The following is a 115215-nucleotide window of genomic DNA, read 5'->3' as shown; positions in this document are numbered from 1 at the left end:
CACACTTCGAAATTTCGGAGTAACTCGACAGAGAAGGAGTTTTTTGTCTAGAGAAAGGGGAAAACCTTGTTTCGTGACTTTTTGGCCACATCATCACTCAATACAACTGAGATACACTACTAGGGGTTGCCACATCACTACAAAGAGATCGATTGTATTGTTGGGAGTTGGGACATGGAAGACTAGTGAAGTAGGGTGTCTATGATTAATGTATTGTTCACTGTTGGGTATCTATGTAATATGCATTGTGAACACTTCATGTGGAGGAGTTTGTAGTAGAAACTTTAAGTCTTTAACTATTTCTCAAATAATTATTAAATATTATGTGTCTTTATCCATATTGCATAATTTATTTGTTTTACTTGCCAATGATGTCTCAAATCATTCAAACAATGTGCAGAATAGGGAATATTACATTAAGGGTTCAGACTTTACTGCCAACCAAGGGAGCAAATCCAAAACACCAAATTGGGTGTTTTTTTATTTTTCAGTTTGAAGATTTGAATATGTTTATTAAACCTAAAACAAGCTTCCCTTAAAGTTTCGGAGCCAACAACGGCCATTTGCCCACCAAAACATCATTCTGAAACAAAAAAAAATGCAAAGTCTCACCGAGATCCCGAGATCTCGAGAATCTCGACCTGGTCAAGACGAGTTTTCGAACAATGGTCACACCATATCCGACACAAATGAACAATGCCACCAGCGCCAACTTACACTGACATGGGCTCAACTCTCAAGGTAAATCCATATATAAGCTTTCTCCAATGTCATCAAACTCTAATTTGGGACCTATTTTTTTTACAATAATTCGATAAAAGCAATAAAAAGAATGTATATTTATGGCATATAATATACAAAATAAGTGAAAACAATTTCAACCGCACTTCTTTTCTTATCAGTGGTTAAAAATATATGATGTTTTAGAAAAGACCTATGTTACATACAAATTCTCGACTTGGCTAAAGTATGTCAAGAACAGAATTTGATGCGTCAAAAAGGGAGGAAATGTGTTAAAATTCTTCTCCACAGCCATGTACACATTTTTTACGATGGGCACATGTTGGACATATATCCCATACCCATGTTGTGTCATGTTGATAATGTGCCTTGATGGCCAAGGCAACCAGGCACCTTAACGTTTCAAGGAGCCTATATCTAGGTGATGAAGGAAATGTACCTGTGATATGGAAAACATGCCTGTAATATGGCAATTGTTTTGGGTGCCTTGGCACCTTGACAACTATGCTCCAAGGGTACATGAAACATCCGTGAACCTGGGTAAGAAAAATGAAGGTTCAAAGAGATAATCAGATACAACACTACAAGAAAAAGGGGCAATAAATGCTCTTTACAGTCCGATACAAAAATATGGGGAACCAAATGCACAAAGGAATATCCTCCAACTGGAGGAGACTTCTCAGAATCTGATCCGATCCCTGTTCACTAAATCATATATAATCCAGGTAGGAGAAAGTAAGCTTAACGCTTTTCCAAGGACTCCTAAGGCTTACCCTATGCACAGAATGTGTATCCACCCTCTTGCCTCTTGGCTCCTGTGCTCATATCACCATTAGCCAAGGTCCAAAGGGTTTGTTGCTTAACAAGGAATCTCCGCAACCAGTTATTTAGCAAGAAGGAAGGTATTTCTCATATAAATGTCATCCCACCCTCCTACTTGGATACAAACAAGTTACCTGAGTTGAGAGTTGATCTCTATTTCTTTCCGCACATCTCCCACGAGAAATTTTTCTTCGGTGTATATTTTCAAACACGGTCCTAGAACTCTAGATGCATGTAAAAGATAAACTAGAAGGTTGCTAAAGTGGACTTGACGGCAGTTATCCTACCCCAGGGTATGTAACTCCATTTCAATAAAACTAGAAGGTCAGCAAAAGTGGACTTGATTAATTCCATTTCTATTTTTATGACACTAAGATAAGTCTTATTGGTTTAACCTTTATTTTAGTAATTTCTTGGATTGATTTATTTATCTTGGGAGAGGATTGAACTGGATTTGATCAATTCACATTGGACAGACTGTTAGTAGGAAGATCCAACTGACAGAATAAGCAATCCCTTCCATCTATAAGAAGGAATAAGCTGGTATGAATCTGGGCCCAGTCCCGATCCTTGAATTCAACATGCAGAAGACCAGAAAAATGCACTTTCAAGTAGGAGAGAAGAAGCACATAGTGCGGGAGAAGATATGACCTCAAGAAAACAGAAAGACAGCACTAGATTCAATTAGCCAATTGGAAATGGGTAGGACAAGGTTTTGATGATGGTGGTGGAGGTTAAAAGGTTAGCACCAAGTATCTAATATCTATATTCGAGCAACTCATCAAGTCTTGCCATCCAAGCCTACGCATCCAAAGACAAATCTAATAGTCTCTCACCATACTGTATGTAATTTTCATCCTCAAAAAGGGAAAGGAAGAGTTAGATCTTACCACCCAAAAACCAAGCATAAACGAAATTCTAGCCCGCAAAGATTATCTCCACAAAAACAAACCCATTCTTAAATGCCGATTAAATAACATCATGCTATTCATTCACCTTGAACTAACTGTGAGCCCAATATACTATTTAATCTCAAGGTGAATGCACCAAATCAATATCATCTAGCCATCACCTTTGTCAGAGAAGTTGAATCTGAATAGAAAATTCGAACATTATGCCATTATGCTTAAGAATGACAAAAATAACAGGACTTGAAACGATGAACAAGTTGCAACAAAAAAGAAAGCTAACAAAATCTAACAGCAGCTATTCCATCTCTCTAGTGCATAAATATGTTTCCATTCTCTACATTTTCAACACCACTTTCAAATCCTTTGTTTTACAAGTACTAGTGACCCAAAATTCCGTGCCAACATTATGACAGGATCATAGTCGTCAAGGCATCGCTTAGGCGCCGCCTGGATTTTGGGAGGGGTCTAGGCGGTAGTCACCTTAGTGGTATTGAACGCCTTGGCCCTTATTTATGTCAAATATCATTTAAATAAATGTTTTATATTTTTTATTTCATTTACTTAAAATATTATTCATAAATAAGCAAATAACCCTCTATTTGAATCCAATAAAAATAGTTAAAAAATCAAATTTCAAAAGGATAAAAATTCCATAACTCTTAATATGGTAAGACATTGCTAAAAACCAACAAAGCGGTAAAATATTCATTTGTTTTGATATCTAAAAAAATATTTTCCTCAAAATGATTTTAACAGCATTCGCACACACCAAATAAGGTTTGACAGGAACATAACTCCTTCAATATAAATCAGATTTTGGTTTTGTACTCTTACCTAACATAAAAAGTCTCATAAAAATAAAATCATTTGACCAGTCAAACTTCTTAGAGAACAAGAACATTTCTCTAAATCGAGAACAGTTAAATTACTTATAGATAAGATCATGTTTTCTAAGAACGGTACAAACAAAATGTGAGCCTAGCTATACCATGACAATAACCAATTCCAAGAACAGAATAAACCAACTGTATGTTTTGATTGTTTCAAACTCCCAATAGCTTGCTTGTTCAATTCTGTTGTCTTCTAGTTCTATGTTGATTTTTTATGACTCAATGTGGCTTAATATTGATTTTTGATGACTTGATGTGACTTAATGTTGATTTTTGATGACTTGATGTGGGTTAATATTGACTTTTGATGACTCCATGTGGCTTAATGTTGATTTTTTTATGATATAAGGTATATATTGTAACATACTAAATAATGTTAGAAAAAAGGGAAAATAAAAAATAACACTTGGGCGCTTTGGTCGTCCAGGAAACACCTAGGCGGGCACCTTGTCGCCTAAGCGCTTAGGCACCCCTCCAACGCTTTGGGTCGCCCTGCTGCCTTGACAATTGTGGACGGGATCTCCACGATGCAGCCTGTGATGTTCCATTATTTTGAACTACCTCCAGATATCTGACGTCAATTCTTTTATTATTTCAGGTTGATGTTTTCTTATGTTTTACATCAATACATATCGTTCTGACTTTATTATATAACAGTACTAATGCTACCACAGAATTGAACTGGGACTCAATGACCAAGTCACTAAGCAACCACCATCCCAATTTTCATCAAGCCATGTGTACATTGGCCAATCATGAGACAAAGGCTTCAGGTTCAGGTTTACTAAAGCACTAGTCTATTGAAAGACCTTTGCTAGTCCATGTTATACTTACAAGATGTGTAACATTGTCTCTTACAAGTTTCTATCGTGAAGGCAGCATAGAGTTTCTCAACAAGCTCCTAGAGAAAAAGAAGCAACCAACTAAAACTGACTGACACAGAGGGTCATAAGCATTCTTCGAGTACCGGACCATACTGAAACCTCAACAACCAAAACCCTAGCGAAAAAACATAGACAACTACTTAAGTTCTACAATTCATGAAACTATGACGAATTCCACCTCCAAGGACATAAAATCTATCAAAAATTCAAGTTTTCAGAAACAGAAGAGAGTAAAAAAGAAAGAATTCACCACTACTAAAACATTAAACCGAACGAAACAGAACATCAATTGAATTTTGCAGGAGAAATCGAAGTCCAGAGCCTATAAACTATACAAAAAAAGAAACCAAATCTTGAAAATTATTAAATTGCAAAGAGTGGAGATTTGAACTTACAACCAGAGAAATGACCATAAATCCCAATTAATTTCCCGCAGACCAAGGGAAAAACCAAAGAGAAACATATAATCGACTGGCCTGAGCGATCCTGAATTCAAATCCCAAATCTCAATAGAAGAGTTGATTTTAGAGACCCTAATATCACCGTCAAAGCAAGGTCTTATCTGATGTGCCTAAATGCTAAATCAGTAGTGAAGAAGAGAAAAAGATAACTGGACAACTGGTTTCCTAGTCATGTCCGAATAAGTTAGGGGGGAAATTCGCGGTATTCCCGCATGATACGATTAAAATTAAGGGCAAGAAATCGCTCTGGTCGTGTAGCGCCTGCACTATTTCAGGGCCAATGAGACCGTAGGCAAAGGCATCAATATAGATGTAAATATTTCATGGGACAGTATCCACACGACCAGGTGGCATACTTGAGCGGTTGAACCAGGCCAAAGCAGTCAATCAGCCGAACCATCATAGGTAGACCGATATAATGGTCTACTGTTCACCAGTCTAGTGGGACCCACTGTCCTGTAATCTATATATTCTACTGTTCATCGAGATTTTAATCCACTCCAATTCCTAAAGCTGTACAGTGCCACAGTACTACGTAGAGATGTCGACACCTGGTAAGTCAGGCATCCAACAATTCGAGCTCAACACAAGTCAATGAGTTCAGATCGTGGGATGTCCGAGCTACCACATATCAACATCTCCACCTAGCATTGCCACATTGCACATCTCCACGTGTGTTGGGATTTTATTCTATTGGGATTTGATTCTATGAAACCGTTTTGTTTTTAAATCTCGGTTGATGTTCTGATTTTTTGTTGAGACTAGGCAGCCAATTGTTTTCATGGATCTATTTCCAACCATGTGGCAGCTCCAATTAGCTATCAACCTTTGTCACCTATTATTCATGGGGAATTTACATATACTTCCCTTGAGGTATCACGTAATTGCATAATTATTCATAAGTTTAGATATTCACCCATGTCACCCTTGTTTTTCAAAATAATTAATAAGTAAATCCTTAGTTAATTTAGGAGGTTAGGACTAAAAACGTTATAATATATCACAGGGCTGATGTTCTCTATGCCGCAGTGCATCGCAGCCTGCACCCAAACACATGGGTCTACCATTCAGGAGACAGGATGATCATTTTGCCCACCACCATGTGTCTGGGCAGAGCCTGTAAAAACATTATAATATATCATAGGACTGACGTTCTTTGTGTCGCAGCACATCCTACACCAAGACACATGGGTCTGTCATTCAGGGGGCAGGGTGGTCATTTCACCCACCACCATGTATCTGGGCGCAGCCTACGCCCCGGCATAGAGAACATTTGGCATGTATCATATATTGACCAAATTGTGTTTCTTTCTAAAATAAATCTCTTCTTCCATTATTCTACTCTTGAAGAATCCTAACTGTGGAAAACCATTCATAGCCGCACAGTCTCTCCAATCTCCGGTAAGCCCTCATCTCCCTTCACTACCTCTTCTCCTTCTTCTACTTAGATCTGCTACACCTCCCATCTCTATTTGACCAGCAAATTGATACCTACTACTCCTCCCAGCTATATTCGACTGGTAAATTGGGACCAGGCCGGCTTCGGCTGTGGGCGATGGTGGTGGTGGTGAAAGAACCTCTGCATTAGATCCCTCCAATGGTTTCTGCAACTTTGCCACCTATAGATATAACAGGTTCAAGAGCAGAAACCTGCTCAATTGACAATTACAATGCAGAAAGTGGTTAGGAGTTAAAAATTTGATTCGTTTTAGGATATAAGAGAGTTTGAAGAGATCTGCCTTCAATGTTGGGGTACACGCAACCACTAACCCAGGAAGGAAGAAAGAACCTCTACATTAGATCCCTCCAACGTTTGAGATCACATCATTCCTCCTTTGATTTAATAAATTTAACATGTTTAAAAGTTTTCCTGTGCTTGTTTTTATATGGAAACAAACATTGGAAAACTTTTCAATTAGTAAAATTTTACATTTACAAAGAAAAATTTACTATGCAAAATTTTACGTCGAAACAAATAGAGCCTAAAGGAAACTAATAAAGTGGGTTTACTTATTAATTATTTTGGAAAGTAAAGGTGGCATGCGTAAATATCCAAAACTCACAGGTGGATCTGTAATTACATGATACCTCAGGGGAGGTACGTGTAAATTTCCAATAATTCATTGAATAAATTTCAACATTCAAGTTGTAGCAGACTTTGACTAACACAGAGGGGGTGAAATGACCACCCCGCCCCATGAAAGGTTAAAACACGGTGATGTTGATGCTTCCAATTGCATTCCTATTAGCCTGTGCATGCGTGCAGGGGCCACACTCCCTCACAAAGAACTCTTCCCCCTAAAAAAACACAAAGGCCAGGAGGGTTTCCTATAAAGGCAGTGTAAGAAGAATCTGAACATTGCAGTAATGAGGGATTGGAAAATGTATCATACATATGGGTTCAGATGATTAGAATGGAAAAGAGTGTCAGTGTGGGATCCATTGTTTTTTATGCGAGAAACACATAAAGGAATTTGTACAAAGGTAGCTTATCAATCTTTTTGTAATCAACTTAGTCGGAAAAAAAAAACTTAGTAACTTTACATTTTTGTTTTTCTTTTTTTAAATCTAATATACTTTGTTGGAGGCTCCAATCTTAATCCTTTATTGGTCATCAGGTCTTTGTCTATGATTCTTTCCTTGTGTGAACCATGAGTGCAAGGGTGACCATTGTCATTTGATTGTTTTTGGGCATCCCCATGATGTTCATTGGGTTAACGAAACAATCTTTACAATCTTTAAAGTGCAAGGAATCAAGAAAGAACTTAGAGCAAACGAAATCTAGATTTGCCTTTGCTAGGGCATCAACTATCATATTAACTTGATGAAAGTTATGGGTAATTCTTTAAGAGATCCCTTATTTTTCGTCGAATATAATCGAAAATGGCAGAAACATCAACCATATTACATCTAAACAGAAGGAAACACAAGATAGACAACATCAACTAAATTTCAAATTGCAACATTTCTCCTTTTCAAATCATATGTTGTCCTCCTCCATTATTTCTATGTTTGCAAGCCTTGTGCCATTTACATAATCCCTTGGACTGTGTGAAGCAACCCCTGGAATGATGAGCCCAATCAGCCTAAACCCAATAGAGACTAGACTCTCCTTAAAGCCTTTCCCATGTCTGATGCCAGCAAACAGACCCCTAAACAAGTCCAACCATGCATTTATGTACTGAGAAGGCAAGTACAAGGGATTGAAGTAGTTCTTGTCTGGTGTTCCCTTTAATATCTGTTTTCCCATAACATAAAACACATATTACTAACAAAAAATAAATAAATAATTGGATGGAATTAGGGTTAGCTTTATAAAGAAGGAAGACCAAATCAGCTCAATTACCTGAGCCTTGTACCAGCTTTTGTAATAGATGCAGCCTCCAAAGTGGGCAAATTGAAAGATCCTAGCATTTGGGGGAACCCTAGGAACAATGTCATATCTATAAACCACCCTATTATACCTCTTGGAAGTCCCATTTAACTGTTTCTCCATAGAATCCCCAAATTCCTTGTCTCCAACCCTAGGCTGGCCAAAGGTGTACACCCTCAATAATCTATCTAAGATGGAGGTTTCCTGGTGGTACACAAGTATAGCAGGGAAAACAATTGCAAGTGCACCACCTAAGCTATGACCAGTCACTAATATCTTGGCATTTGGGTTTTGTTCTAGCAATTGTCTTAGTTTTTCCCTTAAGGTGTAGTATGCTAACACCTTATCTCCTTTGTATTCCTTTGGCCAACCTGTTTGAGAATCCTTTGCATCCTTTTGAAGGCCAAGAGCCTTCATGAAACCTACATGGACCTTTCCAATGTCTCCCAAGGAGAGCCATGAAAGATCAATATCGGTAGCCCAATCCCGGAAATTGAACGCTTCCGTGCCACGGAATGCAACAACAATCATCTCGGCATTTTCTGACGCATCGCAGAACATGAAAGCTTGAGTATCATTTCTTTTTAGAGACTCTGCAAGATATTATTCAGTTTTTTTGATGAGTTAAGTGGGTTTTCTCCAAGGTACTATAGATTTTGGAAGAAGAAGATCAGCAGCCTATTATTTCGAGTCCCAATTCTCTATCCCACATGGTGAGGGCCAATGAAGTAGAATCTCCACCCCCATCTGACACAGGGTGAGAAGGGGTCAGATGAATAGAGATTCCATTTTTCACTGGCCCTCACCATATGGAGTGGCACCCCTCACCACGTGGGTAGAGGATCCAAACTCAACTATTTCAGTGTCCTCTCATTAGGTTAAGAAACAACCCCAAAAGGACAAAAGTAAACAGATAGGACCTCACCATTCCAGCAATTATAGAATCCCACAAAATGCATCTGCATATCATAGAACCAGAATGTGTGAGAGAGAGAGAGAGAGAGAGAGAGAGAGAGAGCGCGAGAACTTTCCTACTATCCAGGTTCACAGCCAAAGAAATGGAATCTTGAAGGGTATTTTGAAAAACAATAAAATCTAGGAGGGTATTTGTGAACCCAAAAAAGTTCTTGCAACCCGGATAGCAGCAAAAATTTTAATAGACATAACAAACATTTCTATAGTTAATAATAATAAATAATTACCCTCCGTTTCTTAGGTTGTGAGCCTGGACGGTAACAAAAATGTTCTTGCAACCCGGGTAGCAGCAAAAATTTTAATAGACATAACAAACATTTCTATAGTTAATAATAAATAATTACCCCCCCCACCCAAACTTAAAGGCACTTTAAGATATGAGAAAAAAGGAGACATAAATTATACCTTCCAGTAGTTAGTGGCAATGTCTTTCACATATGCTTCATTCTCATAAGCAACCTTAGAAGCCATAATACAAAGATCCAATGGATTGATGAATTTTATGGCATGGGCCGAAATCTTAGCCATTTGAAGGCTGGATAAGTAAGTGTTCTGTAGAGATTTTCGATCATCAATACACCCAATTATCGACTGGTAATCAGCAGAGTTGGTGTTTGGAATCACTAGTGACCCTTCACAAAGAAACATTCACACATTAATTCCTTGTTTCACTGAGGGACAGAAATCTTCACATACGTGAAGTGATTAAAGTATACGGTTTAAATGACATGTGTAATGGGATGTGGCTTCAACTATTTTTTATTCATTCCATTGAAACATGTCCTGTTAACAGGGTATGTGAAGCTAAAATTCACTTCACGTGCGTGGAGATTCTTTGGACCTGACTTGAATTGACAAGTTGAAAAATTACACATGCATGTGGAACCAGGAGGATTAGACTCCTCTCCTAGGAGGGTATCACCCAATGAGTGGCCAATGAGACATCCAATGGCTAGGTTGTGCTATGCTGCACACATCTCGTTGCATGCCCAGTCAGCTATCAGGATGTGTGTGGCATAGCTCAATCTTTCAATGTCTCATTAAGCACTCATTGGACGATGCCCTCCAAAGAGAGGAGCCCAATCCGCAAAAATTTATACAACTAAGGGATGGTAGCACTACCTCCCTAACATGGAAAAGGCCCAAGAGACGGATGAGGCACCAAGAAAATAGCAAAACAAAGGCCTTTCCTAATATGGAGAAGCAAAACCATGGCTTCATCTTTATTTTGTGCAATTTTTTTTGAGTAAATAAAAAATAAAATAAAATAAAAACAACAAAAGAAATGCTAAAAGACAGGAGATCAATAAATCAAGTTAACGAGAAGCTAAAAAGCACCACAAAGCCTTAGACAAAGAAGATGGACTCAAAGTTAAGGTTGTCCCATTGTGACCAAGTGATCATGGGATCAAGTTAAGAAACAACTTCTCTAAGAAGCGGAGTAAGATTGCATACATTATGACCTTCCCTAGACCCTGCAGTGGCAGGAGCTTTGTTCACTGGGTACACCCTAAAGCCTTAGACAAGACAAAGGAAAAGAAAATACAAGGACCAAATATGATTTGTTTAGTCTTCTAGCCTCATGCACTGAGTACGCCCTAAAGCCTTGGAGAAGACAAAGTCTTCTAGTCTCGTGCATTGGTTACACCCTAAAGCCTTAGACATGCAAGACAAAGGAAAAGAAAATGGATTCAGATCCTCTATTGCTGAGCTGCCCGGTAGGACCCTACTGCCAAGACACATCAAGGTGGTAAATGACTGCCTTACCCCTCGTCTCGTGTACTGAGTACACTCTAAAGCCTTAGAGAAGACAAACGAAAAGAAAATGCAACGATCAAATATGATTTTTTTTTTAATCTTCTAGCCTCGTGCACTGGGTACACCCTAAAGCCTTAGACAAGACAAAGGAAAAGAAAATACAAAGACCAAATATGATATTTTTTAATCTTCACATACATAAGCACACACAAGAGAGAGAGAGAGAGAGAGAGAGAGAGATCAACACAAAGTTCACATGCAAATGCTCATGCATGAAGTTGTTTCAGCTTGGAATTCACAAGCTCTCATGCTTGAAATGATAAAGAAGCATGTTAGAGTGAAGACCTGTAAGAATGCGTAAAGGCAATCCAAAGATACCACCATTAAGTGCAAACACATTCAAAGTGAACTCTATAATCAAACCAAGTAATTCCACTGGTCCACTAATCCATATAAATATCCTCTGGAGGATCAAACTGAGAAGGGTTATCAAGTTGTCCACGAAACTCTCAGCCTTGAACTCCGGAGGACTACTACGTTCAACAACTCCCGAGCCCTCTAAGCTTCTACCAAACACTAAGAGACTAAAAATATCAGATATCTTAAGTTTTTCAGGATGGTAGATCATATAGCTTGAAGACCTCGAGGAAGCCATGGCTGAAGAGAAGAGAAGAGAATTGAAAGAGAAGGTTTTTGCAGAAGGAGAGTTGAGATTGGATTCAAAAAGCCAATGTAACTCATCTTATATAGCCTTAATAGCACTGTCACCTCACAACAACAAAAAAAAAAGAAGGTAATTTTGTTGTTTCATATTAAAAAAAGGGAGAAAGCTATCTGTCGGGGAATGTGGCCTATGTCAGCACTCCCATGAGTCTATCTCTCTCCTCCCCATTGGAAAGGACACCTCTACACCCTTATTTTGAGGAGGAGAGAGATAGACACATGGGAGTGCTGGCGTAAGCCACACTCCTAGACAAAAAACTACTTCCCTAAAAAAATAAATAAAAAGCTCTACTCTAGCTTGGGACCAGACCAGCCATTAAGCCATACAAATTGGAAGTGCCCTCAGTCCAGATCCTCTACTTCGTCTGCCCGGTACTGTCGTGCGTCCCACACACAAGCAAGGCGAAAAATATCACCTTACCCCCACTCGAGCAGGGGTAAGGCGGTATTTTCTGCCTTGCTTGTGTGTGGGGGTGCACATGGCAGTAGGGACAGGCGAAAGTAAAAGATCTCGATTCCATATTTTTGTGTGTTTTAAACACGTTTTATCGCATTCGTCCCATACCAACATAAAAAAAGGGATTCGTTTGAACTCCACTTATAAAACCCATTCACATTTTTTTTCCAACAAACAAAAGATATCACTTTAAAAATGTAAAATAAAAATCACTTTATAAGATCTAGCCCATCAGAGATGTCGCTTATAATTGTGTTTTGTAGGGACGGGGTCTTAAGATAGAATCAACTAGTTGATGGTCCTTTCCATAGGGATAATGGAATAGTATGGGTGGAGTGGGAGGTGGTGGGTGTCTGATGAGTGAGACCTGTAGTGATGAAAATGGAATAATAGAAGAAGAAAAATCAGCAAAAAGACTTGAATTCTAACCGCCGGGTCTTTTCTGAAGTGCCATAGTCCATAGTGGGTCCCATATATAACGATATTGTCTCTTTTGATTAAGGTTCGTTGCATAACTTTAAAGCATGTTAACATGTGAAAGTTGATCGCCACTTATATGGATTGGTCAAGGCATAATCGATGTGCGACTAAATTTCATGGCATATAACATCTACGCTTGCACTGTGAAATTATACCAACAACATTTGATATCAATGAAGTGTCACAGTCCATGATGAACCCCACATGTCACGATACTATCTAATTTAACTAAGGTTTACCGCACACCTTTAAAACGCATCATATTATATGAAAATTGACCGTCACTTATATGGATATTCCATGATCAAGACACAACTGATGTAAGATAAAATTCCATGACACAACATTTTCTCCCCATAACATTTCTAATTTCTTTCTTTTGACATTAAATAACTATTTTTTAAGAATATCAAGGAGAAAGTTGAGAGTTACAATTGTTTGATCGGGGATGGAATGCCGAGAAAATAAAAAAGAAAAAAAAATTTAATAATATAATGATTGATTCATGTCCCTATCTTTCTTGATAAATTAATTTTTTTAAACTTTTTTTTTCTTGACATCTAAAAAGAATCATAATTATTGCACGTCATTCACGTGTACTAATGACCCCATATGTCCAACGTAAATTCATTTTTTTTTAAAATTTTTTTTCTTGACATCCAAAAAGCAAAAAGGAATCATAATTATTGCACGTCATTCACGTGTACTAATGACCCCATATGTCCAACGTAAATTCATTTTAAAATTTTTTTTTTTCTTGACATCCAAAAAGGAATCATAATTATTGCACGTCATTCATGTGTACCAATTAGGGATGTAAATGGATAACTGAAATTCGAATCCGAATTCGCATCCGTATTCGTTTAGGGCATCGTATTCGTTTAGAGATATCCGGAAAATAATTCGAATACTCCGATTAAAATCGGTCCAAAAAATCCGAATACTTAATAATAAAAAATTAAGTAAATAATGATTTTTAGGGTTTTTGAAGATTAAACAAGTTAGAATATGATGAAAGAGAATCATGATCCCAGAGATATGGATTGAGAGAGAATTGTATCCGCTAGTAGGAGGAAGGTCCAGGTTACACAAGGCGGATATGTAAGCGAATGGTCGAAAATCCGAATCCGATCCGCATCCAGAATCCGTTTAGAGGTATCCGTATTCGGCCAGGGAATATCAGAGCTCCGTCGCATCCGATCCGTATCCGATCCGAATCCGATCCGTTTACATCCTAGTACCAATGACCCCATATGCCCAACGTAAATTCATTTTTTTTAAAATTTTTTTTCTTGACATCCAAAAAGGAATCATAATTATTGCACGTCATTCACGTGTATTAATGACCCCATATGTCCAACGCACATTAATAATGGTCCCGCTAAACACCAATTTTTTCTTGGATATTATAGTTTTGTTTTTAATTCAAAATGCCCATATAACTCATCTTTTTATATACCCTTAATTGCAGTGTCACCTTGCAAATAAAAAGGCAATTGTTGTTTCAATAAAAAAATGTTGCCTAAAGGTAGAGAGCTTTAGTCTAGCTAGGGTAAAACCATTGTTTTAAAACCAGACCCAACGATGGCATATCAGGTTCTTGCACGAGAATCATTCTCGTACAGTTGGAATCTAAGAGAATGAGTAGATTCCATCTACGCAGCTAAGGCCATACGAGAATTGTTCTCATACAAGAACTTGGTCCAGATTCCAGCAAAAGATCCAATAAAGCACCCAACAGTGCTTATTAAATTTGGGATCAAATCGGATTGGTCTAGCTAATTTTGATCCGAATCAACCAGAATCTGATGAATTCTATCCTAACCAAAGGTTTTGGCAGCAAATCGACAGAGTCAGATTAGCTGGTATTGGGATCAACCCCAGTTGATTCGGCCGGTTTGATTTGGATTCTTGAATCCCCCTGCAAACAATAGAACTGATATAACAATAATGGTCGTCTATAATGAAACCTAGTTGAAAGATACAGATCGGAAGAGTCAAGAAGACACTTCAAGGGGTTTAACATGCATGATTGTTCAGGGACACAAAAAGATTTGTAACTGTTCAAAGAAGCAACACAACTTTTCAGGGTTGCACGGTAGAACACTACAAGGTTTCAAAATATTCAACGGAATAATATTTCATTAATCAATTCTTCTCATGTCCTTAAAAAGTCACGTCAAACCTCTGAAGTGTCTTCTTAATTCTCCCAACCTGTATCTTCCAAGTAGACTGCTTTGATGTCATGATTTTTTAAACCGGACAAGATCAGACCAGCAATTAAGCCATAAAAATTGGAAGTATATTTTTCTTTGTTTTTGAGTACTCAATATAGTTGGTTAATTTTTAATGAGAGAGGGTTACCTACACTGCCCCTACCTACACTACCATAGTACAATTTTACACAAATGAAGGCAGACAATAAACGTGGATCAGATTCCAATGACCAATCAACCATGCATACGTTCTTTCCAGCACGGCCTGTTTTGGAAGTTTTCTAATAAATAAAGGATTATCGATATTGGTGACGGTGGAGTGGGGTGTGGGGACCTCTAATACGAAAGAGAGAGAGATACTTGGTGTAATCTCTGCCGTTGGTTCAGAGAATATATTATTTAGAAAAAATCTACACAAATTAACACAAGGCAAATTGGATAGCTACCTTATCTACATGTTAAGTTCAGTCCAAAAACACAGTTCATCAAGTGACAAAATAACTCTAAAAAAACTCGAAATAATTGAAGATAGTACGCATCTCACAAGAACTTGTTTTTAAATTCTCAAATTGAAATGGTTCTCAGACGGATCCAAGATTCGATAGTTGCATTTAGCCTACTTTTACATCACATGAATAATTGAATTGAAATGCAACAACCAATTATTGTTCTTTTGACGATTAATTAATCAACCCGTTACAAGCTATACGGAGTCAATTTTGAGAAAGTGAACACCCGTATCGTCCTTCAAACTTGTAATTGTGGCATGTGAAAACAATCTTTCCCTTGGTTTGAAGCCTTTTGTATGAATCAGTCAATTTATAAAGTGAGTGAGAGGACGGAATCTAGAGCATATCAATCTGAATCAAATCTTTTTTGTAAATCAATGTGAGAACAGTCACCCATATGACTGATATCGGATCCTAATAAACTACAAGAATCTTGTTTAAAATTTATTATTATTATTTCCTACTAATAATAATAAAAATAAATTATTTTGATCTTCCCTGATCTTTCTGATAATTTAGGGAACCTCTCCGATGTTTTTGATAATTACTCAAAGAGTCCCTACTTTTCAAATTTGGTATCACTAAGCAAGTTTGAAAAAAAAAAAAAAAAGAATCTGAATGTTACACAAATAAGGGGTTGGAAAATGTTATCATACATATGGGCCCTGATGATTACAATAGAAGATATTGTGAATGTGGGCTCCATTGTTTTTTATGCGAGAAGGGCATAAAGGAATTTGTACAAGGGCACCTTATCAATCTTTTTTGTAATCAAATTTAGTTGAAAAAAAAAATTGTAACTTTATTTTTTATAGATGATATACTTTTTTTCAATAAAAGTAAAACATTCATTTCTATTGATATATCTTGAGAGGGATATAATAGTAATTCATATTCAAATTATTTTGATTATATGGGCAAGAGATCTCTACTTGGTCGCTTAGTCTATACAAGCATCTAGGCCAACAAGAGAGCACATCTGAGTATCTAACTAGGGGATAGAGGTGTTATTTCACGGTGCCCTGTGAAAGGGCACACGAAACACCATCAAGTAGAGATCTTTTAATAGAGGAAATTATGATGTTTTTACAGAGGAAATGTGCCCAAGCGATTCGATCAATTAATCTGATTATTAAAGAAGCATCCCACATATCCCCTTTCTCACTAATCCTATTGGATAAGTATTAATCTTGTATCGATTTTGGAACTGCCCGAAGCCAATTCCGATAACGTAACATATCTCACTATGAAAGAAAGCAAAAGAAAAACATGGGGGAGCTGAATTTTCATCCTATGTAGTTACTGCACGGTGCAGTGCTGCATCGTGCAGCGGTTGTAGAGGTCATGTGAACCATGAGGGGCCCGCTGTGCCACATGGCCTCTGCTGCGCCGCACGATGCAGTACTGCACCGTACAGTAACAGGAGAGGATAATGATTCGGGGTGAGCTCAAATGGCGTTGAGAGAGAGATAAAGGAGACGGGAGGGGGGAAGAAGGAACCCCGTGTGGCCTGTGGAGTAAAAACAATGAAAATCTTGTTTTGTCTTTGGATATTAAATGAAGAGGTTCATTTATTAAAGGGTTACATATGCATGCACCCCTTAAGTCATCCAAAAATTTCACCTGCACCCCCTGTTATTCTGACAATTCCACATGCATCACTTGATAATTCCATGTGCATTCCCTATTTTTTCAAATTAATCCATAATTAAGTCATGCTGTTAATATCAAGCGTTAAATACTAACAAATATGAAATTGAAGAATGTAATGTACAATTATACCCTCGCTAGGGCATAATTACCACAATACCCTACCATTCTGGTGAGAAGGCCACCTGCTGCTAGGGTTGTAAATAGATCGGATTCGGCTCAGATAGTGCTATATTTGCATCCGCATCCGATTAACTATCAGACGGATTCGGATAGTGCCAAACGGATACGGACACGGAAACGGATCGGATATTTTATCCGTTTACATGTAAATATAGTTTTTCGAATAGCTATAGTCTATCCGTATCCGCATCCCTTTAGCTTTCGGATGGATTCGAATAGTGCTAAACAGATACGGAGACAGATACGAAAACGAATTTCGGCTATTCATTTACACCCCTACCTGCTGCATGGGAGCTTAAATATGAAATTATCAAGGGGTGCATGTGGAATTGTCAATTGTAGGATGTGCTGGTGGAATTTTTGGACGACGTGCATACATATTTAAACATTTATTAATTTATTTTTTTTGCATAAGAAAGAGAGAATTAATAAATTAAAATTTTGATATGGATGAGAAGTTAACGGAACTTTAGTCTCACTCTTCCCTTCTACAGGTGTCATATAGCCACTGGACAAGGACAACAGTTTCTGTCCTTGTACAAGTACATGATCCAGACTCTCATCTTCTCTCTCCAAGCCCCCTCCTCTTTTGACTGCACCCCCACCCCACCCTTGCTGCAACCAGCGACCACCCTACCCATTTTGCAAATCCTGACCTCCCCCCACCCCACTCAGGATGATTAGGATGGTCTCCAGGGTGTAGGGAATGCCTTAGGCATGCGCCGAGATGTGTGCAGCACAGCTCAACCGCTGGATGCCCCCTGACAGCATCTTGGGAGCACGGCTCCTTGGAGACGAGCTAAATTCCCCCAACCATGAGAATGGCATAGCCCAAATCCAACGAGAAACATCCCCCTCCCCCAAATGTAGGATTGGAAGAGTCTGATTCGAGTTTCCATTTTGTACATAAGGATATCAAGATGCTGAATCAATAAACCGTAAATATAGGAAGACCTGATTCACACTATTTGTCCTTTTTTATCTTTTCATCCATTTCTCATTTTCTGTTCTGTTGTGACTTGTGAAATAGGCCCAAAAAAGAAAAGGATCAAGCTGGAATTCGGAACCTTCCTTCCATATTGTGGCAGGGAGAGTAACTCAGATGAGTGAGATTACAGCCAGTGCCCAGAGAAGATGCCTATCATTTTCACATGGGAATTGAGAAGATCCCTTTTGGTTTCAGACGTGCAGAATGAAGTTCCATGGAGATAATTTCGGATTTTCATCCTCTCAAGTGCTGTGTAATGCACCACACTAAAGAATCCAACCGTAAAACCATGGACAGTGACGTCTATTCATCCTCTTAACTGTTGGGTGTACGACTGAACTCTTAAGTGTGGTGAACTGGGCACCACACTTGAGAGGATAAATTTCCGATAATTTCGAATTTAATGTTTCATTGCCTGTCATTAGCAGAGTCAATTCACCCAAGAAAGAAAAGTGTCATTTCACACATTTGGAAACCTCTCTCTCTCTCTCTCTCTCTCTCTCTCTCTCTCTCTCCTAGAGAGGGGTTGCTATTGGGTGTGCAAGACTGCAATTAAGCCAAAGCTCTGAATAAAGGACCCTGATCCTCTACGGCCTGCTGCCCGTAGCGGCCATAGCAGCACACTAATGAGGTGCGGTGCAATGATCGCCTTACCCCCGCTCGGGCAAGGCACCGGGCAGGGGTAAGGCGGTCATTGCGCCGCGCCTCATCAGGGCCCTGCTCTGGCCGCTACGGGTAGGCAGGCCGTAGACGATCTGGATTGCTCAATAAAGCACTCGTGTACTATTTTACCAAGTCGTTTATTATTTTAGTTTTTCAATTTTGACACGTAATTGTCTCATATACTATTTTACCAAATATTCGATTATATTAGTTTAATAGTCCATTTAAGAATTTGTTGAAAACATACCTTAGACTAGTTCCCAACTTCATGGTTTTAAAATCAAACCAGACCATTTTTTTGAGTCATTGGTTTGTTCCCAACTTCTATTGACTACAGAATTGTATTTGAGTTCTATTTATTGCGGCCATAACTATGTATTTCATTTGTTCTTTTTTTTTTTATACAAATAGAAGTTCAGAATCAACTTTTCTTGCTATCTTAGGCTGTGTTTGATATGTATTCTAGGTCGATTTTGCATTCTCGAACAATAAAATCAACTATTTCTTTTCATCTTAGAATGGAAAATCGATCTGAAATGTATTCCATGAATGCATACCAAACACAGCCTTAGATTAATTAAACCATTCTAAAGTGGGTTATGGATCTTGCCTTTTTCCTATTCTTCTACCTATTTCTACTGACGACTCTCTTATGTCTCGGGCTGAATACCATTTATTACAGTCTGGGGATCATGTGATCACTATTTGTGATGGTTGTATGGATTCAGACTCTCACTGTAGTGGCTGAGCTTTTATTGTCTTGTTTAAATCAAAGTTCCGTTTCGCTTCTTTGAGTTGTCTTATCAGCAAAGGATCGAGTTTCCATCCACCCACGATGAATGGGTTCAGGAGAGGATGGGAGAAGACATCACGGGAGTCATTTGGGAAAATACTAAAAACACCTTATTGGAGTTTGTGAACCCTGCGATGGTGACTATTCCACCTCATTTGTTAGCCACTTTTGCTTACAGGCCTTTTGAGAGGGTTGGGCATGCAGCTAGCTTTCCTAGAGCTAGCGATTGTATCCAATGGGGGTGACATGGGAGAAGGCAGGGGGTCATTTCTATAGTGGTAGGAGAGAATTGAAACAAACTCAGGCTGGGCACAGTGCCGGTATGCACAACTTTTACCTTTAATTCACAAAAATTTCTAAATATTTCTTGAGTACCTCTTATAGATTCCAATAGTGGCTCAAGAAATTTCACATATAATATCCTCTTTTTGTATTAAAGGTCAGCAAAGAAATATAATCGAAACGGAAAAAAAAGAGAGCAAGATTAACTTCCAGGCATATCCAAATGGGATGCAAACCAATAGAATCAAATAGATAGATTACTTAATTTTGCCATTGCCATCAGAAAGAGAAACTATATGTCAAAAATGGAAGGAAGAAGGAACTTAGAGCAAACGAAATCTAGATCTTCCTAGAGAGACCTTAACTTTTCCGTCGTCTATGGTGACAGAAACATCAATCATATTACATTTAAATAGAAGGAAATACAAGCAAGACAGCATCAACTAAGTTTCAAACTGCAACAGTACTCCTTTTCAAATCATATATGTTATCCTCCTCCTCCTCCTCCATTATTTCTATGTTCCCAAGCCTTGTGGTGTTCACATAATCCCTTGGACTGTGTGAGGCAAACCCTGGAATGAAGAGCCCAAACAGCCTAAGCCCAATAGAGGTCCAATTCTCAGTAAAGCCTTTCCCATGTCTGATGCCAGCAAACAGACCCCTAAACAAGTCCAACCATGCATTTATGTACAGAGAAGGAAAGAACAAGGGATTGAAGTAGTTCTTGTCTGGTTCTTCCTTTAATATCTGTTTAATTTCCCATAACATAAAACAAATATATATTATTAACAAAAATAAATAAAATAAAATAATTGGATGGAATTAGGGTTAGCCACATTAAAAAAGGAATTGATGAAGTTCATATTAATTAGCTCATCAATTACCTGAGACTTGTACCAGCTTTTGTAATAGATGCAACCTCCAAAGTGGGAGAAATGTAAGATCAGACCATTGGAGGGAACCCTAGGAACAGTGTCATATCTATAAACCACCCTGTAATACCTCCTAGAAGTCCCATTTAACTGTTTCTCCATGGAATCCCCAAATTCCTTATCTCCAACCCTAGGCTGGCCAAAGGTGTAAACCCCCAATAATCTATCTAAGATGGAGTTTTCCTGGTGGTACACAAGTATAGCAGGGAAAACAATTGCAAGTGCACCACCTAAGCTATGCCCAGTTACTAGTAACTTGGCATTTGGGTTTTGTTCTAGCAATTGTCTTAGTTTCTCCCTTATGGTATAGTATGCTAACACCTTATCTCCTGTGTATTCCTTTGGCCAACCTGTCTCAGCATCCTTTGCATCTTTTTTAAGGCCAAGTGCTTTCATAAAATCTACATGGACCTTTCCAATTTCTCCCAAGGAGAGCCATGAAAGGTCAATATCGGTAGCCCAATCCCGGAAATTGAATAGTTCCGTGCCACGGAATGCAACAACAATCATCTCTGCATTTTCTGGCGCGTCGCAGAACACGAAAGCTTGGGTATCTGATTTTTTTAGAGACCCTGCAAGATACTATATATATATTCAGTTTTTATGAATTAACTGGGTTTTCTCCAATTAATTAAGGTACTACTTGTTACATCATAAGTACACAACCTTCATAAGACTTATAACTTTTGGAAGAAGAAGATCAACAGTCTATTTCGAGTTTGGATTCTCTACCTATGTGGATTGTGGGGTGCCATCCCATATGATGAGGGCCAATGAAGTGGAATCTCCATCCCATTTCACTGGCCCTCACCCGTGTGGATTTGGATCCTTTGCAGCTTGGGGTTGAGCAGCCATTGTGCTGGTTTCAACTCACAGACCGCCACGCGGATTTGATGCAAATCCAATGGTTGATAGACCGTGACCTGACATTTTTAAATTTTGAACAATAAATCCATGTGGTGGCCTGTGAGTTCAGCACAGCACGATGGCTGCTCAACCCCAGGCCTTAAAGGACCCAAATCCCACCCATGTGGGGGTGCTGTCACCCCCTACGTATACGGGTAGAGGATCCAAACTCGTCTATTTCAGTGTCCTCTCATTAGGTTAAGAAACAACCCCAAAAGGACAAAAGTAAACAGATAGGACCTTACCATTCCAGCAGTTATAGAATCCCACAAAATGCATCTGCATATCATAGAACCAAAATTAGAACTATTGTACAGCAATCAATTTCCTACAGATATGTATGTGTCTATGAGAGAGAGAGAGAGAGAGAGTGAACTTTCCTACTATCTGCACTCATAGCCAAAGAAATGGAATATTGAAAGGTATTTTGAAAAACATTAAAACCTATGAAGGTATTTGTGAACCCAAAGGGAAAGTGAATTATTCCATTTCTTTGGTTGCTAGCTTGGACCATAATAGGAAAGTTCTTGCAACCCGAGTAGCAAAAGAAAAAAGTATTATGTTAGGTTAACTCAGAATACTACTACTTGATGTTTTTTTGATCCTTGTGAACATTTATCTGCGTAATTTTATAAATTTTCGTCTTTTCATCAAACAAACAAAAAAGAAAAAAACAAAAAAAGAAAAATAAATAAATAAAAGATACATAAATTATACCTTCCAGTAGTTAGTTACAATGTATTTCACATATGCTTCATTCTCATAAGAAACCTTAGAAGCCATCATGCAAAGATCCAATGGATTGATGAATTGTATGCCATGGATCAGAATCTTAACCATTGGAAGGCTGGATAAGTAAGAGTTCTGTAGAGATTTCCGATCATCAATACATCCAATTATTGACTGGTAATCAGCAGAGTCGCGCTTCGTAATCACTAGTGACCCTTCACAAAGAAACACACATTAAACCCTACTTTGACGAGTGTACAGAATCTTCATGTACGTGAGCGTACGTAAATGATTCACAATCGTTCAGATGGAATCCATTTTATGGGAATATTCCATCTGATGAAATGTTCCATTTGAACGATTATGAGTCGTTCACGTACGTAAACATTCACCCCCACATAATTTGACCAACGGGGGTAAATTTCACGTACACTATTTAAAAGACATGTGTCATAAGGATGTGGGTTCCACTATAAATTTGTTAAACATGCATGTGCAACCATAATTTCATCTTTTTTATTTTTTGAAAAGAAAAAAGAAAATTTATACAACTAAAGGATGGTATCAAGACAAAAGCAAAACAAAGGTCTTTCCTAATCCGGAAAAGCAAAACCATAGCTTCATCTTTATTTTAAGTAATTTTTGTTTTTGAGTGAATAAAAAAATTAAGAAAAATAAAAATGAAAAACAAAAACAACGCTGAAAGGCAGGAGATCAACAAATCAAATTAACGAGAAGCTAAAGGCACCACAAACCCTTAGACAAAGAAGGTGGACCTTGTTGCAAGGTTGCTCCATTGTGACCTAGTGGGTCATGGGTTCAATTTAAGAAACAGTTTCTTCGAGAAACGGGGTAAAACTACATACATTATGACCTTCCCTAGACCTTGCAGTACAATTTGGATCCTCTATCTACTGTCGAGCTGCCCGGTAGGACCCTACTACCAAGACACAGCAAGGTGAGGAATGACCGCCTTACCCCTGCCTGAGTGCCTTGCCTGAGTGGGGGTAAGGTGGTCATTTACCGTCTTGCTATGTCTTGGCAGTAGGGTCCTGCCGGGCAACTTGGTAGTAGAGGATCTGAATATCTTCCAGTGGTGGGAGCCTCGTGCCTTGGGTACATCCCAAAGCCTTAGTCAAGGCAAAAGAAAAGAAAATACAAGGACCACATATGATTTTTTTAGTCTTCACACACACACACACACATATAGACAAACATACATACATACATAGAGAGAGAGAGAGAGAGAGAGAGAGATCCGACTCCTCTACTTCCAAGGCGCCAACTCCTCTACTTCCAAGGCGGGCAGTACTTCTGTGCGCCCAACTTTGCCTAGCATACAAGGCAGGCGAAAAGTACCGCCTTACCCCCGCTCAGGCAGGGGCAAGGCGGTACTTTTCGCCGCCTTGTATGGGGGGCAAAGTTGGGCGCACGAAAGTACATCCCGCCTTGGAAGTAGAGAAGTCTCTTCCACACACAGAGAGAGAGAGAGAGAGAGAGAGAGAGAGAGAGAGAGTTTAAAAATGTTCATGCATGGTAGTTGTTTCAACACAAAGTTAAAAAATGATATGATATAGAAACATGGTAGAGTGAAGACCTGTAATAATGCGAATAGGCAATCCTAAGATGCCACCATTAAGTGCAAAGAGATTCAAGGTGAAATCTATAATGAAACCAAGTAAAGCCATTGGTCCACTAATCCATATAAATATCTTCTGGAGGATCAAACTGAGAAGGGTTATAAAGTTGTCCAACAAACTCTCAGCTGCCTTGATCTCCTGAGAACTACATTCTACAATCCCCGAGCCCTCCAAGCTTCTACCAAACACTAAGATACTGAAAATATCAGATATCTTTAGATTTTCAGGATGATAGATCATATAGCTTGAGGACCCCGAGGAAGCCATGGCTGAAGAGAAGAGAAGGGTTTTTGCAGAAGGAGAGTTGAGATTGGATTCAAAATGCCAATGTAACTCATCTTATATATAGCCTTAATTGTACTGTACATGTCACCTTGTTTCAATAAAAAATAAATGTGGTCTAAAGGTAGAGAGTTCTAGTCTAGCTCGGGTAAAACCATTGGTTTAAAACCAGACCCGGCCTGCCAATTATGAGGGCAGATCAGGGTCTCGCACGAGAAGAACCTGTTGTAACCTCTCATGATTTCATTAAATGATGAATACTGAAATATATATAGTACAGGTGTAGCTCCAAGGTGACGTGTACAACAGAAACACAAGTTGGTAAAATAGAAAGAGATACTGATAGATACATGTAACCAACCTATAACTAACTAAGGTTAATTAGAGTTAACCTTCTCCTTTACATGCCTCCGCAAGCGCAGGGGATCAACGACCACAAGCTTGTCACGTAGAAATATGAACCTTGTACGAGAGAGACTTTTTGTCAGAACATCAGCCACTTGGTCAATAGTGGAGACATAGCGGACGGAGAGGTGTTTGGATGCAACCAACTCACGAACAAAATGAAAGTCAATCTCAAGGTGTTTGGTACGTGAATGAAACACCAGGTTGACCGTGAGATAAATCGCCTCCACATTATCACACCAAAAGACAGGTGTTGAAGATAGAAACATCCCCCACTCACCTAGAAGAGAGCACAACCAAACTAGCTCAGTAGCAGTGGCCGCAACAGCGCGATACTCCGCCTCTACGTAGAAGACTGGGAAACCGTGCACTGCAAATAAACCGTGAGAGGGCTCTGATTACCATGTTGTAACCTCTCATGATTTCATTAAATGATGAATAGTGAAATATATATAGTACAGGTGTTGCTCCAGGGTGACGTGTACAACTGAAACACAAGTTGGTAAAACAGAAAGAGATACTGATAGATACATGTAACCAACCTATAACTAACTAAGGTTAACTTTAGTTAACTAGAGTTAACCTTCTCCTTTATACAACCATTCTCGTACGTACAACCTTAGTCGGACAGATGGAATCCAAGAGAGTGAATAGATTCCATCTATGTGTGCAGCTAAGGCCAGAATGGTTCTAATTATACAAGAACCTGGTCCAGATTCTAGCCACAGATCGATCCAATAAGGCACCTAGTCGCGGTTATTAAATATGGGATCGGATCAGATTGGTATAGCCAATTTTGATCCGAATAGGCCAAAACCTGATGAATTATGTCCTAAACAAAGGTTTTGGAAGCAAATCGACAGAGCCAGATTGGCTGGTATTCGGATCAACCCCAGCTGATTTGGATACTTGAATCCCCCTGCATACAGTAGAACTGGTACAACAAGAATGGTCATCAAGGATTGCAACCATAGTTGTCAAGGCATCGTCTAGGCGTCCAGGTGCCTTGGACGTCTAGTTGGTGTTGCCTTGATTTTGGACCATCTCCAACGCCTTGGGTCACCTAGACATCTTGACAATTATGATTGCAACAGGTTGACTTCGAGTTGGGTAGTTGACGGCAATTAAACCATACAAATGGGAAGCGCCCGGCCTCTTTCTTTCTTTTTTAGTACACTCTGAATATAGTCAGTTAAAAATTAATGGCAAATGAGGGAACCCTTTTTGAAATCTAACAATAAGGGATCTGACTCTTCTTCAACCCCGCAAAAACAAGGGAGGCAGGGTATGGTCATTTCACAAGGGGCCCACTTGGGTCTCACCTATGAAATGATCAAAACCCCCTTTGTTTTGTTGTGCTAGACCTTTCAATTCTCACCACGATTAGAGGAGAGCCAAATAAAACAATAAAGGGAGGGGCATTTATGACATATCATCCCCCCTCACATAGACTGTGATATGTGAAGGAGTATGCAATTTTATTTTTTGATCTGACATTGTGCACAATTTTCTCTCCAAAAGAGAAGTAGAATATGTTTTTCTTTTTTAACACGTTTTGCTTTTTTTTATTATTTTATTTTGTGAACTCCACGTATTAAACGCATTCGCATTTATTATTAAACAAAAAAAAAAAACCCATCACTTTAAAAGATACATCTGCATGGTGCATACACACGTACCTCTTCTTTTTAAAGTGGTCTGCTCTATTTCTTGATACTTAGCTCCAGCTGTCCAGCGTGAGGGGGATCCCGTTCTCGTACGAGAACAGCTCACAGCCGTCCAAATAGAATCCACTTCATGTGGGTCCCACAGAGTGGTTCCATCTGAACGGCTGTGAGCCGTTTTCATACAAGAACGGGATCCCAACTCATCTAGCGTAACTTCATAGGTATTTAAGTCGTTTATTTTTTCTTTTTAATTTAGTGCTAAGAGCATGGTTTTAGTGCACGGTATCGGAACGGATATCGACAACATGTAAAACCGATATGATATTGATACGGTATCGGCTTGGCACGGCTGTATCGAACAAAATTATCCCTGAATTTTCTTAAAAAATGAGTTTTCTTACCATTTTACTCCTTATCCATACCATAACACTGATTGATATCGACACGATATCGGTATCTTTGATTAGTAAAACCGGTATGTATCGCTTGATACGGGCGATATTGGGCGTTACAATAGACCCCTCCCTATAAAACACAAATATAAGCCACATCTTTGTTGGGCTAGAAGCCAATATGTCCAACATAAATTAATATTATATGATCAAACTCATATAAATATTGGCCCATTTAAACACCAACTTTTTGGTGGATGTTATAGATAAAAACCTCTAGGGAGACGAGTACAACAAACAACCGAAAGAAGGAAAACAAGCAAAAAAGGAAGACTCCTCCAAAAGAAACTACCTAAGAGTGTGAGAGACGGAGACAAAATGAAAACTAGATGCCAATCTTAGACAATCATCAATGATATGTGAGATTCTCCAAGGAATTGAAAGGTTTGATCCATTAAGACTATTGATCACCTTCAAAAAAAATTGTGAAGTTAGCTTATTCAATTCCTGGTGACCTCAACTTTTAAGTGTTCTTGTGAACCATAAACGTGAGAGCTACAAGACATCTGACATCATCAAAGTTACGTAAGCAAGCACATTAAATATTCGATCATAAAAAAAAAAAAACAAAAGACCAACCTAGCGGTCGCGAGGATCATGTTCTTGTACAAGTGCCGTCCAAGCCCCTCCAGGGTCAATCATATGGAATCTATTGTGGGACTCACAAGAGGAGTGGATTCCATGTGAGTGGCCCTGGTGGGCCTTGGACGATACTTGTACAAGGACATAATCTGGTCTTGAATTACTTGTGTATAAGATATGGAGAAAAGAACGCTACCTAGCTTGTTGCGTGCAACTTGTGGCTCTTGCACCTAGGTCATGCGCACCTATGGTTTTAGTGCACAGTATCGGCATGGATTGATCGAATCAGACAAATATGCCCCTGATTTTTCTTAAAAATTGAGTTTTTCAATTGTTTTATCACTTGACCGCATCATATCACTAATATAGTATTGGGATCAATGACTAGAAAAATTGATATGTATCACCCGCCTGATATGGGTGATACGATGCCAATACCTCAACCATGACCACGCCCCATGGAAAGATAGAAATCTCCAAAGATGCGGCGATCATTTCGTATAACCCTGTGTCTAAGGGCAAGAGCCGCGCACCCCACTCGCATTCCCAAAAGATATCCATGGACAAAGGACAAAGTTCAAATCCAACCAAATGAGATTTGAGACTTTGACTGATGGCATTTTTTGTAAATTTTTATTGTCTAATTGTCTTGCAGAACCTAATGCCTCTCATGATGTAGGGCCAAACCAATGCTTTTTAGGTCTACCACCCCCCAAAAAACAAACAAGCCAATGCTTTTTACGTCTTCTCTTGTGGGATTTTTGGTAATAAAGTTGTGGGTGAGGATCAGGTCTATCTACCCTAGCCGGGGCCATGTATTATCTCTTTTGTAAAGGCAATTACCAATTTGCTATTGTTCAAGCTAACTAGGGCTGCAACGGGGTCGGGTTGGGTCGGGTTTTATAAAACCCTAGCCCAACCCTAAGTCCCCTTAGCTACAGGCCCGACCCGACCCTGGCTCAGGGCTTGAAAAACCCAACCATGACTTGCCCTTAGGGTCAGGCTAGGCCGACCCTGTTTGGCCCTAATCATGGGGAGGGGGAAGAGAAATGTATGGGCTGAACTGGGCCGGGGAGAAAATTATAAATTTTACGTAAAATAACACTATAATAAAATGTATTATATCATTTATTATCTTCGTATGCAATATATTGTATAACAAAATGTGGGTGACATTTAAAGTTTATAATATATATATTATATCAATATATATGTTATAGTATATCTTAAAATAGGGTAGGGCCGGGCCGGGCCAGGCTCAGCCCAAGGCCTCAACCCTAACCCGACCCGACCTTGACTCAGGGTTAGAAATTTTCAGCTTTGACCCGCCCTTAGGGCCAAGATATCTCAGCCTAGGTCCTGTTCGGGCTCAGGGCGGGTCAAGGCGGGTTCGGGTTGATAGGGCCAAACTTGCACCCCTAAAGCTAACCATTAGCTGTATATGCTTTCCCTTTTTATTAATAAAGGTTCTAAAGTTCTGATTCCCATAGACTCATGTATTATTGTCTTTTGTAAAAGCAAATGAACCAGTTATATACCGATCTAGCTAAATTTCTACTTCCAATACAATGTGTAGGATACGTGGTCCCTTAATATTAGGATTTCTAGGAATCGTTATCCCCTCCAATTTGCTGCCCCCACTAATTCCTCCAATTCCTCACATGGGGGCAGAAATGATCACCCTACTCCCTGCCCGAAAACACTGCACAAGGTGGGGATGGAGGTGTCCGCGAATTGGAGGTGATAATATGAATCATTATCCCTTCCAATTCGCTGCCCCCTCCAATTCCTCCAATTCCTCACATGGGGGCAGAAATGACCACCCTACCCCCTGCCCGAAAACACTGCCCAAGGTAGGGTTCACTCCCTCCTATTAGAGGAATTGGAGGTGCCCGTGAATTGGAGGTGATAATTATTCGGGTTTCGAGGGTTTAATTTCCTGGATTGGATTCCCCATAGTCTTTTGTAAAAGCAAATCAACCGGTTATTAGGATACGTGGTCCCTTAATATGAGGGTTTCTAGGGTTTTCCTAGATTGGTTGCTTTTTTTTGCATTGGTGGTGATACTATTGTTCTACATGTGTTTGTTGAGCAAATCTTAATTAAACATGTTAATTTTTATTATCATTTTTTTTTAAATGTGTGATGTGTTATATATCCTAAAGTTCTACCTCAAAGTATTCACAATTAGGGATTGTATTGGGCATGTTGTTCATAGGGTTGTCATGATAAATATTTTTCTGAATATAATGCAAGAATATAGGCATGAATATTATGGTAATCTTGTATAGATCAACGATTCGGTAGTTTATGCAACAAGACTCTTTGATAAATGTTTTTGTCCCCATACTTGAGAGGTCTCTGCTACTGCTACAGGTATACTTTGTACGTCTTGATGTGTCAATGGTTGATGCCTACACTGATTATTTATTGCTAGCAATTTATATATATATATATATATATATAAAATAATAATATTATAATATTATATATAACCATACATAAATATATTTATATGTATATGCATGTAATCTATGTTAATAAATTAGCGACCATAAATACAGAAACCATTAATAATATTTAGTAGAAAAAAACCGCTACTATTTGCAACAACTTTTTGCTAACCATTGAAATTAGATATATACTTTTCTAGTTGAAAAATATACATACATATATGTATATATTATTAAAATTCAAAAAATGTATTAAATAATAAAAAAACTTTAACATAAAAATTTTGTAGAAATATCGTAGGAAAGTTCAATTATTTATTATAATGAGTTTGTTAAAAATATTTAAATCTATAAAATCCCAAAAAAAAAAAAAAAAAAAACAATATTAAAATTTAAATTGGAACCACAAAATAGCTTTTTTTTACCGAACATATTTTAAAAAGTGGTGAATTATTAGAATTGAAAGAGAATTTCCCAATATCAGCCAAAACCCTAGATACTAAGCCCAAAACTCTAAACCCTTCCCCAAACTAAAGTACCTTATTCAAGGTCTCCAGAACCTAGATAATTAAAATCATGTCTCAACCACCTAATTTTAAAAGGGGGATCCAACTCGACCACCTAATTTTCAAATGAGGATACAATGACATTGAAATTAAGTCAATCAAAGTTCCACAAAAAAAAGATTCAGTTTCGAGAGCCATAATTGGCCGACCAACAAGATATATGTATTTTGGAAAGGTTTGAGATTGGCCAAAAAAGTGAAATGAAGTATCTTGGTCTATTGTTTGTCTTCCTATGGGCACAGGTTCTTAAAACAAATTTAAGTATTTTCTTAATACTGAGTTATTGAATCCTGGCCTCTGTCTCTTTGGAAGTTTGGTTCTTTGATTTAGTCTAGTATTAAGAGTGTTATTCCTTTCCTTAGAAAAATGGTCTATTGGAGGGTTTGAGATAATACAAAACATCTCCATTTGGCAGGACCCTTGGATTCCTTATTTGGAGGCTTATTGCATTCCTTCGCATATAACTCCCAATAGGTTGTTTTCTAAGGTTTGTGAGCTAAATTATAATGGAGAATGGAATCAAACTTTTATTTATTACGTGTTTCGCCCAATTATGATCGAATCCATTCCTAGAATTCCGATAAGTCATACACTGCTCATTCGGATATTTGCATTTGTCCCTTGACAAAATCCGATCCTTTCACTACTATGCGACAGTTTTCCTAACTTAGTCGTCTCATGACAATATTATTACTATAATAGAAGAGAAGAAGGTCGATGTGGAATTTTATTTGGAAGCTTAATATTCAATCAGTTCAAAATCGTTCTGTGGAAAGTCTTAGTGGTTGGATTTAAAACTGAAAAAAAACCTTCTCGTATTCTGTTTATTGAGCTTGTATTTTTTGTTGCAATGAATTGGATTCTGATTAGCAGCTCCTTTTGCCTTGTGATTTCTCTAAAAGAATTTGAGCAGCAGGGCCACTAAGATTAAGGACAGAACACCTCCAAGCTCTTTCTTATTTCATATTCTAAAGACTTGATTTTGACTCCATCTTTCTCTAAAACACGATAAGGTAGTCATTCTATCTGTAGTAGAAATTACCTTCTATTTTATCTGGTTGCATAGGAACTATTGTCTTTTCCAGAACAAGTAACCTAATCTGTTTGCTCTAATGCATAATATCTCTATGTAGAGTTTTGATTTATAGATTTTTAAGCCTACTATCTTGTTACATGAGAATTCTAATTCTAAGATACTTTCTCTAAATGATTATCAGAGTTTATGTTCTGGGAATCATCCTATTATTTTTTATGATGCTAGTTCCAATCACTCTTCAGGTGAGGTAGGGTGGGTTTCATTTATTATTTTCAACCAAAAGTTTATTGTGATTTTTGTATATTATAGTAGGATCCACCCAGAAAGAAGAAATCAAAGGATTGCAACAAGGACTGCAAGGTACATTGAAGTTGGGATAGAAAGAATCGCAAAGAGCTAGTTGATTGCGTCAATAAGGAGTCGGAATTTGGCTGGCTGGGAATTTATTTTCATTATTGTATGATATGAAAATACTTTAATTAATACTTTTGGGTCTGTAATATTACTTAAAAATGATAGGTTGATAATCCATCATCCGTCACTTAAAGCCAAAACAAGATTAGGGAAAGTTTTTTTTTATTTTTATTGATAATTAAGGGGAAATGAAGATGTGAAACAGGAGGTCTTGGGTAGAAATGGACTTTTTATGCAGCACAAGCTACCAAGTGCATTAGGCATTTGTTCACAAATTAGAGAAAGGTATTAAGGAAACGTTTATTGATAATCTGAACTTTGTTCTCTTTTCTTAGTTTCATTTAATTTATTTTCTTTGCATAATTAAAAAAAAATGGAAGAAAAAGATGTTGGAGTTGGAGTTGTGAGTTGAAATGCAACCCATCTCGCCTCATTCCGAAGCTCAGTCGAGAACCTGATCTCTCCTCTTTCCTCAGTGTATGGATTTCTCTCTCTTCTCTCTCTCCTAAATATTTCCACCTAGCCAAACGAAATTAAAGTGCGATGCTCCAATGTGTCCATTCCTTATCTCTTTCCCTATTGATCCACCCTACACGTGGGACCCACTAATTCAACTATCCCATCCATACTCCTGCATAAACAAACGAAGACCTATGAATTAAGTGCTTCACCAGTTTTTTCTTTTTCTTTTCTAGAGAAAATCTCACTCTCCATCATGGTTCTAAGTATCGGTATCATATCGGACGATACGTATCGATTTTGCTAGTCACTGATACCAATATCATGTTGATACCATATCGGTAACACAGTACGGACAAAGGGTAAAATGGTCAAAAAATTCATTTTTAAAAAAAAATCAAGGGTAATTTTATCCGATACAACCGATCCAGACCGATACCATTTCAATATCGTATCGGTTTTGCATGTTGCCTATACCCGTTTTGATATCGTGCACTAAAAACATGCTCTCCATTAATGATGTTGCCCTGTGTCATCATTAACTCTCACCCACTATTGTGTAGGGTCAAAAATATATTTTCTCATGCTAACCCAAGGGTTTGGAGATGAGAAACTGGGTCCATGTCCTTTCAGTGATGGTTGCCAGAAATCTAGTCAACTGCGTTGGATAGTTATTCGAGGTAACCCCTCCCATCCCATTTGTACTTTTGGATGAATTTCCTTTGAAGGAGCAAAGAACCTGAAGGAACAGGAAAAATTATCTCCTACAATTCCCTACCCGGTTCAATTCTCTAGTGTCAATAATAAGAGAGGGGGGCCACTCACACACGGGCAAAGTGTTCAAGCAGGGGTGGAATGGTCATTGCCCCCTCCCCTCCCTTGTTAGGGGCACTAGGGTAGCTGGACCGGACAGGGAATTGCATGGGATAGAGATCCAAAGAAACTGACAAATGGCCATTAAGACCTATCAACAATTAAAGTTTTCGGGGATAAAAAGCCCGGCCTGAACACCCCCTTTCCCGAACAAAAGTTTGCTGCTACACAAGTATCAAGAATGTTCTTACGATAAGGGTGGCAACCAAGGAAATGGGATTTTAAAGGGTATTTTAGAAAATACTAAAACCTAGGAGGGTATTTATGAATCCAAAGCAGAAGTGATTTATTCCATTTCCTTGGCTTCTAGCCTTGTAGCATTCCTGCCACAAGTATAGCAGCAAAATTTTTTCCCTTTACAACCTCCCCCCCACCCAAAAGTTTCCAGTACAAACATGACTCAAAAATTAAATTCCATGTGTCCTCAGACTTTTTAGGGAAGGGTAAAGTACTTCTTGAGTGGTTCAGGAATCACACAAACCCTTGAGTTTGCGCCAACAGTATGCCCTTTTTAAATCATAAAATGGGCTTAAAAAAATGTTAACTACTGAGATTGTTTCATAATAGTAGAAAGAAGGGATTACCACAACGGTGGCTACTATTTTTTATGCCCAAAGACTGTTAAAGAAAGTGGGTAAGTAAAACAATTCATCTTAATTCCAAGCATTTGATGTCAAACAAACAGCCTCAAAAAAATTATATCTACTTTGTTAATTATTTCTTTTGGGGGGGGGGGGGGGGTTAAGGGTTGTTGCAGGATTTGCCATGGAATTTGGATTCTTCTCTCCACATGGGTCCATCCATCAGTTACAGAAAATTAAACTATGCTCTCAAACTGAAACTAGATTTCTCTTCAAGTCATTCTTAACCAACCAGTTTTGACACCATACAAAAGTGGAAACCAGAAGGTTGTTTTTCACTATGCCCATGGGAAATGGGTGTATTTAATATCCTATGATACTCATATATTAAGCTTGATGCTTGACAGAAAGTAGATATCCTGAAGAAAAACAGCTATCATAAGTGTAAACCCTAAGAAGGGTGAAAGAACCAGACCCAAGTTCACATGCTTGTTGAGACCTGGACTGCCAACCAATACTGAATTTAAACTACAGACACAACTCTGCAGGAGAATCAACAAACAGATTAAGTAAGGTGGTCATGATCATGGGAAGCAAAACTGCAAAAGAGAGTACAAAAAAGTATGCAAATCGAAAAGGAAAGGAGGGGCACTCACCATTGATGGAATTGCAGGAACACCAAGTTCACAATGAAAATGTTGTTGGCAGTCTTTGGTGACACTACATCCCAGAAACCTTACAAAAAGAATTTGAACTCTAGAGGTGTGAGTCTGGCAAATTTGGTACAAGATCATAAAGATCACAGGAACCAAAATAATATTTAAAAGATCAAAAAAAAGGGCAGCTGGAAGGCACTTTCTTGTCCACAAACATGCTGAACATGTCCAAGTTAGGATGTTTGTGGAATTCAATCTGGAAGTGGACAGCATGCTCATATAAAAGAATGTGCTTTCTGAGTCAACTTCTGAAACAAGAATAGTATAACCACAACAAACTGAAACTCTTCCATTTCTCAAGGGGCAGTAAAAAACCCGCAATGCTCACCTAGGTTGAAATTAACGGAATTCGTCATGGTAATCATAATCATCTTCATCATTGAAAATAGCACTATAAAATACATATGGGCTATCAATCATCTCTGCCAAGGTTAGGCGCCCATCTTTATCTGTATCTGCCTGCAAGAATAATAATGATACTTTGATTATAAACCTTCTCCACTGATTACCAGAAAATTGAAAATTTCAAAAATAGCAACTATTGTAGGCCAAAAACTGATGAATATGTGAAGCACTAAACTAACTATATTTTTAGAATATTTGGTCGATGCATCTGATTCCTATGCATTATTTAAGAATTAAGAACCAAAAACTACCCATTTTCAAATTCAAAGAAGTCAATCTCCAATATATATGGTAACTCTGCCAGCTGGAAGTAAAAATAATAAGGGCGTACCCAGTGCACGAGGCTCCCGCCACTGCGGGGTCTGGGGAGGGTCATAATGTACACAGCCTTACCCTTGCTTTTGTAAAGAGGCTGTTTCCAGACTCAAACCCATAGCAACGTTTACTGTTGCACCAAGGCCCACCCTCTGCCAGCTGGAAGTAACTTATCCTCAAAAAGTTCATGGCATCCCTGACAACTACCTGAAAAGGAAGGTAACAGAAACATCCAATGGACCCTCCCTTTTCTACTTTCCATTTTTTATGGAATTTTTATTCATAAAAAAGAGGATTAAATAGGGATCGAGAGGCTCCAATTATTACTAGCAAACTATCTAAATTTTCAGACATTGTTCAACTTTCCCAAATAACATGATGCCAATCCCTTACAAAGGATTATCTAAAATCTTTTCCAAAGAACCATCCTTTGTAACTCCTTGAGTGCTACTGCATCAATTCTCCTCTAAAAAGAACTCGACTCCGTCGAGTTTGGACAACGACAGAGGAGATCATTTGACTTAACACACTGGAGGAGAAAAGATTTTGCTGTCCTTTGAAGCTTGATTGCCAGAAGGTCCTAAGCTGTGAGGAACTTCATTCTGAATCCACCGTGTTTGAAGGAATACGTGTTCTCATAACCACAATGTTGAGCCTTCTTACCGAACAACCACAGACGCCTCAAGAGAATGTGACATTCCTTTGAGGGTAGGACATCACCTTGCACTTTGTCGATCAATCCGGCAATAGAGTGCATGAGCAAACATCGATCATTGATCTTAAGATTAGTGTTGTTCACCCACACAATTTTGTAGGGGTTAGGATGCGGCTTTGTTTATAAACCGAGTTTCGAACGTCTTCAAAGAAGACATTGGTGCAACTACCACCGTCGATTACCATGGTGCACAAACTGTTGTTGCATCTCACTCTGATCTGGTGAATACTATTTTGACGCCAATCATCCTTGTCAGAAACCTTGTGTGTAACCAAAAGTGGACAAAGACAACAATGACAACAAAATCAGTTATTCGCTCCTAATATTTGTTAATTAATGTAAGTATGTAACACGATATAGGGGGTTCTCCCTCCTATCGTGACTTGGTGTCTTGGAGTCCTAATGTGTTTAGAAGTTCTCTAAGTTAGTCTATTTGAGTTGTAACTAGTTTCTATTTATGATTCCTATTACAAATAGGAATCTGTTGCTATGCACTCTTTCAGATATAAATAAAGGCTGGGGGGGGCGGAGGGGGGGGCTGTCAGCATCGACTTTAATTCTCTAGACAGTCCCCCTTTCTCTCCCGTCTCTTCTCTTCTTCTTCTTCAGATTCTGGTTAGTATAATTTTTTGTCAAATGGTATCAGAGTGATGAAGAAGAAGAGGAAAAAAAAATTATAAAACCCTAGTTGAAGAAGATCTAGGGTTTCTGCTGTTTTGATTAAAAAAATTTTCTTATCTAGTAGTATCTTTGAAGTTACTGCTACTGCTTATCTGCTAATCTCCCTGGTTTCGGTAACGTGATATCTCCCTGGTTACTGCTGATTTGGTCTTGTTGATCTGCTAAAACTCTCAATTTGCTGCTTCATATGATTTCTCTCCTGGGGACTGCTTTAGTTGAATGTTTCTGCTACTGATTTTCTGATGTTGCTGGGTACCAATCTCATCTACTGCCCTTGCTAAGATGATATACCCTGGTTTTTTATCAATCAAAGATAAAGATTGATGCCCACCACTGCTATATTAGTTCCTGACCATATGCGGCTGATTTCATGTGGGCTTGTTGCTGAATATCTTCTTCTTTCATGAAACCCTAGGGTCTCGATAGTTTCTGTTAGCTTGTTTCTTGGTCGAAGGTTGAAGCATGGTTCGAGAACTCGGTTTCGGTACTGGTTTCGCCCAGCCCAAAAACCGAGTTGGACCGAGATCTTGGCAAGTTGGTTTTTTTTTTTGAGGTCGGATGATAGTTTTGGTGGGTTTTTTACTTAGTTTGGCCATGAAAGTTGGTATATAGCCTAATTTGGGCCATTTAAACACAATGACACTATCAAATGTTGAAAAATCAAAGTCCAAATAGGAGTTTGACTTAGTGGGAAACTATGACAAACACTCATTTATGCCAGAAGCAGGAGATACACTTATTTGTGCCTAATATCGTTTCAGCATCGACTTTAATTCTCTAGACAGTCTCCCTTTCTCTCCCATCTCTTCTCTTCTTCAGATTCTGGTTAGTATAATTTTTTGTCAAATGGTATCAGAGTGATGAAGAAGAAGAGGAAAGAAAATTATAAAACCCTAGTTGAAGAACATCTAGGGTTTCTGCTGTTTCGATTAAATTTTTTTTCTTATATAGTAGTATCTTTGAAGTAACTGCTACTGCTTATCTGCTAATCTCCCTGGATTCGTTAACGTGATATCTCCCTGGTTACTGCTGATTTGGTCTCGTTGATCTGCTAAAACTCTCAATTTGCTGCTTTATATGATTTCTTTCCTGGGGACTGCTTTAGTTGAATGTTTCTGCTACTGATTTTCTGATGTTGCTGGGTACCAATCTCATCTACTGCCCTTGCTAAGATGATATACCCTGTTTTTTGATCAATCGAAGATAAAGATTAATGCCCACAGCTGCTATATTTGTTCCTGACCGTATGCGGCTGATTTCATGTGGGCTTGTTGCTGAATATCTTCTCCTTTCATGAAACCATTGGGTCTCGATAGTTGCTGTTAGCTTGTTTCTTGGTCGACGGTTGAAGCATGGTTCGAGAACTCGGTTTCGGTACTGGTTTCGCCCAGCCCAAAAACCGAGTTGGACCGAGACCTTGGAGAGTTGGTTTTTTTGTTTTTTTTTTTTTAAGTCGGTTGATAGTTTTGGTGGGTTTTTTACCTAGTTTAGTCATGAAAGTTGGTATATAGCCTAATTTGCGCCATTTAAACACAATGACACTATCAAATGTTGAAAAATCGAAGTCCAAATAGGAGTTTGACTTAGTGGGAAACTAAGACAAACATTTATTTATGCCAGAAGCAGGACATACACTTATTTGTGCCTAATATCGTTTTAGTAAATGTTTTTATATTTCATTTACTTAAGACATTATTCATAAATAAACAAATAACCCCTATTTGAATTCAATAAAAACAGTTAAAAACTCAAATTCAAAAGAATAAAAAGTCAACCTCCCAGTTCAAGAACAAAAATTGGATATTCGGCGATAGGTGCAATTTTCAACTTTTAAATGATGGGGTTTTTCTCAAATAAAAAATTCAATCAATCTTACTATGGTAAACCATTGCTAAAAACCAAAAGTGCGGTAAAATATTCATTTGTTTCGATGTCTAAGAAATTATTTCCATTCAAAACAATTTTGACAGCGTTCGAGCACACCAAATAAGGTTTGACCGAAACATAACTCCTTCAATTTAAATTAGATTTAAGCAATTTTGGATTTATCGGGAAGCTTTATATTTGGTGTGCACGAATGTTGTAAAAAACGTTTTAAATGAAAATATTTTTTTAGACATCAAAACAAATGAATATTTTACCGCACTTTTAGTTTTTAGCAATGTTTTACCATATTAAGATTTATGGAATTTTTTGATTTGAGAAAAAACATGGCATTTAAAAGTTGAAAATTACACCTACCGTCGAAAATCCAATTTTTGTTCTTAACCTTTGGGGTCAACTTTTTATCCTTTTGGAATTTTATTTTTTAACTATTTTTATTGGATTTAAATAGGGGGCATTTGCTTATTTATGAATAATAATATAAAAACATTTATTGAAATGATATTAGGCATAAATAAGTGTCTTTCCTGGTTTCTGGCTTAAGTAAGTGTGTGTCCTGCTTTCTGTCATAAATAAGTGTTTGTATACCAAGGTTTGCATAAATAATTGTTTGTATACTAAGGTTTCCCACCGAGATGACCGAGACTACTGAGATCTCGACCCGAACGTTGTATTTCTCCATTTCGCCTTCAATCTCGTCTCAGTTTTTTCAAAAACCGAGATATTACCGGGCAAATTCTTGAACTATGGGTTGAAGAAGATAAGGCGTAGGCTCTTCATCTCGAGCAGGTTCTCCCTTAGTTACCGCCAGACCCTCCCCCCCAATGCCTTGTTTCTCGCATTTGTTTGCTTTGCTGGTTACGTAACTGCACAGTTGTCAAGGCGGCACCCTGTCACGCATAGTTGTCAAGGCATCCAAGTGGATTTCTAGGTGCCTAGGCAGCTGCCGCCTGATTGTAGGGCGACTGCAGCCTTATTGTAGGGCGCCTTGCACTGGTTTATTTGGTATCGAACCAGGTTCTTCATTTACTCAAGATATTAGTCATAAATAAGCAAATACCCCCTATTTGAATTCAATAAAAATAGTTAAAAAATAAAATTCCAAAAGGATAAAAAGTCAACCCCCAGTTCAAGAAGAAAAACTAGATTTTTGGTGGTAGGTGAAATTTTCAACTTTATAATGTTGGGGTTTTTCTTAAATCTAAAAAATTCCATAAATCTTAATATGGTAAAACATTGCTAAAAACTAAAAATGCGGTAAAATATTCATTTATTTTGATATTTAAAAAAATATTTTCATTCAGAGTGATTTTGACAGATTTCGGGCACACCAAATAAGGTTTGACCGGAACATAACTCCTTCAATATATATCAGATTTAAGCAATCTTGGATTTGTTGGAAAGCTGGTTTTGTGCTCTACCTAATATAAAAAGTCTCATGTAAAAATAAAATCATTTGATCAATCAAATTTCTTAGAGAACAAAAACATTTCTTTAAATCGAGAGCAGATTAATTACTTATTGATAAGATCATATTTTCTAATTACAGTATAAACCAAATGTGAGACTAGGTATGCCTGAAAATGACCATTTCCAAGAACATATAAACCAAGTGTATTTTTTTATTGTTTCAAACTTCCAATAGCTTGCTTCTTCAGTTTTGTTGTCTTCTATTTTTATGTTGATTTTTGATGACTTAATGTGGCTCCATATTGATTTTTGATGACTTGATGTGACTCAATGTTGATTTTTGATGAGTTGATGTGGCTTAATGTTGATTTTTTTATGATATAAGGTACATATTGTAGCAAACTATATAATGTTATAGGAAATAAAAAAATAACACTTGGTCGCCGTTGCCTACACACTTAGACACCCCTCCACCGACTTGGGTCGCCTTGACAACTATGCATGCCTGTCAAGGAGAAGAAAGACAATCACGTTACCTCTTGTTGACTTCCTCTTCTCCAAGGCTTTCTTATTTTTCCCTTAATTCACACATTTCCTAATATGCCCCCTCTTTATCTCTAATCAACTCATGTCTCAAATTTTCTTTTGCTTCCAAGTTTACCCTTTGGCTTGGATTGTGCTTACAAGTGGATTTCACCTTAATTACGGCTATGCCATTCCTTCTATTTTATCTACCCAATAGCCATGCACATTCCGGTTATTTACTAGAATGCCATTGCTTGCTTAATTGGATTATATACTTTTCTTTAATTACGAGATTGCCACTGCCATTACATATTGACATGTCAGGCACTTGTGTGGGCCCATAGCAAGCCCCAACAGGGTTTTTGAACCCGGATTTGCATGAATTATTTTCAGAATTGCCAGTAGCTTGAATATTTGCAAATTTAATTGCTATGATGGGCAATCGATCACATCAATTTGGAGTTACAATCATAGTTGTCAAGGCGTCTAGGCGCCCTAGACGCCTTGGGCATCTAGGCGCCCTAGACGCCTTGGGCATCTTGTTGGTGTCGCCTTGATTTTGGATCCTCTCCAATGCCTTGGGTAGCCTAGATGGCATGACAACTATTGTTAAACTTTTAGAAGATTAACACTTTGTGACAATTATTTGCTACTGTGAAGGGAGATTGGAAATTATTTATTGGGATCTTACTTGCATGGAGATTATTTCTACCATGAAGAGGTGAATTGGAGATTATTTCATTGGAATCTTGTTGCAGCGCTACTCTTGATTATTGAATATTTTGTGATGCTCATCCTTTGAGATGCTGATTATTGATGGCCATTATTGGTCCACGAGTAATGCTACACGTGAGGGGGAGATTGAAGATTATTTGCTATTGAAGATTATTATTCTCTTATCTGCTCAAGTCATCAACTCAAGATTGTTTTTCTCTAAATATTACTATTATTTATTTGTTCGTGTCCTCAACAACAATTTTATCTGTGAAGATGATATTTAGCAATAATTCATATTTATGTGGTCCGCAATAACCTATACTGCCTATCTGGTCCACAGTAACCTATATTGCCTATCTGGTCTGCAGTACTCTATACTGCCTATCTAGTTCGCAGTAGCCTATACTGCCAATCTGATCCACAATAACCTATATTGCTTATTTGGTCTGCAGTAACCTATACTGTCTATCTAGTCCGCAATAACCTATTCTGCCTATCTGGTCCGCAATAACCTATATTGCCTATCTAGTTTGAAGTAACCTATACTGCCTATTTGGTTCGCAAAATAACCCATATTGCCTATCTATTTTGCAATAAGTTACATTCCCTATTTATTATTGAAGTTTTAATTTGAGACCTCTGTTTGGGGCTCAATGCCTGCCTTTGTTTGAGCAGAATACCACTTACTACCTGCCTTCTTTGAAAAGGACTTTTGATGTAGCCGTTGGGATGCTACACTTTTATCTTTCTTTGAGAAGATGACTACCTCCTACTAGCCTTCGTTGTGAAGTGCTACCTCCTACTAGCCTTTTTTGTTAAGTGCTTTTGATATTGCTGTTGTTGATATGATATTGTGGATTGTTAGTGTTCACTAACTCCTACTTTGCTCGTTGTTGATTGGATTTGTTCGACACGACAGTTATTATCTATTGATGTTGCTGATGATTTGTGTGCTTGAGTTGATATTACTACCTAAATGATGCTTGTCTCACTCTCGTGCTCACTGACGTCTACAACTGCTATTCAAGACTGGTGCAGCTTTTAGTATCCATTCTTATTGGTCCAAGCTGGAGCCTTCTTTTGATATATGTATAATCCAACTTGAGGGGGAATGTTAATTATTATAAGGGGTTTTCCCTCCTATTGTGACTTAGTGTCTTGGAGTCCTAGTGTATGTAGGATGTTAAGTACTCTATTTTATCTTATTTAATAGTTATTTATTTATTTGGAAGTTAATTAGGGAGTTGTTGTACGTGGGAGATTTGGGAGAAACTTTAGGAGTTGGGTTAGAGGAGTTGGATGTGGAAACTATTCTTTAGGAGTTATTGGATGTGAGTAGGCTTCTATAAATTAGAAGGATAATGTAACGGGTTTTTTATGAATGAAATATTTGCGTAAAGCATTGGAGGTCGTTCCCTCGAAAGAACATTTGGAGGTCTTCCCCCCCCCCCCGAAGTGGGTTTCTTCCCTATTCTCTCTTCATCTTTCTCTATTATTTCCCCCTTTTATTTGTTTTATTTTTAGAATTATCTTGCACGTAACAAATGGTATCAAAGCTGGTTGATCCTACGGCTATGGGTACGAAGATTGAGATCATTGAGGTCATGCGTTCATCCATTCGGGACATGATGACGATCTCCAACGAGATAGTTAAAGTTTATCAACGTGTTCAACAAAGTTTGGCGGAGTTGAGGAAGCAAATGAAGAAATTGCGGGAAGATATGGTGGTCAATGCAATTAAGACTGAAGCTAAAACGGTGCACCCAGAGCAGCCAAAGAAGAAGGAAAAGAAGAAAAAGAAAAAGAAGAAGAACAATAAGAATAAGAATAAGGAGGCGAAGAAGAAAGAGAAGAAGAGGAAGAAGACAAGGGATCCCAACTGCAGATCATATACTACATCCTCCAAAATAATACGGTCGATACATCGTGAGATGCCTACTTCATCAATTGGGAATTTCCCTATCAAGATTTGGGATCCGAGTGGAATAATTTTTATTTTTATTTGGTCTTGAGGACAAGACCAATTTTAGGGTGAAGGATTGTTACGTACTCTATTTTATCTTATTTAATAGTTATTTATTTATTGGAAAGTTAATTAGGGAGTTATTGTACGTGGGAGATTTGGGAGAAGTTTTAGGAGTTGGGTGAAGGGAGTTGGATGTGGGAACTATTCTTTAGAAGTTAGTTATTGGATGTGGGTAGGCTTCTATAAATTAGAAGGATAATGTAACGGGTTTTTTATGAATGAAATATTTGCGTAAAGCATTGGAGGTCGTTCCCTCAAAAGAACATTTGGAGGTCTTCCTCCCCCCCCCTCCCCCTCGAAGTGGGTTTCTTCCCTATTCTCTCTCTATCTTTCTCTATTATCTTTCCCTTTTATTTTTAGAATTACCTTGCACGTAACATAGGAGTTGTAACTAGTTTCTATTTCTGATTCCTATTACAAATAGGAATTTGTTGCTATGCACTCTTTTAGATATAAATAAAGGCTTTGGGGGGTCTGCCAGTATCAACTTTACTTCTCTAGACAGTCCCCCTTTCTCTCCCATCTCTTCACTTCTTATTCTTCAGATTCTGGTTAGTATTATCTTTCATAACAATGTTCAAAGCAGTTCATTGTATACTGAATTCCTTAGTTGATAATGAACCAAAACTTCCCCAAATAATACTACAACCAGCCAAATCAATTAATAGCTTACTGGTCTAATGGGCATAGTTCATTGGGCAATTGTTCACTAGTTATACACTCACCACACTTCAGAATTTAATAGATGATACACAACGATCATCAAACTATTTAGACCTAAATCCCCAAATTGTAAATCGTTCACCAGCCTTATCACAATGTATCTAGGTCATGGAAATTTAGCACCCTAAAACCTACAAACATTATCTTGTTTTGCCTAATCATACCCAATACAACTTACACAATTTTGTCACCCATTGAAACCCTAAAATTTTCTCGCATCCCATGAAGTTCAGTATTCTCCAATAAAGCTAAGCTCTAGAAAGTATGAAAATCTTCCTCATTTCAAGTTTCCTAAACCAACTTAGGGTTCATAAATTTAAAGAAAGAGGCAACCTCAAATGTTACATTTCCACCTACATCAACCCTCTTCTCACTCTGATTTCAAGGGTTTCTTTTCTAAACTACAAAAATATGGATGAAGATGAGCTGTAGCATTAAAACCCATGGCATTGAAGTTCAATGTTGATGAATGAAGAGTTAGGTGGGATTGAGAACAGAAATAGTAAGTCTATGAAGTGACCTCTCAAATAAACAAATAGCCATTTGGCAGTTTTGGTTGCAAATTTTTACGAGAATTTTGGATCATAGTTATCACGAGCTTACTTTGACTCATATTTATTGTTTTATTTTTTTGATGAATATACTAATATTATGTCCTATGCTTTGTTTATTATACATAAGTGTTCTCTATTAGGCCATTATTAGCATAATCATATCATATTGCATATGACTTCTATGTTGCATATAAACATAATAATATAAAATTATCATTGCTGTAGCCTATATTACATGCCATTAATGCACGCCTAGGGCGCCTTGTGTCCTAAGATCCCCTCCAACGCCTTGGGTCGCCTAGTCGCTTTGACAACTATGTTTTGGACGTAAAGAAAGAAGCAACACAGATGCGCACTATGTTTGCTACTTTGGTTGATCCCTCTTGGAATGGGCTGCTTCAAGGAAAGTTTGTGTCTTTAGGTACCAGACGAATGATGGGTTGATTTGGTTTTGGAAACTGGACTTCTTACTGCTGACAGCTTAAAACTACTCTTTGATTTTATTTTATTCTTTTTCCAAACCATAATGGGAATCATGCAAAGTCACATTCTTTTAGTATAGCTGGTTGTGAATCTAATGCAGATTCATCACCAAAATAGGCTAGTTTTATTAGGAATAAGTCTAGGGTTGGATTCTATACATGTTGGACCTTTGGTCCCATGGGTTTTCAATGTAATAAGTCACTTTTATAGACCTAAAGTAGGGGTACATAAGTTGTATACGGGATTAGCTATATGCTTAGTTTATTTTCATGTTTTAATGTTTTAAATTGAACCGGTCCAAAGCTAGCTTGAACCGGTGGTTCAATTTAAGTGAGTTAAGTCACCACTTTAATTATTGTAATTTTTCTTCTTTTCTTTTGGGTCCACACTCCCACGAATTTAAAAGGGAGGTGGAATAGTGTTAGCCGGCTAGGAGTTTTCATACTCCAAGGCTGAATAGGAGTACTTAACATGGAACTAAATTTCACGATATATCGGTAAAATTTCGGTTAATTTCGGAAATTTCGCCAAGGCCGAGACAAAATGCATTTACGAAATGAAAAAATACTAAATTTCGGTCAAAATTTTGGAAATATCGGCATATTTCGGTCATAGGCCGATATCTGCGAAATATTGCAAATGACCACTTATTCCACTAAAAGGTCACGTGACCATGGACATATATATACATTATTTCGCAGATATATCGACTGAGACCTGCAAACCTCTTATTTTTCCTTCTCCTTTGCTCATTTCTTCTCTTCTGTTTGGTTTTCTTCCACTCTCCAAGCATTGTTCTTCATAGCTTTCGACGCATTATCGCCGGAAACACGTCGGAGCCTCATCCAAGCACATCCTCCAAGCATTTTCATTATTTAAGGTAATTCTTTTTTCTCTAAAACTAATTTTTTTGAAAATAGTATGTTCAATACATGTTGTATGGTGATGATATTAATATATGTTAGACACCAGAGGCCAATCTACAACCTCACGGTGTCGAAATTTTTTTTCCATATGTTTTTTTTTTTTTTTCTGATTTTAAAAATTGATTTTCCTACAACTAAAATAGGCAAAACTTAGGAGTAATATAACTTAGATGGGGATGAATTAAATATATGTTAGACACCAATGGCTGATCTACGGCTTCACGGTGCCGAACTTATTTTTCTGCCCATAAATAATTATTTTAATTTTCAAATATTAAGAAAAATATGTAAAAAATAAAAAATAAAAATAAATTTTAGGTTTAAAAAATAATGAAAAAATATGAAAGTAATTTCTACATGTTTTGAAATGCATTAGATATATATTATGTTTAATAATTTTCGATTTTGTTGTGTTAGGTCAATATTTATATTAAAATTATATATAAAAAATTATTTTTAATTATGAGAAAAATATAAGGGTTAGGGGAAAAATATTAAATAGCTATACAATTGTTTTAGTATTCTAAAAGTCTCAATTGAAGTGCTTCTACATAAAGTTTTTAATTATTTGTTTTACTTACATTGTAGTAAACAAGTAATATTATGGCGGATTGGAAAGACAACGTGCGAAGGGAAAGCAAAAGGTAGGGGAAAGTAGCCAACAGAGGAGGCAGAGAGAGCAAAGAGAACAAAGACAACAAAGAGAACAGAGGCCAGCCAGCCAGCATAGGGGTGACATTGCATGGTTACATGGCACTCCAATTGATGGGGATAAGAGAAAATCCCAATGTAACTATTGTCACATGCAATTTTTGGAAGGTGGGTCCAGTAGACTTAAACAACATTTGACTGGAGGATCTAAAGATGTTGTAGGTTGCCATATGGTACCTGTGCAAGTAGCTAGGGAGATTGGTGAGAGTTTGAGGGGAAAGAAGAAGAGGAAGGCTGACAAGCAGAGAATAAGAGAACAACTTGAGGATACAGTGAGGAGTTCAATGGGAGGAGGAGGACAATACCATGATGATGATGATGACGATGATGACATTGCAGTACCTGATGATATACAAACAGCAGAGGAGGCTAGGGACTTTCGACGGACTGTTTCAAGGAGTATAATTAGTTTTCAAGATGATCACCAAAGACAGAGAGTAGGGGGTAGTGGAGGAGCCGGCACATCTGGAGGTTCTAGATCTTTCAATCCTTTTAAAAGATCACAAAGTGTGAAGGCAGCCCCAACACCTCTATCAGTACCAATACCACCATCAGTTGAATAGGAAGAAAGGAAGCAGTCAACCAAGAATCAAAGAAGCATGGAAGGGGATGAAGGGGTTAGTTAAAGAGTCAATAGCTAAGTGGATGTTATACCATACCATCCCAGCAAACACTGCACAAGGGCCCCATTATGATACCATAATAGATACAATCGCAGAGGCTGGCCCAGGGTTCAAGGGCCACACCCCATATGAGGTAATGAATGTTTATTGATGAGTACATTAGGGAGATGAAGAGTATGTGGGAGACATATGGGGTGACTGTAATGGTAGATGGATGGACTAGGCCTACAAGAAAATCCATCATCAATTTTATGGTTTATTGTGATGGGAGGACAGTTTTCCTCAAATTTGTAGATGTATCCAAAGAGATAAAGGATGCAAAATACATTTACAGATTGTTAAAGGAAGTAGTTGAAAAAGATGTGGGATTTGAGAACGTTGTCCAGATTGTAACGGACAACAAAAGTAACTTCAAGCTAGCCAGTGAGAAGATGATGAACAACAGTAAGTACCGGCTCTTCTGAACTCCTTGTGCAGCCCATTGCATTGATTTAATGCTAAAGGATATGGGAAAGTTAAAATTGATGAAGACTGTGGATGAAAGTACAAGACAAGCTACCAACTTTGTATACAACCACTCCTTTGCACTCAATCTATTGAGGAAAAAATGTGGAAGTGATTTGGTTAGGCCGGGCATCACAAGACTTGCCACCAACTACATTGCCCTTAAATGTATTGAGACAAAGAAGGCCGGGCTGAGAAGTATGTTTGCTACTGAAGAGTGGTTTGGATGGAAGGGTTCAAATACTGTAAGTGGGAGGGAAGCACAAGCAACCATGTTATCTGAGGACTTCTGGACAAAACTAAACAAAGTGGTGAAAGTTTTGGAGCCAGTAGTTAAAGTTCTACATATTGCTGACTCCGCTCTCAAGGGCCCAACCATGCCAGTCCTATATGCTGCAATGGACTTGATGAAAGATGGTGTCTACAGTGTAGCTCCTCGCAGTAGCAAGCACTTCTTGGATATCATCAATGCTCGCTGGGAGAATTAACTTATGCATCGACTGCATAAGGCTAGTGAGTCAATTTGTTTTATGTAACTAATTCATAGTATTACTATTTACTAATTACCTATGCATTTGACAATATCTCATTTTTCTATGTCAAATTTCAGCATACTACTTGAACCCCAAGTATCAATATAATAATAGGCTTGGGTTGAAAACTCAACTTATTGATGCTGTGAAACAAGTAGTGAGGAAGTTGGAGCCAGATGGTTAACTAAAAGCTATTTGCAACAATGAGGTGAGTCTTAGAATTCATTTGAAATATAATTAGCAAGTAGTAATTACTAATTAGTAATAAGTATTTTATCCTCAAAAAAAAAATTAGTAATAACCATTTACTTATTTTCCACATGGGTGTAGATGAAGATATTTAGTGATGCATTAGGAAGTTTTGGAACCGATGCTGCAATACATGGTAGAGCACGCGGTGATGTTGGTACTCAATTCAATATCTAATTCTTTTAAATTTTAAATTACATATGTATTTAAAGTTGAAACTTGAAACAACATTTGACACATGTCTTTTTTTGTTGTAAACTTATAATGCAGCTGAATGGTGGGTGTTGTATGGGGAATTGGTTGAGAATTTAAGCAGAATAGCAATCAAGGACCTTGCCCAAACATGTTCCGCATCTGGCTGTGAGAGGAACTGAAGTACCTTTGCGCTCATCCACTCCAAGAGGCGCAATAGATTGGGGTCTGAACGTCTATCTGACATGGTGTATGTGTACTACAACTTGAGGCTGAAACTGCAACACATACGCATGGGACATGAGGGACAGAGGGGTACTATTGACCTCGCCGACATCTTTCAAGTTGACTCAGACGATGAGGACCCTATTGTGGATTGGGTGAGGGATAGAGGTGAGTCAGTGTTGGATTAGGAGGGAGGTAGGCCCGACCCCGTGATAGCTTCCGGGATTGGTGCTGATGTGGATGATTATATGGCTGACGAGGGTCAGATACATGCACGGGAAGCATCACCCATACCATTCCAACCCACTGGTGGCAATGTTGCTGATGATGATGACTAGTCTAGGTCCTCAGGTGATGATGATGGTGGTGATGGTGGTGATGGTGATGGTGAAGATTTTGATGGAATGCAAGAGCGTTATGTGGTAGGCGAGGATACGGCGTCTGTAGAGCCAGTCCAATTCACTGGAGAGACACAATTTGATCATGCCACACAGGATACGGACCATGGTGCACTTGACCCCGCACCCCCACCCTCAAAAGCCCCCATACAACCATACAGTAGGAAGCATAAGGGTCGACAAACACAGTTACAAGCTGATTATATGGACATTGATGACTTATCTAGCTCTGTTGGCGGTTTGAGTATGGGTGATAGGGAGGGAGGATCGACTGGGCATTGGCATGTCCCATCTTTTGACGCACATACAACTCCACTGTCATCGGATTATAGTGCATCACAATCTCACGGTGGATATAGATATGGATATGGATATGGACATGGGCAGTTTAGTGGGGTAGAGGACTATGACTACCAGTCCCAGTCCCAGCCTCCCAGGGACATACTGGATGATCTTTTGTAGATGACATCTTTGCATACCTTAGCTACCAACCTCACTAGCCATACATGCAGCCAGTGCCAATGCCACTTCCGCCGACATCATATCATACTGGATCATCTTCTTCACAGGCTGGACCGATTGGTAACCCTAGCCCATATCCTAGGATAGGTTACCTACAGTATGTTGATAACTCCATTTACATGACACTTTTGGATGACTACACTCGTTTCTTCTCCGAAACTATACCGTGGTCCACATATGTCCTTCAAACAGAGAACAATAGACGTCGGCTCCAGCGGGCCATGAGTGGGGTTGATCCAGGAAGGCACAGCAACTATTATTAGCACTTGTAACTTGTAAGTTGTGATTTCACTGATTTGTGAACTTGTGAGTTGTGAGTTTGTAACTTTGACACTTTGTGTATTGCCTATTAAAGTATTGACTATTGAGCTATTGAGTATTGACTATCGAGTCATTGACTATTATGGAGTTTATGAGAATATGATTTATGAATTATGTCTTATGAGTTTTAATTAGTTTGTTTAAATTTCTTTTATATCTTTAACTGCCTAATCAATGTGTATTTACTATTTATACATTAGGGTTGGCGACCGTATACTGTCAATCAAGGGTGCAAGCCCAAAACACCACTTTGAGTTCATTTTTTTGCAATATGAAGGTTTAAATGTGTTTATTTAGCTTAAATAAGGGTGTCCATGAAGTATCAGGCCTAGATATGGCCAAATACCCACCGAGATGGACTCCCGAAATATTGCAGAAAAAATGCAATATTTCGGCGAAATTTCGCCATATTTCGGATATCTCGGTAGGCCCGAGATACCGATATATCGCGAGATATTGAACTATGGTACTGAATAGGAGTAAGGCCCTTGGGTGATTATATAAGCAATAGAAATCATGGAGCACCATACTCTCCACTTTTGAAAATTAATTATGCTTTGCAAGCTACTGCATCTTGTCTTCTTCTTTGAAGATTGTCCTATACTAGATCAAGGCTAGTGGAATTGGTGTTTGATCCGATCGACACCTTGCGGTGTGAAGCCCGGGTGGTTCGTTGAAGGAATCGGTGTTTGATCCGATTGACACCTTATGGTGGGAAGCCCGAGTGGTTTGTTTTGGTTCTCTTTGCATCCCCATTACTGTTCTACAGTCGACCAATCTGATATCAAGACCTTCTAAATCAACCGGGGAAAGCTCATAGTGATATGACTATTGAGGAAAAGATTGGCACTGCAAAAATATAGAAGGAAATGGAGAAACTTGAGTACTTATGATTTATTACCCCATCCCTAACCTAATATATTTGGGTTCTTATTGTTCTCTTTATTTCCACATATGTTTTACTTCCCATGGTTCTCTTGGTTTCTCCATATGTTTTATTTCCCATTAGTCTCATGGTTTTACCCTAAAACTGAATCATTTTTTGACAAAGAATTGGTAAATCTAATACCTCAACCCTAACTTCAAACCCTAACCTAATTTGGCCAAAATTCCCAATTTTAGACTATCCGAGTTTTCCAATTCATAGTAGATCCTGGTTATTGGCTTCTACTAGGTCTCCTACCAATCTAGAACTATATTAGAATCATATGGTTCACCCAATGTATTCTATTTCCAATTTGTTCAATGAAAATTGACCTCAACACCAAATTAGGAGTGCATGTTGGAAACTTGCTATTTTCTGACTTTTGTCAAATAAAAATCTCATCCTATTGAAGGTTCCTTGTTTTTTTTAAATGAATATTTAAAGAACTATTCCTTTTTCCATTTTGTTTTTCCACTCTGACAAATAACAATTCATTTTGCTAAGATAAAAAGGAATAATGGAGGAGTGCTCTCTACGGGCAAAATTGACGCTTCATCAGACCAGGCCTTGGGCTCTGCCCTATTCAAGAATTCATCAACTGCCCAACCCAACAAGAGTTGTAGCACAATCTCTATGGAAGCAACCACAGTATAGACTCTGCTTTTGTCAAGAAAAGCTATCTGTAGACTCCATTTCTAATGCCCAAGGGTGGCATAAAACCCCCCTTTAAGATTCCAACTGAGGTAGAATGACTACTCCCATTTCTCCTTGCAGGTAGTATCTTGATGCGATTACTCCTATATCTCCTTCCAGGTCATATCTTGATGGTTTTTTTAATGGTAATTAGAAATCCCTTCTTTCTTTTTTTTTGTGAATTTGCTTATTTATAATTCTTAAATATACCATACCCATCCTTTTTTTCCCCAATTCCATTAAATTATTACAATTGTCGTACCTAATTATTATGGCCCATTCTCTTTATTTTTTATTTTTTATTTTATATATATATATTTGTTTTTTTTTTTTGGACAGGCAAGACAACAATAGAAAAAGGAAACAATTCAAACTCTAATCCCAAAATCGTGATTTACTTTTCGACAGATCAAACTCTATAGATGACTTCAATCCTGAAGGTCACATTGCCAGAAATTTTTGGCCCAAAATTAACAGTATAAACCCCAAGTCTTAAGACTTTGTGCACTCTTAATTCAAGTGTTCAAGAAATTGAAGTTCCAGGATTAGCAAAGGACATTTGTCTGTCCAGCACCCCCCATCAGAACAGGACACCATAAATCCTCATTACTAACAGTAAGAGTCCAATAAGACTAACTAAAAGGAGAATTTGAAGAAATAAAAAAAATCCAAACTCAGTAGGAACAATTTGAAAGCTGCTTCAGCACATTAACAACCACTAACCACTAAGACAGCAAGTGCATGTTAAACCTCAATAAACATTGTAGAAATCTTTCAAAAAGCACAAAATAAGCTAGGAAGTAAATTAATTATAAAACCAGACAACATACATAACTCAAAGCTTAAAAAGAAATAAGCATCTCGCAAAGCAGGGGTAAGGCTGTGTACATTTTTGCCCCTACCCAGACCAAGCAGTGGCGGGAGCTTCATGCAATGGTAAGCTGTTTTTAGCAGTTTTCTGTAAATCACTGGCTACATCATCAAGCTCATGGGAACAACAAAACCTCTTCACACTTCACAGGGGTACTTGATACCAAAAATCAGGGATGTAGCATAATGTAGTGCATCTGTCCAAATATTTTTTGATGCCTCTACAACGAACTCTTAATGGGAACGTGTGTGTCATGCTCGGATTCATTAATTAGCTAAAAAGCACTTATATATTAACATTCAACATTCAATCTCAAATATTCTATGTTCGTGAAGTGCACACTTCAAAACCCAAATGAATAAAGAAGAAGAAGAGCAACAACAGTAATGATAATAATAAATTCCTACTCAATTAAGTTATAGTACCTGTGATATGATATATTCTGCCTGTTGTTTTGCATAATATCTCTCTGATGGATGAAGTTTTCCAATGATGGGTAGCAGTTCCTCTTCTGACAAATACCTAAAAAAGAAAGGAAGAAGCAAGATCAACCAATTAAAATGTAACTAAACACATTCTACGACTAGTGAAAGAAGGGTGACATCAATCATTACCCATCACCATCTTGATCAAGCTGGGAAAACAATCTTTTAGCTGGCGCTTCCATTGAATCATCAGTAAGATGCGAAGAATTGTGACCTTCTTCATCATAGTTTCTTACCATGTCAAACAGTCCATGGAAAAATTCGTTGAAGTTAATCTTCCCATCTTTGTCGGTATCTCTCTCCCTAAGAAGAAAATCTTATGAGTCTAGTAGTCATGACAAGGCAAATATGTCTACAAACCAGCTCTAAAATCTTGCTAGAACCAGAAAATAAAATAACCACAATTGAATAATTAAATCAATTCAAATGCAGTAAGTCATGTAAATATAATTTTAACATTTGTTGGGGGGAGGGGGTTGTTATACTTTCGATGTTAATAGTTTTTCTTATACAATTAATTGAGAGCAAAATCTATCCATGCCCTATTTGTCTGTTCTGCTAAGTAGCTTATTATGTTGTACCCCAGTGGTATACTTGTCATACCCTTGCAGCTTAGTTTATTAAGTCATGTGCATGGTACATTAAGTAGGGGTACACATGTGTGGTACAGTAAGAGAGGGTATATTTGTTATTAGGGCTTTTTTGTTATAAATATACAGCTTTACCAATTAGAGATTCGAGATTCATTCCATTCTCTCCAATCAATAGCTCTCTCTTGGATCATTCTTATAGACAAGGCACCCCTATTGCTCCAAGTTTGGTGCTGATCAGATAAATAGATCGTTGTATCTTGATAGTAACTAATTCTAAAATTTTTTTTAGTTTCTATTTCTGTGCCTATCATATTCTTTATCCAGCCATTGGATTGCCCTAATTATTTAGGGCTATTAACCTACCAATACTGCCCTCTATTTTACCTAAATTCTCGTCTCATCGAAGGTACAGATTTGCCGCTACGGTTTTCTCCTATTGATGGTTGGAACCATCTCTTGGGATTTGGGTTTTTGTTGGCCGGTTGGTCTTCTCCCTCGCTGGTTGGCCATCTCTAATTGCTGGTAATCCTTTTATGATCTATGATATGATCTTGTGACTGATCTGGTGTTATTATATACTTGCTGATTTGGTGTGGCTGCTGCTGGTTGGCTGATTGATTGTTACTGGATTGTTCTAAGATCTTTGCTACCATCTCTTGAACAATTCTGTCATGGGTAATCCAAAACCATTTGTTGATAATGTTAATGTTAAGATCACTGCTAAAAGTTCGAGCGGTGCTTGCAATTATTTATTATGGGCTCAAGCTGTCAAGGTTTCTATCAATGCCAAGGGCAAGATGAAATACTTAATGTTGCTGCCTCCTACTGATTCTAAAGATATTCTGAATGGACACATGAGAACGATACTCAATTGGTCTGGTTATGGAACAGTATGGATCCATCAATTGCCGCAAATGTCATGTTTCATATTACTGCAAAGGGATTTGGGATGATCTAAAGGGAAGCTTTTCTCGCGATAAGAACATGTCTAGAGTGTATGATCTTTATGAGAAGATCTTTTCTTTTAAGCAAGGTGACAAATCTGTGAGAAAATATAATTGTACACTCAATGGCATACGAGAAGAACTCAATGTCTACCAACCCCTTACTACGGATTGGATCTATTGAAGACTCAGCATGGAGAGTTTCAAGTGGCCAAATTTCTGTCTGGTTTAGATCCCAATCTGCAACCTATCAAAAATCAAATATTTGATGGTGAAATGGTTCCCTCCATAAACGAAACCTTTTGTCGCATTCAGCGTATCATATCTCCCTCACGCTAAGTTTGACTCCCCTTCCTCTTCCAAGAACAACTCTGCATTTATTGTTGATGATCGTGGTTGTGATTCTGGAAGAGGTCGTGTGTCACGGGGAGGCCGAGGACGCGGTAATGGTGGAGGCATAGGACAGAAAAATGACCAAACCTTACATCAGTGCTCGCATTGTAGCAAGGTCAACCACACAGATGACAAATGTTGTTCTAAACATGGCAAACCTCAGTGGGCTCAACAGCTTGCTAATACTTCTATAATTGAGAAAAGTTATGATGTGCTGTCCTCAAATGACACTAACTTTGCTTCTTCATCTGAAGGTAGTCAGTCTGTATAAGTGTCTCATGATTATTTGATCACTCAATTACTTAAATGTGTCCAGCAGCTTGAGTCATTCTCTCACCTACTACAACATTAGCCATTACAAGTACTACTGCGCTTCTTGCCTCTTTGTCTCCTACTACTTGGGTCATTAATTCTGGTGCAACTTCTAACAAGACTGGCAAGTCAACTGTGTTCTCTTCCTTCCATAAATCTAGTTATCATGCTTGAGTTATTCTCGCTAATGGACTTCTACCCATGCATCTGGTCATGGTATTGTAACTTCTACTTCATCCTTGTCCTTGTTTTCTGTTCTTCATGTTCCTCAATTACCTTTAAATCTAATGTTTGTAAGTAAACTTACTAAATCTGTAAACTGTGTTGTTAAAATATTCCTTTCACATTGTGTTTTTTAGGATCTCCACCAATTGTAGGAAACAGCAGCAAGGAAGGAGATTCATGCACATGGGTGAAACATCCTTCTTGTAGTCTTCAACAGTATAGGAAACCCTAGTTGTCACGTGTTATAGACTAGGGTTTCAGACAAGCAGTAACAACATAGGTCGTTGCATAGTTGTCACGGCGTCACGGCGATCCAAGTCGGTGGAAGGGTGTCACGTCGATATATCGACATGTCGCCCGCCATGGCATTGCCATGGCGAGCATGTCGACCATGTTTAATTTTTTATTTTCTGTATTTTTAATGTCATTTAGTATGCTATAATATATGTCCTATAACATAAAAAATCAACATGAAAGTGTACTACACTACTACTAATATACTATGCCACTATGGTTTAATTCATGAAAGTGTAACTAATATCCATTAGTGTATATGAAAGTATGAAAAATTGAAAATATAGATTAACCTATCAAATAATTGAAAGCAATAGTAAAAATCAAATGATAGGCTAACCTGTTTTCTGAAGCTTGATAGCAATAGTCTTTCTTTAGTGTATGTGATTTGGAGCAAAGCATCTAAGCTATTAAATGGTTTAAAAAAAAAAATATTTAATCTAACTTTTATATGTACAAATATCGACCGATATGCCAACATATCATGGTATGGCGTCCATGGCGTCGCCATGGAAGCCATATCGAACGATATATTGACATCCACCATGGCGTAGCTCGATATGCCACCTCTCCCAACGCCAGGACGCCATGACAACTATGGGTCGTTGTAAACCCTAAGGAAGAAGGCCTTAAGAAGACCCTCAAAAAACAGAGGTAGGGATCGAAGCTACTGATTGCCTAATCTCTGATATCATGTAGCAATATCAGATCAGCAAGCAATCAATAGGAGAAGAATAGGAGCACAGAAAGAAGAAGAAATCGATGAAGGGGAGAAGAAGACTCACGGTATGATAGACTAATCTACCACCGTGAGCACCATTTATTATATATAATGAGAGAACAATTACAAGGACTAAAGTACTAAACTACCCCTCATTACTATAAAACATGACCAATGTACCCTTATTTAAAACATAAGATACTAAGTCCCAAATTACCCCTACAGATAGGAGTAAACACACTAATAAACACATTAATCTCAATAACATGTATTGTGATAATCAAGTGGCCATCTAAATTGATAATAGGGAGATACTGCAAAGTGAATATTTTTGGTACCTGGGCTTGATCATAAATAAAGGAGGAGAAATAAAGGATGAGTTGCACATAGAATTAAAATATGATGGATGAAGTGGAAGGGTGCGTCCAGAGTGTTGTGTGATCGTCGGATTCCTTCAAGTACTAGGATTAGCAGTAGCAACACAATAAAATTCTCACTCAACTTCTTTTTCCCAAAATTCTTACAGGCAATCCCTTTTATTGAGTGGCTGGGAGGATTCTAGACTCTCATTGGGACTTTCACACCTAGTTCTAGACTCTTTGACTATTTGATGAACTGATCATTTTCAAGGACTTACTCAACCATCAATAAAACTGACTTGTTGACTGAAATAATATTGTCTAAGACTTTACAACTTTAGATAATATCTACAATTAGCTAGTTAATGCTTCTCATGTTGCCCACACATGCATTAATTACTAATTACTTTTGACCCTTCTTTGATTGAGACTTAGATAGGAATTAATTGAGACTTAGACTGGATTAATTACGACTGGATATATCCCAGCCTTGGTAACAACCAAACAGCATGAACAGTAACAGACGAATAGTAACATAGATCAAGTTTGAACCAGGGAACCGGTTCAGTATTGAACCAGACCAACCCAAATCGTAGGAAAGTCTTTTCTTCCTTTTCTTTCTAGCTGAATAATGAATCAAAATATTTTTCAAGAGTCCTGAACATTCTACAGAGAAACTTGATTAGATAAAACATCATTAAATTCTTTATTTCTATGCAGATATGCTTCATGACTACTCTACCTTTGAAGAATTAAAAGACCTAATAGTATGACAATGAATAAACTCGCAATTTAATTCAACAAATAAGGAATGAAAAATCATATACCTTACTTCCTCTTTGCACAACCACCGAATTAGTTTCGGGTTATTGCTGTCAGCTGGATGCTGGAAGCTAGAAAATCAAGCACAAAAGAGATCAGACAAAGATCCGGAATAGAGAACCCAAAAATATCCAGACAAGTAGAATCTTACTCATTAAACTCCGTCCGGTTCAGAAGACCATCCCCATCTGCATCTGAAGCATTGAAGTGTTCCTCTTTCCACCAACCCATATCATACCCAAATGAAGCATTATCTGGCATGAGAAGAGAAATCAGTAACCAATACTAAAACATCCAGAAATCAGGACGTACAAGCATCCAGCAAGCCATGATAATTGGTTTAATAACAAAAACATTACCCCAAATCAAAAGATAGAAAAAATTAAATACATAAATCTATGTGAATAATGTTTTTTTAATGGGCTTTGCTGGATGCCCTATATCCATACTGGACGTCAATGCTGAATCTCTAACACCTTTCCTATATAACCCTATTCAATTTTCACAGAAGCTGGCAAGTTGGATACCCTGCATCAGTATCCCACTGCCAATATAAAGACAAAAGTACTTGAATACATTATATTTTCGCACATAAACCTGTTATGTTGATAGAAAATTGACAAGATTAGCATATACCAGCCACTCTAAGATCTTTAACCATTCAGACTATTACCATAATAACATGAGCCCCAACTCTCAAATTTATTTTCTTTTTCTTTCTTTGATAAGTGGAAATTAAATTTTATTTGCAATCATCCAACATCCAATTTAGATGGAAAAGGCTTAGTTGAGATGAACTGAGAATCAGCCAAGAACGAAATACATAAAAATACTTGATGATCTCACCATTGGAAAGTACAAAGAAAACAGAAAATTGAAACCCATTGCCTCAACAAATGTGACAGGATAGTCTCAATAGAATATATCTCTCCCCACTTATTCTCTAGCCAATGAAACTGCCAGACTTTGGTCCCCTCCCCCCTCCTCCCCCCCACCCCCACCCCCACCCCCACCCCCACCCACACCCAAAAAAAAACGAACAAGATGTTCTTTTGTCCACAAAAAGATCTAGCTATCCTAATTATGTGCAACATTTTATTGGAATCCCATAAGTACGAGTCGTCCAGTTAATTAACAAAGCCAAGTCACCCAACAGTATTAAATCTCGCCAGGATTTAGATACATATGTAGATAATCCTGAATGATTACTGTGATACCCAAGAGACGGCATAGTACCAGCCAGCCAGGGAGATCGTTGAGGGGTCCACACCATGAAATGGAATAGTACCAGGGGTTTGGGAGATCATTGAGGGAGTGCAAACTTTAATCCCACATCGCCTAAAGGGAAAGTTCCTGGACAATTGATAACCTCAAGCACCCCAGTCTACAACTCTAGTAAGAGGCCTTTTAAAACCGTGAGACCCATGAGCCAAAGCGAGCAATATCATGCTAGTGGCGTGGGTCTAGGGCATTACAATTGCAATTGATTCCAATGTGTCAAAACCTTAGTAAGATCGAGAACGGCAATAAAATGGGTACGAATACATATGGAAATTAAACGGGTCAGACGGCAATAATACATTTCAAAAATCCGGCATAATAAAACTTGTACAGCAGCGGTAAGTGTTTAATATGGTCGCTCAGTACGCAAAAATATGGCCATATATTCATTATGTAACAGACATTCACCTCCTAATAAACAAAATTATAGCACGTAGATAGTGATTTTATCAAACGGAAACCTCACAACTGAAATAAACACAATATAATATCTCCTATTACATCTCATAAGATTATCACTTAACATATCAATAAAAGTATCTCATCAAACATACAAAAAGTAAGACATGATGTGTTATAGAGCCATGAAAATCCCATAAAACATTATCTCTAACAAGAAAATATATATACACTCGTCATATAACCCATGTAATCCACAAAATAAAGTTCATGTCATAAAAAAGAATAACATCAATTGTTCATATCCAATGGTGCTTGTGTCTCTAAACCATATGCGAAAGGAGTCTTTGAGATATTGTGTAGCTGACTAAGAGCGCCACCATAGACTGAAGTATGAGTATTATCAAAGTCTATTGCAGATCCAATCCCAAGTTCTCTATCAAGTCATTCCGCATCATCTTCCATTCTTGTACCCTCCTCATCTTCAAGACTTCCAACTCCAACTCTATAATCATCTTCATCTATTGGAATCTCAACCAGTTTATGTAGCATTATTGATTCCTTACTAAACTTCTCAATTTCTTTTGATTTGGCTTTCATAAGGAAATTCATCCTTACATAAACCGAATCTTCCAACATATTAAGAGAGAGTTTGTTTCTTTTCTTGGTTTCCAATACTTCAAAAACACTCCAATTTCTCTCACATAATGAATTACAAGATTGATTCAAATCCGAATAGCAATTTTTAAAGCAATGGAATACATCTTCCATACACCGACAAATATAAAAGAATAAAAATAAATAATGGAGAATAAATTCATTACTAAATTTATAAAAATTAAAAAGAAATGAAATAAAAATGTAACATAGATTAACAAAGATTCATCAAACTTTTTAACTTATGTGGATGATAATCAATCACTTACCAATGAGAAGTCATGAAATAGCTTCTCATAATACTCTTTGAATTCCTTGCCAAACTTTCTCTTCTCATCTGTAGGAACCATGGTCTTTACGATATAGATCATTGTCCTTTACACATCACTCTGGTTGTATGAAATCTTTCCTTATGGATAAAATAAGGATTGAGAAAGCACTTACAGCAGCAACCACATGCACAGGATGTAATATGTTTGCCTCTTTTTCTACTATCAAACAACTACAATAACCTCTCATTCTTTGATGAGTCTTTGTTGCAACACTCTATAATAGTATTCCTTGCCCTTTCCATTGCTTCATGTAAAAAAGGATTTGTAGCTCCACCATCATCAACTAAGCGAAGGACTATAACAAGAGGCTCTAAAATTGAAACACATCCCTTCCATTCAGCCAAAACCCTGTTTTCTGAATTATTTGAGTGACCATTACACAAAATTCATAACTACAATGCATGTTCACCCTCCATTCTGCCGATGCTACCATCACTCTTAACAAATCCTCAACTTCAAGAATGGACTTGAGCATCAAAAAATTAGAAGCAAACCTTGTTTTGCAAGGTTTTCTCAACTCTTTGTTCCCTGTGCTTTCCCTCATTAAGGCTAAGACTATTCCATGCTTTTACATAAAATTAACAATCAACTTTGACTTTTCAAATGCCTCTTTGACCCATGGGATTTGTGCATCACTATCTTTCAAGAGTATCTGCACTCCATGGGCAGCACGCATTATCCTATGAATATGAGGATATTTCTCCATTATTAAAGAAATTGCAACTCCATAGTTGAAAGCATTATCTGAGATAAGTTGAATAACTTTCTTGGCTCAATTTCTTCTATTATAAGTTCAAGTAAGTCTCTAAGAAACAATCTAGTCCACATATCAAACATTATGGTACATCCTAGAAGAGACCACGACTCTTTAACTGATAAAACACATTCTTCAACATTCTTCCTTAACCTTTGCACCAATTTGGTCCTCAATGTAGAATAACTAAGTGTACTTCCTCAATGTAGAATAACTAGGTGTACTATAATTTGAACCATAACAACAAAGAGAACATATCATTTGATTAAAACTAGGGGTCTGAATAACATTAAAAGCAATGTTATTCAAAAAAAAAAAAACATCGACAGATAATTGTTGGCGACTTGAAAATTGACCCATATGTCTTCCACTATCTAGGAGGGTATGTGAAGAACCAACATTACATCCAGTAGAATTTCCCCTAGTCCTAGCTTTCTTATTTTCCCTACTTAGTGCACGAAGTGCCTCAGCTTGCAAATTGCAACAAATTCCAATATCATTCCCTTTCTTACAAGACGAATGATATTTGACCCTTGAAATACCCACCCACATATTCCTTATCATAAAACTTGGGAATCTGGAAGGGCTAAGGTTTGTGAGTTGACCTTTTCTTTTTTCTTTTTTACAATAATATTAAAAACTTAAGTGAGCGTATCATACGTTTAATAAAAGTATATTATGGTATCCGATAAAAAGCACGTTTTCAACCATATAAATAAAAAAGTAGACAATGATATGACTACCGGGTGGTATTTCAAGGGTCAAATATCATTCATCTTGTAAGAAAGGGAATGATAATTGAATTAGTTGTAATGTGCAAGCTGAGGCACTTCGTGCACTATTATAGGGAAAATAAGAAAACTAGGACTCGGAAAAGTTCTACTGCATGCAAAGTTCAAAAACTCGGCGAAATTCCAGAAATTTCGGCCAAGCCGAGACGGGATGCTATGTCAAAATGAAAAATGCAACATTTCAAAAATTTCGGTCATCTCGTTTCGGAAATTTCAGTCTAAAAAATGCATCGTTCCATCAAAATTTTGGTCATTTTGTTTCAGTATTTCAGTCATTTTGGCATTTTATACCCTGAAATGGCCAAGCGAACTCAGAAAAATATAATATTTTGGCAAAATTTCGCCAAAATTTCGGTATCTCATAAATTCGGTCTAGCCGAAATGCCCTTTTGAGACGAGATTTAATACTATGGCTGCATGTAATGTTGGTTCTTCACATAGCCCCCGAGACAGTAGAAGACATATGGGTCAATCTTCAAGTCTCCAACAATTATCTATCAATTTTTTTATTTTTTTTTTGTGAATAACATTACCTTTAACGTTATTCAGACCCCTAGTTTTAATCAAATGATACGTTCTCTTTGTTGTTATGGTCCAAGTTATAGTACACCTAGTTATTCTACATTGAGGACCAAATTAGTGCAAAGGACAAGGAAGAATGTTGAAGTATGTTTTATCAATTAAAGAGACAAGGTTTCTTTTAGGATGTACCATAATGTCTGATATATGGACTGATATGAAGGAGCGTGCATTCATTAATGTTATTGCAAACTCACCCAAGGGGGTTGTTTATCTCAATTCCTTTGAATGTTCCGATGCATCCAAGACTAGATTGTTTCTTAGAGACATACTTGAACCTATAACAAAAGAAATTGGGCCAGAGAAAGTTATTCAACTTATCTCAGATAATGCTTTCAACTATGGAGTTGCAATTTCTTTACTAATAGAAAAATATCCTCATATTCATAGGATAATGCGTGCTGCCCATGGAGTGCAGTTACTCTTGAAAGATAGTGATGCACAAATCCCATGGGTCAAAAAGGCATTTGAAAAGTCAAAGTTCATTGCTAATTTTATGTATAACCATGGAATAGTCTTAGCCCTAATGAGGGAAAGCACAAAGAACAAAGAGTTGAGAAAACCTTGCAAGACAAGGTTTGCTTCTAATTTTTTGATGCTCAAGTCCATTCTTGAAGTTGAGGATTTGTTAAGAGTGATGGTAACATCGGTAGAATGGAGGGTGAATATGCATTGCAGTTATGAATTTTGTGTAATGGTCATTCAAACAATTCAGAATACAAGGTTTTGGCTAAATGGAAGGGATGTGTTGTCCATTTTAGAGCCTCTTGTTATAGTCCTTCGCTTAGTCTATGATGATGGAGCTACCAATCCTTTTTTGTATGAGGCAATGGAAAGGGCAAGGAATACTATTATAGAGCGTTGCAACAAAGACTCATCAAAGAATGAGAGGTTATTGTAGTTGTTTGACAGTAGAAAAAGAGGCAAACATATTACATCCTGTGCATGTGGTTGCTGCTTTCTCAATCCTTATTTTATGCATGAGGGAAAGATTTCATACAACCAGAGTGATGTGCAAAGGACAATGATTTATATCATAAAGACCATGGTTTTTGCAGATAAGAAGAGAAAGTTTGGCAAGGAATTCAAAGAGTATTATGAGAAGGATGAAAAGTTATTTCATGACCTCTCATTGGTAAGTGATTGATTATCATCCACATAAGTCAAAAAGTTTGATGAATCTTTTGTTAATCTATGTTACATTTTTATTTCATTTCTTTTTAATTTTTATAAATTTAGTAATGAATTAATTCTCCATTATTTATTTTTATTCTTTTATATTTGTAGGTGTATGGTAGTCTATGCATGGAAGATGTATTCCATTGCTTAAAAATTGCTATTCAGATTTCGAATCAACCTTGTAGTTCATTATGTGAGAGAAATTGGAGTGTTTTTTTAAGCAGTAGAAACCAAGAAAAAAACAAACTCTCTCTTGACATGTTAGAAGATTTGGTTTATGTAAGGACGAATTCTCTTATAAAAGCCAAATCGAAAGAAATTGAGATGTTTGGTAAGGAATCAGTAATGCTACATAAACTGGTTGAGATTCCAATAGATGAAGATGATTATGGAGTTGGAGTTGGAAGTCTTGAAGATGCGAAGGGTACAAGAATGGAAGATGATGCGGAATGGCTTGATATAGAACTTGGGATTGGATCTGCAGTAGACTCTGATAATATTCAAACTCTAGTCTATGGTGGCGCTCTAAGTCAGTTACATAATATCTCAAATACTCCTTTCGCATATGGTTTAGAGACACAAGCACCATTGGATATGAACAACTGATGTTTTTCTTCTTTATGACATGAACTCTATTTTGTGGATTACATGGGTTATATGACGAATGTATATACATCTTCTTGTTAGAGACAAATAATCTTTTATGGGAGTTTCATGGTTCCATAACACATCACTTCTTACTTTTTTATGTTTGATGAGATACTTTTACTGATATGTTAAGTGATAATCTTATGAGATGTAAATGGGGATATTATATTGTGTTCATTTCAGTTGTGAGGTTTCCTTTTGATAAAATCACTGTCTACATGCTATTATTTTGTTTATTAGGAGGTGAATGTCTGTTACATAGTGCATATATGCCCATATTTTTGCTTACAGAGCAGTCGTATTAAACACGTATTGTATCATTACCATACACGTTTTATTGATGTTCCCGAACTTACTAAGCATATAAGTGCATATATCATTGAAACGTTTGGACACGCTTATAATACATGTATTTACTAACTAAGGTCAAAACCTGCTCCACTAACTAGACCAGAGAACACCATCAATTCCATCGTGATCCTAGCAAACTCCACCAATGCCGACCTCCCTCAATCTGTACAACTCCCATCAAAGCTAAGATTGATGGATGGAGCATTAGGTCAAATCAAGTCATGTCTATTGATCTCACATTAGGCCATGAAAAAGCAACCTTTACCAATATTTCATAACAAAATCAAAAGATATGCCCTGGAAGAGATCATGGTTAACCAACAATATGCAACATGATGATCTCACAAATCTGAAAGGGCGAAGAATACCACTAGTCTTTTTGCCCCAAAAATATTCTTTTCCTCCTTTCCTCCCATATTGTCCATCATATCTCATGAGTGTGTGAACCTCCAAGGGGCCAACTTTACCCATTTTGGAGCACTTCCAGGGTGGGGGATGGGAGAAGAAAAGCACTTAGGAGGCTTTGGCTTAGGGAGAGAATCATAAGAGACTCTTGGGGAGAACCAAAAGCTCAAAGGAAAGATGACTGTAAAATGGGTAAAGAATGCAGCTGAGAGCCTGAGACTCCAGCCATTAGTCATCCGATCCAAGTATAGAATGCACTAATGCAACATTAAGGATAGGATTCTCAACTAGCTGATACAATGAAGCTTCAATGTCCTTGATAAAACACGAGGCATATCCTTCTGTCCATTCTTCCTTGGAATACATGAAATGTTGGGGAAACAACCTATTATCAACAGGATCTAAAGTGGAAGGCAATGGACTTCACTATATGGGATATAGGTTCAACCACCAAACACCTTTTTTTATGGGATCCCATAAGTTCCTGCAACATTTATCATATCATTCTAGAGTTTTTGGCACCTCAATCTATGTGTTCTTATTGGAAATCTAAATTACACATTGCTTCCCAATTAGAGCTTCTCATGAGGTTTTCAATTTTCTTTTCTATGAATAAAAAGGATAAGATAATTTGATGGTGAGAGTCTTAGTTATATTTCTACTTCTATGTTCATGAACTTGTCATGTTCTACCTCAGCAAGAAGATATTTCCTAAGGTATTTTGGAAGGTCATAATATCCTCATGCTGGAAAATTTCTAATAAAGGGATAACTAACTATTATACATACCAGAAGAAGAGTTTGAATGGAGGCCAATTTGTGATGCAGTTGCATGTGCGTGGCTGGACCGAAATGGCCCAATCTGGAAACTCAGACCGAGAAAATAATGTAAAGACTAGAACCAGAATAGGTCTAATCCCAGGCAGGATCAAATAGAAAACCTCCACAGAACAAGAAAGAGAACGATGGGATCTCAAATTTGTTGGACGAGACTGATGAGATCTCAAATTGATACAACAATAATAACATCATAGCCTTATCCCAACTTATTGGGGTAGGCTACATGGATCCTACAAGAGCTAATAGACTACTAATAAAGAAATAAAGGGGGGGAGAGGAGCATACAACACTGACACAAACTCAAGGGCATCAACCTTTCTTAGCTACGTACCGCTTCTTAACTACCCAACATTCTGCTCTAGGTCTCGAAAAGGAGAGTAAGAAAAAACAGCATCACAACATCAAAGTCCAACTAAATGGGGTCAACTGCATGGATCTTTGATCTCCAATCAGTTCTATTTGAGGTCATCCTAGGAACAAGGCCTAAGCTAAGCATGTCTTTCTTAACCACTTCTCCTAAGGTTATCTTAGGCCTGCCCCTGGTTCTTTTGGTACCCTCAATCAGGATCATGTCACTCCTCCGAACAGGGGCACCCGAAGGCCTCTGTTGAACATGCCTATACCACCTCAAACAAATCTCTCTAAGTTTATCATGAATTGGAGCTACTCCCAAGCCAGATCTAATATGGTCATTCCTTACTTTATCCTTCCTAGTTTTCCCACACATCCATCTCAACATCCTCATCTCTGCAACACCAAGTTTATTTATATGGCACTTCTTCACAGCCCAGCATTCCGCCTCGTACATCATAGCCGGTCTAATGACAGTCCTATAAAATTTTCCTTTAAGCTTTATTGATAGTCCTATAAAAGATACATATATATAAGGAAAATGAACACTTTCAAGTTTCAAGCAAGGGAGAATAATGACGTCAGTATGATGCCATGAGCATTTATTGCTTATGAATCTACTTTTCTCTCCTTCTCCAACGGCTCATTTTTCCTTTCCTTATATATATGTATCTTTTAGCTTGTAAGGAAAAGAGTTTGTTTCCAATGTACCTCTAGTAATAAGTGAGTCTCACTCCTGGGTGAGTGAATCTCTATTTGAATTTGAAGTCCTCTAGTGCTGAGTGTGTCCCACAATTGGGTGAGTGTTTCCCCAAGAGACCCCAGAGTTAAGTGGTCCTCCCTAACCACTGGTATCGTGTAATTAGTTCCTTATCTTTGCGATAGAGCTCTTCTATATTTTCTAGTTTATTTTTGAACTGCATCATGCAGGTGGTATAATTCTAGTAGAGAGAGAAGCTCATGAAGCGGAATATCCGTATTGCCACATTCTAGACCTTAAGGAATAGAATGCTACATGTTCTCAGTTACTGGGTGGATGGTAGACCCACCCAAAATACTGTTCACCGGAGACTAGACTCATGTACAAGGGGCATGTTGAGCATCTAAAACTCTAATTTTTTAAGGCTGTCAGGCCATTTTTATTGCTCTCCCTTTGGTTTAGGCTAGTCACCATTATAGTCCCCCTCCCCCTCTCCTTGCACCACTAAAGGATTTGGTCAAGCTAAATTGACAGCTCCTATTTGGCTATCTAGGTAAGCCAAGGATAGATTCTATATTTAGAAATAACGGTGTTCCGTGATGGCTTTAAGGGTCCAGACAGGAGGGTGACTCCACTAGGGCTACATTAGTTTCTCCAACTTCAGTCCCAGAATAGCTCAAAATTACATTTCTCATCAGTTGTGGTTAAAGAAGACTCTTTTATTTTCATTAGATGACACAATAGGAGGAGGCAGGTAAGATTCCAACATCACCTTAGGAAGGCTTACTCCTACGCTTCTTCAATGAACAATGTTGGACTTGTGTGTCCATCAAACCCGGTTCGGTCCTGTTCAATCCGGTTTTACTTTGTATTGAACTTTTATACATTTTGGTTTAATATTATCACAAGTGATATAAACTTTTTTAGCATTATGTGCCCGTAAGTTTTACTTAAAATGATAGTCACGACTAGGGTCTGGGCTGGGCACCCTTATCATATGGTCGTCGCATTGGGTATGCCTAGACATGTGATGTCAGGGTACAAATGCGAGTACTCACATGATTGATGTGTGTATTGACGAAGAATCTACTTTGTCGATTCCCTCATGTATTACTGCCAGATGTAGGAAGGGATAGACATGTGTCACCGACACCCTTTGCCTGAGGGAACCCTGTCACTGCGAAGTATGATCGCATTCTTTAGTTCATCAATGACTGAGACTCAAGTGAGTCAAAGCCGATGTTCTGGGAATGCGTGTGAACACTTTGTGAGTGAAGGAATTACTCAACATGGTCACCACTGTCCGATTGGGGAACACCAAGATTGAGATTGTCTGTGTATGGTCGGACCAGAATCTGGATCCAGTGCCGTTTTGGAAATGGTTTTTGCAAAATCTATTTTACATAAAATAATAGATTATACATGATTATTTGAACAAAGTATTTTATCGAGTTTTGCGGGACCCGATCAGATGCACAAACACTCTTATATGGACATGTACTATGGAATGGGGTTTGGCAGTACAAGTGTACATGCCCTAGATTCCATAATGATGGTGTTGATTAGTAGTGGGGTTTGTTAATGACAATTTATTATCATGTAGGGAGTTATTTAGAATTTGCTATGTTAATTGGTTCTTTATTTAATTAATGGATATGGTGTTAATTGTAATTATCCATAACTTTAAATAAAGTAACTAATTAAATCATTCCCTATTAGATTCTACTTCTTCACCTTTTAGAAGTACTTTGAGTTTAAACAGAACTGCCAAACAAAGAGAGAGAGAGAGAGTCAGACTCTCACAAGGTTTTATCTAAATCCATCCAGGGATTTACTTAAAACCCTATTATTATAAATAGGACCAAAACTTAGAGGGGGAGCAGGCTTCCACGTTTTCTGGCTTCCCCCCTCTTGGATGTGTTTTGGTCCATCTCTCCCTCTTGTGGTCTCTTCTTCTTCTTCTTGTTTCTCTCTTCTGTGATTGAGAGTTAGGGTCTTAGAAACCCAGATCTGTGCTTGAAGAATTGAAGAGCATCTGGGATTGGCTTGAAGAACCTTGGCTGCACCATTGGAGGCTCAAATCTATTTACTTGGACTGCTCATTGGAGGAAGAACCACTGTCTATTGGAGGAGCAACACTTGAGGCTCATCATGTTAGCAGTTCTTTATTAATTCCTGTTGATATTAATTATCGATTATTTATGGGATGCGAAAGAAACCCGTATCGATTTATTTCCGCTGCGCATTTAGGTATGGGATGGATCCCTCTTTCCATGTGATGGATCAAAGATGAATTTTCTCCATCTGTTTTGGGTTCCATAATTGCATGGGACACAAAAGAGAAGGACAGGGCATTGGTTTATCAAACCAAACCCTAATTGGGATGCACCAGGGTTCCCATGGGCGACCATGGGAAACCCTAAAATTTAAATAGGGCGCCCATGGGCGACCATGGGCTAACCAGGGGTTGCATTACCCTAATTTGTTTACAATTGGTTTCCCAGGGGAACCATGACATCCCATGGACCGTAGTTTAACCTACAAACAATCCATTCAAATGGAAGCTGGAGACTGCAGTGAGGCAGAGAACAGCTTCCCAAACAACCAAAGGTAAGGCCTGGTGTTTGTTGCTGGTCAATTGTTCCTATTTGCCCGTTGATCTGTTTTGGTTCAGCTAATCATCCAAAACTAGGGAACACAAATTTAAGTAATAACATACATATCAAAACTCCTACAGCAACAATTGTTTTCAAAAGGGCAAAATCATTCCATCATAAAGTTCTATCAAAGTAAAAAGGTACAATAATTACGAAAAAAAATTAAACTCTAAGCCCAAATCATCACCAGACTCCCCATCTAACTGAACAATAAGTAATCATAAGATCTCAGAAGCACCCCAAAAAAAAATTACCTGAATTTCGAACCCAACTGGGAGGCTCATACTCCGCAAACGAAACAAACCCATCACGATTCTTATCATGAAGTTCCATATCCCTCTCACTCCTATGCATCACATCCTTCTCCGCCTGCTGCAAATTCCAGTCCGTCAACTCCTTTTCCGTCACAAACCCATCAACCGGGTCGGCATCAATCTTCGGAAACAGCAACACCAACCTACTAGAAATATTGAAGCGTTCCTCATTGTTCAGGTAATCCTCTGCGTTCATGAAATCTTCCCATTCTGGTTGAGCTTCAGCTCCCGGGGCTTCTTCTAGGAATTCCTTATGTGCATGCTCGATATACCTCTTTTCCCATTCTTTGTCCTCTCGGCGACGTTCTATGTCTGCGATCAGAGGGTCGAATACGACGGGTTCGTGATGTTGCTTGTCGAAGGTGAAGGTTGAGCGAAGCTTCAGGCGGCGATGGCGGTGATTTTTGGGTCCTTTAGGAGAGTGTGAGATAAGGAAGAGAAGGAGAAGAGCTATGGCAATGTAGATGATCACTGAAGCTTTACCCATTATCCCTCAACCCTTAACCCTTCCTCAAATGAATCTTCAAAAGCTGCTCCTTTAGAGAGAGAGAGAGAGAGAGAGAGAGAGAGGGGGAGAGCGATCTGTTGTTGACGTTTTGAACTGGAAAAATGGAAATCAAATCAAATTCCAAAAAAAGTTTCAATTTGCCATAAACAGCTGGATTGATCATGAACAGATCTGATTCTGATATCTGAAGTAAGGCTTTTCCTGGTTCCAGTTAGATAAACTATAGAATCATATTACAAGATATAGACCCTATTCCATCACCTCTAGTTTGGAATCTTTCTTCATTGGGTGTTTGATCTGCCTAATAGGTTTAGATTCACGGCGAAACGATGGAAACAAAAAGGAGCTTTTTAAAATGCAATTTGGTGCCAACTCCCATGGTCTTATGGTGCCTTTATAACAAAGAAGTCACTTGACAGTTTGTATTCCACGCTAACAATCCCAAGCTTAAAAATGTTATACATCTTCCAGTAGAGTTCCGTTGGGAAAACAGTCTTTACATTCATCTGATGCAACTCCAAATCAAGTGTGTGATGAATGTTATAATTATTCTGAAGGAATCTTTGGTTGTGTTGCATGTGGAAATCTCCGATGCTTGGTTCGCCCACGGATGAGCCTGCAAAGACCAAGTGATGAGTACAAAAGAGCCGGTGTGGCTCCGACCTAGGACTCTCCGATGCTAAAGTTAGATCACCAGTGCAACAGCGTAACTGCTAGTAAAAGTGAGATGAGGAATGGTGCTCCATACCTGGGTATTTATAGAGTGAGGATGAGACGAGGCGGTTGGAAGAGTCCTAGTATGGTAGGAGTCCTTCTTTTGGAAGGCTCTCTCGCGTAGAGCGGAGTGGAGAGCTATTTTCGGGGTCGGGCTCTTATTAAGGTAAGAGTCCATGTAAAGTGTGATTTCGTATTGCGCTGGGATCGTGGCTCGATCCTTATCCCGTGATTCTCGGGATGTGCTGACGTGGCCCCGCGATCCCCGGTGGGGCGCTATGGTAGCCTCTGTGGAGGAGGGCTCGGCCTAGGAGGTCGGCCTGGTAGGTCGATCTTGGCAGTCACCTCGGCCTGGGAGGTCGGCCTGAGAGGTCGGCCTGGGAGGTCGGCCTGTTAGGTCGGTCTCGGCAGTCAACTCGGCCTAGGATGTCCTGTGTATGCTCGGTCAGGAGTTTATGGCTGACTTGTGTGAGCTCGGCCTCAGCCTTGGCTGACTTGTGTGAGCTCGGCTCTGTCAGGTGACCTATCGGAGACCGGGTCGGCCTGATTTCCTGCTCAGCTCAGTTTGGTTCTTGGACTGACCTCAGGTCGGCCACGTGGCCATTTCTGATTGGTGAGGTGATTTTATGCCCTATCACGGCCTCAGTGCTCGGCCTTGGCCTCGGCTTCGGCTTCAGTGCTCGGTCCCGACCTCGGCTTCAGTGCTCAGCCTCGACTTCAGTGCTCGGCCTCGGCCAGTGCTCGACCTCGGCCTCGACTTCAGTGCTCGACCTCGACCTCGGTCTCAGTGCTTGGCTTCAACCTCGGATTCAGTTCCAGTACGTTTACGTGGTAGCTTTTGGTTGGTTGGGGGATTTTATGACACATCAGGTTGAAACCATTGAGAAAATTTCCTTGTAATGTATTTTTATCTTATGGTTAAAACCTTATGTAACAAGTCTAGACTTGTATCACTCAATTTCACCACTAGCATCTCGTTTAGTCTTGAAGACCCATTCGCATTCGATCGGTCTATTGCCCTTAGCAACTCAACCAAATCTCAAACTTCTTTTTTTTTTATGAGAGAGAATTATATGAAAAACTAAATAACCAAAAAATATAAAGATTTTTTAGTTTGAGCATGCCTAGCTAGATTAAAGGCTTTAGCTATACAAAAGTTGTCTCCCTGTCTGTTATAGCATATATCTTGGGATATATTAGATATATAAATTAAATCTTTTATAAGATGCCAAGGCCAAGGAGATTTGGTTGGAGATGAAAGAACATCAGTGATCTGTTGGTTGGAGCACCATATTTCTTTTATCTTCAACCCCATACTGGTAGCATGGCCGAGGCCTGACCGGATGCTCATTAGTTCTAATTCCATATGAGTGGTAGCAGTTATATGTTCAGCAGCAAAACATCTCAAACTTCATTTGCTTTCATGGAGTCTAATTCATCACGTATAACTTTCATCTACTAAGAAGAGTGAGAACTTTCAACTACCTGCTCAAATGTAGGCAGATTAGACTCAACATCAATGTCAAACTCGTACTCTTATAGATAAATGGTGGACATGCGATTCCTCTTTGACCTGCTCAAGGGAGCCTCTACAACTACTGGCCCAACAGGAATCTGATCAACGATAAGTCGTTTGCCACTGCAAGCTCCTCAAGTTCCTGAACAAGAACCATAAAAGCTCAATTGGTGGATAAAAAATAGTGGATGACGATAACTGAGGTATAGGCACAACAACACGCTTCTCCTCAAAAGTGAAACTAGAGCCCGCTTGATAACCTTACGAGAAACAGTTTTTGGTGTTTTTTCATTCTGAGAAACGGAAAAACACCCAAAAACCGCTTGATAACGAAGTGTTTTTTGTGAGTGTTTTTGGAAACATAAATCAAATTTTATGGTCCCTAGATGGAACATGTTGGACATGTTCAGTCGTTTCTCAGCCCAAGTTGTAAAAAATGTGCTTGATAAAACTATCCAAAATCGATTTGTTCCTACAACTTACCCCTCTCACAAGCTGCGGGAACCTCCAACGAAGTTCAGATCTCCTCCATCACAAAGGTCTGTACCCGTGACGATCATCACCCTCTTTCTACATGCAACCGCCAGCACCTTCTTCCCTTCCCCTCATCATCTCTGTCTCCTCCAAATTCCATTTGCCAAGCAAAACATCCAATTTTTCGACGTTTTAGTCGCTGTAAGTTCTCTCCCTCTACCTCTCTCTGCTTCTGCTTGATCCTTTCTAATTTTGAAGATTTTTTTTTAAAATTAATTAAAGAACCATTTACAGTTACTGTTATTCTAAATTGCAGAGAGAGAATTTTTCAAAAATTTGTTTTCGAATTTTATTTTTCTGCGTTTTAGGATATATCAGAGCTTTCAAATTTTGGTTTTCGAATTGGCCCCCTTTCTTGTTCTTATTTAACTCATTTTTCGATCTCTTACAACTGATTAAGGTAACAATGCAATGAAAGGAATTACCAAAAAAAAAAAACAATGCAATGAAAGGGTTGCTACAGAATATCTGATCTCCCTTATTCACCTCTATTCTCTAAATCTTTATTTATTTATTTATTTTTTTGTCTTCTTTATATGCTTTTCGAGTTCGTCCTTCTGGTTGCAATCCTTTTTTATCTTGCTTTACTTTTCAGGGTTTTCTTAATTTTATTATTATTTTCTCTTATCTTTCATTTATGATGATTTTTCTTCAGTGAAGAAGGTCCTCTGTGCACGTGTCCCGTGCTCTTCTCCATCCAATTCCAGCAACCAAAACAAAGCAAAAAGAAAAAAAAGTTCAAATTTTGAAAGGAGGAGAAAATCAAGGGGAAAAAATACCTTCAGTTTCTGCCAATCTCAATGGAGGTGAATTTATGGAGCGGCAAGCGCGAGCGGGAGATGTACGGCAACTTTGCAGACCTCTACGCCATCATCAAGGTCACTAAGAAACTCGAAAAGGCCTATGTTCGAGACATCATTTCATCTGCCGAGTATGAGCCAAAATCTCTGAAGCTTATTGCCCAATTCAAGACCCTAACTTCCACACTCAAGGATACTGTCCCTAGAGGAACCTCCTTTTCCTCTTCAACCACAAACCCATTAGCGTTACATGCAGGATTCCCACTATTTTTCTCGAAATTTTTCTCTGAGTTGTTAACAGTCGCAACCACCGGTGACGGTGATGAACAGTCGCAACCACCTGTAAGAATCAAAGGGTTTTGCGATTTGGGGAAGAAGCTATCCGATTCCTTTTGTTAATTAACCAAAAAAAAAAAGGGTTTTGGTTGTTTCCAAGAACAGGTTTACCAAGCGGGTCAAAAACAGTTTCTCAGCACAGGTTTTGGAAAATTTTGTTTTGTTGTTTCTCAGCACATATTCAAAACAGAAACAATCGTAAGGTTATCAAGTGGGTACTTTGGGTCTAAGTATCCTGAACACTCATGTCATCCTCAAATTCAACAACTCTAATAGAGACGTAGAGTGAGAAGGACAATAAAATTTGTAGGCTCTCGACTTCTCAGAATAATTGGTAAAGTATCCACTAATGTCCTAGGACCAAACTTCTACATTTGTGGATTATGAGGTCTCTCTTCCTTTTTACATCCCAAGACATGTAGGTATGATATGTTGGGTTTTCTGGCATTCCATAACTCATGTGGAATCTTGGGAACTGATTTACTCAGCACCTTGTCTAAAATGTAAATTGTTGTCCTTAATACATCGCCCCATAGGAAATCAAGTAACAATGATTTGCTCACCATACTCCTCACTATGTCCAATGTATGATTCCACCTTTTGGCGACATCGTTTTGTTAACGATTGTCTGGCATGGTGTATTGAGCACTAGTACCACAACGTTAAAATTACTTAGGCTCCGTTTGGTTGCAAGGGGAATTAAAGGGAAGGGAAGGAAAATTTTCATACTTAAAAAAGGAATTTTTATAATCATTACCCCATGTGACACCATGTGACAATATCAATAATTCCAAATCATTCCATATTTGGTTATTAAATTCCACTTTACTTTGCATCCAATTCCCTTTGATTTAAAATGTAAAATAAATATTACATGTAAAATGCATATTTACTATACATGATAAGAAATTGAAGTAGTTTATACAATCACATGGGGTAATGATTACAAAAGTTTCTTTTTCAGGTTTGAAAATTTTCCCTTCCCTTCCTTTAATTCCCCTTGCAACCAAACGGAGCCTTAACGAACGACCCAGAATTGCATCCAGTTTCATCGTACTTACCATAAGACTCTCCACCTTGGTCAAATCCTATAGCTTATATTTACTTTCCCATTTTAAGTTCTCCGTCGACTTTGAACATTTTAAAAGTGTTTAGCAATTCTGATTTCTCGTGAATAAGATATACATAACTATAGTGAAAATAATAATCAATGAAGTTGATAAAATATCGATATCCACCCATCAAAACAGGAGTGAAAGGCCCACAAATGTCTGTGTGACTGTGTGACTATGTGAATTAACCAGGGGAGGGGATATAATTAGAGAAAGTCGAGGTGAGAAATGTATAGTTAAGGCAAAGTATTGGGTAGGGGGATGTAGTTTTTCCTAAAAAAAAGGCAAATATTAGTCTAAAACAAAACAATGGAGGGAGACACAGTTTGTTGTATAAGAGAATCCTTTTTATTTTTTTTATTTTTCATTCTCCTTTTGCATGAGATGCGAAAGAGGTTCCTTGTGAGCAGGATCTTTTATGGAGTATTTTGAATCTCCCTAGACCAACCCTGCAGTGCTGGGAGCCTCGTGCACTGGGTACGTTCTTTTCTATTCTTTTGAATCTCCATTGAAAATGAGATGAGTATTTTCATGAGGATTCCCATATACTATTAATTTCTTATTTTAACAAGATTTGACAACCCCTAACTTGGAATTTTCACAACTTGCCTCAAATCTCTTTGCTTTGATCCTATGAAGATATATGCCAACTCAATTTTCAATTGTCACTGGTTAATATTTGAGGGCCACACCAGCAACATTGATATTTGAGGAATGATATGGAATATTGACCATGTATCAAATTATAGACCCATATTCTACCATATTCCCTCACATGTAATGGTATACCCTCTTTTTTTCTTTTTTGGTCAATAAATAATGTATTACCAAAGCCCGAGGGGGCGAGGGAGAAGAAAAAGGGGGGGATATACAAAGGGAAGAGAGGGGGGGAGAAACGGAACCAACTAACGGGTTCTCAAGAGAGAGCTATCTAAGCCCCAGGACACAACAATATGCCTGTTCGTTGGGGAATTCAAAAGGGCCTTTAAAGGCAAAACACCCAGCTTGGAGGAAACATAAAAAAAGATGGCTTTCCTAATCAAGTCGAACGAACGAGAATTGGAGGTCCATCTCCGAAGGTTCCTTTCCATCCAAATGTGATACAGGACCGCACCAAACACAAGCTTGCCTATAGTGTCGCAGATAGTGTGCCCAGGGTAAGTCATCTCCAACCATAACCACTATCTAGCAAAGGGGAGGGGTCTCCTTCTACGAGGCCAAATAAACGAAAGGGCTTTTTTCCAGATGGTAAAAGAAAAAGGGCAGTCAAAGAAAAGGTGTTCAATGTCTTCATGGCCGGTCCAACAAAAGATACAAGATGGGGAAACTGGGATTCTTCTGTGTAGAAGGAAAGGTTGGGTTGGGAGGCAACGGTTGAGGGTTCTCCAGGCTAGGAAGCTGTGAGGAGGGATGTGGCCTTTGAACCAGACTATTTTGTGCCAAATGATAGAAGAGGCTTGGGATCTAGCTAGGTTCCAGGCAGAACTGAAACTGAAGAGGCCATTAGGAGAGGGGAGCCAAATGATCTTGTTTGCATGGGTCAAGGGGGGGAGGAGAGGGGGAAGGGGGGAGGGAGTTCCATATCTGGGAGAGGGTGGGGGGAAAAGGGGAAGGGGGGGGGTCCAAGTTCCATGGAATATGATTGTGGAAAGAGGAGAGGACTTGGAATGCCGGAGGGGTAAACTGTTATTGCACCAAGGAAGTTATAAAGGATACCATTGGAGTGCCAGGGGTCTAGCCAGAGGGAGATGGAGGATCCATTAGTAATAGAGGAGGAGGTGGCTCTAAGAGCCAAAGGACGAAGGAGGAGGATCTTACACCAGACCCAGGAGGAGCCCGAAAGGATGGGAGCAGTCCAAATGGAATCCTTTTTGAGGAGGTGGGAGTAAACCCAATGAACCCAAATGGAATCGTGCTGAGAAGAGATTTTCCAAATCAACTTCAGAATACTCGCAGTGTTGGAGTCAGATACGGCGAATTCCGAGACCTCCTTCAGATATGGGGAGACAGATGGATTTCATGGGATGAAGGAAGTGAGAGGTTTCCTTTCCTTTCCAGAGGAACGCACAAAAAAGGGATTCCATAGCTTTGATGGTGGCTTTAGGAAGGGCAAAGATGCCACACCAATAGATGTAGGAGGATTGGAGAACCAATCGGATGCATTCCAGCCTGCCCGCATGGTATACCCTCTTAATATTGCATGTCCATGCACTTGCACCCCCAAGGATCAAGGATTGAGATATCGGTATCGGGATCGGGATCGGTATTGGTCTCGGTCGACACCAATCTGGATCGACCAGTATCGACTCAGGTCGGACAATTTTTACCCCTACTTTCATTAAAAATTATTACTTTTTTTTAACAAGTTTTCCCTTGATTTGGTACCTCATTCCATGCCAAGGATTGTTCCCATCCCAAATTTCTTAATTTTTTTTTGGGTAGAAATCTCAAAATCCTCAATGATGCACCTTCTTTGTCCTAATTAATCTTTCAATGTTTAATTTTTGGCACTACAATTCCTACACAGCGCATAGGATCCATTTTCCATTTTAGGAGTTTATGCCATTCGTACAGAAAACTTCCATTTTCACTCCCTTTCTATCCTTAAAAAAATTCTAGCTCAATAAATTTAGTTTATTTCATTCTTGAAAAGAACTTCCATTGTCAGTAAGGGTGTCAAATTGAAACCGGATTAATTTGGACTGAAAAAACCAAACCGAATCAAATAGAATTTGATTACAATTCGGGCCTAGGATGCAGGGACCAAATTCAGTTTGGTTCCGATCCAACAGAGTGATAGTTTGAACCGAAATAATCAAATTTAGGTAACAATATATTATACTATATTAATATATTATAGTATATTAATACATTGTAATACTAGTATATTATAATTTGGGTACCAATATCTTATAGTATATTAATATATTATAATACTAATATATATTACTAATACTAAGATTAGATTTATAATACTACAATATTATAATTTAATATAATATATATTACATTATATATAGAGTATAAACTAAGTACATCGTATGAACCAAATAGGAATCAAAACCAAACTGGTGTGGTTTAAAATCAATTTTCAGAACCGAGGTGGGATCGGTTAATTTTTGGATCACACCAAGATTATGGAACTGAATTGAATACCCCCCAAATTAAAGACCTGTGCAGTGCAGACATTTTGCAATGCAGAACGGACCTGAGAGTTCAACACATGGAAGAAGCTTCATCCAACGATGCAAGCTCAATGCAAGGCAATTTTTTTTTCTTTCTTCTCGAGCTCGACACCATTGGATGTCGCAACAATACACTCAAGCCCGCACTGCAGTGCACCGCAAGATTAGGGCATTGCAGAGGATTTTTTCCCCCTGATATACACCATTTTTTCTTATAAATTTCTCAATAGAATTTTAGTTTATTCCATTTGTTAAAAAAAAACTACCATGCAAACCCTTTTTCCCTTACAAAATTCTCAATAAAGTTTAATCTATTCCATTTATTCTGAAAACCTCCATATTTGCACCTTTTGTTTCCATATAAAATTTCTCAATGGATTTTGGTCGTTTATGCAATTCTTAGAGAAAACTCTATTTTCGTACCCTTTTTCCTTGTAAAGTTCTCAATATATTGTAGTTTATCCCATTCTTAAGAAACCTTCTATTTTCACACTCTCTTTCCTCGTAAAAATTCTCAAATAATTTTACTTCATTCTATTCTAAAACTACCATTTTTTCAACTTATTTCCTTTATAAAATTTATTCTATATTTACAAAAAAAAAATCTATTTTTCATACTCTTTTTCTCTTATAAAAACCTCATTGTGCAACACAAAGAAGCAAAAGAGAGAGAGATGGGAATTAGGGCAAGGAAAGCATGTCTTCTATTTTTAATGTTGATGAGTTTAGTGCTACTTAGTCAAGTGGAAGCAGGAAGAGACATTCACGCAGGAATGAAAGTAACCTCTGCAAAGGAATATTATAAGCAAGCTGATGTGCCTGCCAATCCTTACACCCGTGGCTGCTCGAAGATCTTACGTTGCAGAGGTGGCAGCGATGATGACGGCGGCGTAGGTGGTGGCGGTGACTGATATGCTGAAACTGATTGTTGTCAATAATGCATCTCTCCATCACTTATATGCTCACGTTTTCTTTATCTTGTTTATGTTGCATATTGTGTTCGATCTATAAAAACTATTATTATTGGAGGAATAAAAGAAGAGAAAAATAATTCTATTATGTTATATAGTATTTGGTCCTCATAACTCTTTCAAAAATCTTTCTTATTATTATCAGAAGGTTTATTTCCACCATAGGATCATCATGTCAAGCTTTTTTTTTTTGTGGTAATGATCACATGATTAAGAAAGAGAGGGAGGGGTGTGGGTGCCAAAACCACGCCTAGTTGGGGCATGCAAGGCCCAACTAGTCCAGAATCTTATCTCAAATCTCTCTTGCGCACATACCTTATGTGAAATAAATCTGCAACTCAGTTCATGGTTTGAGGTATTATCGTATTGTGAGGTATCGGTATTATATTGCTCGTATCGGGGCAATATGTAACGGTTTTGGTTGTGATCGATCTCGATATTATGCAAATATTGTATCGGTGATATATACCTTACGGACAAGGGGTAAAACAGTCAAATAACTTTTTTTAAAGGGAAATCAAGGGTAATTTTGTCAGATATGGCAGATCCTTTTCATTACTGTAGTGGTATCATATTGGTTTTGCAAGTGATGATACCTAATCCAATACCATGCAGTAAAACCATGGGTTCTAGTGATCGATAACAATCTCTACCGATCCAGATTGGTTAGGTTCACCACTGCTTCTTTCAAAAAAATTAGATTTTTTATTTGAAATTTTACCCTTGTATGTACTGGTCCACCGAGACTGGATAGGCCAGCAATCGGTATTGGTCTCAACTCTCAACCGATACTGATGCAAATCGGCTGATCCAATACTGATTCTTCAAACCATGATCTTGATATTGTGTCGATACTGTATTGGTGATATAGTACAGACAAAGGGTATAATAGAAAAAAAACCTTTTTTTTTTTAATAAACAAAATCAGGGGGTAAACTTATCTGATACAACCGATCAATGTCGATGCCATATCAATATCGTATCAGTTTTACAGGTGATCAATACCCAATCCGATTCAATTGACCAATACCTGGTCCGGCATTAGTAACCACTCCGACAATATAATTTCCTCACCATCCTTATGCAAGGCCAAATCGGTAGTTGTTCATCAGAACCAATGTGAGTTGTAGGATTGTTTCCCCCATAAGGTGAGAGAGAGAGAGAGAGAGAGATTTGAGATAAGATTCTGGACTTAAGAGAGAGAGAGAGAGATTTAAGATTAGATTATGGATTTAATTACCTATTTCCTCTTCAATCACGTTTTATGGATTCCTAAAAATCAGGGAGAGAGGAAAAAGAAAAACAGACAAAAAGAAAAAAGAATGAGGAAAATAGAGTTAAGTCTCCCTGAATGGATATGAAATGTGGCCTTAGGAGAGCGTTATTGGAGAGGAATCATCTTCAATGACGATGGAGAAGATCCGGACTTGTATATCCCAGCCTTGAATGTCATCATTTGAGTATGCGACTCATAAAATTCTGATTTTTTTTTTGTTGGTAAACAAAGCTTTACTAATAAGAATGTTTTGTACATATGGATTATGATTACAAGCTTCATGAAACCCTGGAATGGAAGTGGGCCAAATAGTTCCACACATCACGAACTGGTCCTTCCTAACGAGGGAGACAGCCATGCTATTTTCCTCCCTTGAAATAAAAACAAAAATACATGATTCCAAACTAGATGTCAAATGAGTTTTATCGGTCATACCCGTTGGGACGTTACTTGTAGAGAGTCCTTGTAAAGCTACAATATTTAACATAACACTGACCATATGTGCCATTACGGTTAGTGTTGCTTGGTTGTTGAAAAATTGAGGGCTATTATGATTCATAACCGATTGAAGAAACTCATTGCTACTAAGAAATTGTTTGCTACTTAGGGGTGTCAAAAAAATCCGCTCTGAACTCGGACAAGGCAGGGCCGGAACTGGGGATAAGCAAAGGTCGGGCTGGATTTGATATTTGCATGGCCCTAGCAGGGTCGGGCCGGGCCTAGGTTGAGGCCTCGACCCTGGCAGGGCCAGCCCGATCCTGTATTATAAATATATATTTATAAATAATATACTAAATGTGCTTTGGTGCAATGGTTAATGTTCCTTTTTTGTGACCAAGTGGTATTTGGTTCGAGTCTTGAAACAACCTCTTTACCAAAAATTTCACTTTTTATAGCCTAGGCTTCGTTAAGTGGGCTGTGATTGGGCTTTGTTAGTACCAGAACTCAATGGCCCAAGATATTCAAGGTCAATCAGGGATGGGCCGGGCTTGGGAAAACCCTGCCAGGGTTGGGCTGGGTTGAGGGTATGCTTGACCCTGGTAGGGCCTGGTTGGGCTTGGTTTTAGGTTAAGGCTCCTAGGGTTGGGCTAGGGTTTAGGGCAAGCCCAGCCCAGCCCGGCCCATTGACACCCCTATTGCCACTTGACAAGGAAGTCTCATTGAGCCAAACAGTTCCACACATCAAGAACTGGACCCTCCTAACGAGGGAATTGAAATAAAAAAACAAAAATACATGATTCTAAACTAGATGCCAAATGAGTTGTAACGGCCATACCCTTTGGGGCGTTACTCGTAGAGAGTCCTTGTAAGGCCACAATATTTAACATACCATTGACCAAATGTGCCATTACGGTTAGTGATGCTTGGTTGTTTAGAAATTGATAACCAAAACTGCTTCTCACCTGACAAGGGAGTCTCATTGGGGGCCTAAACAGTTCCAGACATTAACAACTAGACCCTCTTGATAAGGACGTCAGCCATGCTGTTTTTCTCCCTTGAAATAAAAACAAAAATATATGATTCCAAACTAGATGCCAAATGAGTTGTAACGACCATACCCTTTGGGGCGTTACTCATAGAGAGTCCATGTAACACTATAGTATTTAACATATCATTGACCAGATATGCCATTGCCGTTAGTGTTTATGATTCATAACCGAATGAAGAAACTCATTGCCACTAGGAAAGTGCTTGTCACTTGTAATGAAAGTGTAACCACTCCTTATATGTAGGGATTTATGAGCCCTATAATGATCCTTAAATGCATGAAACCGATGAAATTGTGGTAATTTATTCTCTCTAGGAGATGCTGAAACGGATGAAATTAAAGGTATGTAACCACTAGTCAACTATGGAGATTGATGAGCATTAACCATTGTAGCAGATAACGTGGTGGTGTAACCGCTAGTGGCACCTTGAGCATTTAAATGTGTAACCGTTTGAATAGAGTTACAATCATTTATATTATAATACTAATATATTATCACATATTCATATATTATAATACTCATATATTATAATTTAGTTACCAATATCATAAAGTATATTAATATATTATAATACTAATATATAATAGTACTAGATTTATAATACCATTGTATTATAATATAATATTATATATAGTATATTATATATAGAGTATAAACTGAGTTCATGTGGAATAACCAAATAGGAATCAAAATCGAACCGGTTTGGTTTGAGTATCGATTTTCAGAACTAAGGTGGGATCGGTTCGATTTTGGATCACACCAAGACTATGGAACTGAACCGAATACCCGGTTCCAGACTGATTTACACCCTTTTTATTCTTGTAAATTTCTCAATAGAATTTTAGTTTATTTCATTTGTACAAAAAAGCATAGTTGTCAAGGCATCGCCTAAGCGTCCAAGTAGTTTTGTTGGGCCTAGGCGACTGATACCTTATTGCAAGGCTCCTTGCACTGCTTTTTATCGGTGTTGAACCCGTAAGTAAATGTTTTTATATTTGTTATTTCATTTACTTAAGATATTATTCATAAATAAGCAAATACCCCTAATTAGAATCCAATAAAAATAGTTAGAAAATCAAATTCCAAAAGGATAAAAAGTTAACCCCCCCAGTATAAAAGCAAAAATTAAATTTTCAGCGGTAGGTGAAATTTTCAACTTTCAAATGCTGGGGTTTTTCTCAAATTTAAAAATTCTATAAATCTTAGTATGGTAAAACATTGCTAAAAACCAAAAGTGCGGTAAAATATATTTGTTTTGATATCTAAAAAAATATTTTCATTTAGAGTGATTTTGATAGCATTCGCGCATACCAAATAAGGTTTGGCCGGAACATAACTTCTTCTATATAAATCAGATTGAAGCAATTTTTTATTGTTGGAAAGTTGGTTTTGTGCTCTAACTAATACAAAAAATCTCAAGTAAAAATAATATCATTTGACTAGTCAAACTTCTTAGAGAACAAGAACATCTCTCTAAATCGAGAACAATTTAATTACCTATAGATAAGATCATATTTTCTAAGAACAATATAAACCAAATGTGAGACTACTATAAACCAAATGTATGTTTTGATTGTTTCAAATTTCCAATAGCTTGCTTCTTCAGTTCTGCTGTCTTCTAGTTCCATGCTGATTTTTTATGACTTGATGTAACTTAATATTTATTTTTAATTGATGATTTATGTGACTTAATGTTCTTTTTGATGACTTTATGTGGCTTAATATTGATTTTTGATGGCTTGATGTGATTTTTTGTTATTTTTTATGACTTGATGTGGTTTAATGTTGATTTTTGATGATATAAGGTATATATTGTAGCATACTAACATATTGTAGCACACTAAATAATATTAGAAAAGGGGGGAAATAAAAAAATAACACTTGAGGGGGCTTTGGTCGCTTAGGCGGGCACCTTGTCGTCTAAGCGCTTAGGCACCCCTCCACCGCCTTAGGGATTATGGGGCTCATAAATCTCTACATATAAGGAGTGATTACACTTCCGTTACAAGTGACAAGCAGTTTCCTAGTGGCAATGAGTTTCTTCATTCGGTTATGAATCATAAACACTAACCGCAATGGCACATCTGGTCAATGATATGTTAAATACTATAGCGTTACATGGACTCTCTATGAGTAATGCCCCAAAGGGTATGGTCGTTACAACTCATTTGGCATCTAGTTTGGAATCATGTATTTTTGGCTTTATTTCAACAGAGGAAAATAGCATGGCTGACATCGTTATTAGGAGGGTCTAGTTCTTGATGTCTGGAACTGTTTGGCCCCCCAATGAGACTCCCTTATCAGGTGAGAAACAGTTTTGGTTATGAATCATAATAGCCTTCAATTTCTAAACAACCAAGCAACACTAACCATAATGGCACATTTGGTCAATGGTATGTTAAATATTGTAGCCTTACAAGGGCTCTCTACGAGTAACGCCCCAGAGGGTATGGCCGTTACAATTCATTTGACATCTAGTTTGGAATCATGTATTTTTGTTTTTTTATTTCAAGGGAGGAAAATGGCTAATTCCCTCGTTAGGAGGGTCCAGTTCTTGATGTGTGGAACTGTTTGGCCCAATGAGACTCCCTTGTCAAGTGGCAATAGGGGTGTCAATGGGCTGGGCTGGGTTAGGCTTGCCCTAAACCCTAGCCCAACCCTAGGAGCCTTAACCTAAAATCAAGCCCAACCCGGCCCTGCTAGGGCCAAGCATACCCTCAACCCAGCCTAACCCTAGCAGGGTTTTCCCAAGCCCGACCTGTCCCTGATAGACCTTGAATATCTTGGGCCATTGAGTTATGGTACTAACAAAGCCCAATCACAGCCCACTTAACGAAGCCCAGCCGATAAAAAAGTGAAATTTTTGGTAAAGAGGTTGTTTCAAGACTCGAACCAAATACCACTTGGTCACAAAAAAGGAACATTGACCATTGCACCAAAGAACATTCAATATATTATTTATAAATATATATTTAGAATACAGGATCAGGCTAGCCCTGCCAGGGTCGAGGCCTCAACCCAGGCCCGACACGACCCTGCAAGTAGGGGTGCAAGTTTGGCCCTATCGGCTCAAACCCGCTCTGGCCCGCCCTGAGCCCGAACAGGGCCTGGGCTGAGATACTTGACCCTGAGGACGAGTTAGGGCTGGAAATTGTTGGCCCTGAGTCAGGGTCGGGTCGTGTTAGGGTTGAGGGCTCGGGTTGAGCCCTGCCTGGCCCAACCTGACCCTGTTTTAAGTTATACTATAATATATATATTGACATACTATATATATTATAAACTTTAAATGTCACACATATTTTGTTATATAATATATTATATATGAAGATAATAAGTGATAATATATTTTATTATAGTGTTATTTTATGTAAAATTGATAATTTTCTCCCAAACCCTACCCAACTCGGTCTAGTCCATGCATCTCTACCTTCCCCCACTCCATGATTAGGGCCAATCAGGGTCAGCCCAGCCCAGCCCAACCCTGAGGGAGGGTCACGGTTGGATTTATCAGGCCCTGAGTCAGGGTCGAGTTGGGCCTGGGCCCAACTAAGGGGAGTCAGGGTTGGGCTCCCGACCCTGTTGCAGCCCTACCTACCAGGGCCATGCAAATATCAAACCCAGCTCAACCTTTGTTTATCCCCAATTCCGGCCCTGACCTGTCCGGGCTCAGGGCAGGCTTGGGCTGGGTGGGTTTTTTTGACACTCTTATGTGGCAACCAGTTTCCTAGTAGCAATGAGTTGCTTCAATCGGTTATGAATCATAATAGCCTTCAATTTTTCAACAAATGAGCAACAATAACCGTAATGGCACATATGGTCAATGTTATGTTAAATATTGTAGCTTTACATGGACTTTCTACAAGTAACATCCCAACGGGTATGACCGTTAAAACTCATTTGACATCTAGTTTGGAATCATATATTTTTGTTTTTATTTCAAGGGAGGAAAATAGCATGGGTGACTCCCTCGTTAGGAAGGACCAGTTCTTGATGTGTGGAACTGTTTGGCCCACTTCCATTCCATGGTTTCATGAAACTTGTAATCCATAATCCATGTGTATTAAACGTTCTTATCAGTAAAGCTTTGTTTACCAACTAAAAAAAAATCAGAATTTTATGAGTTGCATACTCAAGTGATGACATTCAAGGCTGGGATATACAAGTCCGGATCCTCTCCATCGTCATTGAAGATGTTTCCTATCCAATGACGCTTTCCTAAGGCCACATTTCATATCCATTCAGGGAGATTTAACTCCGTTTTCCTCATTCTTTTTCCTTTTTTTCTATTTTTCTTTTTCCTCTCTCCCTGATTTTTAGGAATCCATAAAACGTGATTGAAGAGGAAATAGGTAATTAAATCCATAATCTAATCTTAAATCTCTCTCTCTCTCTCTCTCTCTCTCCCCTTATGGGGAAACAATCCTGCAACTCACATTGGTTCTGATGAACAACCATCGATTTGGTCTTGCATATGGATGGTGAGGAAATTATGTTGTCGGAATGGTTACTAATGCCGGACCGGGTATTGGTCACCTGAATCGGATTGGGTATTGATCACCTGTAAAACCGATACGATATTGATATGACATCGACACTAATCGGTTGTATCAGATAAGTTTACCCCCTGATTTTGTTTATAAAAAAAAAAAAGGTTTTTTTTTTCTATTATACCCTTTGTCTGTACTATATCACCAATACAGTATCGACACAATATCAAGATCATGGTTTGAAGAATCAGTATTGGATCGGCCGATTTGCATCAGTATCGGTTGAGAGTTGATATCAATACCAATTCCTGGCAGATCCAGTCTCGGTGGACCAGTACAAACAAGGGCAAAATTTTAAATTAAAAAATCTAATTTTTTTGAAAGAAGTAGTGGTGAACCTAACCGATCTGGATTGGTAGAGATCGTTATCGATCACTAGAACAGTAGAACCCATGGTTTTACTGCATGGTGTTGGATCAGGTATCGTCACTTGCAAAACCAATTTGATACCACTACGGTAACGAAAAGGATCTGCCGTATCTGACAAAATTACCCTTGATTTTCCTTTTAAAAAAAGATATTTGACTATTTTACCCCTTGTCCGTAACATATCACCGATACAATATTGGCACAATATCGAGATCGGCCACAACTAAAACCGTTACATATTGCCCCGATATGAGCAATATGATACTGATACCTCACGATGCGATAATACCTCAAACCATGAACTGAGTTGTAGGATTGTTTCGCATAAGGTATGTGCGCAAGAGAGATTTGAGATAAGATTCCGGACTAGTTGGGCCTTGCATGCCCCAACTAGGCGTGGTTCTGGAAGCTGGACATGATGATCCTATGGTGGAAATAAATCTTCTGATAATAATAAAAATAGCAAATTACTTAGACCTCCCCTGACCTTTCTGACAATTCAGGGAACCTCCCTTGCCCTTCTGACAACTACTTAGACCTCTCCTGCTTTTCAACTTAGTTTCACTTAACCCAAGTCCGTTAGTAATTTAATGCCAGTTAATGGATAAATTTGAAAAACCTAAGAAACCTGACAATTAGACCTATTTTCCATTTAGGAAGTTACCCTATTGCCCTTACACCCTTTCCCTTTCTTCTTCTTCTTCCTCCAGCAAACCCACCTGCTCCCAACCCCTCTGCAACCCCATCCACGCAGGCCGCAACCCCTCTGCAACCCCATCCACGTCTTCTCCACGTGAAGAGTTTGCCTCGCTGACCAATCCTCTACGACTCAAAGCTGATCGATTTTTCATTATCGGTCAATCGGTAATTTTAGGGTGTAAACAAATATACCACTTGAACAGTATTGTATGGGGACAATATCCTAGCCTTGCATGCCCTATCTGGTTTGTGGTTCTGGCACAAAGTCCCCTCCCCCTCTTTCTTAATCATGTGATCATTAAAAAAATAAAAAAAAACTGGACATGGTGCTATTTTCTTTTCTTGTGATTCAGAGATCTATACAATACAGACATAAGTTTATCATCAATAAACCAACATATCTTTGAGCAGGATGCAAAATGGATTTTGTTCTATCTTGATCAAAGATTTCTGTGGTGAAAATAAATATTCTGATTGATAATAAGAAAGATTTTTTAAAGGAGTTATGAGGACCAAATACTATATAACATAATAGAATTATTTTTCTCCCCTTTTATTCCGCCAACCATAATAGTTTTTATGGAACACCACATGCAACATAAACAAGATAAAGAAAAGGGTAATTAAGCATATAAGACATGGAGAGATGCATTATTGATAACAACCACTTTCAACATATATTTTCAGTCTCCGCCACCGCCTAAGCCGCCGGTGGACCTCTACAGCGTAAGATCTTCGAGCAGCCACGACTGTATGGGTTGGCAGGCACATCTGCTTGCTTATATGCATTTGCAGAGGTTACTTTCAATCCTGCATATATGTCTCTTCCAGCTTCCACATGACTAAGTAGCACTAAACTCATCACCATTAAAAATAGAAGACATGCTTTCCCTGCACTAATCCCCATCTCTCTCTCTCTCTCTCTCTCTCTCTCTCTTGCTTCTCTTTTGCATCCTTTGTGTTGCAAACTGAGGCTTTTATAAGAGAAAAAGAGTGTTAAAATATAATTTTTGTGTAAATATAGAATAAATTTTATTGCAAAATTTTGTAAAGGAAATAAGTTGAAAAAAATGGTAGGTTTCTATTAGAATAGAAATTATTAAAATTATTTGAGAATTTTTACAAGGGAAGAGAGTGTAAAAATAGATGGTTTCTTAAGAATGGGATAAACTACAATTTATTGAGAACCTAAGGAAAAAGGGTATGAAAATGGAGTTTTCTCTAAGAATGGCATATACCAAAAATTCATTGAGAGAAATTATATATGAAAAAAAAAGAGGAAAAATTACATTGTCACCCCCTGAGGTTTGTACTAAATACAGAGTGACTCCCTGTGTTTTTAAATTATACAACCGCACCCTTTAAGTTTAGGGTACTTGTTACACTCAGCCCCACCCGTTAAACCATTTCAGTTAATTGTTGATGTGTTGGCCATTGATGCCTTAAAATGACAAATATACCCCTAATGAGGTGTGAGCTTACCATTTTGCCCTTAGGGAAGCCCAAACTTCACACTCCTTCCCTTCCCTTCCCTTCCCTTCCGCTGCTACTCGAACTTACCCGCTTTGCTACAAGGCTTCTTCTAAAACCCTTCTTCTAGGGTTTTTGGTGACTCTAGCACTAGGGTGTTTGAAGAAATAATTGGTGTCTTGAGAAGAGCTATCAATCTCATGAACATGAATATCTTGAACAAGGCGTTTTAGCCCCGCCGTACCGTTCCTTCCATCAGAAATCGTTGTCATCGATTCATCTTCACTAGAAGAAGAATCTGTAGCATTAGGATCAGAACAAATAATTTGGATGGAAAATCTCTCAATCTTTCAATCTCTCACAGTTACTGTGTCAAGTTAAAACCCGAGATATATAAAACGCCCCAAAAATTTGATTCCAGAATGATTCCTGCAAAACCCACAAATACTAAAACCCATTAAGAACCCAAGTGGGTATAAACGTACCGTTTTGATCTCAAACGCATCGAAACCTTTTGGAACCTCTTTTGCAATCAAAAGCAGAAGAATGTATAAAAGCTTGAGAACAGAAAAGATAGAGAAGAAAATGAAGATGAAAGCAAGAACTGCTCCATAACTCCAATCAACAGTTCTGGGGTTCTTCTTTTTTTTTTTTTTTTTTTTAATGTTTCACGGAGGTTAAGGTTTCTACTTCCCCCTCCCCCCGTATTCTCTTTTCGTGCTTTTTTGTCTGGGATCTCTGGATTTTTACTTGGGTTTTTCGCATTTTCGTCTCCTCCTGATTCTTCTTCTTCTTCTTTCTTGCTTTTGTTAATTGAAAGTACGGTTTTGTCTTCTCTATGCATTTTGCCCCCTTTTTCCTTTTTACAGTTTCAGCTTTTCCTGCTTTTTCCTTCTGTTTCGTATCATTACATCTTTTTGCAGAGCTTCTTTAGTTTTCTGGTTTCTTAGTATGTAATTCCTTTTGAGTTTCTTAGTATGATGAGGATGGAGTGAACCCAGGAACTGACATGGTTAATTCTAAGCAAAAAGGGGTTGTAGGTAGCACCGCCATGGGATTCCAGAGAAAGGTAGAAGACAAAGAAACACAGATAGAGAACTGACATGGATAATTCTAATCTTAGAAGAGGGCAAAATTGACATTTTCCATTGAATATTATTTAACAGGATATTAGAAGAGGGCAAAGTTGGCAATTTACATAATATTTATTAACATCGTCCACTCAAGGGGTGCGATTGTATAATTTATAAATACAGAGAATCGTTCTGTATTTAATACAAACCTCAAGCGATGACAATATAATTTTCCCAAAAAAAACATGTTGCAAAGATGGAGGCTTTCAGAATAAATGGAATAGATTAAAATTTATTGAGAATTTATAAGGGAAAAAGGGTGTGGATGGTAGTTTTTTTCATAGTTGTCAAGGCCTTTTTCCCTTATAAATTCTCAATACCTTATAACTATGAAAAAACCTACCATCCACACCCTTTTTCCCTTATAAATTCTCAATGCATTTTAATCTATTCCATTTATTCTGAAAACCTCCATCTTTTGCACCTTTTTTTTCCATATATAATTTCTCTCAATGAATTTTGATTTATGCCATTCTTAGAGAAAACTCCATTTTCATACCCTTTTTTCTTAGGTTCTCAATAAATTGTAGTTTATCCCATTCTTAAGAAACCATCTATTTTTACACTCTCTTCCCTTGTAAAAATTCTCAAATAATTTTAGTTCTTTCTATTCTAATAGAAAACTACTATTTTTTTTCAACTTATTTCTTTTATAAAATGTTACAATAAAATTTATTCTATATTTACACAAAAATTATATTTTAACACTCTTTTTCTCTTATAAAAGCCTCATTTTGCAACACAAAGAAGCAAAAGAGAAGCAAGAGAGAGAGATGGGGATTAGTGCAGGGAAAGCATGTCTTCTGTTTTTAATGGTGATGAGTTTAGTGCTACTTAATCATGTGGAAGCTGGAAGAGACATATATGCAGGATTGAAAGTAACCTCTGCACATGAATATACGCAAGCAGATGTGCCTGCCAACCCATACAGTCGTGGCTGCTCGAAGATCTTACGCTGTAGAGGTCCACCGGCGGCGTAGGCGGTGGCGATGACTGAAAATATATGTTGAAAGTGGTTGTAATCAATAATGCATCTCTCCAGGACTTATATGCTTAATCACCCTTTTCTTTATCTTGTTTATGTTGCATGTGGTGTTCCATAAAAGCTATTATGGTTGGAGGAATAAAAGGGGAGAAAAATAATTCTATTATGTTATATAGTATTTGGTCCTCATAACTCCTTCAAAAATCTTTCTTATGATCAATTAGAATATTTATTTTCACCACAGAAATCTTTGATCAAGATAGAACAAAATCCATTTTCCATCCTGCTCAAAGATATGTTGGTTTATTGACGATAAACTTATGACTGTATTGCATAGATCTCTGAATCACAAGAAAAGGAAATATCACCATGTCCAGTTTTTTTTTTTAATGATCACATGATTAAGAAAGAGGGGGAGGGGACTGTGTGCCAGAACCACGAACCAGTTAGCGCATGCAAGGCTAGGATATTGCCCCATACAATACTGTTCAAGTGGTATATCTGTTTACACCCTAAAATTATTGACTGACTAATAATGAAAAATCGATCAGCTTTGAGTCGCAGAGGATCGGTCAGCGAGGCAAACTCCTCACGTGGAGAAGACGTGGAGGGTCAGAACGATTATAACTGTGAAGTGCCCACAACTAACAGCGCCTCCAAAGTGGAAGCCACTCCAGACGTGATGCCCAAACGGTTCTATAACCGTCAAAGAAGTTGTAGTTAAGGAACACCTCATGGAGGTTCTAGCCTCACAAGTTTAAAAGTCAAACTTGCAGAAGAGGAAAAAATTCTTCGATCAATCAACAAACCTGCAATTGAAATTAGCTTTTATTTTCACTGCATTTTACCTTTTCTTAGTGTAGTCTTCTTCCTGACCATCACGGTCATCTTCTCTCTGCCGAGTTCTTCTTTTGATTTCTTCTATCAGTGGTATGTCATCTGTGTATACCAATATTGAGATCAATAGAAATTCTTGATTTTTTACTTCATCTCTATCGTTTGTTTTGTGATTATCATTTTCCTCGCATATTGCAATTTGGTCTTTAATTCAAAGTCCTTGAAGCAATCGAGGCAAGAGCGGAATCACATCTCCTGATAGAAGTCAGAGGTGCAATCTTTTTCTACATTGAGTCTTGTCGACTCTGGCACGCCCGCGCTCTCCATTACGACTGTTTGTTACCGTAGACCGTTTGTTTGAGCAATCGAAAAATTAGCCAAACAATATCCCAACTTTGAATGCCATAACTTGAGTGTGTAACTCATACAATTTTATTTTTTTTTGTGGGTAAACAAAGCTTTACTGATAAAAACGTTTAGTACACATGGATTCTGAATTACAAGCTTCATTAAATTATGAAATGGAAGTGGGCCAAATAATTCCACACATCAAGAACTAGACCCTCCTAACGAGGAGTCAGCCATGCTGTTTTTCTCCCTTGAAATAAAAACAAAATATATGATTCCAAACTATATGCCAAATGAGTTGTAATGGCTACACTTGTTGGGGCGTTACTCGTAGAGAGTCCTTATAATGCTACAGTATTTAACATACCATTGACCAGATGTGCCATTACGGTTAGTGTTGCTTGGTTGTTGAGAAATTGAAGGCTATTATGATTCATAACTGATTGAAGAAGCTCATTGCTACTAGGAAATTGCTTTTCACCTGACAAGGGTGTCTCATTGGGCCAAATAGTTCCACACATCGAGAACTGGACCCTCCTAACAAGGGAGTCAGCCATGTTGTTTCCCTCCATTGAAATAAAAACAAAAATACGTGATTCCAAACTAGATGCCAAATGAGTTGTAACAGTTGGGGCGTTACTTGTAGAGAGTCCTTGTAACGCTACAGTATTTAACATACCATTGACCAGATATGCCATTAAGGATAGTGTTGCTAGGTTGTTGAGGAATTGAAGGTTATTATGATTCATAACCGATTGAAGAAGCTCATTGCTACTAAGAAACTGCTTGCCACCTAACAAGGGAGTCTCATTGGGCCAAACAGTTTCACACATCAAGATTTGGACCCTCCTGCAAGGGAGTCTGCCATGCTCTGTTCCTCCCTTGAAATAAAAACAAAAATACATGATTCCAAATTAGATGCCAAATGAGTTGTAACGGCCATACCCGTTGAGGCGTTACTCGTAGGGAGTCTTTGTAACGCTACAATATTTAACATACCATTGACCAGATGTGCCATTATGGTTAGAGTTGCTTGGTTGTTGTGAAATTGAAGGCTATTATGATTCATAATCGATTGAAAAAGCTCATTGCTACTAGGAAACCGCTTGCCACCTAATAAGGGAGTCTCATTGGACCAAACAGTTCCACACATCAAGAACTGGACCCTCCTAACAAAGGAGTCAGCCATGCTGCTTTCCTTCCTTGAAATAAAATTAAAAAAAAAATACATAATTCCAAACTAGATGCCAAATTAGTTGTAACGGCAATACCCTTTGGGGTGTTACTCGTAGAGTCCTTGTAACGCTACAGTAATTAACATACCGTTGACCAGATGTGCCATTACAGTTAGTGTTGCTTGGTTGTTGAGAAATTGAAGGCTATTATGACTCATAATTGAAGAAGCTCATTGCTACTAAGAAGCTACTTGCCACCTGTAACGGAAGTGTAACAACTCCTTACTTGTAGGGATGGATGAGCCCTATAATGATGCTTAAGTGCATGAAATGGATGAAATTGTGGTAATTTATTCCTATTAGGAAATGCTGAAACTTATGAAATTGAAGGCATGGGGTCAACTGTGGAGAACATTAACCATTGTAGCAGAGAATGTGGTGGTGTAACTGCTGGTGGCACCTTGAGCATTTAAAAGTGTAACCGTTTGGATAGAGTTACAATCATTTAATGCAAATGTTGATTGAACGGAACAACCACGAGAAATCATTGTAATGGCACCAGTGGCTGAGCCACCCTATTGGCAACCATTATTCACGGCATAGGCGTTTGAGAACAGTGGTGGAGTTGCAGTCGCATTGGATGCCCAAAGCTCCCGAGTTCTCATACCATAGTGTAGCAGCACTCTCTAAATTGAGAGATGGTAACTCACCTGGTACATCATGAAATTGTATCAATATAACAATGTATTTGAAAACCCAAGCTCTATCATAACTCGCTTCCATCTTAGAAACCTCAATCTCTCCTTGAGCATACCAACACAAAACCACTAGAGTATTATTCCAGGCTACTGGAGCACTGTCCTCCAACTGTGATTTGAGAAGATGAAATGGTATTGCTCTCTCTATCAATGGTGGAGAAGCTTGGTAGTGTATTTATACATGTAATGGCCTGATAGAAAGGAACTAATACGGATAAGAAAAGAATGAGTTAGACTAGGATAAAAAAGATGTAATGGCTTGAATCACTTGATAGCCAAGGAACTAATATAGATAAGGAAGGAGAGTCAGAGTCAGACTATGATCACAATACAATCCAATCTATGTTAGCCTGGTACGGTTCAATAGAGTGCTAGGTTAACATTTTCCAGTAGGGAAATAATGATCCTAATTCTTTTTGTATGATTTACCAAAAAGAAAATTTTTCTTTTTGTATGAAATATATAATGGAGACTGGAGAGCATTAGGTTAACATTTTCCAATAGGGAAATAATGATCATAATTCTTTTTAGGGTGAGAGAACGCTGCTTGGGCCCCTAGAGCCTACATGTGTATGCTGGCCAATTGGAACGCACGTAAAAGTATAGACTTGGGCGGGATTTCCGCCTTTCCATAGGACAAGGTAGTATTGTGTTTAGTACGGGTGTAACATGGATGGGTTGGGCCGGGTTTTTTAACAACCTAGCCCAACTCTGAGTCCTCTTAGCTCAACCCAAGCTCAACCCGGCCCTAGGTCCGGTTGAGATATCTCAGCCCAGACCCAACCATATCGGGCTCAGTTTAGCCCAGCCCGACCCTGATTGACCCTGATTTTTTGCCATTTACTTCGTCCAATGCATTGAAAAAATGAGATACATGTGATTGGGTATTGGTTTGTTTCATATTCAAGTGACTATTAGACTTTTCTTTGGGTTAAAAAAACTTAGCCCAATCTTAAAATTTTTAATATTTTCGTTCAATAGATAATTAGCTTTTTTTTTTTGGTAAACCAATAGATAATTAGATACTAAACAAAAATAAACAATAAATTATAAAGCATAACCTAACACAAGGCCGGGCCGAGCTGGGCTTCACCCGAGGCCTCAACCCCGGCCCAACCTGACCCTGACCCAGGGCCTGAAAATTTCAACCCTAACCTCCCCTCAGGGTTGAAAAATCCAGCCCAAGCCTTCCATGTGCGCTCTCATTGGCCCGCATGCACAGGGACCAAGCTCCCCCCCCAAAACAAAGAATGCTCTTGTTTCCAAATTCTAAAAGATAACATAAAACATTTATAGTCATTAAATTGTTGCGTTTTCTCTCTTGTTTCCCTATGCATGACTTTACTTTCTACAAGCGTTCAAGTTTGATGCTTTGAAAATCTATTCCTAAATTCTATATATTTTGTGGAACAAAGGGGAGAGGGAGAGAGAGAGAGAATGGCAAGTGGCACAGCAAAATCATGTTTCTTATGCTTGGTTCTGATGAGCTTGTTGCTGCTTAACCATGTCGAAGCAGATAGACTGACTCACATATTTAAGCAATCGACTCATGCAGAGGAGAAGAGAAATATAGTCCAGGAGAGAATTTTCTCTTTGGGAGCATAGCTTCTGCATTAGCACCGGGACCAATGGGAGTGCATGTGAAAACATCAACAGGGATGACATTTCTATCTTTCATGGGGGCAGGGCAATCATTTCATGGGGGACTGAGTCTAGGCGCTGTGGGCGACCCTAAGGCAGTTCCAATCCCGGCCAACCCTTACACCCGTGGTTGCAATAAATACTTCCGTTGCCGTGGTTCCCCACCGGCGAGTAAAAGAAAGTCTTAAGGCTAAACAAAGCATATTTCCCTATTAGGGCATAGTTATTTGTAAGTGCTAACGGTTCTCCTTAATAAAAATTCTGTTATAAAAAATGAAAAATCCCACACCTGTTGAATGCCCGGACACTCTCATTGGCTCCTGCATTAGTACAGGGGCTACACAGCCTGCGCCAGCGTGATCCCCCTCCCTAAAATTAAATTGTAAGAAGAATGTAGGAAATGCTGTATGCCCAGATCATAAAAACCATAGAAAACAGAATCTCAGGACAAAGCATATGTATCTTCAAAGGAGAGCTATGTGCATTCATGAACGATTCTGATTCAATCAGTTGATTCCGACCATGGTTATAAAACATGGTATAATGATAAGGATCCGATTCGATCTCAAGTCACTTTTTGGGTGTTTCATCGATACTGTATCAATCATCAATATCAGATGCACCTGATACCGATATGTATCGTTCATTATGTCTGAATTCGAGTCTTAGAACCATGGTTCCGATTGGATTTTTCAAACCATGACTGCTGCCATTGTAGGGAACTATTAGAAGAGAAGGACCTGCAACATTGCGACAACCTGAGACTGAAATCCCAACAGTTCCAAAATCAAAAGACCAATAAGAAACCGATTAAGACTGGAATCGCCAGGGTTGTTTTGAGGTTTATTTTAAACCCTAGTTAATACTTAATAATTATAGCTGAAAAGAGTTATGTAATAATTAAAAAGAAAAAAAAAATTTGATGAATAGAAAATATATTCAAGAAAAGAAAACAAATACATCACATCAGCCACAATGGCTATCCAATGGGAAAGACCCAAACAAAATGAAAGAACAAAACAATCATCAAATGATGATACAACAAAAACAAGGGGAGGAGGGGGGGGGGGGGAAGGGGAGAAACAACTAGCAGAAGGGAAAATACATCAAAATACCAGGGGAGGTAGGAATCAAAGATCAAGAGATGATACATAAATAACTAGGAGGGAAATAAGAAGATCCCAAGAACAGGCAAATATCAGGACTGTTTATTTCTAATAGTGTCTGGACTCGTAGAACAGCTGGGGAGAATACTATTTCTGACCTCAAAATGGCTTCCCAAATCTGCTCAATAGTCATGACAAGGATGATCATTTTCTTTTATTCTTTCCCATCAAACATGATGAATCACAGCCAAAAAAATCAACTTACCAAGAGTGTTAGATGATGATTTGCCAATAAAGTGTTAATGTTTGATTATTTGTATGCTTTGAAACACATATTCAATTCAAATATTTAGATGATTGGGAAGTTATTTGTATACTTAAGAATTTTAGAATTTAGTTGAGTGTTTGAGTACCGAAAACCGTTCAGAACTAGAACCTACCGTCCCATTATTAAATGGGATCAGATCCTAGTTTTAGAACAGGAAGGTTCTGGGAATTGCCCCTTGAGACTGAAACCAATTAGGAACTGTCCCAATTGCCTAGAGACATCCCAATTGACACCCTTAGTCCAAAGAGAAGAGTTGTAAATGAATGAATCAATCACAAAAGAAGGGTTGTAAAGAATGAATCAATCTTTTACTTAATGTGTCCAAAGAGAAGTTATCTGTATTTCTTCAGTACTAATTCAACTTGACCAATGACACATTGATTCATGTATGTTTCTTTTTGCGATTCTACAAAGCAAAACTTTACAAAAGCAGGGGTAAGGCAGCATACATTATGACCCTCCCCAAACCCCACAGTGGCGGGAGCCTCTGGCACTGGGTATGCCTCTCGTTACAATGCAAAACTGTACAACCAAGATCTGATGTTCCCAAGACAGTGAGCAACATCAAGCAAACCTACAAAAAAGAGACAATGCCTATAATTTTCAAACTGTATGTGTGAGAGAGAGAGAATTTCCTAAATCTAATGGTTCTGTTTCATTCTGGGAGAGTTTAGGAGCTTGTCCATTGTGTGAATTATAGGCCAATGATTTGGTTTATTGCCCTGGAACAATTTTATCCAACTATTTTGGGATTTTCTTTGAATTTTGGAAATTTGGTTTTTCAGTATCCTATTTGATATACATAAAAATAATTACCATTGGATGACGACCAAGTGGTATCAATGGATGACTGATACGTTGTCGAGAGCCCGACGAAAACCTGACAGCGACAAAGTTCAGTTATAACAACACGTTCGCCCAAGATTGGAATCTCAAACTCACGATTAACCTTCCTGGGATTCTCCAGAAAAGCACTTTATCCACATGGACAAGGAGGACCTTTCATCACTCCTCGAAATTAGGGTTACATCACTCATCGTGCTATAAATAATGAGGAGACGGAAGGTAGACATTCTGAATACTCTACTACATTCTCCTGCTTCTAAACTCTTTCAATTGTACGGAATACTGACTTGAGCATCAGAGAGTCCCCCACTGGGCCCAACACCAGTTCTCTCTGATTGCTCTCTCGTCATCTTCTTGCTCGCAGGTGACCTCATCCAGTGACGATACAATTTCTCGCTGCTACACTATTCATCAAACATTTTTCCTGTTCATAAAATGAAATTTGGTCAGTTGAATATCTAAAAACTTCAGGACAACAGTACTGTCAATTAAAACATAGACCTAAACAACTATAAGTTGGCAATTAAAGCACCACCCAAAAATTATAGGTTCTAGTTCATCCAGAAGGGTTTTAAGAATTTGGTGTGCCTTGGACTTGAGAAAAATAGAAAGAGGTAATTACTAAAAAGGAAACTCAAAATACAAACTACCTTATTAGCTAGAGAGTTTGTAACTTAGGACTTCTACAAATTAGAAACTCAATCTACTATAATAATCCAGTAAGTAATCTTCAAGAAAGACTATATCTCCTTCCGTGCAAGGGGTATATGGAGGCCCCACATAATCCATGTGCAATCTCCAAATATCTTCTAGATATCCTCTCCATGCAAAGCAGCAACCATCTCCTGGAACAAGCTCCACACAAAGGACAATATGGGGCCCATGCAATCTGCCAAGAATCTCCTATACCATGTGCTGGTCATATCTCCAAAGAGGGCCCATACAATCTTCTAGAAACTGCAGGTCCCAGGCCAGAATACAGGCCCAATATGGGTGGCCTGGTATTAGCTTAACCGTGGAGGCTAATATGGGCCTGCTTCTGCTGGCCTTGTACTGCATCATTATCATCCTGAGATGTTGGTCCGTCACAGTAGGAACAAGTTGGACAGGGATTAACAAATGAGAAAGCAGTTGATCAGACTATCAGAGAGTTCAATTCTTCATGAAGGATCTACTGGTACTTTTCGATGCTTCCTAATGGCATGACAGTTATGACCTTAAGGGGGACAAGGAGACTATTTCACATGATAAAGATAGAAAGCAGAGTTGAACATAAATGCACCCAATTTGAATAGCCTATGCATATTAGATTACTTATATTTTTTCCCTTGTTTTTATTGTAATACAGTTGGTCCACCATGAATTTGTTGAGTTATATTTGTTATGGGAGAGGGTTCTCTGAGCAAGCAAGGTAGTCCACACCCTCTCACATTGATTATTTTAATTATCATTTCTCATTTATATATTAAAAAAATAAATATTGTATTCTACGTGAGGAGGTGCAATGTACACCTTAGACTCAGGAGCCTTTTCCTATTTGTTATTTGCATCCTTCTCCAAAGCACCCCATAGCTCAACACCATGGATGTCAAAACTCCAAAGCTATCAGGCCATAGAGAGACAAATATGTTTTCTTCTTATCTCCTAGGGGACAAACATGTTTTCCTATTTTTTATCCATTATATTTAATATAGCAATGATATAATTCTGCTTATCTGCTACATCAATAATCAAGCAATCTCCATACAAATTGTTTAATGATTATTCATAAAATCGCTGCAAAGAGCAACTAGTAAACCAATCTCCATTCAATGAAGAAATATCAGTGTATCCAGTTACAATTTAAATCAGAAGTTCAGAACTGAGTGCTGACAAACAGAAACAATACATCTAGTTAAAACAGAGTTTGCATTGATGTTCATCGTCACAGGAAGCCAAATATGCCAAATATCTCGAATATGCAACATAATAAAACTGAACCAGAGATTGTATACAAAACAAGTAAAAGCATTTTTCGGATGGGGGAAAACAGAATAATAGCAGCACATAATACACCATAGGGAAACAGAATAATAGCAGGATTAGCAGCACAGAATAAACCAAACAATGGACATAATAAAAAGGGAAAACAGAATACTAGCAGCACATAATAAACCAAACAACGCACATAATAAAAAGGGGAAAAAATAACTGTTGCACGGCAGAACATGATAGTAAGAAAGAGGAAAAAAAAAAAAAAAAAAAAAGAAGGAAGCAGAAGCAGCGTGAAGAAGAAAACATAAACAAACAACGAAGAAGGAAAAAGAAAGAAAAAAGAGAGAAAAAAAAAAGGGAATCGGAGAGAAGAAGGGAAAAAAGGAGAGGGGGCAGAACCAGACCACCAAAGAAGAAGAGAAAAAAGAATTTACCAGACATCAAGGGTGCCGCAGGAAGAAGAGGTAGGGTTTCAGTCTTTCAGAGGCTGTGCAACAATGCTGAATGAAGAATGAAGAACTCGATAGTCTTCTACTCTTCTTCTTTTTGGTATATTTTTTTTAATAAAATTATTCCATGCATCTCACCTTCCTTATAGCCTGTACACAAAGCAATAGTAGTATTAAAAACAGAATTATTTTATAAAATCGAAAATATTTTAAGAAAAAAAAAAACCCTCAAAAGAAACAACAGTCGACCGCCCAACCAACTAGGCGTCCCAAGATGCCCAAGGCAATGACATCCAGAGCCACAAAGCAGTCCATCTTTCATGTATCAGGCAACCACTGGCAATGACCTCATTGTTAGGCTAGTTGGTCTCCCAGTGAACTAGGTGGGTTTGAAACAGGTCATTAGATAAATTAGGTAGAGCAATTGGGATATAGAATGTCATTCTATATCTATTACATCCCAAGAAGTTGGTGGTTCAAATTCACCAAGACCGTTCAACTATAAATTAGCATGTTCACAAGAACTAACCCTTCTCATATTTAATCAATGCCTTAAGCATGCGGGAGCGCCACCTGCACTTTATTGGTTAAAAAGGACGTACCCAGTGCACGAGGCTCCCTCCACTGTGGGGTCTGGGGAGGGTCATAATGTACGCAGCCTTACCCCTGTTTCGCACAGAGGCTGTTTTCAGAGACTCGAACCCATGACCACTTGGTCACAATGGAGCAACCTAACCATTGCACCAAGGTCCACCCTCCTGGCACTTTATTGGTTAATTTAAATAAAATTGTGGGTTAAACAATGTATTAACGCCACATGGCAGTGTGTCAGAGCTCAAAATTTTTTGACTTTTATGGACAATTAGTCCATGTCACCATCTACCTATATAAAAGTTTTAATCCCAAAGCAATTTCCCATGTGGCAATATAAAAACTATGAAAATTGGTTGAAAACCAAGCCTCAACTTAATTAGGATATATAAAAGTAAGACAATGAATAAGACTAAGAACACATTTTTGAGAAAAAAAATATGTATGGCTAATGCATTTCCCATTCTGAATTCAAGAATCCATTTAGATGGACATGCATCCAAATGGCATTTTATTTTAGGTTCTGCATTTTGAGAATGGAATGCTCATTCTTGGAATTGTAATGCACTCCTAACACTAGTAATACATGTTCTGGCCTTCTGGGTGAAGATATATTTCAGCAGGGAAGGGAGGATCCATCTGTGTTCAAACATACCTAGGTAATACGTCCACAAGCATGCTGCTAGATTACATTCCAAGAATATGACGTGATGTTTCTTCAGCTTTGCAAACTAAACAACAGCGGCTTGCCAAACTAAAACCTCTTCCGTTGAACTGCTCATGTGCCAGATTTCTTCGAAGAGAGAACCAAGCAAAGATTTGCACCCTAGGAGCAGTACTTTTCCATATGCATGCCTATCACCAATATCAGATTCCCCAGCACATAAAAAATTGTAATAAGATTTAACTGCCAAACTCATCTTTAGCTCCATTCTTCCATCACCTTCCATGTGGAACTGAGATTCAACCAGGAAATGCTGTATCCTCCTCCAAAGGATCAGCGCACTGGTCAATCTCAAAAACCAACAGGCTTCTTCTAAATTCAGGAACCCAGATCAAGGACCCTCTCTTTAACTTTAAAAACCTGATTTACCATTACCTCTTTTGTTGAAGAGAGTACCATCAAGAACACAAGTCAGAGAGCTTTCCACTTAGCATCCATTTGGCTCCTGATCAAGGACCCCCTCTTTAACTTTAAAAACCTGATTTATCATTACCTCTTATGTTGAAGAGAGTACCATCAAGGACACAAGTCAGAGAGCTTTCCATCTAGCATCCATTCATCTTCCTAAAAATCCTAGCTCCATTAACCGAAAATTAGTATCAGCACAAACTTGTCATCATGAGATCTCACTCTAAGAGTGTCTCAGCCTCCATTTGTCACGCATATTTAAATATACTGATCTCTATCCAATGGGAAAGTTCTTCATTCACCAGTCTAACAGACCTTACTCACAAGCCTCTTAATCTCTTTGGTTTACAAACAATTTTAATTTCACCAACTTTTTCTTTTAATGCACACCATCCGAAAGGAAGTTTCTTATGATTTTTTCCGTTCTTCAGACACCAACACTGGAACCAACAGGGGGGGGGGGGATCAAATAAACTGGAATAGCGTCCATAGTGCTCCTGATCAGTGAGTCTGCCCCCGTCAATAGAGATACCTTTTTTCCCCCAAAGAACCAGCCTGTTTCCATCCTTTCAATTGTCGGCTTCGAAAAGTCTATACTTCAAAGATTTGCCCCAATAGGTACTCCTAGATAATTAAAATGAATCAGTCCCACCGTACAACCAAGAATCCAAGGCCCCCATCTCACCACTGCAGGGTGATGCCGTACCGCTATTATGGCTGGACCGCCATGACCAGATCTGGAAACCAGACCAAGACGAACTGGTCCCAACACTGGGTTTTGAAATGGTGGTAATAATAACCATCACAACCCAGGTTTGTCAGAATGTCATACAGAGAAATTGAACTTCTGATTGGACATCTCAAAATGTTTCCAAAACCTTCTGGAAAATAAATATCAATACATTCATATTTTATAAAAGCTTTTGTAAACATCTTACAAAACGTGACACCGGATCCAGATTTTCATCCAATCATGTTCAGATACTCTTCTCTCTATTCTCTAATATACACCCAATATGGGAGTGGATTCCCTGTTGAACGTCTCTTTCGTCCATAGTCAAACATCATGAATCCAGTGGACCGATATATAGTCAAAGGGATGCCAACCATTGGTACACTAACAAAGTTGTCAAGGCGTCGCTCAGGTGACCACCTTAGAATCTAGGCGCCTTGACAAATGACAACTAGTCTCGCCTTGGTCACCTGGGCACGCGTTTTGGTCGACTTGTTAGTATTGCCTAGCGTCTAGGCCCCCTCCAACACCTTGGTGCCATGACAACTATGTACACCAAAACTCATAATGCCAGGCTACAACAATAAGGACCTCTCAGGTCTAGAGACCAATCGAAAACTACCAATGAGAATATTCTCCTCAAACCAATGATAGTATTCTATTCAAGATTCGCATGTGATCAAATTCATTGTACACACATTTGTGTCCTGGAATCAACATTCATGAGCACACACAATATGATGACCATATGAACAGAATGCCCAATTCTTTCCCTGGTCATGAAAATGTTTAAAATGAAAACCAATGGAGAACCGCAGCCCGTTAATGTCATGCAATCATAATCATAAATAATTTATTTTATGGATTTTGATGGACACACTTCCAACATTCCCTTGCAACCAACAAAGCCATAGTGCCTTAGACCTTAATGTCCTATTTTCTCTCTCCTCTTCGTAGTCTAATAGTGTCTATCTCTTTATCTTGAAACCTCATTCATCAACTCTAAGCAATCTAGGGTTTACTTCCCTGGGTCCATAACCCAAGGCTCAAGGCTTGTTAAGACCTTCTGGCATCAGCACATTAGATGCCCCAGTGTGAAAACAAAGGTTGAAGCCCACCCTAGATTTTCAATACAGATTATATTTGGAGAGAGAGGGTGAGAGAGAAATGACCCCACAAACCTCAATCAAGATATTTTAAAAATGATCTACCATCTCAAGGCTGATTGGTGTCTATATTGGTTTGGTTCATATATAGGTTCAACAAGAACAAGAACTAAAAATAAGGCTAAACAAGGCACATGGACAATCTCCTAGTGTGCATCAACAATTACAGAAATATTCAGCTTAACATAATTCATAAAAAAACATCAAAAAGCTGCACAAACGACATCTCACAACAGGAAATCTCATTCAAGAAAACTTTGGAAAAAGAACTCAAGAGGTTCAACAATATAAAAAATTTGGCAAACAACTCAAAGCAAACCAACATATAGAAAACAATTAGAAAAAAATAAAGAATAAAGTACCTCATCAAGTATGTATAGTGGTGCTCATTTTATGAAAAGCAACGTCAAAGAGTGGAGTGCCAGACGCAATCACTGCCTTCCAATAACTATTTTGACAAGGATTTAGCGTGGACCTCCAGACCTCTAAGAAACTACATCCTTTAGGAGGCTCCAGCGTATACCTGATGAAAGGATAAAAAAGATGGATTCAAAATTTTTTTCTTTTTTAAAATCTGAGTCTAAATGGTAAGTGTGATCTAGTTAGCAAAAAGGAAATCAAAGAGAGAGAGAGTCTTAGAAGTCCAATCTCCTCGGCAGAAGGACAGGAATAACAAGGCAATCATTTGGACTAGCTAAGCAAGCTACGTCATGCAGAAAGTCCTTCAAGCCAACTAAATGTTACAAATAGTTCAAGCTATACACATAAATGAACTTAAATACAAGTAGGCACACCACTGGAGGGCAGGCCTTGGTTCAACAGTAAAGGTTGCTCCATTGTGACCAAGTGGTCACGGGTTCGAGTCTGGTAACAGCCTCTCTGTGAAAGCAGGGGTAAGGCTGCATACATTATTACCCTCCCCAGACCCTGCAGTGGCGGGAACCTCGTGCACTGGGTATGCCCTTACACCACTGGAGTTGGGAGCTAGGTAGAAACAAAGACACAGTTTCCAACTGAATAATTCAATTATGTCAATAGTCCAAACAGGAGAGCTGCATGAAGGAACAGCAGAACATCAAACAGTTGAATTACAAGAAAAGGTGAAAAATGTACTGGAAAAAATAAATAAGTTAATCATTAGAGGACAAAAACAATTTAAAAAATGTTGTACAACACAAGGTAATATCAAGAAAGTCATTAGTTTTCGATGCGAAACATGCTCAATTTGGATACCTGCTCAATGGGATCACCAGTAATCTTGACAAGAACAAGAACCACTTTGAAAGTGGTGGAAACGACTAACATCACGGATAACAATTGCTGTATTTGTGATGTTTGAGATGAGCTTGAAAACATCATGACAGTCTCCACAGATACGAAGGTTCTTAAAAATCCGGATTGGTCTTCCAGGTCTCATATTCAAAAGGGAAAAAGCAAATGCAAGTCTTTCACTATGATAACAAAGGCTTTCTTTTTGTTCTCTCTCGTCAACATCTTGAAGAACATCTTTAGTGTTTGGAATATACCCTGCCAAACTAAGTTGTAGGTGCAATTCCTCCAATTTTATGTAGATCTCTTTGACCTTTGGATGTGAAACATCTTTTGACAAAAACACATGAACCTGACCATCAACCTCTACCCAGCTACACCCAGGTTCCTTTTTGACACCTTGACTAGTCATTAATGCTCTAACCATCGCAACATCATCCCACCTTCTTTTGGATGCATAAATGTTGGATAATAATATATAACTTGAGTCTGTTTTTGGTTCAATCTCAAAGAGATTCTTTGCAGCTTTTTCTCCGAGTCCTACATTTCCATGCATCTTACAAGCCCCGAGAACTGTCTGCCAAATCAATGCACAAGTTGTGAGCTTCATTTCCTCTATAAAGCTTTCAACCTCATCAAATTTACCTGCCCGACCAAGCATATCCGCCATACAAGCATAATGCTCAACTGTTGGATTAATTCCATAAACCTTTTTTAATGAAGAAAAGTAAAGTTGCCCTTCTTTAATTAAACCCCCATGACTACAAGCTGAAAGAACACCTAGGAAGGTAACTTCATCAGGCCTGATGCCTTCATTTAACATACTTTGAAAGGCTTCGAGAGCCTTCCCACCATGCCCATGTTGTGCATAACCACAAATGATTGTGTTCCAAGAGACTGTATCCCGTGAAGCCGAGCCACTGAATAAAGCTTCTGCATCTTCTATGCATCCACATTTCCCATACATATCCACAAGTGCACTCAAAACAAACATATCATCTGAATGACCAGCTTTAATGATCTGGGAATGGAGCTGCCGGCCGTTTTCTAGAGCTGCTATGCTGGAACAGCCTCTCAAACAGCTTGCAAATGTAAACTCATTGGGGCAAACACCTTCCCTCTGCATTTGGCGAAAGATCTTAATGGCCTTCTCCCCTTGGTCAGTCTGTGCACACCTGGTGATTATCACTGTCCAGGTGAAGAGATCTCTCTGTTTCATCCTTTTGAAAACCAATTGAGCATTCTCCAAGCATCCACTTTTGGCATACATGTCAACAAGAGCTGTTCCCACAAAATCATCACCACAGAGGCTGTTCTTAATGATATGGCCATGTACTTGCTGCCCAAAGCCTACATTAGACAAGCTAGTGCAAGACCTTAGTATGCTAATAAAAGTGTACATATTTGGCTTAAAACCTTCGATGAACATCTGCTTAAATAATGTTGGTCCCTGATCAAAATCAATACCATCATGGAATCCGGATAGAAGTGCATTCCAAGAAACTAGATCCCAATCTGTCATAGCCTCAAACACCCTATAACCATCTTCAACAGACCCATTTCTCATGTACATTGTCACTAGAGCATTGCATATTAAATTATCAAGCTCATATCCAAATTTCCATATGCTAGCATGGATGCTTTTGCCATATTGCAAATAGCCAAGATCAGTGGCAATGCTAATGAGGCTAGCCAGTGTAAATTGGTTTGGCTTAACACCAGAATGAGCCATGTCACCAAATAACTCCGCTGCTTCATAGTTGTATCCTTGTTGATTGAAACAAGAAATCATTGCGCTCCATGCCACCACATCAGGATCTTTAATCCTAACAAAGACCTTGTAAGCATCCTCTGCCAGCCCACACTTGGAGTACATATCAACTAGACAACTAGTTAGAAACCAATCATTATCAGACCCAATCTTGATTCCCAAGGAATGAACTGCCTTGCCTTTTCTTGCATTTTCTGTGGTTGCACAAACCTTGAGAACTGTGGACAAAGTGAAACTGCTGAGCCTCGATTCTGATTCCGTCATTTTTTGAAACAGCTTCAAAACCTCTTCTCCATCACCCATCCGAGCATAACCGCTAAGCAATGCATTCCATGAAACAGAGTTCCACTCAGGCATCCAGAGGAAAACTTTTCTTGCTAGTTCCATCTCACCACATTTTGCATAAAGGTCAACGAGAGCAGACCCAACAAATATATCTGAAAAAATTCCAACTTTTATTACTTCCCCATGCACCTGGTTCCCCAAATCTAAAGCGAAACACATCGAACAAGCTTTCAAACCAGTAGCAAAGGCAAATGCATTGGGACGAACACCCTCTTTTCGCATCTCTGAGAACAAACCCACACCTTCACAACCATCACCATGCGCAACATACCCCGCAATCAGTGCAGTCCAAGACACAACATCTCTCTCAGGCATTTCTTCAAGTATCTGACGAGCATTTTGCAGGCTCCCACATTTTGCATACATGTTCACCAAGGAATTCCACAAGTGGGAATCCGGGTCTACACCAATCTTGAACAAGTGCCCATGAACTGCCATTCCATCAATAAGAAACCCTTTTGAAGCACAAATCTGCAGCAACCCAGAATACCTTCTCAGCATCTGCTCACAATCTGAAACCACGACTTTTTTCTTAGGGGACCCAGCTCCCCTTACTGATTCTGTTTCAACAATTCCGAGAGCACCTGGAATTGACAGATTTCTTTTACTAGAATGCACTAATGATCTGCCTCTTCTTTGAGGACTTCTAGCAAACTGAAGAAGCGAACTTGATGATGGGCTAATAGGAACCAAAAGACCAGGAACTGCCATATCTTCTGAAGCCTTACCAACTGTTGGGTGTTCTTCAATGATCTTCAGAGCGCATAATGAGGAATTGAACTGAAGAGAACCCAATAATGGTCTGGGTTTGCTTGGAAACCCTTTGATGAAGTGAACAGGAAGAGACTTCCACTTCATAAGCCTTTGCTCAAGGCCGTTTTTACTTGGTACAGGACTCCTCTGCTGAGTCAGTGAGGTAGCATTGGAGTATATTATGCAGTAGTGACCTTAGAAAATAGATAACCATTTCTTCGAAATATAGCCCCAATCTGAATCAAAAAGGGAAATGAAACAATTAGAGAAAGAGAAAAAGACAAGACGAAGATTGTAGTGCAGTGAAGCTCTCCCCAAATTACCATAACCCTGCAACTCATGCATAATTACCATGAACGGATATCATCCACTTACTCAACATTCAACAAAAAGCCAAATTGTCAGCATCCACTACATTCAGTCTAACAGTTAAATTCAACTAACTAACAGTATATGATGAAGCAGTAAAGTGAATAATATCAGAGAAAACTCATCTCCAAAATCATGCATGCTGCAACATCAGACTAAGAAAAATATCAAATACATCGTATGCAAGCAAAAGCACGTCTAACTTATCTTGAACCATTCACCCCAAAAAGAAAAAACATATCTTGAACTAGTGCTAAAAAAATTAGTGAAACTTCCTCCCTGAAATCACCTTAACTCCCGAAGTAAGCCAAACTCCGCATTACCCAAGATTGACCGGGCATCTGCTCTGAAGAACTCAAACGCGAATTGATAAACTCTGCTACAGTATCGATATCTAGTACCTACTAGCAAACTTACACGTGCATTTATATGTTGGGGATGAAAGGATTAGGGCACGGGGGAGATTGTGAAGAAAGGGGAGAGTTTTTGGAAGGGAGAAGAAACTTGTGGGGAGAGAGAGAGAGAGAGAGAGAGATCATTGGATTTTAGGGTGTGTCTTCTCTTCTGGACAACAACTCCAATTGAGAAAATTGTCTAATCCACAATAATTGGTTGTGGCATTAAGAAACTTTTTGTTTCTTCCATTAAAAACTTCTCTCGTTTCAAGTTAATTTCCTTGTCTTGAGGGTTTTGACATCTCTTCTTTCTCTCTATATCCAAATCACCATTGACATGGCCATGAACATTAGTAATTAAGAGATACCCAACCGAGAAGTATTACATTGTCTAATCCGCAATAATTGATTGTCACATTAAGAAAGTTTTTGTTCCCCTTTGTAGGTATTTCATGTTTTCAGATGCTAGAATCTCTGGGCCTCGGCCATTGTCCCTACAAATTGCATCATAGCTTCTCCCTCCAGGGGACATGAAATATCTAATGTCCTACAAGTTGTGCTCATTACATGGAAGAAAATAAATTTGAGAGGGGGGGGAAGAGGAAGGACAAATCACACATGTTTGTGCAAGTAAAAAAGCAAAGTTTCTTAAATAATACACTCAATTCACTAATACTATATAAAACCTCAAAAGCAAGATGAAGGACCTAAGAATGGCTAGGTTTGATAGATTACAAGATTAATCAGGCTGCGGAATCCTAAAAGGAAAAATAATCAACATCCTTACATCTATATTGAGCTAGATAATATTCGAGCCAATAAGAGCCACACTTACACGTTAGGATCAGCTTACTGCTTTGCATAGTAAAGGGCAACATTCAACTTCCTCTACTCAGTATCCTTGCAGTGGTCTCCACACCAAGAGAAAAGAATATCTTTCCATAACTCCAGAAGCAACTCAACAACCATGTTTAGAGTCTCCGACAATTTACAATCAACACCAAAGTTTTCAGAAAGCTTTCCGGAAATTTACAATCAGTGTCCAGAATATCTCTGCAAGGGTGAGCAGATTCTGCAAAAACCGATTGGAAAGAAAGTTTAGATCTGTAAAAATGTGGGGAGTGTAAAGTATGTCTATGGAAAAGTCATTGCAGACGAATGAAGAAAGAAATGCTTTACAATGATTTTTATGTTTAATCCTTGATCTCAACTTTGTCATAATATAAAGAATCAGAAGATTATGAAGGTTTGATGTTGCGAGAAATTATTGGTCCCATCAAATTGTGTGGACAACCCTAGCTTTGACTGTTTTCCTATTTCCCAAAACCCAAAACCCTAACCCTAATTTCTGAAATTTCAAATCCTTATCTATAAACCCTAGCATTCATAATTCTGTCCAGGCCAATTCCCCTAGTAGTTTACCACCAAAATTCAACCACAGCTCCTACTCATTAACCATTCCACTCGACCAAAACCCTAGGCCCAGTCTCCCCTCAAAACCCTAAATTCCAGCCATTACTTCCAACCACTCAAATCCAACCAAATTTGATTTGAACCTCCCTCCCACTATCCCCTACATTCGATCCAAAGCCCTGCCCCAAAATCCCCTTTTAAACCCTAGTTTTGACTGTTTTCCTATTTCCCAAAACCCGAAACCCTAACCCTAATTTCTGAAATTTCAAATCCTTATCTATAAACCCTAGCATTCATAATTCTGTCCAGGCCAATTCCCCTATTAGTTTACCATCAAAATTCAACCACAGCTCCTACTCATTAACCATTCCACTCGACCAGAACCCTAGGCCCAATCTCCCCTCAAAACCCTAAATTCCAGAACCATTACTTCCAACCACTCAAATCCGACCAAATTTGGTTTGAACCTCCCTCCTACTGTCCCCTACATTCGATCCAAAGCCCTACCCCAAAATCCCCTTTTAAACCCTAGTTTTGACTGTTTTCCTATTTCCCAAAATCCGAAACCCTAACCCTAATTTCTGAAATTTCAAATTCTTATTTAAACCTAATCAATCCTACATTAATAGTTTCCCCTAGACCTGCCCATTAAAACCATATAAGATTTAGCCCCATTCTCATAGACCTAACGAACCAGCAGCCCCTCTTTTGATCCTATTGCTTGGCCTCTAGTAGGAACCCTCTTCTATCTAGAGCTACATTACATGTGGCATTACTTACAATCATTGGAATTTCAACAATTGCTGGTGGGAGGAGTAGCCAGAACAGGAGAGATGGGGGGTGTCAATAAGGAGAGGGACTAAGCGGAGAGACAAATGTTGTCTTTGTCCGACAGGAAGGGGCTGCGAGAGACGGTGCTGCTGATGGGGGAGAGTTGTAGCGGAAGTCGCTTCGCCAGCGGCTTGCAGGGTGAGAGAGTAGAGAGAGGGAAGGCTTAGTGGCAGTTGAGAGAGTGGTTACAACAGCTGACAGAGTTAATGGTTGACATGTAAAGAATGTCATCCAACGATTCAATAAGATGATGGTGTGTAATATTCCATTACACAACCCTAGTGTTTAGATCTCAAAATTATTTACGCATAGGTAGTTACCAAACGGTTTCTCGTTCTATACCCTATTATGTCTAATGGTTATCAAACAATTTTCATTTTTAGATGAAAATGTTTTATTAATGACTTTTTTGAAATAGGTCATAAACAAAAATAAAAATGATACCAAAAAGATCCTTAGACCGAATTAGTTCAGTTTAGGAATTGAATGAAGCTTATTTGAGTTGTATATGCTACTGTATTGTGGTTGCGTGATTCTTCCTCTACCTGTCTGTTCAATCCAGCACTACTCCTTTCTCAAGGTCTGACCTTCGTAACTCGGTTTATCTATTTTCTTTACTATCTTCCTCTTTCTTGTTTTTGTTCATCAGTCCGTTCTCTTATCTTGTACTGTTCTGGAGTTCTTTATGGTTTGGGGTCCTTCTCTGTTTCAGGTGGTACTGGCAGCCTCAAATCTTGGAACTCTCCCTTTCATTCTTATCGGATCGGTCCGAGGCATAATTGTCAAGGAGTCAAGGTGACCCAAGGCGATAGAGGGGTGCCTACACGTTTTAAGTGTTATTTCTTTTCCCCTTCTCTGTCCAATGATCCCATCAATTAGTATTCTATAACATATATGATACTTATAGCATAATGCCAGTATCAAATTTTCAGGGGTTGCCACAATGCCTTTGGAGCAATAAACAGGGAGAACAAACTCAACATAATTACCAATACATATACACCAATAAATTATAACAGTTCTTAATTCTTATAACATAATACCTGCATGTTTATACACCAAAAAAATTATAAATTTTTAAGAACCCCCACAAAAATACAATTATCATGTTTTGTGGTAAAATTAAGCTAAAATAATTAGATTGAGTCACTGACACCAACAATGGTTCTTAATAAGCAACGGTATTTCAGCGTTCAGACCAACACATAAAGGATGGGAGAGGGGGGGGGGGGGGAACTACCCATAGAGAAGAGAAGAAAGGGGGCAAAATGGGGGAGAGAAGAAGAATAAGAACCAACGAATATAAACAAAAAAATAAATAAATAAACTACTGCCTGATAGAGAAGAGCAGTGAAGGGCCAAGTGAAAAAAAAAAACAAAAAAAAAAGTACAACAGAAGACGAAAGGGGAGGAATTACAAAACAAACAAAACTTACCGCGGAATCAAGGGTTGCCGCAATGCCTCCAGAATCTCCTCCGATGCCTCGCCGGAAGTGGAAGTACGCTCTCGCTGATTCGTTAGGGTTTGGAAATTTGGTAAGTTTGGTTTTGGTTAACAATCGATCAATAAAGAAAGGAAATTGGGTTTTGTAATTTCTGTTGTTTACGACTTTTTTTGTTTTTCGGCCTTTTGGTTTTTTTTATCAAGTGAACCCCTTCTTTTAGAACCTTCTCTCGCAGTCATCACTTTCGATTTTCCCCTTCTGAACAAACGGGGCTTTTCCTCACGAGTTTCTCTTGGAAGCAATTGGTACTGAGTTATTCGGCCAGTGCCATTCACTACTCTGCTCTTGGTGCCACTGGATATGATAGGTATCCACCGTGAGTGTGAGTCTGTGAGTCTTTCTCTCAGAGGGTCTGTTGTTAGATCGGATTCGGCTCGAATAGTGCTATATCCGCATCCGCATCCGATTAGCTATCGGATGGATTCAGATAGTACTAAACGGATATGGACATGGATACGGATCGTATATTTTATCCGTTTACATGTAAATATAGCTTTTTGGATAACTATAGCCTATCCGTATCCGCATCCGTTTAGCTTTCGGACGGATTCGGATAGTTCTAAATGGATACGAACACGGATACGGAAACGGATTTTGGCTATTCATTTACACCCCTATCTGTTGTAGAGTAGTTACAAGTAAGAGGGCTGGGTTTTTGGTAGCAGACGCTGGAGACGCAAAGAGAGAGAGGAAGAAGAGTCTTTTAGGGGAGAGGCGTGAATGTTTGAGAGTCTAGAGGGAGACGTTCGGGAGGGGTATCGACCGTATCGTATTTGATAAGGTATCAGTCTTGAGACTCGTGGGAAGAAGTTTCTAATAAGTCTGATTTTGTGAGGAGATGCGTCTGTTAGCACGCGCGGGAAAGAGAGCTTGTGAGAGGACATAGGGGATGCATACGAGTGTCAAGGGTATTTTGGGTAGTTGAAAATTTTGACAAAAAAAAAAGGAGTACGTACTTTTATAGGATACATAATTAGATAGATTGTCTGTACCATACCAAAACCACACCATATTACCGGAAACGTAGTGATTGACACCCTTATTTATACAGTTATACACTTATAACCTTAAAATTCTATTAGCCTACCTAGGATATCCCCAGCGGTATGGTCCACTTTTGGTTGGGGTTTTTTTTTTGAAATTTTTTTTTGGTAAACACTGATTTATTGAGAAGAGCCAAGGCATCGGAGATACAGACTTGATCTTGGCATGGGCGCATTTGCGACAAACCCAAATACGGAAGGTGGTCATCAACCCACGTGGAATGATACCTACCCTATTTTCTTGTCGTTTAGTGTGCGCTCGCCTCTAAGATCATTTTCCCGAATACAACCTCTTGAAGCCAAGGAGTGGAGAGAGGCCAGTCTATCCTACACGGAATGGATAGGGCCTTCCAGGCTAGAGAGTCAGTCACGCTGTTAATCTCTCTAGGAACAAAAGAGTAAGAAATTGATCGGAAATAGGAGGACAGATGACAAATGTCCTGTACAACCAGGGATATATCAGCAGGGTAGCTTCTTGAGGGATCTTGGATGGCATAAATGAAATCCTTGCTGTCCGATTCCACTTCCAAGTGATCGATGCATTCCCCAATGGCTTGGATCATACCCGTTCTAATGGCAAGACCTTCTCCCAAAAGAATTGAGGAGAAGCAGGAAGGAACAGAGGAAGCATATAGGAGATTTTCCAAATGGTTTCTTAAGCTAAACCCCAGGCCACTTTTGTCTCCCTTCAGCGACAAGGCTGCATCACAATTCAACTTGACGGTTGGTGAAATGGGAGGCCGCCAGCATGTTGTACAGGCAGGGGCAGTACTGTCCACTTGGATGCAAGGAGTTGTGGACCCTTGTAAATCGTAGAATTCTGT

At 38.4% G+C, this 115215-nt stretch overlaps 4 protein-coding genes and 1 long non-coding RNA gene across 6 annotated transcripts; 1 reads left to right on the top strand and 4 right to left on the bottom strand.

Annotated features, from left to right (window-relative positions):
- Positions 1 to 7689: 7689 nt before the first annotated feature.
- Positions 7690 to 11498, bottom strand: LOC122645993 (triacylglycerol lipase OBL1-like). Its single transcript, XM_043839438.1, has 5 exons — positions 11161 to 11498; positions 9463 to 9689; positions 9008 to 9041; positions 8056 to 8675; positions 7690 to 7947 (listed from the first exon to the last, which is right to left on the bottom strand). Exons 1-5 carry the CDS (start codon positions 11468 to 11470, stop codon positions 7690 to 7692), a joined length of 1449 nt encoding a protein of 482 aa, XP_043695373.1. The 5' UTR covers positions 11471 to 11498.
- An 8711-nt stretch (positions 11499 to 20209) lies between these two features.
- On the bottom strand, positions 20210 to 24268 carry LOC122645191 (triacylglycerol lipase OBL1-like). Its single transcript, XM_043838523.1, has 5 exons — positions 23924 to 24268; positions 22315 to 22541; positions 21843 to 21876; positions 20644 to 21263; positions 20210 to 20506 (listed from the first exon to the last, which is right to left on the bottom strand). Exons 1-5 carry the CDS (start codon positions 24231 to 24233, stop codon positions 20210 to 20212), a joined length of 1488 nt encoding a protein of 495 aa, XP_043694458.1. The 5' UTR covers positions 24234 to 24268.
- A 9688-nt stretch (positions 24269 to 33956) lies between these two features.
- Positions 33957 to 70557, bottom strand: LOC122646352 (calumenin). Of its 2 annotated transcripts, XR_006330597.1 has the most exons (8): positions 69909 to 70557; positions 57883 to 57985; positions 57737 to 57802; positions 53198 to 53371; positions 53009 to 53105; positions 34780 to 34911; positions 34393 to 34508; positions 33957 to 34278 (listed from the first exon to the last, which is right to left on the bottom strand). XR_006330597.1 is itself a non-coding variant. In XM_043839899.1 (6 exons), the coding sequence occupies exons 1-6, from the start codon at positions 70453 to 70455 to the stop codon at positions 34792 to 34794; spliced, it is 1107 nt and encodes a 368-aa protein (XP_043695834.1). In that variant the 5' UTR covers positions 70456 to 70557; the 3' UTR covers positions 34582 to 34791. The 2 variants fall into 2 exon arrangements, 1 of the variants encoding a protein (XP_043695834.1); XM_043839899.1 differs by lacking the exons at positions 33957 to 34278; positions 34393 to 34508 and having other exon boundaries at positions 34582 to 34911.
- Positions 44738 to 51871, top strand: LOC122646353. Its single transcript, XR_006330598.1, has 4 exons — positions 44738 to 44975; positions 48069 to 48071; positions 51297 to 51793; positions 51833 to 51871. It is a non-coding gene; the product is annotated as an uncharacterized LOC122646353 (long non-coding RNA).
- A 35308-nt stretch (positions 70558 to 105865) lies between the features above and the next one.
- LOC122646748 (pentatricopeptide repeat-containing protein At2g03880, mitochondrial-like) lies at positions 105866 to 109132 on the bottom strand. Its single transcript, XM_043840350.1, has one exon. It carries the CDS (start codon positions 108938 to 108940, stop codon positions 105944 to 105946), a length of 2997 nt encoding a protein of 998 aa, XP_043696285.1. The 5' UTR covers positions 108941 to 109132; the 3' UTR covers positions 105866 to 105943.
- Between the last annotated feature and the right edge of the window lie 6083 nt (positions 109133 to 115215).

The sequence above is a fragment of the Telopea speciosissima genome, chromosome 11, assembly GCF_018873765.1.
Source record: "Telopea speciosissima isolate NSW1024214 ecotype Mountain lineage chromosome 11, Tspe_v1, whole genome shotgun sequence".
Classification (NCBI taxonomy): domain Eukaryota; kingdom Viridiplantae; phylum Streptophyta; class Magnoliopsida; order Proteales; family Proteaceae; genus Telopea; species Telopea speciosissima.
This window is presented reverse-complemented; position numbering and strand designations above follow the sequence as displayed.

Excerpts from the sequence above, each read along its gene's own strand:
- LOC122645993 (XM_043839438.1), bottom strand. The coding sequence starts at position 11,470 with ATGGCTTCCTCGAGGTCTTCAAGCTATATGATCTACCATCCTGAAAAA. Across the intron at positions 9,690-11,160 it reads GCCTTTACGCATTCTTACAG|GGTCACTAGTGATTCCAAAC; the intron begins GTCTTCACTCTA and ends TTCTTTGTGAAG. Across the intron at positions 7,948-8,055 it reads AAAGCTGGTACAAGGCTCAG|ATATTAAAGGGAACACCAGA; the intron begins GTAATTGAGCTG and ends ATGGGAAAACAG.
- LOC122645191 (XM_043838523.1), bottom strand. The coding sequence starts at position 24,233 with ATGGCTTCCTCGGGGTCCTCAAGCTATATGATCTATCATCCTGAAAAT. Across the intron at positions 22,542-23,923 it reads GCCTATTCGCATTATTACAG|GGTCACTAGTGATTACGAAG; the intron begins GTCTTCACTCTA and ends TTCTTTGTGAAG. Across the intron at positions 20,507-20,643 it reads AAAGCTGGTACAAGTCTCAG|ATATTAAAGGAAGAACCAGA; the intron begins GTAATTGATGAG and ends GAAATTAAACAG.
- LOC122646748 (XM_043840350.1), bottom strand. The coding sequence starts at position 108,940 with ATGAAGTGGAAGTCTCTTCCTGTTCACTTCATCAAAGGGTTTCCAAGC.
- LOC122646352 (XM_043839899.1), bottom strand. The coding sequence starts at position 70,455 with ATGGGTAAAGCTTCAGTGATCATCTACATTGCCATAGCTCTTCTCCTT. Across the intron at positions 57,986-69,908 it reads CAGTTGGGTTCGAAATTCAG|ATAATGCTTCATTTGGGTAT; the intron begins GTAATTTTTTTT and ends TTCTCATGCCAG. Across the intron at positions 53,106-53,197 it reads CTTGATCAAGATGGTGATGG|GTATTTGTCAGAAGAGGAAC; the intron begins GTAATGATTGAT and ends TTTCTTTTTTAG.